The sequence below is a fragment of the Mytilus trossulus genome, unplaced genomic scaffold (genome assembly GCF_036588685.1).
Source record: "Mytilus trossulus isolate FHL-02 unplaced genomic scaffold, PNRI_Mtr1.1.1.hap1 h1tg000128l__unscaffolded, whole genome shotgun sequence".
NCBI lineage: Eukaryota > Metazoa > Mollusca > Bivalvia > Mytilida > Mytilidae > Mytilus > Mytilus trossulus.
Window position 1 is genome coordinate 195,648 of NW_026963301.1, and position 144,179 is coordinate 339,826.

General features: G+C 31.9%; 9 protein-coding genes across 9 annotated transcripts; 4 read left to right on the forward strand and 5 right to left on the reverse strand.

The window, feature by feature from the left end:
* The first annotated feature begins 5,466 nt into the window (after nt 1-5,466).
* Nucleotides 5,467-8,214, forward strand: LOC134700270 (lysosomal proton-coupled steroid conjugate and bile acid symporter SLC46A3-like). Its single transcript, XM_063561628.1, has 3 exons — nt 5,467-6,574; nt 7,329-7,412; nt 8,054-8,214. Exons 1-3 carry the CDS (start codon nt 5,467-5,469, stop codon nt 8,212-8,214), a joined length of 1,353 nt encoding a protein of 450 aa, XP_063417698.1.
* Nucleotides 8,215-14,760: 6,546 nt separating this feature from the next.
* On the forward strand, nt 14,761-19,236 carry LOC134700271 (lysosomal proton-coupled steroid conjugate and bile acid symporter SLC46A3-like). The gene is made up of 5 exons (XM_063561629.1): nt 14,761-14,879; nt 15,457-16,581; nt 17,603-17,734; nt 18,260-18,416; nt 19,119-19,236. The coding sequence occupies exons 2-5, from the start codon at nt 15,474-15,476 to the stop codon at nt 19,207-19,209; spliced, it is 1,488 nt and encodes a 495-aa protein (XP_063417699.1). The 5' UTR covers nt 14,761-14,879; nt 15,457-15,473; the 3' UTR covers nt 19,210-19,236.
* Nucleotides 19,237-21,432: 2,196 nt separating this feature from the next.
* On the forward strand, nt 21,433-25,339 carry LOC134700204 (lipopolysaccharide-induced tumor necrosis factor-alpha factor homolog). The gene is made up of 3 exons (XM_063561563.1): nt 21,433-21,494; nt 24,434-24,605; nt 25,125-25,339. The coding sequence occupies exons 1-3, from the start codon at nt 21,449-21,451 to the stop codon at nt 25,231-25,233; spliced, it is 327 nt and encodes a 108-aa protein (XP_063417633.1). The 5' UTR covers nt 21,433-21,448; the 3' UTR covers nt 25,234-25,339.
* A 730-nt stretch (nt 25,340-26,069) lies between these two features.
* On the reverse strand, nt 26,070-35,068 carry LOC134700272 (uncharacterized). Its single transcript, XM_063561630.1, has 10 exons — nt 34,973-35,068; nt 34,515-34,720; nt 33,705-33,860; nt 32,909-33,022; nt 31,048-31,115; nt 29,474-29,590; nt 28,295-28,384; nt 27,537-27,638; nt 27,045-27,155; nt 26,070-26,157 (listed from the first exon to the last, which is right to left on the reverse strand). Exons 2-10 carry the CDS (start codon nt 34,710-34,712, stop codon nt 26,070-26,072), a joined length of 1,044 nt encoding a protein of 347 aa, XP_063417700.1. The 5' UTR covers nt 34,713-34,720; nt 34,973-35,068.
* Nucleotides 35,069-38,068: 3,000 nt separating this feature from the next.
* LOC134700252 (flotillin-2-like) lies at nt 38,069-73,235 on the forward strand. Its single transcript, XM_063561610.1, has 9 exons — nt 38,069-38,181; nt 40,050-40,131; nt 42,067-42,281; nt 42,777-43,009; nt 44,016-44,135; nt 58,116-58,330; nt 65,299-65,482; nt 65,820-65,963; nt 71,317-73,235. The coding sequence occupies exons 1-9, from the start codon at nt 38,133-38,135 to the stop codon at nt 71,347-71,349; spliced, it is 1,275 nt and encodes a 424-aa protein (XP_063417680.1). The 5' UTR covers nt 38,069-38,132; the 3' UTR covers nt 71,350-73,235.
* A 76-nt stretch (nt 73,236-73,311) lies between these two features.
* Nucleotides 73,312-80,389, reverse strand: LOC134700253 (uncharacterized). Its single transcript, XM_063561611.1, has 8 exons — nt 79,905-80,389; nt 78,957-79,097; nt 78,721-78,821; nt 78,096-78,200; nt 77,195-77,390; nt 76,763-76,852; nt 75,187-75,282; nt 73,312-74,636 (listed from the first exon to the last, which is right to left on the reverse strand). Exons 1-8 carry the CDS (start codon nt 80,070-80,072, stop codon nt 74,367-74,369), a joined length of 1,167 nt encoding a protein of 388 aa, XP_063417681.1. The 5' UTR covers nt 80,073-80,389; the 3' UTR covers nt 73,312-74,366.
* A 23,415-nt stretch (nt 80,390-103,804) lies between these two features.
* On the reverse strand, nt 103,805-109,474 carry LOC134700237 (uncharacterized). Its single transcript, XM_063561596.1, has 7 exons — nt 109,383-109,474; nt 109,005-109,108; nt 107,539-107,733; nt 106,153-106,351; nt 105,678-105,767; nt 104,509-104,604; nt 103,805-104,075 (listed from the first exon to the last, which is right to left on the reverse strand). The coding sequence occupies exons 1-7, from the start codon at nt 109,404-109,406 to the stop codon at nt 103,806-103,808; spliced, it is 978 nt and encodes a 325-aa protein (XP_063417666.1). The 5' UTR covers nt 109,407-109,474; the 3' UTR covers nt 103,805.
* A 4,343-nt stretch (nt 109,475-113,817) lies between these two features.
* Nucleotides 113,818-124,904, reverse strand: LOC134700201 (uncharacterized). The gene is made up of 11 exons (XM_063561561.1): nt 124,747-124,904; nt 123,813-124,000; nt 122,549-122,683; nt 120,018-120,067; nt 119,253-119,357; nt 118,675-118,779; nt 116,746-116,850; nt 116,150-116,351; nt 115,524-115,613; nt 114,858-114,962; nt 113,818-114,267 (listed from the first exon to the last, which is right to left on the reverse strand). The coding sequence occupies exons 1-11, from the start codon at nt 124,766-124,768 to the stop codon at nt 113,992-113,994; spliced, it is 1,383 nt and encodes a 460-aa protein (XP_063417631.1). The 5' UTR covers nt 124,769-124,904; the 3' UTR covers nt 113,818-113,991.
* Nucleotides 124,905-131,173: 6,269 nt separating this feature from the next.
* LOC134700225 (uncharacterized) lies at nt 131,174-136,203 on the reverse strand. Its single transcript, XM_063561584.1, has 3 exons — nt 135,920-136,203; nt 133,271-133,411; nt 131,174-131,862 (listed from the first exon to the last, which is right to left on the reverse strand). Exons 1-3 carry the CDS (start codon nt 136,167-136,169, stop codon nt 131,507-131,509), a joined length of 747 nt encoding a protein of 248 aa, XP_063417654.1. The 5' UTR covers nt 136,170-136,203; the 3' UTR covers nt 131,174-131,506.
* Between the last annotated feature and the right edge of the window lie 7,976 nt (nt 136,204-144,179).

The following is a 144,179-nucleotide window of genomic DNA, read 5'->3' on the forward strand; positions in this document are numbered from 1 at the left end:
CACGCCCAGGTGTTCTAGTAGATTTTATTGGCATGACTTTGTTTACGTTGTTTTCGTGCTATAATTGCAGTAGCAGCGCGGTACGATCGTGTTGCAACTTGGTAACTCTTAGTATGGTCGTAGTAAGAACGTGATGAGTGTAACGGGATCATGATAATCGCGGAAAAAGCGTGATTAGAACGTGGTATAATCGTTGCGTTGTAGAAACGTTATAAGAAGAAGTATCATCAGGAAATTAACATGTTCATGCCGCTCATAACGCGACCTCGCTAAGATCTGATTTAAATTAAAAACGCGGTGAGCATGGTCAGATCGTGGTCTGGTGTGACTGGGGCTTAAGGGGAAGTTTCGGCCTATCATGTAAACAAATACTTATACTGGCTGGAAAATTGGTGCCAATTTAAGTTCATCAATAACAAAAAAATAGTGTACCAGAACCTACATGTATTAAGTAAACTTCTGTTTTTAGTCGATATATACAATGAGTAGATGTTGCTGTTAGTACTTCTGAAGAAAAGATAATGATGGAAAATTAAAACCATCATCAGATTACTTATGTTCAAATCTTGTTAATCTATAAATCTATAAAGATTAAACAGATAAAGGAAAGAACATAACTTTAAGGGAATTGCAGGATCCACACACAGTCACATTGTCATTTTAGAGAAGAGGAAACATCGGGTTTATAGATCAGAAAAACCTTATATTTCAAACATTTTTTTGTCGGTTGTAGCGCAATGTTTATTTTTTTCGAGTGCTAGAAGGACTTGTACTCTGTTGTCAACAAATTTACTAAATACATACAAAACAGTATACGCATACTTATCCTGCTTCTATAAGAAGCAAACGGATACATTTGAAGCATTGTTTATGTTGCAGTTTACTTTATGATCCTAGTTAAAATGCTGTTGATTTTGATAAAAGATACGCCTGACGGTAAAATAGACATACATGTTTTCATGTGTGAGTTATTAATTTTCTGCTTAAACATTTGTTTGTACTGTACATTGTAGGAAAATAAAAAATGTATTTGTTCTCGCTTAGAAAAAGGAGAAAGCTAGGCGAACATTGCTTTTCTTTCGCATTTGACATGATTGAAAGCTAATAAATAAAAAAATAAATGTTGCATATTCCGACAATGAACGAATTTTGTATTTATAATTTTTCAATGACGACTGTGAGGGAGGTTGTAACATTGGTGTGAACGACAATATATACCAATTATCCAAATATTCAATACCATAAATACGCTCCAAATTGTTAAAAAATCATTTTACATGAAATTTAGTATTTTGCGACACATAAATTATACATGTATAGCAATTATTACTTGGTTGAACTTGTTTATTTAGAAACAATTACTTAAGCCTACCGGAAAATTATAAAGTCTTTCACATATACTATGTTATACATTAGCATACTAGCTTTTGCCAAACTTTTTTAACCTTGATGTTTTAACCCCTCGCATCTTACCCTTTGGACCATCGCACTTTAGCGTAATACACCAAAGTACTTTAGCGAACAAAAAACAATCGCACTTTAGCGTGAGACACCATCGTACTTTAGCTTAGACCATCGCACTTTAGCGTGACCATCGCACTTTAGAGTACCATCGCACTTTAGAGTCCTACATATATATTGTCTAATTTATATTATAACAACGATAAGATGAACGATTCGTGATGGTGACAATAAAGGGCGGACCAAAGACTTGGCTCAAAGTTTTGCGTTTGGAGCACACCACTGTTGATGCAGTCCATATGTCATCATAGACACGCGTACCATATCAGTTGAAATATGCAAACGCCATACTTTAGAACAGCTGGTGTGTTACTACTGTGGAAGGAGAAGTTGACTTTGGGTAATTTGAGATCATTACATGTGATATAAATATGACAATATTTAAATTGATGCAGCTATGACAATATGAATAAAACATGCCAGATATAAAGAAGTTCACTTTGATATATGAGATTCGGTTACTCACCGAAACATACGTTTTTGGGTGGCAGGGTAAAGAAACAGCCAACAACTCGCTTCTTTAAGTATAATTGTGACTATATATATATTATTTTCACTAACATTGTAAAATTACCCTACGTCATTTTAAACTCACTATATAAGTATGAGTCTAGAACATGGTAGGACTAAAGAGTTATATAAATATGTATAGGAATATTACCAATTTATACATATTTGACCAATGTGCACACTCATGTTATATTTGTTCCGTGTAATATAATTTACACCAACGTTTAAAAAATACTCTTCTCTAATTCTTCGTCAATTTATCCCTTTCTGCACCCATTGTTAAAAAAAAAATAATCAACGTGTGGCTCGTTTGATCTCAGTACTTCATTGGTTAAAATCCGATTATGACGTCGAATTTTCTTGCTTTCCTTTAAATTTCCTATTGTGACGGCATGACAAACGGCGACCATGCCTGATGACGTCACATAGAAAGAAAACATCTTTTTAAAGATCATACCAAAAGAAGAATAAGTTTGCCTGCATACTGTAAGAAAATCATTAGAGAAACAGATTTAACCACAAAAACTCGTGTAATACGATATTTATCCATTCTCGACAGTTCAATTTTAAATATTTAAAACGCTCGGGCAAGCCTCGCGTTTTCAATTTGAAAATTTTACTGTCTCAAGTAGATCAATATCGTATTACACTCGATGCAGTGGTAGAATCTATATTTATCACACGTGTCAAAATATAAATTTTTAGAATATTTATTTATTTTAGAAAGACGACTCCATTACCGGTGTGCTTTAATCCTGTTAATTGTTCTGAAAAAAATCATATTTAGTAAATGATCATGTACTATGTATGTTATAATGATAAACTGTACGTGATATCACAATTTATATTTACTCCACTATCAATTAGGCCATGTATACATCACAAATTTATCGTAAATACACATTTATATGTAGATACAATATCTTTGTGGACATAAGTGAAAACTTCTTATTTAAAAAACGGAATCCTTTACGTAAAAACGTAAGGGTTTCATTTATTTTTTTTATGGCATATGCAAGAAAGGTAAAATCAGTTACCAAGTAGTATAAACAAATAAGGAGATGTAGTCTGATATTGTCAATGAGACAATTATTAAATCGAAATGCATATTTATCATAGGCGGAACCAGGGGGCCCTTAGGGGCCCGCCCTCCCCCCCCCCACTTTTAGTGGGAAAAATTTGGTTGATTATATATGGAATCACTGAAGCATGACTGGAACGGGCCCCCTTTTAGGCCAGTCAGAGGGCCCCCCGTAGGAAAAGTTCTGGATCTGCCACTGTTTATAATGTATCATCTGCAAGTCATTGAGAAGCAAGCTAATGATTTCATAAAGGCTTCATAATCATGATAATTTGACAATCAGCTGATATTTATTTATATAAGTTTTATTTCAGTACATATAAACGATTAGAGAATGTGATGGTTTTATATCAAACTTATCAGTGCAAGTTATACTATGACGTCGGCGGTAAGTACGAATCAAAGTTATCAAGCCTTGACCTGCGTATTTCACGTAAAAAAAAACACGAGATGTGGTATAATTGGTGGTGAGATACCAATCCAAATGAGATCAAATGACGTAGTTAATTGTGATTTGAATTGTTGTGAAAACTGACATTTGTAATACCGAAATACGGAAGATCGAAGACAACTCTATATTGCAATGTATAAATGAATTGTGCCTTCCAAGATATACTCGTTCTTCTTAATTTTTTCAAATATTCAATCCAATTTAAATCGAAAATGTCAAGAGATTAAATATTAAATGTATTTTAACGTAGATAATGCATTTATTAGAATTGAACAGATCGGCACAGATTTACAGATTTAAAAAATTCAAATATATACTAATTTAAACAGACTTCTTGTTGGCAAATCAAAATATTCTCATTTGATACGTCATTAACACACAAATATACAAAGGTTTAACATATGCTAATTTGAGTCATATTTTGACTGTTGGGTTTTGTTTTTTTTTTTACTTTCGGACTTTTTCCATCAGAGCGTCACTGGTGAGTCTTGTGTGGACGAAACGCGTGTCTAGCGTATTAAATTTTAAACCTGGCACCTTTTGTTAGCTATAATTCGTGTGTTTTATATATTCACCATTTATTTTTATTGTAGTCCTATCATGTAACGCTGTCATTTTAATGTTATACTCAATATTGCCATAAAAGCGTGAGGTTTGGCATGCCACAAAACCAGGTTCAATCCACTTTTTTTTTAAATGTCCTATACCAAGTCAGGAAAATGACCAGTGTTATATACTATAGTTTGTTTATGTGTGTATTACATTTTAATGTTGTGTTTCTGTTGTGTCGTAGTTCTCCCCTTATATTTGATGGGTTTCCCTCAATTTTAGTTTGTAACCCGAATTTGTTTTTATTTTGATTTATTGATTTCGAACAACAATATACTACTATTGCCTTTGTTTATACTAAATTTTCAAAGATACCAGACATACTTATACAAAATGTCATTCATGTTTTTGTTTGTTTCTGTACCATCAATCATTACAGAATCCAACAGGGTCACTAGTTAGACAGGAAAGGTTTCTCTTGTCAGAGCACCTGATATCATTCAAAATGTTGCACATCTTTAGTTTTTGATATGTATGTGAATTTTTGTTTCTCTGTCCACATCTGCTCGTATATACATGGTTTTATCGGTCTTTCGTCGACTGATAGCTATGTGTTTGTCACATTATTACTGTTTCTATTTTCATGCATTGGAACGCAGGAATTTGTTGGAACACCCTTAACAATAAAATAACAAAAATACCGAACTAAGTGGAAAATTCAAAACGGAAAGTCTGTAATCAAATGGAAAAATCAAAAGCTCAAAAACATCAAACAACTGTCATATTCCTGACTTGGTACAGGCATTTTCTTACGTAGAAAATGCTGAGATAAATCTGGTCTTATAGCTAGCTAAACCTCTCACTTGTATGACAGAGTAATTGAATTATTAAATATACACTGTAAGCAGACTGTTCTCGTACGTCTACACTTTGACCCAATGGAGATACTAAATCTTATCAAAAGATAATAATAAAAACTAAAACTATCAATTAATTATGTAATATAATTTCATGTACCCACAATGATAATTTTGGTTTAACACAATTTGTTTACTTGATATTATTGGTACATAAATATTAAAAATTCTTTGTCGGTAAGTTTTGCTGCTTTGCAATGACAATATATATTTTATTCAAACATTTATATATGTTATATAAACGACATTTTCCATACAAGGAAACTTGACATTTGATTCAAACTAAGGATTAATTAAATTAAACAAGACTCAAACAAACATGCGGTCTTTTTTTTTTAAATCATATTGTTTAAATTAGTATATTTTGCCATTTGCTTATGAAACAAATTGATATACAATTTGTTTTTATTACTTTTCTAGTAGAAGATAACTGAAAGATGACCGAACAAGTGAAAAAGGGCAAACCTGCAGCACAAATCGAGGAATCAGTGCAACGTTTAACGTATCGCCATTTTCTCATGCCATTGATAATCATATTGATGATTTATGGGAATGTCGTGCTGGGTACTGCTGAGACGCAGTATGGATATTATGCTGTTCAACGACAAAAAAATATCACCAGTGTTGTTTCGGCATCCCGCCAATCATTATGTGAAGCCAATACTTCATCTATCCGTTTCAAACAGCAACAAGAAGTACAATCAGAAACTGCAAACTGGAGTGCATACTGTCATTTGGCACAAAGTATTCCAGTGCTTTTAATGTCTTTATTGGTTGGATCATGGAGTGACAAAATTGGACGCAGAACAGCGTTACTTGTTCCTACGATTGGTCTAATATTTAAAGCTGGTTTCTTTGCATTAGCAATAAAACTAGAGTGGAATATTTACACACTTATCATTGCTTATTTTGTAGACGGATTAAGTGGTATGTGGATAAGTTTATTAGCAGCTTCTTATTCTTTTGCTGCAGATTTAACTAAATATGGGAAAAGTAGACTATTTGGAATCGTCCTTATTGAAATAATACTCGGCATTGGTGTAACCATAGGCGCTTTGAGCTCGGGTTACGTGATTAAGTATTTGGGATTTTTATATGGATCGGTATTAGTTGTTGGTGTGGCCTGCCTACTTGTTCTTCTTATCATATTTCTCCCAGAAAGCGTACAGACTACGGAAAAATTAACAAGTATTTCCCAGCTGGAATATTTGAAAAATGCAATATCAATTTATACTGAAAAGGATCCGTTGAGATACAAATATATTATATTGGCAGTTGTTTTTGCCCTTAATGTATTGCCAAGTATTGGAAGAGTTAACGTTCAATCTTTATATGTAATGAACTCTCCGTTTTGTTGGAATGCTGTATTTATTGGACTGTTTGGGGCTTTAAGAAGTTTTGCTCAGACGATTGTTGGCGTAGGTCTTTCCCGTCTTCTGTATAAATGGATGTCGAAGAGAGCTATGATTATTCTTGGATCCATATCTGCAATTCTTTATTACTTGATAACAGCAGTTGCTATCAATGACGTTATGCTATTCATCAGTAAGTATAAAGCAATTTTCAGTTTCTATAAAATTTGAACTTTGAAACTGTAAAGAGAGAAAAAAAATATGTGTCATAAGTTTTAAAGCAAAAATGTAAACATCTATTTCAAAGATTTTGGAAGGAAAACTTTTGCACACTTGATGAGTATTAAAGGCGAAGGTATACGAAAGTAGAAATGATGAACGGTAGATGGTAGGCTCATAAGTTAAACTAAAAAGTAATACACTATGACACCATGTATTCAATACATTTCCTAGAAACGAATTTATTCTAAAAACCGTTGCTTATTAAGCATGTCTAGTAATCAAGGAATGAAACTGAACATACTAAATCTATTAACGGCAGTAAAAAGCACAAGGCAATTTATCTCAGCCATAAATTATAATGATTTATATCTAACGAACAGGAAGGATTCATTTGTGTATGATATAAAAAGAAAAGAAGATGTGATATGATTGCCAATGAGACAACTTTTCATATGAGACCAAAATGACACACAAATTAACAAATAAACGTCAACGTACGGCCTTCAGCAATGAACAAAAGTCATACCGCATAGTCAGCCATAAAAGGTCCCGAATTGACAATGTAAATCGTTGAAACGAGAAAACTAACGGCCCTATTTATGCATTATGATGTTCTTTTATGCTTGTTCATACGTAAATTAAAACAAATCCTAGCTAAGAATAGTTACACGTACTCATGTTAAGTAATGTAATTACGTTACATGTGCAGAGTTATTTATTTTCAGGTCCGGTAGTTGGCCTTTTTGGCACTTATCCAATTACAATAATACGGGCAATGATGTCCCAGCTAACCCCAAAAGATAAACAAGGTACACAAATGTTATACATATAGATATAGATATGAACCGGTATAATTATAGGAAACCACCTAAATATCAAAACTTCGAATATATCCACTTTCTAAATTGTCTTCATATAGTCAATTCTACTGATTGATTAATGTTTATTAAAACGAACCTTACTTTAATGTTGTTATTTTAAAGCAACTGGTCTCGTTCGATTTTTTGATTTTTCGAGCTTAAGCAATAAAAAATAATAGATTAACATGTATGAGTATGAGTTAATATTAACACAAATTTTATTTAATACCGTATAGCGGGGTGTACATTTTCGCTTATTTTTGCGGATAGCAAAATTCGACAAAATAAATTCCGCCAATTCAAAAGTGCACATGCAAAGATATAGATAAAAACATTTCATTCGCCAAAATAATAACCGCAAAAATATTTCGTATACCTTATTCATTGAAAGTCGCGAAATTTTACACCCGCAAAAATACGGTAGTACAGTGTTCTCATGGAATAAAAATAATACACAAAAAGAAAAGAACATTAGAAAATTGAGTATCGAAGTTTCTTTGGTTTTGAATAATGTTATGGTTACAGTTTGTTATTCAAGCGTCGCTAAACAATAATGCAAAGTGTTTATACAGTTATAACATATACTACAGGTGCAATGTTTGGAAGTCTGGGTGCAATTGATGCGGTGTGTTCTTTGATTGGATCTGTGGCCTCAAACGTACTGTATGGTGCAACGGTTTCAATAAATGCTTGGCTTATATGGGCTGTTTTTGGCGGCTTCCATGTTGCTGGCTTAGTATTATTTGGGTAATTTATCGTTACAGAATGCAAAATACTTATATATTTCGATGAAAGTTGTTAAATTAGTAATAAAATTGAGAATCGAAATGGGAAATGAATCAAAGAGACAACAACCCGACCATAGAAAAAACAACAGCAGAAGGTCACCAACAGGTCTTCAATGTAACGAAAAATTCCCGCACCCGGAGGTGTCCTCCAGCTGTCCTCTAAACAAATATATACTAGTTCAGTGATAATGAACGCCATACTAATTTCCAAATTGTACACAAGGAACTCAAATTAAAATAAGACAAGTAACATCTTTGGTGAACAATTGAAAACAACATTAGTATTACCTTTATAAAGTCGATATAAATGAACCGATGTTCAAATCTAAAATATCGGTTAAGAATTAAGAGAAAAATAAAGGTAATTAAAAAAAAACAGAGAACGGTATACAATCTGAATACAGCGGGACTGGTTGCGAAGACAGGATAAACGTATCTTGCTACTCATAGAACCAGTTTAATATACTCGTCAAACAACAACCCCTTTTAGACACGACTCAATGGTTCAATACTTACTAAAGGGAGTTGTTCAAGAAAAACGATGAAAAAGGAGACAAATTACAAGCTTTTTTCTGCAAAAGAACCTAACAATTGCCTAAATATGGAACCAACAAAAGGCAATCGTGACAAGTAGTATTGGTTTTTTAAAGTTTTGCAGTGTCAAAAAAATTCTAAAAACATAAACTCTGTGAATCAACTTGCAATGAGGACAAGGTGAAGTAGTTACTTATCTCAGTATTATAAATTTAAAGAAATCAAAATTACATATGAATATATGTAGCAAAGTCCACATACCTTGCCTGGACATACCATTAAAACATTGCAATAGGGCTTATCAATCGTGTGGTGTATTAAATTAATAATGCATATTACAAAACAAAAAAATGTATAATCAAACGAAAGGTAAATGTATTGTTTACATTAACTTTGATGTGCAAATTATGTCTTACACTGACTTATAAATGTGAAAGATATAACAGTTTTAAAATTTACATTAAGCTGATAATGTGGTATGGGCTTTGCTCATTGTTGAAGACCGAACAGTGATCTATACGTGTTCATTTTTGTGTCATTTTGTTTCTGTCGGAGAGTTTTTATACATATTTATATATATCGTTAAATGGTTTTAAATTTCAGATTATTATTGTATAAAGAGGCAGTCGAAAAGAAAAAGATAGAAGACAATACTACTGAAGATGTTAAACTCGTTTATGTCGTGAAGCTATAATGTGATAAACACAAACTATCTTTAACAGTTCGGACGACAAATAACTCTGAAATATCTCATTCAGAACTCCAGTAGAAGACTGAATATCTAGTGTGTGTGCATAATATCTGTAAATAATCCATGATTTAAAATTTACCGCTATGACTTGTATAGTTTTAATTTTGAATAAACTTGTGATTATTTAATAAGTTTTGAAAAGCACGTGAATTCCGATTGTCCTTCCCCTCATCCGGTTCGGAGTAATGTCCATATTTTCGTCTCCTTTAGAATACGAGAAATACAGACAAAACAAAAATCCATAAAAAATCATCTGACCTGCAAGTATCTAAACGTTCATAACTGAAAATAAAATTGGTATAACAAGGTCACGTTTTTTTTATGATGGTTAAAAACGTCTTTACACAATATCCATCGGATGTCGGATGTGTACTGATTGATATTTTTGTCTTAGTTGCATGGTTGTTTTTATTAATTTTTAATAATTGTTATTGGCTTTGAACTAACTGTCAGCTACTACGTGTACTCTCGTATCTGTTCTAAGTGTCCTTGATGTTTTCTGTTTTTAGTTTGAAATTTTATGTAGTATCTCTTTGATGAGCAGAGCCTTTTTCAACTGATTTTTATAGTTTGTTCTTATGTTGTTCTGTTTCACCACTATCCTAGGTAAGGGGACTTACAAACGTTGTTAACCTCGTCACAAATGACAAAATCTTTATAAGCCATCCTGTGGTTTAGTGGTTGTTCTTGGTTCAGGTTTGTTGTAAAAATAAATCGTAAATTGTTTTGTTATAGATTAGGCCCTTATTTTTTGGTTTGATTGATTTGATTTTTTCTTATTATTCATGTCGGGGCTTTGATAGCCGTTTATGCGGTATTTTTGAAGGGTGTAATTTAACTACAGTTGCTTAAATCCAATTCATTTGAAATTTGGTAGAAAGCTCTCTCATTGGCAACCCATACCACATCTCCTTTTTTTTAATAAAAGACGATACAAATGTTGGTCATGATCAAAAGAAATAACGCAAAAGAAATTGACGAAGAACACTCATTACAATGTCTTACGTGTTTATGTCTATACATCTTTGAGTTTCAGATGTATGGGTCGGAGTGTTTCTAGTGAAGATAAATCCAGTAAGCGTTTCGAGCGTACGAACTAAATCAAGTGCATATATACATCACATACAGCTTAGATAAACTGTTTTTTTCTTTAAACATACAATTCTTCCAAACAAAATGAATTGACAATCTTTCATTTTGCAATTACGTTTTGGGCCCCTAAAAATTGAGATAAACAGCAGTTAACAAGAAAATGCAAAATTTGAGCATTATGGTAGTTTGAAGTGAGTACAATATATCTTTTGCAACAGTGCATCTCATCGGTAGAAATGCAGATGTTCTTTTGTGCATATAATAGGTAAATATTAATCTCTAATTATCTTTGTATAACACACAACCTGGAACATTTATATACGCACACGTGTAATTTGGCCGTGCATTATGCGGACAAAAAATTGTAAGGTAACTGTTTATAATTTCATCTATTTTTTTCTTTACCACTGGAAATTGTAGTTTCGCTTTATTATACATGTCAAATAAAAACAAGTCCTCTGAATTGCAAATAAAAGAGCAATATGCAATCACTTAAATTGATGAATCTTCCAGTCTATTTGAAATCTGTATTTATTGAGTTAAGCGCATTACATTTGTGCCATTTTTGTTTTCCAAAATTCCATATTTATGTTGCATTCTGTAAATATTGACAATGCAATTTCCCATAGGAACTCCTTATATGGCTAAAACTGTACAACTTTTACTATGAAGTTTTGAAAAAAATCTTATCCCAGAATTGAAAGTTCATATGCACCACAATTTTTTTCAAAGGTCAAAATATAGGGCTGTGCAGCAATTTTCAACTTTATATGTCCTGAACTTCTCGTTGTTTAAACTTTTGTTCTTCACTACCTCTACCTCGAATGAAAGATTACCACATATTTCAATATAAACAATATGTACACGTATATTTACTGGTAACATTCCCAAGTTATGTCTCTGTGAGATGGAACACAAAAAGCATAACTGGGAACCAGTATTTTAACAATATCTGCCAAAAAGAGGCGTGTTTTGAGAAAAAGCTGTATTTACAAAGTGCAACCTCTAACGGCGCCACAAGGTTATATATCATTTGCTGCAAAATCCAAATCTACATTTTTGCAAGTATAGCAGATGAGGTAAAATTTACCTTGTGTCCTTAATAAGAAATATTTTGTAAAATATTTCCCAATGAAAATTAAGTGAACATTACTTTCAAGTTTTGTTCCACAGCAGACTTATAATGTTGCTTTAGTTTATAAAGCTTCGAGCTTTTTTTCTTTATGTCGAGCCTGAGAATTTTGTTGCAAAAGTGAGACATAGCGATCTTACATTACATCTGCGGCGTCAAAAAATATTTACCCTGTGGTTAAAAGTTAAAAAGAAATTATTAAATTTCTTTAACTATCATGGATTTCTACTAAATTTGGACCGAAGCTTGTTTATGACCATAACATAGTATTCAGAATTATTATTATTTTTAAATCCTATTATCCGTATTTTACTTATTAATGGACTTAGCTTAACTTCAAGTTAACACAATATACAGTCTGCAGTTACAGTTTTCAAAACTTTTGGAATCGCATTATAGATCAGGCAATCTTTCGTTCTAATAATATGTCTTTTTTTTAATTGTAATAATGTAACATTGATTCGGTGACCAATTCGTGATGGTGACAATAAAATTTGTGAAATAGCGTATAGCAGACCTTGTGCACGTGTGGCATAGGTATTGCATAGGTATGGCAGTGTTTCAAGTGATGCAGCTATGTTAATATGAAAACAGGCCATATATAGCAGTTTAATTTGCTATATGATATTCAGTAACTCACTTGACATGGGCTATTAAGCGCAGGGTTTACACAACATCAAATAACTCGCTTCTTCAAAGTGTAATTATGACAATTTATCATTTTTTATTGACTTTGTAGACCATGTGTCATTTTATACTTACTATGGTTAGAATGAATCTAGAACTTAGACGGGTCAATGAATTATTTTACCTTGTATACTAACAAGATCCATTAGGTTCTTGATCCAGTGATACATGTGCCGACTTATATTAGCTTATTTTAGTTTGATTAACACCATCATTTATTAAGTGCCTCTTATTACACGTGTCAATATATATATATATATATATACGTATTGAGAATATTTATTCATAATTACATGTACTAACTCTACGGTACAATAACAATATATGCTTTATGAGCTATATGGGCTTTGCCCATAGTTGAAGGCCTTACGGTGACATATAGTTGTTAATTTCTGTGTTATTGTGGTATCTTTGGGAAAGTTGCCTCATTGGCAATCATACCACATCTTTTTTTTTTATATTTAAATGTACTGAAAATAGTTATATTAAGTGAAATTATAACGTATCATGTATATGTAATTGTGATAAATTGACCTTGATATCAGTATTTATATTTACTGTACTATCAATAAGGCTGTGTATACATAACAAAGTTATAGCAAATAAACATTTGAGTAAATGCAGTATCGTTTAGGTTATGAATAAAACAACATATTCTTCGAAAAAAAAAGAAACCTTTAGCATCATTATATAGAAAAAAAGCTGTAGTTTCAGTTATACATTTGTTCTGTCTAAGGCATATGCAAGAAAATTATAACTACCGATCACCGGGTAGAATATACAATTAAGAGATGTGGTATGATTGCTAAAGAGACAACTATCTACAAGAGATACATTTTCATAATATTTTATCATCTGCGAGTCCAAAAGACGCACGGCGAATGCAGTCATAAGGGCTTTATTGTGTTACGATCAGCTGATATTTTTCTGTATAAATTTTCTTTGTGTAAACAGTACATTTAAACGATTGGTGAATGTGATATTATTAGGTCAAACGTATCAGCGTAGGTTCATACTTTGCATTCAGCGGTATGTACAGATCAAAGAGGTACGAAAGATAATAGAGAGACAGTCAAACTCATAAATAGAAAATAAACTGACAACGCCATGGCTAAAAATGAATAAAAGTAATCCTGGGTCAAGGTGTAACGTTAAATAAATAAAATACAAATCATTTGACGTAGATGTTAGCAACTACATATGTACTACTTTAGTCGTGATTTTCTATTTTATGACAGCTTCATGACGATACGTTAGGGTAACCTATAGACAACAATTCAATGTTCTGCTAATACACATAGGAGAGACACGATATACATTTTTTATTCGAAAGTATACTTTACAGAAACATTGTTCTGAGTGATTGCAAAAGACGTGCGACAGATACAAGATATACAATATATCATAAAGAAGGTGTGTTAATAATATATTGTTTAAAATCAAATTCTATAAAACAAAAATAAGTTTTTAGTTAAAAAAAGTAAAAACACAAATATACCGAACTCAAAGCAAAATTGAAAACGGTAAGTGCTTATCAAATGGCAATTCAAAAGGTAAATATATATAGGAAGGTATGGTATGAGTGACAATGAGACAACTCTTCACCAAAGTCACAATTTATAAAAGTAAACCATTATAGATCAATGTACGGTCTTTAACACGGAGTCTTGGCTCACACCGAACAGCAAGTTATAAAGGGCTCTAAATAAACCCACACCAAACGAATGGAAAACAACTGTCATTTTCCATATATTCCCATACCTTCGACTATGACATATTTGGTGACTGATAATCCAAAAGAGCCCCAGTAATTGAATGGGAAAGGTTTCCCCTTTCAAAATATTTGATTTCCTCAGTGTTGCGCAATCTTTAGTTTTAAAATGTTTTTTGAGTTTGATGATCTGGTGTTTCTTGTACCGTCTTATTCTTTTCTCCTACACTTAGTGTTGTTGGTCCTTCGTCAACTAATAGCCATGTGGTGAGACTGGACCTCTGTGAGATGCCTGTATGTTGAACCAGCCTATGTGTTTGTCTCATTATTATTGTTTCAGCAGTCTCGTGTTACAGTCCCTTTCGATTTAATTTAAATGCTGAATATACACAGGTAGACAGACCGTCCTCGCATGTCAAATTTTTACCCCGTAGAGAATTTTATAATTCAACATTTTGACCCCGTAGAGATTCTCGTACGTCAACAGTTTGACTCCTTAGGTTTTTCGTACGTCAAAATGTGTACCCCGTATATACAGACACAGCCTACCGGTCTATATTTTGATCCCGAAGAGATACTAAAACTAAGTCACATCAACGGATAATAATCAACAATGAAATTATCATCTATTTAAATTAGTATTTTACATATATGATCACAATGATTACTGAAATGTCAAACAACATGAATATTGTTGGAATATAAGTTTTAGATTTTTCAGGTAGGTTTTTTTTTAATCTAAAATAATATATGTATTATATCAAAACGTTTATAGGGAGGACAATTATCTAAATCAATGAAAGCAAACAAAACTTCATACAAGGCATACGTAATGACCTATAATGTGAAGATTGTAATTATCAAATAAAATTTGTTGCATAAGTGCACTAGATGTTCTAATGCAAAACCACTAAATCGTTAGTTTCAAACTTAAAAAAAGAAGAAACAATGAAAAACGATATGCAGTCTTTTTTCAATCAACACTTTTGTGTAAATTATCTTCAGTTTATTTTCGATTTAGGAGTTTGACTATCCCTCTGGTCCCGTTCGTCCCTCTTTTTTTCTTTTTAGCATTTGTTTATAAAGAGTTTTACAGGATAAAATCCAGACCAACTTCAATTAACATGATTAAGTATAGTTATTAAATGTATAGATAAATATTCCTACAAGACTTCTTTTTTAATTTAAGAATTAAAACAAAATGTCTGACCAAATTGAAAATGGAATACTAAAAGCAGAAAATGAAAATTCAGTGCAACGTTTAACCTGTTGCCAATTTGTTTTTATTACTTTTCTAGTAGAAGATAACTGAAAGATGACCGAACAAGTGAAAAAGGGCAAACCTGCAGCGCAAATCGAGGAATCAGTGCAACGTTTAACATATCGCCATTTTCTCATGCCAATCATAATAATTTTGATGATTTATGGAAATGTTGTTCTGGGTACTGCTGAGACGCAGTATGGATATTATGCTGTTCAACGACAAAAAAATATCACCAGTGTTGTATCTGATTCCCGCCAATCATTATGTGAAGCGAATTCTTCATCTATCCGTTTCAAACAGCAACAAGAAATACAGTCAATAACTGCAAACTGGAATGCGTATTGCCATTTGGCACAAAGTATTCCAGTGCTTTTAATGTCTTTATTGGTTGGATCATGGGGGGACAAAATTGGACGCAGAGCAGCATTAATTGTTCCTACATTTGGTTTGTTTTTTAAGGCAGCTTTTTTCGCAATAGCAATAAAACTTGAGTGGAGTATTTACACATTTATTATTGCTTTTTTTGTTGATGGATTATGTGGCATGTGGATAACTTTAATAGCTGCTGCATATTCTTTTGCTGCAGATTTGACTAAATATGGAAAAAGTCGATTATTTGGAATTATCATGATTGAATTAACACTTGGAATGGGTGTAACCATAGGCGCTTTAAGCTCAGGCTATGTGATTAAGTATTTGGGATTTTTTTACGGATCTGTTTTAATTGTTGGTGTTACTTGCTTTATTGCTTTTCTTATAATATTCCTTCCAGAAAGTGTACAGACTACAGAAAAATTAACAAGTATTTCTCAGATAGAATATCTAAAAAAATCAATATCATTTTATACTAAGAAAGATCCTTTGAGATACAAATATATTATCCTGGCAGTTGTTTTTGCCCTTAATGTAACACCAGCTATTGGTAGAATTAACGTTCAATCGTTATACGTGTTAAACTCTCCATTTTGTTGGAATGCTGTGCTTATTGGACTGTTTGGAGCATTAAGAAGTTTTGTCCAGATGATAGTCGGTGTAGGGCTTTCTCGTCTTGTGTATAAATGTATGTCAAAGAGAGCTATGATTATTCTTGGATCCATATCTGCAATCGCTTATTACCTGGTGACAGCAGTTGCTGTCAACGATGTTATGATATTTATCGGTAAGTATAAAGAAATCTAAAGTTTTGATAATATTTAAAATTAAACAAAACACTATTTGTTTAATAGTTTTAAAAATATTTCAATGATTTATGCCAAGTAAATTTTTGCATTCCTGACGACTTGTACGGCATAGGCATCCTCAAATGAATAGGGTTCATTGTTTGAGGACAGATGTGAGTGGAACCGAAAAATATAAAACCATGACATCAAGTATTTTGTTAATCTCTCTTGTATTAAACTTACTCAAATCATCATGCGCAATGCATATCTTGGACATTAGTGTCATTTGCATCGCCTTATCTGTTTACAATAACCTACAAGTTTCGCCTTTCTTAAAAGCTGTGGACTGCTTCGCCCTTACCTATTTTAAGGTAGTATGGGTGTACATATGGTTGTTGATTTAGTATTAGAAATGAAGTATTTTAGTTATTGAAATACAATGGATTTACTTTAAGAGTTTGCGTTATAGGGTGCCTGTGTGAAGATGTGCCAAGATTGGCAGAAGATATAAAATAAAAAAAATGCATTTTTGTAAACATTATATATGAACATTGTGTAGCAAAACAAATTGTGTATATTGCAGATTGACAAAGCAAATAAGCACATATTAATACAAATGTAGTTGATATTTCAATATATTCAATCTCACTAACATTTTGATCGGAACAGAAATACAAATACATCATTTTCCGGTCTGTAATTCTTATCTTATTTAGGCCAATAGCTGCTGTTGTATTTTAGCCGCATCATAAAGCCACCAATCAGAATATATATGTGCTAACTAATAACTTCAAAATGGCGTGTATGACGACTGAAACTAATAGCTTCGTACCGTGATGCGAAGCAATAAATGGTGTGTTAGATTTTATAGTAAGATGTTGTTATTATTTGATCTGACAGTATATGAACTTTAACCGATAGTAAATTTCACAAGCAGGCCTCAAATGCAGTTGATCTCATACAATGAAATATCATGGAATGCAAGGATCGTTACACGCACATATATTAGGTATAATCTAGTAACTTACACGTTATCTTTACATATAAAGATTTATAATTTATTTTCAGCTCCAGCAGTTGGCTTATTTGGCTCATATCCGATTACTATAATACGGGCAATGATGTCCCAGTTCACCCCAAAAGATAAACAAGGTACATACATATAATAAAACTTGCTGCAATATATATGTATAACTTGCTATTACTATAAGATCCAACAAACATATGTCTTCTTTTAATTTACCATTACGTCATTGTAATAGTGCAGTGTTTTAGGTCTAATATTAAATCGGAATAATACACAAAACTGAATAAACTATAAACAAAAATAGGAAATTTATCATGAGTTATTTCGATTTTAACGAATATTGATCAATGTTATGTCAACAGTCGCTTTTATTTTAAATCGTTGCTGAAAAATTCTTAGGTAACATGCAATCATTAAACTTCAAGGGGGTATGGTTTGTTTCTAAATAAAAGTATTCTGATCTCCATTTGATGAAAGAAAATGCCCAAGCAGTTAATTCACAAAAAAAAATCTTAATCCTCATAATGACAGATATTGGAAAAAATAATTTGATTAATATAGCGTTTTAAAAATTAAATACGAAAAAAAAGTCTGACTCATTGTTGTTGATCCACTTGTGTTCATGCATATATATATAACCAATATTACAGGTGCAATGTTTGGAAGTTTAGCTGCTATTGATGCTGTATGTTCCTTGATTGGATCTGTAGCATCAAATGTACTTTATGGTGCAACAGTTTCAATATATTCAGGACTTATATGGCTTGTATTTGGTGGCTTCCATTTGGCTGGCTTATTATTATTTGGGTAATGTATCTTTCTATACAGTTTTATACTTAAATGTCTACCTTGATTAGGTCGACAGAAATTTACCGATATTCAAATCTATCTAATTGGGAAGGAAGTGAAAAATAATAGATTTTTTTTTAAATGATAGAATCGCATTTAATCCGAAAGCATTGAGACCGAGTGCGTCGTCCAATGCTATGCATCTCTGCAGTATATAATATTCCAACAATAAAAAATCAATTGCCTAAATAACGAAGCGCTAACATGGCACCTTTAAGTAGGGTAATTATAAAAATGTAGCGTCAAACAAATTCTTAAAAAACATAGACGCTTTAACTTAAGTTGAATGAAAAACAAACGTATTCTTATTATAAATTGAACTACATATAAATATGTGTAACAAAGTCCACATACCTTGCCTGGGTCTATCCTTAAAATTTTGAAATACAGCTATAAGTTATCTATCGTTTGCCTAAATTAGATTAATAATGCATATTTATACCAAAAAAAATACGAATATCATATCAAATGATTGGTAAATGTATAATCATTGTATTCTATTATGAGGTGGAAATTATGTCGCGCACTGACTAATACATATAAAGATATAACAGTTTTAAAATAAATATATTCAATTGACGTGTCTTTGTCTTTGTTGGAGAGTGTTCGAATGCCACATCTCCATTTTATAAATGTACTTTACATTGATTTTAATTTCAGATTGTTATTGTATAAAGAAGCAGCTGAAAAGAAAAACGTTGAAGACAATACAACGGAGGATGTTAAACTCGTATATGTCGTGAAGCTGTAATGCGGTTATATAATACTTTCTTAAACATTTCGGACGAAAAATGAATATATGAAAATAAAATATCCGGATTGTTTCATTCAGAACTCCAACAGAAGATAAACTTCGCAATAGCCACATTCTTGTACATTAATATATTTAAATAATCTATGATTTATAAGGACCCAATATATCTTGTGTTTGTCGAACTACCAGTTTTAATATATATATATGAATACATTTTTTACATAAATAAGGCCGTTAGTTTTCTTGTTTGAATTGTTTTACATTGTCTTATCGGGCCCTTTTATAGCTGACTATGCGGTATGGGATTTGCTCATTATTGAAGGCCGTACGGTGACCTATAGTTGTTAATGTCTGTGTCCTTTTGGTCTTTTGTGGATAGTTGTCTCATTAGCAATCATACCACATCTTCTTTTTTATATAACTCTGTGATCAGTGATCATTGTAATAGCATCTACAGTGCAAAACTCTTCAATTTTTGATTAAGTTGGGATTATTTAGGAAAAAAGCACGTGAATTCCAACTGTCCTTCCCCTTTTCAGTTTGGAGTAATGTCCATATTTTCGTCTCCTTTATAATACGGGAAACAGTAACGAACCTGTATTGGTCTAAGATAAAAACTAAGGATTTCAAACATCATCTCACTTCAATTTTCGCAATTGAAAATAAAATTTGCATCAGGTCACTTTCCTTTTGACTGTTAAAGACGTCTTTAAAAAATCAATCGGGTATTGATGATGTGTACTGATTGATACTTTTGTCTTAGTCATTAGTTGTTATTGGCTTTGAACAAGCTGTCAATACTGTGAGTATTATCATTTCTGTACTTTTTGTCTTTTTGTTGTAAGGGATGAGGAATGGATATATACCCTGCCTTGTCCTGTGTTTTGACTGATGTGTACATGTGTCGTAGTATCTGCTTGACGAGTTGATATGAAGAAGATGTGGTATGATTGTCAACGAAACAACTCTCAACAAGAGACTGATTTTTATGTTGTGCTGTTTCACCACTGTCCTACGTAAGAGAAAGGTTGGGCTCTCACAATGTGTTTACCACGCAACATTATTTACTATCCTTAACAAGCAGGAGTTAAGTTAAGTTGTTGTCGTTCGATCATGTCTGTCGTATTGTTGTTTTATTTTTTCGAAAATTAGGCCTTTATTTTTTTTTCAATTAAATTTTGTTTATGCCGGATCTTTTTATAGCCGACTCGACGGTATTGATGAAGGCTCCTTTAGCTATAATTGCATGAATCTCCTTCATTTGAACTTTGGTGGATATATTACTCATTGGCAACCATACTATATCCCCTTATTTCTATATAAGACTATAAAAATCTTTGTCATGATCGAAAGAAACTATGCAGTAGAAATTCACGACAAATATTAATTTCGAAGTCTTATATGTTTATGTCTTATACATCTTTTGATTTCAAATGCTTTGGTCTGAGTGTTCTTGGTGAAGGTTGAACCAGTGAAGAGTCCGAACGTACGAACTAAACAAAGTCTTGAACATATATGTATCACACAGAGACTTGTGTTCCCTTTTAGCATACCATTCTCTTAAAGAAAATTGAATTGACAATCTTTCATTTCCCAGTCACATTTTGTTTCCCTCTTCCGTCTAAAAAAATCAAAAATATAACGCAGATTTAAGCACTATCATAGTTTGAAGTGAATATATTTGACCTTTTGCAACAATGCACTATGTAGAAATGCAAATTTTCTGTATAAGTTGAAAACAGAAAAAAAGAGGTGACGAATCGAAAGAAGTCAACTTTTCTACAGTAAAGTGGTAACAAAAATGAGGTTTCTCTTTCAAAAAAAAAAACGACGGACGAACGCACCGATTTAAGGACGGACGAACGGACTTGACAGACATATATTCCCTATTATATTCTTTCAAATTCCTTTTTTAGGTCGGAATTAAAGCAAGATTTCTTTAAAATGCCGAAGGTGAAAAAATAAGATCTTACAGTTACACCATCACATTAATTAATCTCACTTATGCACTACTGTTTTTAAATCAACAGAATATATTAGCTTGAATAGATTATCTTTTCTTTTATATTTTAAAATGACACCGCGCATTTCTTATCGTATCTCAAGTTTGTTGATCTTTGTTTATTTTGTATTTCAAAATCGATCACCGTTATCTATTGACCTTTTTAAATTTAGATTTATATGCACGTTTTAGTAAAATTTTTGATTCAGGAAGTTTACTCGTTGGTCAATAATTATGGAAAAACAAGGAAATCTGCCTCCTCCGCCGCAGTATAGTCAAGGTAAGAACTAATATATATATATTTTTATTTTTTCAAAAGATTCACGACTCTGCGACACTCTTTGTCATTAATTAACAGGAAGTTTCTGCTAGACGTGATCAGTATTACACATGTAAATATGTGTTACAGTTAAAATAAAGCATCTGCTTGAGTAAATCGTCACTTATGAGTCTTATGTTGACGCGTCTATGGTACAAAATTATAAGATAGTTTTTAACTGACAGAAAGGTGACTCCTATATGTGTTGGTATAATTAGCTCAAGGAAAACAGTAAATACAATTTCTGGTTTGGAAAAATTACAAATTTATTTGACAGTTTTAGTTCAAATACTTTACATGTGTTTTCTTCAAACTGTTTTCATAACTGTCACTTTGACCGATTTTGAAATAGGAATGTTAAAGGTCTTATAAAATTATTTTAATCCAATCTGATGTGTAGATGCCTTCGCAACTCAGAAAACTCGCCATTGGTAGATGTGAAAGTTATTAATCAAATCTGTTAGTATATCAAAAAAGAAGTGACATGGTTGCCAATAATACAAGTTAACACCGCACATGAGACCACATGACACAGACATTAACAACTATAGGTCATCGTACGGTTTTCAACAATGATCAAAAACCATACTTTAAAAACTTGGTTATCTAAATTGCTGAAAACAATGAGGATAAAAACATCTGTTTTGCAGTTTACGGGTACAGTAGCTGCATGTGCATATAAAAACTTATTGAGTCGATATTTATTGATTAAACTTAGGTGATACTTAAATAAAGTTATGTGATTGACACCTTGTAATGGGTCCTTAACAACTCTTAACTGCAGCAAGATGGCAGATTATCAGCACAAGAGAAGCAGGGATGCCGCTGTAACAACTGCACGTATTGTTGGTCATCACCATTCCACTATTATAAGTCGTTTTGAGAATAAAAATCAGGCAATAAACGCTGTTAAAGACCTTCCGAGATAATGAAGATCCCCTATACCATTTGCTAGAGAAAATCAAGCATAATGAATGTTGGTCAGAAGAAAACCCATTGCATACAAGACAATCCTAAAAAGAGAGTGGTGGCTATACAGGAGCCTTTTTACACGAACTGTTCGAAATCAACTCATTGCTTCTGGTTATCGTGCGAAAAGACCATTTTGGAGACCTTTGCTAACGAACAGACATAGTTTTCCGTATCCAATGTAGTGCAGAGCTCGCCAAAGTTGGAAATTAGCATCGTGGAGGAAGATCAAATGTTCAAATGGAATTCGTTTCATCTTCCTTGGCCCGATCGTAACCCGGATTTGAACCATATCGAGCATATATGGGACACTATTGGGAAGAATGTGCGCAAAAGGGCATCCCAGTTCAAACACATCATGAAATATACAATGCCCATCATCAGAAATGGTTGCTTCTACCTTAGCAATAAATTAGTCGATTTATGGCAGGAATCAGAAGACGTTAAGATGCGGTTATCCGTTTGAATGGAGGCTGCGCACAAAGTTCTAATTTTTTGGCGTATAACGATTAACCATGATGTTCGACTACAGTGAAAGTTTAAAAAGGATTTTTTTTTGTACAAAAAACACTTCATTTTGTTATTAAAATTGTGGTTATATAAATCTTTTTTTTTTAAACATTTTTTGATCGTTTCAATGCAAATGTTATCATAAACTATGTTTCAATAATATTATACACATGTTTTATTATATTTCATCCAAAACAAGAGGCTGATTTTTCAAGTTTTAAAAAATCAAGGTGTTGCAATTCTTTTTTCCATGTGTATATATAGACATGAGTTCGTTCATGACAATTTAACATTTTCTTTTATCCACAACTTATGAGTTCACGAGTCATACATTGATTCGGGTAACCAAGATAAGAAAAGTGAAGACATACATTTGTATTTCCAGCGATTATAAGAAATGTCTTTTGTATAATGACTACCTGGTAAACACCAATAAGATAGTAACCTATGACAATCACACTATTTGTAAAAGTGATACATGTATATATTGTACGATATCATTTAAGATATGAAATTTGACAGTAAGTCATTGTTGTCTCGCGACGTATGCGATACATAGGATTAGTATAGAACTATTCGACAGCTGTGATGGAAATTATTTGTATTTCATAAATGTCTGTAATATTTTTTCTGTCTATTAAGAAATACCATCAAAAATGTGGCGCACACTGAATAACTAGCGAACAAACAGAAAAAAATATTAGTCATTCCTTAATGTTGAATTCAAAATTCCATTCCAACCTGGAGTAAATCATGAAAAAACGTTCATGACGTCACGGTCACATGATAAATTATTTCTATGAGCTGATAGACAAAACACTGGCTGCCAATCAGAATACGCGTTTCATTTAAATTTAAATTATAAAGCTTTATATTTCGGAAGGTAGAAGAACTGGTATGAGTCATTTATTGTTTGTTTGTACCTTATGTTATCAAGTTTTCGTCTGTGACTTGTCCATTGTCCTTGACCTTATTATCATGGTTCAGTGACTTCTTGAACAAAAACCTTTTTTAAGTGAATTTCTCACTTCTATTGAGTAAAAAGAAGACAATTATTGGTGGATTCCTTGCTACGTTTACATTTGTACATGCCCGTCAGACATATTTCATCTGAACTACATGTATAAGCAATAGGTGAACTATACTTGGTTATTGAATGGTTTGTCTAGCAGTTCTCAACCGACCTTAAATTCCTTTTCATTGTTAATTGGTTAATGTTAATTTTTTGTTGTTCGTTCTTTTTTTCAAGTACTGTAAGTAATTATAGATCAACTATGTTAGGTACATGAATGCTTATGTGGTGTTTATTACTACCTTTACCTCAATTGGTTCTTTGTTTTGCAACATATCTCTCGCCTGGAGACATACAAGAATTGGTCCGATGTTTAAAATAAATTATTATGTATAATATCTTGCTGCAGGAGGACAACAATCGACAGTGGTCATCACATCGCCAGCAATGTTAGGACCACAGTTTCGGGAGGTACCAGTCCGAACACAATGTCCAGCCTGTCAAGCTGATATAATGACCTCTACACGATATGAAACTGGTACACTGACCTGGATTAGCATTGGCGTTTTATGTTTGTTTGGGTAAGAAAAAAACATCGATAACGAATGTTCCTTTTTTCTATTTGGGGTCATATAGGTTGATTTCGTCGATTACATATTAACATTATGGACATTGTCTTACAACAACTATATAACAATAAAAAACGAGTTTCAAAGGATAACTAAATCCTGCTCCCCTACTGGTACCCATTATTTTGATCATGACAAGTTAAAATTCGTGTTTTGTATGTACATGAGATCTTCTTGAAAACCGAAAAAAATACTTTGAAAATATAACGCTCAGATGTCATTGCAAGAAAATGTTTCGACTGGAATAATTAGAAATTCACCAAGTATTTTGCATAACCAATTCTATTTTTATACTAATCACAATACCAACAAATTTCTAGATATTGGTCCAAATGATGAAAAGAAAATTTATTAGTTTTTTGCTCATTGTTGCTATTCCTCTGATGGGTATGAGATGCGCAACAATGACTTAGATGTATGTGAAATCTAAACCATAAAATATGATTTTAATTAATATAAACTATTTTTCAGATGTTGGTTTGGGTGTTGTCTCATTCCCCTCTGTGTTGACCCCTGTAAAGATGTTGTGCACTCCTGTCCAAACTGTAAGCAGATGGTTGGAAAGTACAACAGGATGTAACGATCGTTGTTCAATGTCACGTGACATTCTACGTTAGAAAATTAGTTGTTTTCTTTTTTTATTATTCTTTTTAAAGAATCATTGCTACATGATATATAAATTTTAATTGATCTGTGATACGAACATTTAAAACTATTTGTGTTCTCTTCTTACTGTTTTACTTTATGTTGACATCCGTTGTTACATATTTGTATATAAAAGGTAATACTATTGCAAAAACGTGTTTATTCTATGCCATTGTATCCTTACAATCATGCACACACTGCTGTTAAATGTCTTGTACGTATCAAAATCAGAAAATACATTATGTAAAACACTCTACTTTTTTTATATATAATGTTTCTTTGTGATTCAGTTTACAATTCATCATTCATACAACTTCTAGGTTCATAAGCTCGCACTAGTTCCTTTTGTTATAACTGTAACTAAAAAGTAAAAAGTCGAGTAAGCTAATATGCATTTTCAAAAACACAAAAGTTAAAGTTTATTAAAAACATGAAACGAGGTAAAAATACAATAAGTAAAAAAAACGAACCCCTTAAGTCGAGTAAAACTACAACTCATATGTGTGCCCAAAATTCAACGCACGCGTTTACCTATTACAATTCACTGAAATATAGTTTTTTTTCTATTTTCAGCAATGCTTTACAGTTTCTTTTATTTTTTATAAGAAGTTTCCGAAACTAATGTTAAAGACATTTCGTGTTTAATTAAGATTTCTAAACTTTTTCATCGGAAGAGTATATTTTTATCGTACAATAGTATTGATCAATTACTGCACCTTAAGTATATTTAAATTAGTTATAAATAAACCTACGTGTACCTTTCATATTCGCCTAATAGTACCTTTTCCCATAACGAGGCTTAGATCTTTTCCCTGTATACCTATATTCTGGACTGGCATTTTGAGGTTCACTTTTGTACCTAACAAATGGTTAAATGTATTTGTCTGTTGAATCATTTACAGTGATAATCGGTTTTTTTTTTTTTGTTCGTATCTTTTAATTGCCTTGGAACAAGAGAATGAAGAGCACATAACATATACTACGTTATCACCCCACTTCCGGGTAAGTTTCTAAAAGAGTTCAACAGCAAAGAACGAAAATAAGTTTATTATCATGTTATGTATACTGTAACAAGTGCAGCACGATCCGCGTACCCTACCAGAGAACCTGATACATGTATCACATCTGATTTTTTGGTGGTCTTAGTTTTGATCAGTTTTTAGTTTTCAATGTTGCGTTTTGTAAACTGTTTTTCGTTTTCTATGTTGCGTTTTGTAAACTGTTTTTCGTTTTCTATGTTGCGTTTTGTAAACTGTTTTTCGTTTTCTATGTTCCGTTTTATAAACTGTTTTTTGTTTTCTATGTTGCGTTTTGTTATCTGTTTTTCGTTTTTGACATGATATTGTCAGTTCGTTTTCGACTAATGAGTTTAAATACCTATTTGGTATCGCACACCTCTCTTATACGAGTATAACATGGTATTGTTCATTATCAGGTTCATTTAAACTCAAAACAAGGAAGTATTTGAGAAAAAATATTAGTGAATGTGAGGTTTTTACAAAATCGAAACGTCGTCTTTTTTGTGTTGTTTTTTTATCAACTGAAATATATAACATATTCTTGTTTGTTTAAATTAATATGTCGGTGCCTTAATTTAGAAGATACACATGTCATTTGGTGATAACTTTTTTTTAATATCGATTAATTATATTAGATATTTTTTGATAGTGTAGCTTTTTTACTTCTTTTCTTATCGCATTCTCAACAATATCTTAATTAATACTATTTTTCAAAAATATATTTTACCAGTTTAATTTATCAGACATTTCTTGAACTTGCAATCGTGCATTATTCCTCTCTGCTCTGTATCTGGCTGCATCACTCTCTATTTGGCCCAGATACTGACTTCCGCTTCCTCTAAAGTGATACCAAATGGTGAGTTATAATTTATTAAGAAAATATAAATAAAATAGATCAATAGATTTGTTTCTAAATGTCTTCAGACTTTATAGTGGTCCAATTGTGTTTTAATGAAAACAAACAAGCAAATCAGTAGTTTAAAATCAAACAATAATCGTTATTATTTATATATATTGTATAATTATTATATTTCAAATGAAAGGAGAACAATTCAAATGTATGTGACAATTTTCACATGGTCACAATGACATGAACAGATCATGCATTTAGTTTATGAAAACTTGCGATAAATTAAAACTGTTATTTCTTTAACCTAACGTACAATGGTTTTAGTATGTGTCCATCAAGACAATTAGTCTTCTTTTATAAGCAGCTTACTTGTTCATTGCGTGGCATATGTTTTCATACACGCCTTGTAGATGTTCATATTGTTTCCGTAGCTGATCATATTCTCCATTTTTGTTGTTAGGTCTGGTACTTCTACATGATTGAAAACGAAAATATGGAAAATTATAAGACAAACAAAAAAAATGCACTAGTTGTCGTGCTTAGCATTCCCAACTAGTAATTTTAAAAGACAGTAAATACCCCTTTGGTATCTCAAGACTCAATTTTAAAATATTAGGAAAAACAGGAAGTATGTATACATGTATGAAATAACCAATAATCGTTGCGAACATCCTTCAGCTCATCATTGTTTAACTGCTGAATTTAAATTTAAACTGCTCAGAAGTTCTAAAGAAAAGTGTAACGAAATACTATATTAAAAATTCAAATTATTATACCAATCTGAATCAAGAATTTATTGTCTGACTGAACATAAAAATATTGTCCAATGAATCGCGCTTTCGTGAGGTTGACCAATTATTCTGAATAATACTGCAGAAATGTGCATATTTTACATACTTCTCTAATAGACAAAATTAAGTGCTCTCGCGTTACAGCTCATCACTCTCAAGTCGTGACCATCACATATGATCTTCGTCATCTGTTTTATTAGTATAATTTTACCTCGAGCTCTGTAGAGCAACACATAACACTGCTATAACTCTAAGAAACATCTAACAATGCTGTGAAGGTTTTTTTTGTTGAAAAATTGTACGTTAAACTATCAATAACTATATGATATAACTTACTGTTGTCCACTTCTTTCATTGTCCTTACAATACTTGAACCAGTAATCTCTGTTATCTTTATACCACTGAACTTCTTTTTCTAACCTCCCTCTAAAAAGAGACAATATACTTATGGTAATTAAACAACTTGTCCTTTTAGAAGTCATGCATGTCTCTCGATTTCAATAGAACTCGTATTGTATTTTCTACATTATTATTTTTAGGTCTATCCGCTCATATTCAAAAATCGAATGCTTCTTTTTTATCTTCATTAAGGTGTAAAGGCGTTGACAGAAGTACATTTTGTATGAAGCGCGGAAGCTCTTCATTCTAAAAATGTGCACACGGTCAACGCTTTTACAACCCTATGAAGTTACATAAAGAAGCATTCAATACTTTTAATTACATTGTTTAGCAATGATCATGAAAACACAAATGTTATTATTTGTTTTACTTAATTCACCTGTGCACTTTGTTGTGGGACCACGTGTTTTAATGCTTGAACAGTTTTATTGAGTAATGCAATAATTGCTTAAGGAATAACACGTGCTGTGCAGTTAGCCAATCAGAATGAAGTATTATAATAATACATACATCTAATGTTATTATTTTGTATAATATAAGTGGCTAACTCAGCAAGGTTTATAACATGTATGGACATTAAATGCTTCGTGATAATCTTCTAAATAATAGCGTTTATTGCGAATCTTATATTAACAAATATGGTGCACTGTGCAGCCTTCGTTAATGAGAAAATTACATACTATATGAAAAGATTTACAAGATTAAACACAATGTAAAACTCTTCAATAAAAAAACCGGCCAGATTTATGAAAAAAATTTAAAATCTTTTTTTATCAAAAATATTTAGAATACCACATGTAAAATAAGGGAATATTGGAAATGGCTCGACATTAAGCCTCCTTGAAATAGGCCATATATATACAAATGTACACAACTCATGAAGAATTGTTCTGTAACGTACATAAAACGTTGAACTCAATAAACAAAGAATGAGAATTAACGTTCCCATTTAGACCGGAAATGGCTGCGATTTTTTACATCTCGCACAGACAAATGAACTCTTCATTTTGGTAAAAACAAATGTGTTTACCAGTTGGTGGAAGACCAAGGTGATCATATTTCTAAACCCCAATCGTGATTAGGATAAGAAATTAAAGAGCGACTGACTTTACTTACACATCTTCAGAAAGATGATTATTTTCTTTTTCCAATTCCAATATCTGTTCTTCTAAATCTTTTATAACTTTTTTTGTATTTTTATCAATAACTGGCGAGCCTTTCTTTTTTCCCTTACTGAAATGAATATAATTAAACAGTTACATTTTACTGCATTAGACACGCAATTTAAAAATTACCAGAAAGTCTTTTCGATGGAGCAAAAAGCAAATATACAAAGCCTATGGCACACATCGAAGAGCTCATACTTACCATACTTACATACATACTATCAAAAGTGTAAATGAACAAAATACTAATGTGATGATATTGCTTGGCGTTATTAGCTGTATTGTGGTAAAATCTATGATGCATAGAAGCGGGATCATTTCACGAAAAGTGTTGAATGCAAATAAAATCTAATATATTTATATTTTAAATATGCATAGGTTTAAAAAGAAAGAAAAAATTTAAAAAAAAATGGATTTTATATTTAATAGTTTGATTAAATCATACTGAAAATGTAATGCTACATACTTTTTTCTATCATTTCGTATCAACATTTTGGTAAAGCTTTAGATTAATATCTTTCGAAATTATTAGAGCAAAATGGATATAACAGTACTAAAACATTAAGTTAATAATATATATTTGCCATTTACGTTTTTCAACTAAGAATCATGATTTCACAGTTCTGAACTATATTCTCAACCCTGCTTTTAGATTCATGTATGAACCTTTTCATGACAGTAGTCATGTAGGGATATGAAATAAAACAAATTATTGTTGGACTACTTACATTATTGAAATTGGAAAATTGTTTTTTTTGATAAACCGATTTTTTTTTGCATCAGCAATCTGTCGTGTTTTAAAAACATCAGCAAACGTACTTCCTTTTTAAAACAACCACTTTCATACAAATATTTCAGTAAGCAGAAACCACTTTTAATGTATGTCTGTGTTATGTGTTTTCTTTTGTGTTCTTATCTGCATTCAAATTCATTTAGTGTTCTTTCTTTCGATTGCTGTTGATGCGGGTATGGCTTTCCTTGTTCATTTGATCCATTTTCATAATCGTCACGTTAATTAAATAAATCAATGCAGTATTTTTTTCTTGGTTCCGTATGTATATACAATGTATGTTTTTCCGTATGCAAGATAAAAGAGGGACGAAAGATACCAAAGAGACAGTCAAACTCATAAATCTAAAACAGACTGACAATGCCATGGCTAAAAATGTAAAAGACAAAAAATCAATCAAAAGTACACATGACACAACATAGAAAACTGAAGAATAAACAACACGAACACCACCTAAAATCTAGGGGTGATCTCATGTGCTCCGGAAGGTTAAGCCGATCCTGCTCCACATGTGTCACCCGTCGTGTTGTTTATGTGATAGCAAATCCGGTAAATAGTATAATTCCGTAGGTCACATTCATGAAAGGGAAGGGGATTGTAGTTACGACGTTAACGTATACTTATTTGTTTGTGAAATTACTTTTAAACTTTAAATCTTTAATCCACTGTTGTGTACTTACCTATAGCTAGTCGTTCTATATACTTAAATCTTTAATCCACTTTGGTGTACTTACCTATAGCTATTCTTTCTATATACTTCATCTTCTTCATCAAAAGTTAACTGTTTTATACACTGATCTTCCTGTAAAAAAATATGTTTAACCTGCAATTATTGGTTCCAAGCTCAATATGTTCGTGTATATAATCTTTTTAATGTTCAAAATTTGCCTTGAGAAACTCTGTTTTCTATGCATTACTTAGCGGTTTAACATCACTAGGTCACAATCGAATTGCTGATTGTTTTATTTACGCCAAATTTCAATGCTGCTTTGATCGCAAAGTAAAGCACGTAAAAAAATCCATATAAAGCCATACAGATTTACAGTCTGATAGCATGCAATTTTGTCTCTTTGGCAATTATACCAGAACTCTTAATATATTAATAGTTTTATACAAAGGAGATCATAGATTAGAAATGCAAACATTCTGAATAAAGATATTTCATTCTAAGATATTGCAATGCTTAAAAAAAAAATTAACCATGCATGCTGAAATTGAAATTCAAAACACCGTTTTATACTTATTTGCTAACCCAGTAGAAAGGACATTAATTATACTTTAATGTAAAATTAGTTTTATTACAGTTATTGTTAGACTTACGCATAATGCATTTGTCATTAGAGATGGCGCGATATAGTCGTATGTTATCTGAGCCGGCGTAAAGTAAATACCAATCAATAATCATGGAATATGGTGCAATCTGCATTGTTCCACTGTCCCAGGTTAGGGGGTTTGGGACCCCGATAAGATGTTTAAACCCGTCACATTCTGTATGTATGTGCCTGTCTCAAGTCAGGATGTTGTACTTCTTTGGTTGTCGTTTGTTTAAGTGTTACATATTTATTTTTCGTTTATTTTTTGTACACGAATAAGGCCGTGTTTTCTCGTTTGAATTGTTTCACGTTGTCTTTTCGGTGCCTTTATATAACTGACTATGCAGAATGGCCTAGGCTTTGCTCATTATTGAAGGTCGTACGGCGAACTATAGTTGTTTATTTCTGTGTCATTTTGGTCTCTTGTGGAGAGTTGTCTCATTCGTGATTGACAATCATACCACATCTTCAATTTTTATGTTGTAGTAATAATGATAATAAAGATACTTTATCCAGAAGCAATACAACTTATAGAATATACATTTCTACGTTAAGGTATATGTGATAGATTATTCCAATATCAAACATGGTCGTATTGTACATTGATTATAATATATCTGAAAAGTTATATACATATTTGGAGTAAAACTTGTGTATGACCATCATTCTTTCCCTGTGCGCCACTAGAATCATATTCAAAACAGTGTGGTCCTGGCAATTGATTGACGACCTAAATTATCCCATTGACTGGGACATATAAGGTGAACGTTTGTCGGTAACGACCATTGCTCACTTCTTACATATTATGGAATTTAAACTGTGGGGTCATCAAAGGTTCTTAACGCCTCTAATTATAAAACAATTCGAAAAAAAATTCAGGAATAACCTTTATGTTTTGATTATATTATTTATATAAATCAACACATTGTATTATTCCGGACTTGTTTTTCGAATTGCTTTATTTAGGTATTGAGAACCTTTGGTGACCCCACAGATTCAGTGTCTTTAACAAGTACATAGTGAGCAGTGGTTGTTACCGACAAACGTTCACCTAATCTGTCCCAGTCAATGGGATAATTTAGGTCGTCAATCAATGGCCAGGACCACACTGTTTTGAATATGATTCTATTACTTAAATTTAAAAAAGTGCAAACATGCCGTTCTCTTCAGTGATAGTGATATGGCAAAAAATTTATTGATAGTGTGGAAGCGCAGAAAATGTTTTAAATTGTCCAACACCATAGTGAAAGTATCCCTTGTGCTCAACCATTTAGATTCTCACAAGTGATGATGATTCCGATTGTGTCCATGTTGCATTTAAACACTTCGGAACTGATTTGCGTATCGGACTTCTACCTCTAGGCTTTGCTTTTTGAGGAATAGGTTTTCGTCTTTCCTGCAAAGTGATATAATGTTTCGTATTGTGTTTCATGTTATGAACATGGCTGACTTTTAAGACATCTAAATGGAAGAAAGATTGTGGTTCAGGAATGACATTCTTGTTATATGAATGTCTTATTTCAGCTCTAGTAGACTACTTCTATCTTTGAAAATTCATTCATCACATTGTCATAATCAAACTCAAGAAGCTGTGGCAGTATGAAATGTATTCAAGATTGTTTTTTTCTCTGATTGTTGCTCTGATTTAAAATAAATATATGAGAAACCGATGCTTCCTACTTATACTCTTTTGATAGTTTTATTAGTGTAAAAGGAAAATACAATTTATAAATAAGACGCGTTCTAAGCACTTTTAAGTTATAAACTACCAGGAACGTTGAAAACTTAATAAAGTGAAGTACTTTAATACATAAAGAGATTTATATAAAATGATACCAAAATAGATCTAAAAAGAATGGAAATGTAAATTGGTTTTTTTTATAAAAAGATTTAATAAGTTATTTAGTAAAAGGTACAAATTCAGCTAGACTAAGTTCTCGCCTGAGCTTTTACTATTTCATAGCACATAAAACAAATCGAAAGTTCTCTGTGGTCCAAATGTGAAATTTTAGTTCCAGAAAATAGAATTTGACAAAATCTATTGGTTAAAAACAAAATGTTTACATGTTTGTGCTTACTTGTGACACAGATCTTGCCCTGACTCTGGATGGCGATTTGGCCGGTGACCTAGAAACTCTCCCTGAAGTTAATTGACCACTACTGGCGAATCTGCTGATCGGTCGAGGTATATCTATATCTTTCAGAAGCTCCACAATTTCGCTTGTTGATAGTTCCTAAATCATATATCAAATAATAGTTTGTCATTCAGTGTGGTAGAAACTATATTGTTAATGGTTGTCCGTTTTCGAAAAGTTTGAAAAGTAGATGTTACATGTATCCCTAAAGTTTAAATACTAGGTTTTATACGATAAATAGTTACTAGGTTTTATACGATAAATAGTTACTAGGTTTTATACGATAAATAGTTACTAGGTTTTATACGATAAATAGTTACTAGGTTTTATACGATAAATAGGTACTAGGTTTTATACGATAAATTGTTTCTAGGTTTTATACGATAAATAGTTACTAGGTTTTATACCAAAATGTTTACTAATAATGTGGATCAGTTTCTAGGTGAATAACTTTTGAGGTACATGATTCCTCTTATTGAACTACATTTAAAAGGTTGTGTGCTAAGTTGTTTTTTTTATGAAGATATATTTGTTGTCCCTTAATTACTGTAGTCTATCGCTAGGGTATCTGCTTGAAGGTAAAAAAAAAAAAAAGAAAAAAAAAATAATCAACTCCACTTGGTGTGTATTTCGAATTCTCCTTTATTTATTTTTTTATTTTTCTTCTAATTATAAAAGTTTTCATATCTTTAATATTGTATGATCTAATTGAACCTTTTTTTTATATTTAAACAGAATTATAGAAAAACTTACCGAGAATTTACACAACTTATGGATCATTTCGAAGCATTTTGAATTCATCTTGTCTTCTGGTCTTTCATCCTTGACCAGTGCATTCCTCTTTGGTGCATCTAGATCTTGCATCAAAGACTCGACGTCTGAATGCCAAGCCCACAGGTCTTTGCGTAACCGACTTAATTTAGGAAAGCATTTCTTTCGTTGCATAGACATGGTGTGACCTTTTAAAAATGAAAGACATCAACAATTTTAATATATATAACTTGTGTATTTCATTTTATTCATATAAATGAAATTTAAAGAGTTGTATATATTTATTTCTAAATTTTTCGCCACATATTTCAAATCTAAAGGAAAACGAGGTATTGATATTAAAGATTCATACTTTTACCTTCAGAAGAATGCCGAATAGTTACTGTATTTTGATATTCAGCTTTAAATACTTTTCTTAAAACTTGAATAAAAAAGCTTACCTTTTACTAATCCGTATCTATCTTTTATTCTTTCTTCCTATCTAAGGTTATCTGTTCATCTCGTTTGTTTTTGTGTAGAGTTGTGTATTGTCTTTTATTGACATATTTGTTTACCCTTTTTAAAAAACATGAAATTCAAAACGATACACAGTTCGAGGTTCTTTAGTTTCAAAATTCTTTTCAATCAATTCATTACACAAATTCAAGCATAAATTGGTATATTGTCTTTTAATATGAGACACCATTAAGTTGTTCACAAATTAAATACATGTCGGTCTTAAAATATAAATCAACGTCTAATTCGTAAATTAATTGTAGATTGCTTTTTTTCTGGCCGTCTTTCCGTCCATTCTCCCCTCTGTCCGTCCGTCCTTCTGTCCGTCCGTCCGTCCGTCCGTCCGTCTGTTCGTCCGTTCGTCTGTCCGTTATCAACATGTCGGACAATAAATGGGGTTTTTGTTGTTTATTCTTTAGTTTTCTATGTTGTGTCATGTTTACTATTATTTGTTTGTTTGTCCTTTTCATGTTTTAGCCATGGCGTTGTCAGTTTACTTTCGATTTTTGAGTTTGACTGTCCCTCTGGTATCTTTCGTCCCTCTTTTATAAACGCTTGAAACAATTCGCATAAAACTTTGGTGACATATTTATGAATATTCTTTTTTACATGATTTTATATTTTAAGTTTCCGGGTGTTTTTTTTTATTAAAAAGGTTTTTTTTTAGTTTTCGGGCAATAACTCAAAAACACATTCAACAATTTGCAAGAACTTTTAGTGAACTATTTATATCTGTTGGCATGAGATCCCTTTCGATTTTATGAATTAAAGAATGTACATTTCCGAGTTATGTGGTTTTATTCACTAAAAACGGTGGCATTTCCAGTTTTAGCACAATAATTTAAAAATGCTTTCAGCAGTTTTCATGAAACTTTTTTTTGAATTGTTTATAACTATTTAAGCTCCCTTTTTATTTTTTATTTTTTTTAGATCTTACGTTGCGGAGTTATGTGATATATCCCAGTTTTCGGACAAATCTTAACCTTTTGGCTACTTCAGCCCGGTCAGTTATCATGAAACTGTTGCGACTCGTTTATATCTTTTGAGATGACCTTCCTTTAGTTGTTCATGAAGTTCTGATATGACATTGAACTTTTATTCTTTGAAAAAGCGACGGGCGTATCATTCGCTCATGGCTCAGCTGTTTTTATTTTGCATTCTTCTTTTTACTTTGAATTACTTTTTGTAAATGCGTATGACCCAAAAAAAAGTAGAACGCTTTGGTACTCATTCCATTTTTTTAAATCCTTCAACATATTATATATCAACCTGTGAATGTGCGGGTAATGTGTCTGTTTCTGTTGGTATTAAGCTTTTATAACTCGGGATGCTGACGAGATTGACTGTTAGTATATGTGAAGCACTTGTAATTTTTGAAGGATGTTAGTTGTCTTTTGGTTTTTTATTTTGTCTCTGTGTTGCAAACAAAACTGAAACATAAGAACAAAGCTGACTATGCGGTATGGGCTTTGCTCATTGTTGAAGGCCGTACGGTGTTCTATATTTGTCAGTAATTTCTGTGTCATACTACTTTTTTTCTGTTGAACTAATAGAAGAAAAGAGGTAATGTCGAAATAACAAAAATAACTTAATTACAAAAATCGCTCAAATTTAACGAAAGAATTGTTTAAGTACAGAATATTTGAAAATTATAATAAAAAATTGAGATAACCGATGAGTTAAAAAAGATATTTCAATTTGTATGCCAAAAATAGCATTTTTTGCATCAAAGGGAGATAGTTTTGAGCTTTTTAAATAATATCTACATTTTAAAAGTCAACTTGAGCCGACACGAATTGCTTATGTTGAATGAGTTTTGTTCCATATGATAAAGTAACAACTTCTTAAGGTAATAAATAAAATTTGTAGTGAACTTTAATGAATGTTTATTTTTTTCTGAAATTTTTATATCCTCGAACATCCTTAAGCAACTAATGTTATTACCAACTAATACACCAGATCCCGCAATTAACATATTGAGAGCGGGAATAACCTCTAAGATATAAGATATACAAAGAAGGATCTGAATATTGTTGTTCATTGCGTGCAATTGTAAAGAAGAAACTTTAGAACATTTGTTTATACAACGTGAAGCTTGGAATTACCTGCCAGATCAAACTCTACCGAATTAAACAATTAAGAACATTATAAGCACAAGCGAAGATGTGCATGAACACAGGAGACCTTACTATGCTTGCCTGTGAAATGACATTCCAAAAACATTACAAAAATACAAAATATATACAGAGTCTCATCCGACCTGGTGTCACAAATACATTTTCAATCAAAAAGGCTAGTACGTGTGCCTCATACACAATGCAGGCCCGTAGCCAGAAATTTTCAAGGGGGCGGTTATTTGGACTCATAAAATCGACTTTAACAGTCACAATTCGAACAGAACGTTGACTTTAACAGTGCTTATTTGTTTTCAAGGGAGGGGGGGTCCGAACCCCCTGGCTACGAGGGTATGAGGCACACTAGCCTTCTTGATAAAAAATGTATTTGTGACATCAGGTCGGATGTGACTTTGTACTATATTTTGTATTTTTGTAATGATCTTGGAATATATTAACTGGAGATGAAAGACGGACAAGCAAACAAATAGGATGCCCGAGAGTAGACATAAGGATGGGAGCGAGTAGCAATGAATAAGTTGATAAATAATTAAAAATGGAGGTAATACAATAATTCTTTTATTAAATCTTATAGTTTCAGTTAATAAATATTTTGCGAAATAAAACTATTAATAGTTTTGTGGGAATATTGTGTTTAATCACTGTAAGTTTTCTACATTTTATATCAGCTGAACAAAATAATCTATCATGAAAACTGTCCGAAGTTAAAAAATCATAAAAATCCTCTAAACTTCCCATGTAAAATCATTTAAATGTCATAAAAGCTTTAAAGTTTAATGTATTAAAATGGAACTGTTCGACATACGAAAGTATGGTTACCCTATAATGGGTGTAAAGATTCAGAGAAAAAGAAGAAGGTTCAATGAAATCTTCCATTAACATTGGTTTCCTTCCCCCTCACTTTTATTCCCCTGTGATATCCATTGCGAAAGCCCAACATTTGTTTACGAAAGCTCACACAAAACTAAAAATGGGCAACATACAAACTGTTGGTCCTAATGAGGCAACGGTTATATCTGGTATGTGATTTATTGTTGTTTCTTTGCATTCATTACACCAAGGGTTTGTATAGATTGCACTACAACATCAAAATGAAAAAATGTTTCATTGTTTGGCAGGTCGCGTTACGTAATAGCAACAAAATCTTATTTCGACCATCTATGATTCTATCGACTTTTTACGTTTTAAAATGTGACACTTAATCCTTTGATTACTGAATCAATTTTAGTGTGGGCTACTCTTTCACTAAACAACACCCATTCGATCTTTTGCATTCTTTGTTTTTAAGTAAACAATTGTGAGGTACCGAATGGGGTGTGGCATCTACACAAAATGTACATGTAAAACTAATATATTAAGATTGGTGTAGTAGTCCAGTTGGCATTCAGTTAATCTTTATTGAAATTTTAAGATTTCAATCCTGTTTCTGGTTTGTTAACGAAAGCTAAGTGGGTCTCATTGGGGTCTAAGCGTGACGCCGGATTGCTGATTTTTTGTAAGCATGATGCGTGAGCGTCAAATTATTGTGTCCTGAAAATGGGAAATGAGGTCTAGCGGGACCCGCGAAATGACAAAAATATGAGAATTGCTTATGTACATAGTGTAAGTGGTATCCAGGATCTGAAACCGTTACCCCCGATGAGACCCCCTAAATAAGTAGTTTTTGTAGGTTTTTTATCAACTTATTTTCAGTAGAAGTAAGAAAAGAGAAAGTTTATTTATGCTATTTGTATCTTGTGCTACAATGTATGTGCTAATCTGATGAGTTGAGCCATTTTCAACTGATCTTTAAAGTTCGTTATTACATTGTTATGGCATTTTTAACCCTGCCAATATTCTATGTGTGATCAGGGTTCCCCTGGGGGCTGGGTCAATTATTTTTTTCTCCACCTCTTTCGCCAAAACATTATATTTTTCGCCACTTTATTATTTTTTTTCGTCAAGTAACAAAGATATATTTTTCGTTTAAAATTTACTTTTTTTCTACAGGGTTGAAAAGTGGTAAATAAATTCTGTATGTGACATTAAGCAGAAGCCATTTAACCATAACTGTATTCATAGTTTTATTTCTAAATAATTTTTCTGAAATAGTTTTTATTAAGTGAGGAGGGAAGGCCTCATGATTTCACGTGCAAAAGTCATTTATATATATAAAATACTCAAGAAGAGTCCAACTCTGTTCTGAAAGAAGATATCATTTTGTCAAATAATTCAATCAACACCTTTATTAATTAGTCCTTTGTTGTCGATAGCTATAAAATGCAATCAGCTGATTATTGATTCTCTGTCCAAATCGAAATAAGGTCAAGGTTCATTCGGAGTATTGTCTGATTGGATAAAGTCAGAGAAACTTGAAAAAATATAAATAAACAAGATAGAGGAAAATAAATCGTTATAATATATATCTTTCTTTCGCCAAATGCTTTCACAAATAACGAATTTTTATCGCCACAATTATTATTTTTTCACAAATTGTGAAAATGGCAACCACCAGCAGAAACCCTGTGTGTGATACAGTAATATGAGGCAGGCATTACCTTTGAAAGCTAGGGGAAGAAGTCCGTATGAATTATTTCTTTTATTAACTTCAAAATCTGTAAAAAAAGAAACAGAAATACCTTTAATAAGTCCTTAGCGCTTCCCATTTTAGTTCTGTTTTAAGGGATTTTACTTGTGCGCTTGTGCACGTGACATTATTTAAGTTATGATGACATGATCATGATCAATGTAAACAAAGAAAAGGAATCATCAGTTAACGTTTATTCATATCAAAGACGAAGAATTATTAAAAATGAAATTGATATTGTGTTCCAGGAGTTCCTATATCATGTATATTTTACTAGACTACTCACAGGCCCATGACAGCAAGACCACTTTCTACTTACAGGTGGATGTTGTGGGGCCGATGAAAGAAAACTTATTGTTGGAGGATGGGGTTGGGCTTGGTGTCTTGTGACAGATGTCCAGAGGTAAGCTTCATGTAATAAAAAGATTTAAGGGGGTAGGCCTTATTTCAGAGAGATAACTCTTTAAATCAGTAATGCATTTGTAAAAGTAAAGTTAAATCAATGTACTTTAAACATTTACCTTAAACATATTGGAAATAATGTACAATGTACATCAGAAGCTTAGAGTTAAATTATTTCCCTTAACCTTAACCTTAGTCTACTTACTTAAGGCATACTAGTAAGAAAAATATATTAGAACAAACTAACAAAATGCAACTCGATTGATTCAAATTCTTGATTAAGACAGGTAAATTCTATAGCAGAGGCAGATTAAGGGGGGGATTTGTTTGCTTATATAGGGAATCACTGAAGCCTGACTGTAGCCTGCCCCCTCTTAGGTCAGTCAGTAGGCCCCCACTTATGAAAATTTCTGGATCCGCCACTGTATAGCTATTTGTTTTATGACATGTTTGTGATGGCTGGTAAATAACAGGTTTGTTTTTTTAATCAGGATGTAAGTGTGTTGGACATGTTTTACTAGAGATTCAAATTAGAGATAAAAACAAAACAAATCTAAATGACCCAAGCAGATTGAATAAATTGTGAGAATTACTCATACATTAAATAAAAAGGATTAAGACACTTGTGATAAATTCATAATAATTTGATGAAAGGCAGACGATCTGTATCTGTAATTATATTTATAACTTCTATAACAGTGGTGCTGCAACTATTGCAGACAAAGCACGGCTGGAAGATCATTTTATTCAAACTTTGGGACGATGGTCCTCAGATTGTTATACCAAATATATTCATACTTAGACACGCTCAAATTTAAATGACCTCTACTTTGAACAATTAAAATTTGTACTGACATCAAGGAGTGGATTGATTTTTTTTATTCTTCTCATTACTTCAACTTGGGGCTACAGCTGCAAGCATCTATATATGGCTATTTTGATGCAAATTTTTTAGTCAATATATGAAAAATGATCTCAATTCCAAGTTTCAAGATTTAGATAGAGTTATCTCCCTTTACAAATGGAGATAGAACATTATACATTTATTGGTTTTTAATTTAGTTGTATAAGCCCCCAGTTGCCATATTGTAAATAAATGCATACATGTATGCTTTTATATTCTTGAATAAATAATAGTTTAGTACTTAGTCTTTGTATATATTGGTATTATCTTCCATCACACTTACAGCATGTACAGTTTATTACAAACTACAAACATGTGTCCTTTAGAAATTGAGGTTTGGGTTTATGCATATGAGACAGCAACTCAAGGCAAGAATTATTATTTCTGTGTAAAAGAGTGGTATAGGTAAACGAAAGAGAAATTAATTTGGTATTAGATATAACCAGCACTTTAAAATAAATCAAGAACAAGTGAAGTCATAAAATTAAAATTATATTTATTATAATTGGAGTTTGTCATCTCACTCTATTGGGTAGTTAATTATCTTTGCACACTGTCTTTGACATCACAGTGCACATTCCATTCTAATCTGTATTGCTACGTCATTACTTCACATGATGTTGATGTATGATATGTGTATGCAAGTACATGTAATACATGAACTTCTATTGTATAAAAACAAAAAATGAAATTGGAAAAAAAAACAATAAGTGAATATAAATTAAAGTTACACTTGTCATTGCTTGTACTGTTCAAAGTATCTAGTTTACACAAATCTAATACCATATTCCCTGCATTCTTTATTAATGATGACAAACTTTACTTCTGATGAGTTGAATGATAAAGTCTGGTCCCTTTGACTTCAACGTAACAAGGTTTGACATGTTTTGTGGTATATTTTTCATAGTACAAGAAAAATGAATACAGTCATTACTTCCTTATGTAAAAACATTTATCTACCCTAGATAGTTTCAGTAGCAATTAAATACCACACATTATTTTATATCTTATGAATTATTTTTTTTCAAACAGCATATCACTAGAGGTTATGACCTTGAACCCAGTTTGTGACAGTGTAGAAACATCTGAAGGTGTACCTGTGGCTGTAACCGGTGTAGCTCAGGTCAAGGTCATGAGAGATGTAGCTTTCTTAGAGAAGGCATGTGAACAGTTTCTGGGTAAATCTGTGAAGGAAGTAGAAGGAGTTATTTTACAGACTTTAGAAGGTCATCTCAGAGCTATTCTTGGTAAGAATTGATTTATAGGCACATTTTCAAGTTAAGGTTTATCGATATAAGAAGATGTGGTATGATTGCCAATGAGACAACTCTCCACAAGATACCAAAATGATACAGAAATTAACAACTATATGTCACTACTATATGGCCTCCAACAATGAGCAAAGCCCATACCGCATAGTCAGCTATAAAAGCCATGAAATAACAATGTAAAAAATTAAAATGAGAAACAAATGGCCTAATTTATAAACAAAAAGTGAACGAAAAACAAATATGTAACACATCATGTTTTCTACCTTTCTCAATAAGTATGACTATTGAATCTATAGCTACTTTTTCAATCTATACTGTAAATAGTCTAAACAAATGCATCTGAACAACTTATATGGATGTAGATTATGCATATTACCATGCTATCTTTGAAAACTTCATACTTACAGGTACACAAAAACAAATAATAGAAGGTAGGACGAGAGTAAAATGACAAAATATGATTATTTACAGGTACCCTTAGTGTAGAGGCAATCTATCAAGACAGGGACCAGTTTGCTCAACTTGTAAGAGAAGTTGCTTCCCCTGATGTGTGTAAGATGGGTATTGAAATAATGAGTTTCACAATCAAAGATGTTTATGACAACGTTGAATACTTGGACTCATTAGGACGAGCACAGACGGCTAATGTAAAGAGAGATGCTGATGTGGGTGTGGCTGAGGCCAATAGAGATGCTGGAATCAGGGTTAGTCTTTATAATATTACATGTACTGTCAATTCACTGTTTCAGAATCTGATGCATCCTGGGTAATATTTTCAAAAGTGCACACCAAAACGTCCTGATTGGTTAAAAATGTCATAAACAATGGAAATTTAACCAATGATGTGATGTTATTTTTATTTTGGGGTACGAACAATGAAATTACCCATGATTCTTTAGATTCTGAAACGGCCAATTTATTAATTTTTGTGGATACAAATTTTCGTGGATTTTGTGGAGACAGGGGAGCTGCAAAATTAAAAAATACAACCAATCGCAAATTTTCTATATGCTTTGTATGCAGAGATTGGCAAAACCATAATATCAAATATCCAAGAAAATGCAATTTTTTCGTCAATCCAGAAAAATTGGTAACCACGAAAATAAAGGTGGATTATATAAAATGTTTTGAACAAACAAATCCCTTCTAAATAATTATGAATTGATCATAGTATTGCTGAAATAGTTCAGGAAAAGTCATCATGGTAATGGTATAATTGAGATTTTTGAACAAATCCTGTTGAATAGGACCTTATACAATCATGACAATTATTCTTAGGCAACCTGGATCTTGTAAACATTTTGAAAAATAAAAGTATCTTATTCCTGCTCATTTCAAAGGGAAAGTAAACCAGTGCAATGAAATCAAAGACATTGAATGTTGTGATACTTTTAAAGTGGTACCATACACATTGACTAAAATTAATTTAGCTCTTTAATTTTTACCAGACTCTGACAAAATATTGACCCTTTCTCAAGAGTATAAAAACTTTACAAAACGCACTTTATTGGAAAAATTTTATGAGGAAAATGCAGTTTGACAAACACTAGTTTTCATCATTGAGAAGCTTAATATTTCCTCAACAATAGAACATGATCCAAATTAAACGTTCAGCTGGTATTGACATGAGTTATCTCCCTGTAGTGTTATGTACCACCTTAAACCTCTCTATTTAGCTAGTATTGTAATCATTACATTTTCATTTTGCAGGAAGCAGAATGTGACAAGACAAAAATGGACACCAAATTTTCAGCTGATGCTAAGATTGCTGATGCATCACGTAATTACAAGATGCAGAAAGCTGATTTTGATCAAGAAGTCAATGCAAGAGTAAGTCTGTCAGAATAAATATAATAGGTTTTTGGAAAGATTAGAACTTGTTCTAAATCCTTACTATGGCACTGGCCTCCCTAACAACATGACAGGTTAGCTTCTGTTACTAAATGTATTCACACTGAAATATAGTTCCTTATACTTCTCATGTATGTGCACATAAACACATATGAACTGAAAAAATTGGTATATGAATTTGGTATCAGGACAACTCGCCTTGTTTACATGTTCGCCCTTGGTCTGCTGGTTCTGAGTTCTTTCGCCCGTTAAGGACGTTCACCCTGTGTTCATTCTTTTTACTTATATCAAGTTTTATAATAAGTCCTTGCATTTATTAAAAAATATTAATATTAAGGGTATCGTTAAAAATCTCTAAAACACAATTAAGTGAAAATCATCTGTTCCTTATTTTGTTCCCAAGTTTAGACAATCATGTTCATCCAATCAATTTATGTGTTTCTCATGATCAATTAATAAGCCAATCAGAAACGTTGTCTCTGAAGATTATTCTAACATGCTAGATTTTGAACTTGTGTTGTTTATCTAGTTGTAAAATGGGAATTTTCATCTGCAAACGTTCTTACAAAGAATTTTTGTATTCAATTTATTAAATCATCAAAGGACAATGTACTATTCTTTTTTCACAAAGACCTACAAACAGGTTTGGACCACAAAAATAGAAACTCACCAAAAAAAAACGAATCCAGAGTGTTTAAAAAACTGCATTTTGAAGTCTGGCATTAATTGTCAAATTGATTGTATGAGAAAAATGAATATTAAACTGTATGAAACATATATTTATAGAACAAATAGGTATAATAACTATATTACTAGACATGTATTTGAGATTTAAGTCAATATTAAGGGGGCTCGCAGGTTTAAATTTTCGCGCCCGTTGAGTTGATTGGTGCGCATCCATTACGGTAATCGGTTCGAACGTCGCAAAATATTTACTTTCTTCTTGATAATAAACAATTATAAAACACTAGCTATTTCTGTTCTAGGTTACTGTTTTTTCGATTCATAATTCACAGAAATTAAATTGAAGACGGTATTTGAAACTTCAAAGTCGACTCTTTTACGGTTTGTTGACATCGAGATACGCCATTTTGGAATCTCGGAAGAAACTTGCTTTCAATATTTCGACAAGTAACCAGCTTTTATATCTATACTAGAATGACTATCAATGTTTGTGATAATTTGTATTCATTTCGGTATATTTTTAAGCTGTATTACTAATTTTCAACACGTAGATCCACCCAAAAGAAAGAGATAAAGTGGTGAGTATGTAAAAGGTATGTTCAGAATTAGTCAATGAAATTTTGTAAATCCTTGAATGATGATTCTTTGTTATAAAATCACGACAATCGTAAAATATAGTATCGTCTGCTAAACAATGCCTAAAAGAAACAAACAAGGGAAATTTTCAAAAAAGAAGAATTTCGAGAAAGACAAAAGGATCAGTGGGCTAGTGTTTCATAGAAGTGGATTGCTATCAGTATCAGACCACCACAATATTTCACCACTTGATTCAGATTCTCAAAACATATTAGAACCTGACCACTACAATAGCCCTTCATTTGACCCGGTCCATAATCAAAACTCAGAGTTAGAACCTGACCACTCATATGCCAAACCGAAAACAATTGAAACATCTGAATTATGTATAAATGATGCTTTTGAGGTTGAACCTAATTTAGAAGATCATATTCATGAAGTAGTAATTGATGATGATAATGATATAAATGTTGACTTTGACTTCTTACCGCTACCCTCTGATTTACTACCACTAAACCACTGTCGATATGTGGTTGAACTAGACTATATTGTTCAGCAGTTGAAACAATGTTCAAAATGTGAAGAGCCCTTACACTTACAAAATTCATTGGGAGTTAAACCTTATGGTGTTGCTGGTATTTTGTATGTACAATGTTCAGAATGTGGAGATGTTGCTAAAATTAGATTAGGGAAAACGCATTATGCAAATAAGAATAAAAGAGGAGTTGGTAGATTTGATGTAAATACAAAATTAGCTGCAGGTAAACCAATGTTCTTTCAATTATGATAAGATATAGCTTGGTCATTGCATACATGAAGAATGTATTATGTATAAAAAAAAAGTTGTGGTATGTTTGCTAATAAGACCATTTTACCAAAGACTCCAAATACATACAATTTAACAGCTGAATGTCACCACCCAACCTTTAACAATGAGCAAAACCCATACCACATACATGTATAGTATAGTCAGCTATAAATGCCCAAATGATAATTGTAAAACAATTCAAACAAAAAAACTTACAATTTTATGAAATGTTTAATCTTAGCAATAAATGAAAAATAAATATGTTACACAGCATTAAATCAAATTGAAGCACTGAATTACAGACACCTTACTTGGCACAAGAGCATACAGAATATGGAGGGGTTAATTTTTTTGCTGGTGCCCTTCTTAGGACAGTGTTGTACATACATGTATTCAGCACAATTTATGAACAAAATAGAATAAGCTGACAGTTGAAAAGTGCTTATTTTTATATCTCATCAGATCAATAAAAAGCAGAAAACATGTTACAAACACCCAAACTTGGTGAGGCAGATTATTTATACATTTATAAATATATGTTTGTAATAAACTATGAAAAGTCCAGAAAATACTTAATTCCAAGACTGGCTTAGCCATATTATAATTATTAGTGGCCACAGGTTGATACATTACATGAAACTTAATGTTATTTTAAGACATCTTAGGGACCGTTCAATATTTATCAGATGGATGGGCCTTTGCATTCTTAATATTGATTCATTCAAAAAGTGATTGCCCATCCTTTTAAATTCTGAAAAAAAGTCCTTGCCCATCTCAAAAAATCTGTAAAAAAAGTCCTTGCCCATCTAAAGCTTAAAACAATCAAAAAATATTAAATTTCTTTTTCTATTTGTAAGTTTGCAAATTTATGTCTTGAAATCAAAAAATAGACTTTGGTGTAAATACAAAATTTAAAATGTGCTTGTTAATTCCATTTATATATAATAAATATTCATGTGTGTATCAGAACCATACATTTTATTGTTTTTTTAAAAAACCAGTATGAGTATACATGTATATATTTGATTTTATATTTGCAACCTCAGATACAATATTGATTTTAAAAAATAAAGGAAATAATCTAAACTAAGAGACAATAACTCTTGGACTAGTAAAACTATTATCATATGCTGAATTACTAATTATTGTCTTAATAACACTGCATGTTAAATATAGATCAAATACCATTGTCATTATGTCCCTTTATGTAATCTACTTTTCAAAAAAGAAATTATGGTCTTTTTAATTAATTTAGGCCGACATGTTTTTGACTTTGATGCACCCTTTTTCACCAATTAATTAATTCCGTAAATTTGATTGTATTAATGTTAAACACCAAACAACCTGGCATTCTGTAAGATTATTATATAAATGAGATAGCTGTAGAGTTATATGAAGATCTAAATTGATTTAAAAAAGTTATAAATAAGTTTAAAGATGACTATCCAATGATTTAGCCTAAACTGAAAATTTAAGCTTTTTTTAATCTTTTTATTAAATCCATAAGAATGACACCAATTCACCAAACTACCAAACAACCTGGTATTCTGTAAGATCAATATATAATGAAATAGCTATGGAGTTTTATGGAAATCCATGTTAATTTGAAACAGATATAAACAAATTAAAGATGACTATCTGGATATAGCCTAAACTGAAATTTTTAGCTTTTTTAACCTTTCTTTTAAATCCATAGAATGACAGCATTACACCAAACTACCAAACAACCTGATATTCTGTAAGATCAATATATAAATGAAACAATTGTAGAGTTTAATGGAAATGACACTTGATTTGGAAAAGTTATGAAAAAAATTAAAGATGACTATCTGGATATAGCCAAAACTGTAAAATTTGCTTTTTTTTTAACCTATTTATTCAATCCATAGAATGACAGCAATTCACCAAACTACCAAAACAACCTGGTATTCTGTAAGATCAATATATAAATGAAATAATTATAGAGTTTTATGAAAATCCATGCTGATTTGAAAAAGTTATAAAAAAATTAAAAGATGACTATCTGGATTTAGCCAAAACAGTAAAATTTGCTTTTTTTTAACCTATTTATTCAATCCATAGAATGACAGCAATTCACTTAACTACCAAACAACCTGGTATTCTGTAAGATCAATATATAAATGAAATTATTGTAGAGATTCATGAAAATTCATGTTGATTTGAAAAAGTTATAAAAAAATTAAAAGATGACTATCTGGATTTAGCCCAAACTGAAAATTATTGTTGAGACCATGTCCCTTATGTTTTTTGTGCCTTTAAAAGAAATTTCCTACACACCAATAAAATTGAGAGCATTTTTTCCAATAAAATAAGTTCTAGCCCATCCACTATATATATTAAAAAAAGTTCTTGCCCCGCCCCATTTTGCACCGGCCCATCCATCTGATAAATATTGAACGATCCCTTATCTGAAGTTCTGACAATTTAAATTTAAAGAGCATATTTGTTTTTTGTTTAATTTCAATATGCTACATGATGCATTAAAGATTAAAGTAAAATATCAACTGTAAAATTGAGGAAATTTAATTTAATAACCAAAATAGTATTCATATACAAGAATTATTAAAAAAAAAATTGTGTTCACAGTACATGTATTGCACATTAAATGAATAGGGTAGGGCAAATGATGAGGTAGTGCACTTGATAATGTCCTTTGTTTTTAATGCCAGCCAACAAGAAACTGAATAAGAGTTCACTTTTTGATAATGGTAATGTCATATTAGCACACCAGAACTAAAATCAGCTGCATGTAGTGTGATAATTTGAAAAATACAATTTCATCCTGGTCAGACATAATAATTCCCTATTTTGCATTGTCACAAAATTAATTTTGCTTACTTTTCAATTTCCTACATGTACATAAACATATGGTCTAAATATGGTATAATTTAAGCTATATGTACTCTTACAATTTTGCTGGTGTTTTAAATTGCTTGTTATTTTATATTTTTGTATGTTTTTTTTTATATTAACAGGTATGATTCATGCAGGTATTGGTGAAACACAGCTGAACAATTTACTTGCTGCCATGAATGTGCATTATCCTCACCACAAGTCCCTAAAATCAAGAGAAAATGAGGTTGGGGATATAATGGAGTATCAGGCAAATGCTTCAGAAAGGAAGTTTTTACTCGATGAAGCTTTCCAGTCCATGACCATTGATGCAGGTTTGAATGAAAATTTAATACAATAATTTTGTAAAAATAATAGTCCAGATCCTGTCATTTGCATATACATGTTCATTGTAGATACAATGTCTTACAACTTTTACCAATGTCATTTTATATATTGACATGTATATGTTAATGCCTACAATACATGTATGTGTTAAACTGCCAAGCTGTTCTCCTGTTTCCTAGCAAGTATAAATAAATAATATATTTTCCATCTATGTACATATATTGTGTAAATCCTGAAAAAACTCAAAAACTACATTTAAAAAAAATTGACATACATTTAGTTGAAATGTGGACCATGAAGAAGACCCTAAAACGAACTGGTTAGGCAAAAATATACTTTTATACCTGTAATTTTTACATTAGTTTGCTAATTGCAGGATAAAAAACAATTATATTTATATATTTTATAGATAATCAGTTAGGAACTTTTCTTTTATTGTATATAAACTTTTTTGGCTCAGTATATATGAAATGACTGAATAAATAGCTAACGATAAGATTAAGGTGCCACAATCACTTTAATACCTTAATTTTGTGGTTAAGTTTTGTGTTTAGGTTTATTTCTATGAAAAAATTTCATATTAAATCAGTGATAATTATTAGCTTAAGTCCTGATGTATAAATTAAAGGACAAATTGGCTCTACAGCACTTGAGCCAATTTGGTATATTTTTAATGCTTATAAAGTTTTACCTTTTGGTTTATGTCTTTAGGACTGGATATCTGATTTTAAATACATGACTTCCAGGTACTGCACTACAAATCTAATATTTTTTTACAGAGGGTAATGAACAAGCAGGTATTAATGCATCCACAGACACATGTTGGCAAAAAAAAGGTTCCGGAAGGGCTTATAATAGTTTGTCAGGTAAATATAAAATCATATTGGACTTATAATAGGACCCAAAAAATGTGCAGGTAATATAATTAAAGAAATGGTACAAATAAACAAATATTGAAATAGAAAGAAAAAAATCATGCTCCATATACATTCGTATATAGTTAAAAAATGCCCATCTTAGAACAGATTTGAAAAGTATGGACACCAAATTCAGACAAAAACTGTGCTCAAGGAGGCTCGCGGGTATAAGATATTCAGAAAAAAATTAAACATTTAATTTTCTTAACAAATTTTATAAATTACCTTAAGTAGTTGTTACTTTATCATATGGCACAAAAATCATTCCAAAAAATTAATTTGTGTTGGCCCCAGCTGACTTTTTAAATGAAGATATCATTGAAAAAGCTCGAAATTATCTCCCTTTGGTGCAAAAATGCAATTTTTTGGCATGAAAATTGAAATATCTTTTTTTTTACTCATCGGTGACCTATATTTTTTATTGTTGTTTTCAAATAAGCTATATACATAAACTAAATAATTGTAAAATTTAAGCAATTTCTGTAATTAGGTTCTTTTTTTTATTTCGATATTACATCTTTTTCTCCTATTAGTTCAACAGAAAAAAGGACATTTACAAAATGTATGTTTCTTTCGAAGGCAGATTGTGAGCGTAAATGATCGGTGACCCCTCTTTTTTATTTCATTTTTTTATTAGTTATAAGATAAAGTTCATTTATAGAAAAAATTAGCAAAATCTTATATTAAATAAAAAAAATGATTTAGACCTGCGAGCCCCCATAATCCTGATAATTCTTCAGGCAAATATTTGTGAATCCTGAGAGGGGGATTTATAGGTTTTTTTCAGGGCCCCCCCCCCCCCTTTTCTTTGAAAAATTTGTTTGATTATAATGGGAATCACTTAGTGTTCGGACATTAACTTAAGTATCAAGCTGTGCCCTGCATATATAGCTGGTAATTATTATTTGTTATTCAATCTCAATTTGCTGAAAAACATAGGATCCCTGCAAGCATGTGTAGCATGCATAAACAGATTATGACATGAGTTTCGGAAACATGAATTATCTAATTTTAAACCAAGAGAAAAAATTGAATTGACTTAACCAAGTCAAGTATTTATAGATATGCAAACCATATAAAAAAAATTTAACAATTATTTTAAATGAGTAGTATAGCAACATGATAACTCCATATTAAATTTTTTTATCACTTGCATTAGCATACATGTATGTATTTCACTTTTCAGGTGTGGCTTCACTGATAGGGGAAAAAACAGGGAAAATTGTGCATCACACCCTCAGAATTGCTGGTTGCCGTATATGTCGGAATGCACAAAAGAAGGGAGGACCACCGTTACCCCACAACTGTAAGAAAAACTGGTCAGGGACAGCAAAAGGCATGGAACCAGACATGGTAGTTCAGTTAGTGAAAGATGTACATGAACAAGATATCAATATAAATGAACTGGCAGGTGATGACGATTCAGTTGGGTTTGACCGGGTAAAAAAACTACTACCAAATTCGAAAATGGTAAAAACAAGCGACAGAAATCATATCATCATAAATGTCACCAAAAAGCTTTACGCTCTTAAACCAAAGCAAAAAGAGTTGACACCAATGGTTATCAATTCAATTACCAAGAACTATTCATACATGTTGGCACAAAATCAAGGTTCTCCAGAAAAAATAGAAAAAGGAGTAAGAGGGATGATTGATCATATGTATGGGAAACACAAAAACTGTGATATAAAATGGTGTGGTTTTTTAAAAGACAGAGCGTCATACAGGCACACAAATTTACCTTTCGGAAAGGACTTGAAATCTGAAAGTCTCAGAGCTGATCTGGAGAAATTGTTTCTGGGAAAAATAGAGAGCCAATCAAAAAAACTATCAAAACTTGCCAGTTCCCAAGCAAATGAGAGCTTTAACCATACGGTCTCGACCAAGGCAGCAAAGAATAAACATTATTCGGGCTCCTCCAGTTTAAATTATCGTGTCAGTGCCGCAGTTTTACAAAAGAATGAGGGATATGGTTATGTGTCAAAGGTAATATTAATTATTTGCTAATTACACTTTTATGTTTTTTTCCATAATAAAGTTATTTTGATGTATATTGATGAAAAAAATTATTCTGTTCGATCAAATGACAAAAAATATTCTGTATCAAAATTTCCACCGATAGTTTTTAATTTTGAAAAAAATATTATTTGCATCATAGACTCAATGCAATAACTTAGTGCGAAAATATTTTGTTTTACTCCCACAACAGTTATACCCCCTCCCCCAACTGAAATTCAATAATGGCTCCCTAATGTTTAAAAACAAGTTAAGGGAGATCTGTTATCTCACTGTACAACCAGTATATTTCAAAGGTGAAATGTTATTTTAAGAAATAAAATTAAAAATTGAAATGGGGTATGTGTTAACAAACCTAACTAAATATAACATGTGCCTTGATCAATGCTTTTACATCAAACTTAAAATTTTAAACAAAAAGAAACAGTCAATTCTTAAATAACTTTTAGGACGATACTCATATCTTATTTATACATTTTGTTTTTTATTTATATTTTAAGGTGAGTGAAGCAGCTGGATTGTCACCAGGGAATGAGACTATCAAGAGGGCTATACGATTGAATGGAAAGAGGGATAAAAAATCTGAAAGAGCCAAAACAAAGCAACACAAAAAAAGAAGAATCAATCTGAAAAAAGAAAGATCAGTGAAAAGTACCGGAGTTGAAATGAGAGAAGGAAGAACTTATGAAAGTGAAATAGGTAAATCGTATTGCATTTTCTTTAATCAGAACTTCTATCCTGTCCTTTTTTTAAATTTTATCCAAGCCCTCATAAAAATGGCGTAACGTATTAATATTGCTCTTCTGACACAGTTTCAATTTAAGATATTCATCTTTTGCTCAATTTGCCCAAAGGGCCAAGTGAGCTTTTCTCATCACTTTGCATTTAGCTTCCTTCATCTGTCTTGATTGTTGTCCATCATCTGTTAACTTTTACAAAAATCTTCTCCTCTGCAACTACTGGGTCAAATTCAACCAAACTTGGACGTAATCATTATTGGGGTATCTAGTTAAAAAAATGTGTTTAATGACCCGGCCAGCTTACCAAGTTGGTTGCCATGGCTTAAACTAGAAATATGGATAAAATGTAGATTTTGCTTGCAAATGTAGATTTTTGCTTGCAAATGTATATATCTCAATAACCAAAGCATGACATTGGGAAAAAATTATCCATTAGGTAAAGATCTTCAAATACAATACAGTTGTCTAATAAGGGGAGAGCCTGTTCATTTGTCTGTTAAATTGATGCAAAGTTATGCACTCAAACATATGTACAAAAACATTTTATACCATACATGTATGTAACAATTAAAATCTGCAATTTTGTCTTCACAAAACTTATTGTGTTATAGGAATGGACAATGAGCAGTTAGATGAAGAAATCCCTGCTCCAATGAATGCATCTTTATGTATACCGATAGATATTTCTACAGCTCCACTGGTAGTCTTTGATTTAGAAACTACAAGCCTATGTAAGTCCTTTTAAAAATATAAAACAAGTTTAACATTTAAAATTAAAAAAAAAAATAATTCAGTGGTCAAAGTAAAGTATTTGTTTTTTGGTCTTTTTATCTAATACTATATAGGTCAACTATATTTGGTGTATGGAAATATTTTATGATCTGTATGTCAATCACGCAGGTTTTATTTTATGTGACCTCATTTTCACGGTTCATTGCACAGTGTTTGTGCTTTGGTCTATTTTTCTTAAACTATAAGTAATATGTCAACTATATTGGTTGTATGGAACTTGTTAGCTGTACATGTCTGCCTGGCATGGGTAATCTAACCTTAACCTCATTTTTATGGTTTATTGGTCTTTGTTTAGTTATCTTGGTTAATGTTAAGTTTATGTGACAGTTGTAATTAAGCTTTATACTTAGAACTATCAACATAATATCAATGATTAGTAAAGAAGACGAGACATTTCAGGGTGTGCACACTTGTCAATTCATTTTGGTGATAAGGTTAATACGTCAATTGCTAAAACTATAAAATTAGCAGGTGACATATTTTGTATAAATTGAGAAATATTTAAATATTTTTTCTTCCAGATAGAACATCAGATGTTATACAGATTGCTGCAACTTCAAGCAATAATGAATTTAGCAGTTACGTCTTTCCAAACCAACCAATCTCAATACAGGCCTCCGAAATAACAAAAATTACCGTTTCTGCTAATCAGATGTTTTATGATTTACAACCTGTTTCGTACAAGTTACCACATGAAGCTCTCACTGATTTTATAACATTTCTATCCAAATATCCTTCAAAGCCAATTCTAGTAGGACACAACATCAAACGATTCGACTGCCATGTTTTGTATTATTCTTTAAAGGCAAATCAGATGTGGAATGAGTTTTCATCTCATGTATGTGGGTTTGTAGACACTCTGGAGCTATTTAAGAAGATAATGCCAGGATTACCATCATATTCTCAAACTTCATTGGTGTCACATATTCTGGGTGAAAACTATTGTGCACACAATGCAGTTGATGACACTAGAGCATTGTTTAAATTATTAACCTCAAAAGCCTTAAACAATCTGGATGCATTTGTATTTCCTGTAAGTCATCCTTATGACTGTATAGTCCAGCAAGACAATTTGAAGTCTTACAATGAAGCCATTGCTTGTAAAGCAATATCACGAGCCACTGCTTTGAAGGCATCAAAATCCAACTTAAAGCTTTCTCATCTGAAACTGTCTATTGAGAGAATGGGTCTAGAAGGATTAAAAGCTTTATTGTCTGAAAAAACTGACAGAGGAAATGTTCGAGTCACAAATTGTATGAAGGTCATTTGCAAAATATTTGACTTCCTAACACCTGAAAGCTAGTTGATTATTCTTTGTAATTATATTGACTTATATATTACATGTATATCTTTTCAGCTAACCTTTTTGGCAATTTTCATCACCAATCATGACTTGTCTGTAAATAGTTTTTGTATAATCTCCTGCTTTATACACAGAATTTTAGAACTTTCCAGATGAATTTATTTCTATCAATAAATGACTTTTTTAAGTGTTGACCGATATTAGTTGCAATTGTTAAAGAAAGATAGCCATCCTGTCTGAATGTAAATGGTTCATTGATTAATCTTAATGAAAATCTTCCTCTCAAGACATTCTGTAGGGATTGAAACAATACATATTACATTTGTTTATTTTCCCATCAAGGTATTGAACAAGTGGTGTTATTTTATTGACAATTAAAAGAAAGAGCCACCAATATCACTAGTTTACATTAAAAACAATGTCAATTTAAATTTTGATCTATATTGTAAAATCTAGTTCTAATGACCATGATCTTGCTTTGTTTATTAAACTGTTTGGTGTTATGGTTTCTAGTCCAGTTAGTATAATAGTCCAAATGTCTTATTATATGAATCAGAAGTGTCATTCAATAAATCAAACCATACTTTTAAACAATGTCATTAGTTAATTGGTTTTGGATTAAATGTTACATTATATATGGATCTGTAAATGTATGGGACCATAAGTATGTCCACAAATAAATGGTTATAATTATAAATGACACCTATACTGCAAGTTGTTTATTTGTATTTTATGTAGAAACTAAGATTAAAATGCATTATGCCCTATCACAAATGTGGATAGGATATGATATACATGTATAAAGATTCAACCTGGACCATTGATACTTATAACATGTATAATCACCAGAGGCCTGATTCATGTACAGAACAATACATGAAAATAAAGATACATGTCATTGTATATACAGCAACATACCACAAACACTGAACTAAATGTCTCCTGACTTGGGACAGACACAAACAACATCTTAATCTAAACCATATGCATTAACTCTTTAATAAAAAAAAAAGTGTAACATGCAAGTCAAGAAGTTTTCAAGGAGACGTAATGCATTATGCACCTATTTTATTTTTTCATTGAACTATAATGAGGTTAGCATTATTAGAGTTATCTCATGTCAAACTTGGAGGAAGATCAGTGACCCCCAATTTGTTTTGCCTTTTCTATACTTCAATACCAACTCTCTTAGAATGGAAAGTATAATACAAATCTGTAATTTAGATTTAACTAAGCGAATGATCTCATTAAAGTTTTAACAAAACTTTCAAAAATAACATAGATTTAGCACTTCTATGTACCTTATAGCCTTAACCTTTGACCTTACGAATTTAACAAATGACCTAAAACTCTATGTTGGCCTGCATATCAATCATGTGTACTGCAAACAATAAACATATTTTATTTCTATACAGGTAAAGCCAAAAAAATGAATGAAAAATGTTTTTTTCTTCAAAAATTACCATTTTTGGTTGCCATGGTTTCACACTTTTGGTGATCTATCTCTCTTAAAAGATCAGTGACCCCCAATTTTTTTTTGCCTTTTCTATACTTCAATACCAACTCTCTTAGAATGGAAAGTATAATACAAATCTGTAATTTAGATTTAACTAAGCGAATGATCTTATTAAAGTTTTATCAAAACTTTAAAAAATAGCATAAATTTAGCACTTCTATGTACATTTTTTGTACCTTATAGTCTTCACCTTTGACCTTAAGAATTTATCAAATGACCTTAAACTAGATGATAGGCTGCATATCAATCATGTGTACTTTAAACCATAAACAGATTTTATTTCTATACAGGGAAAACCAAAAAAACGGAAGAAAAGTTGATTTTTTTTCAAAAATTACCATTTTTGGTTGCCATGGTTTCACACTATTGGTGATCTATCTCTCTTAAAAGGTCGGTGACCCCCAATTTTATTTTGCTTTTTTTGTACTTCAATACCAACTCTCTTAGAATGGAAAGTAGTAATACAAATCTGTAATTTAGATTTAACTTAGCGAATGAGCTTATTAAAGTTTTATCAAAACTTTCAAAAATAGCATAAATTTAGCATTTTTATGTACCTTATAGCCTTCACCTTTGACCTTAAGAATTTATCAAATGACCTTAAACTAGATGTTAGCCTGCATATCAATTATGTGTACTGTAAACCATAAACAGATCTTATTTCTATGCAGGTAAAGCCAAAAAAAACGGAAGAAAGTTGATTTTTTTTCAAAAATTACCATTTTTGGTTGCCATGGTTTCACACTTTTGGTGATCTATCTCTCTTAAAAGGTCGGTGACCCCCAATTTTTTTTGGCTTTTTTTGTACTTTAATATCAACTCTCTTAGAATGGAAAGTATTATACAAATCTGTAATTTAGTTCTCTCCATACTTAAAGATTAAGGTAAAGGAGGTGCAAAATCCCCTATTAGTCTTTGTAAAAATTGATCGATTTATGAGGGAAAACCCTATTTTTTTAGCAGTCGGTAACTCGCTTAGATGGTCGGTGACCCCCTATTTTTTTTGCATTTTTTTCATCCATATGTTAAGAGGTTTCAATCAACAAATTATAAGGAAAAACTGTAATTTAAATTTTATACCCTCGAGCCTCCTTAAGGAAAAGTTAAAAAAAAACCTATTGGTTTGAACATATTTATTATAGTGGATTGGGAAACAAGTTATTGCAATATATAATATTAATAATGTGGATGCAAGGGCTGCCTGGTAGTGGAATTAGCCTTCTCTTTCTCGAAAACTACTAGAGTGTCTTGTTTGGGCAAGCGATATGACTCTCTCTTAACATGGGTCAGCCATTTATTAGCCCCTTTTCGACCTACCATCAATGTTTCTCAACACAGTACTTGCAAATGGTGTGAAGGGAGAGTTAAAGACATAAGAATTAATCAATGGTTTAAATTATTAACAGAAAGCTGAAGCCGAATTAGCCTATGAACTGCAAGCAGCCAAAGAAAAACAGAAGATCAGAGCTGAAGAAATAGAAATTGAAGTAGTAGAGAGAAGGAAATTAATTGATGTTGAAGAGAAAGAAATTTTGAGAAGGGAGAAGGAACTGATAGCTACTGTTAAACGACCTGCTGAGGCACATGCTTATAAGATGCAGTTAATAGCTGAGGGAACAAGGTAAAATAAAGTGTAATGGAACAAGGTAAAATAATGTGTAATGGAACAAGGTAAAATAAAGTGTAATGGAACAAGGTAAAATAATGTGTAATGGAACAAGGTAAAATAAAGTGTAATGGAACAAGGTAAAATAATGTGAAATGGAACAAGTTAAAATAATGTGTAATGGAACAAGGTAAAATAATGTGTAATGGAACAAGGTAAAATAATGTGTAATGGAACAAGGTAAAAAAAAGTGTAATGGAACAAGGTAAAATAAAGTGTAATGGAACAAGGTAAAATAATGTGTAATGGAATGAGGTAAAATAATGTGTAATGGAACAAGGTAAAATAATGTGTATTGGAACAAGTTAAAATAATGTATAATGGAACAAGGTAAAATAATGTGTAATGGAATGAGGTAAAATAATGTGTAATGGAATGAGGTAAAATAATGTGTAATGGAACAAGGTAAAATAAAGTGTAATGGAAAAAGGTAAAATAATGTGTAATGGAACAAGGTAAAATAAAGTGAAATGGAATGAGGTAAAATAATGTGTAATGGAACAAGGTAAAATAAAGTGTAATGGAATAAGGTAAAATAATGTGTAATGGAATGAGGTAAAATAATGTGTAATGGAACAAGGTAAAATAATGTGTAATGGAACAAGGTAAAATAATGTGTAATGGAAAGAGGTTAAATAAAGTGTAATGGAACAAGGTAAAATAAAGTGAAATGGAACAAGGTAAAATAAAGTGTAATGGAACTAGGTAAAATAAAGTGTAATGGAACAAGGTAAAATAAAGTGTAATGGAACTAGGTAAAATAAAGTGTAATGGAACAAGCTAAAATAAAGTGTAATGGAACAAGGTAAAATAAAGTGTAATGGAACATGTGTAATGGAACAAGGTAAAATAATGTGTAATGGAACAAGGTAAAATAATGTGTAATGGAACAAGGTAAAATAAAGTGTAATGGAACAAGGTAAAATAAAGTGAAATGGAACAAGGTAAAATAATGTGTAATGGAACAAGGTAAAATAAAGTGTAATGGAACAAGGTAAAAAAATGTGAAATGGGACAAGGTAAAATAAAGTGTAATGGAACAAGGTAAAATAAAGTGTAAGGGAACAAGGTAAAATAATGTTAAATGGAACAAGTTAAATTAATGTGTAATGGAACAAGGTAAAATAATGTGTAATGGAACAAGGTAAAATAAAGTGTAATGGAACAAGGTAAAATAAAGTGTAATGGAACAAACAAGGTAAAATAAAGTGTAATGGAACAAGGTAAAATAAAGTGTAAGGGAACAAGGTAAAATAATGTGAAATGGAACAAGGTAAAATAATGTGTAATGGAACAAGGTAAAATAATGTGTAATGGAACAAGGTAAAATAAAGTGTAATGGAACAAGGTAAAATAATGTGTAATGGAACAAGGTAAAATAAAGTGTAATGGAACAAGGTAAAATAATGTGTAATGGAACAAGGTAAAATAAAGTGTAATGGAACAAGGTAAAATAATGTGTAATGGAACAAGGTAAAATAAAGTGTAATGGAACAAGGTAAAATAAAGTGTAATGGAACAAGGAAAAATAAAGTGTAATGGAACAAGGTAAAATAAAGTGTAATAGAACAAGGTAAAATAAAGTGTAATGTAACAAGGTAAAATAAAGTGTAATGGAACAAGGTAAAATAATGTGTAATGGAACAAGGTAAAATAAAGTAATGGAACAAGGTAAAATAAAGTGTAATGGAACAAGGTAAAATAAAGTGTAATAGAACAAGGTAAAATAAAGTGTAATGGAAAGAGGTAAAATAATGTGTAATGGAACAAGGTAAAATAAAGTGTAATGGAACAAGGTAAAATAATGTGTAATGGAACAAGGTAAAATAAAGTGTAATGGAACAAGGTAAAATAAAGTGTGATAGAACAAGTTGAAATAATGTGTAATGGAACAAGGTAAAATAATGTGTAATGGAACAAGGTAAAATGAGGCTTAAGGGTAACAAGCTAAAATAAGGCTTTCAAATTGAAAGCAGGAAAAATTCATATGATTTTTGGAGAAACAAAATATACTGGCAAAATGTCCGTGTTTATGCTAAGATTTTAGGACAATCAGGCTCAGTTTAAAGATGGAGGGGATGTGAGCAAGATTCTCTGTCTAAAATTGACAATTTCATTACTCTTCTAAATAAAATAAGTTTTATTTTTGAATAAATGATTTTTTTCATATTTGGGGGTTGTAAAAAAGTTTATTCCAGTAGGTAAAAATGATGTTTGTTGGCATTGAAAAGTATTTATAATTAATTTCTTCAGAAAATAAGATTTCATATGGCAGGCCAGTTATACAGAGATCTGCAGTGCAACATATTCAAGTTAAAGATGTTAAACATTGTTTGAATTAACATCTGCCCTTGCTTCTTATAAAAGATTTTTGTTGATTAGTAAAAAAAAATTGTCATAAGTAAAAACAATATAAATATCATGCTTTTGAATAAAATTGGATTATTTTGTTGAACCACATAATTTTATGTCTTTATTCTATAAACAAATGTCTAAAATTTAATATCTATCATGTATGATTTAATATGGCAGTCATACATTTGTCATATTTATTTTCTTCTGTACTATTTTAAATAGTGAATAAGACTTTTGTAATGCTGTGGGGAAAAATAAACAGATATACAAACAACAGTACACAAACTACAACATAAAAAAAAGAGTGATGTACTAGAACTGCAAGAAAAACCAGGTGTGATCTCAGGTGTTGTTTATCCTGCTCCACATGTTGCACCTGTTATGTTGCTCATGCAAGTGTAAAACTGGTGATAACTCTAATCATGTAGATGACATTTTTAGGAAAGAAGGATGTGATTGTGGTTAAGACAATTAAAATACCTTATAGTGGGTTACTTTTACTGGTGTAGAATTTTGTGATTTTCATTGAATAAGGTAAACAAAATATTTTTGCAGATTCCAAACTTTTATCAATACCTTGTATGCAGTCTTTTGTATTGGATGAATTTCATTTAGAGATTTTATTTTATCCAGGAAAATAAGCAAAAATTTACAACCCAAGAAAAAACCCACTTTACAGTATATAGCTTATAATCTACATCTGTTAAACAGATATTCCATGATAGTCAGACAACTTGTAACCATTTTTAACCAGATTTTTGTGACAAAAATGTCGATTATTGATTTGGGGATGCTCGGCGGGCAGCCGGGTGGCTGGGCGGTTAGGCGTGGGGCAATCAAAAGTTGTCCATGCATTAACTCATGAACCGTTCAACCAAAGCTTTTAAAATTTTAATATGTTGTTACTGACAACTAAATGAAGGTCAAGTTCAATAATGGCGATTTTGACTTTTACCGTTCAGGAGTTATGGTTCTTGAAAGATTGAAAAATGGCGTTTCCAGTCGTGTCCATGCATTTTCTCATGAACCATTCAACCAAAGCTTTGTAAATTCTAATACGTTGTTATTGATGACAAAATAGAGGTCAAGTTCAATAATGATGATTTTGACTTTTACCGTTCAGTAGTTATGGTTCTTGAAAGATCGTAAAATGGCGTTTCCAGTTGTGTCCGTCCATTTACCCATGAAATGTTCTTCCAAAGCTTCCCAAATTTTAATATGTTGTTACTGATGACTAAATGGAGGTCAAGTTCAATAATGATGATTTTGACTTTTACCGTTCAGGAGTTATGGTTCTTGAAAGATTGAAAAAGGGTGTTTCCAGTCGTGTCTGTGCATTTTCTCATGAACCATTCAACCTAAGCTTTTCAAATTTTAATATGTTGTTACTGATGACAAAATAGAGGTCAAGTCCAATAATGACGATTTTGACTTTTACCGTTCAGGAGTTATGGTTCTTGAAAGATCGTAAAATGGTGTTTCCATTCACGTTGTTGCATTAACTCACGAACCATTCAATCTAAGCTTTTCAAATTTTAATATGTTGATACTGATGACAAAATAGAAGTCAAAGGAGTAGGGGCTTTAATGGCCTAAAATGGCCCCAGATTTACAAGATAATAAACATTCTAACAGAGCAGATTTTTCTCCATAAATTATTAGAATATGAGTAAATGATTTAAAAAAAATGTTTTTATTTAACTAAAAAAGGTTCAATGACGTCACAATGGTAGGTGCAAATGACGTCATTATTGGGAAAATAAGCAAAAATACCGAAAATTTGATGTTTTTTCTTAATTTTGACCACCGCACCATGCTTGCACCAATTAGAAATTTTAACATTTTGACAAGTTTATACATATCAAACTTTGGATACAAAATCTTTTTGGTGCAAGGTTGGTGCGATAGTTTATTTTATATTTTTCATAGCAAAGCGGAGTAATAAAAAGCTGAAATTTGCCGTCCAAATTGGACCTTTTCATCTGACAAAGTTTAGTTTATACATTCTTATGCCTATAGAAACTTATTTTTGTTTGTTTATGAATGTAAAGTGTATTCCTAATTATATTTCCGTAAGTTTATCTAGTTAAATTTCTTTAAAAAATCCGACAGCAATGAACTTCATGTGTAAGGCAGTCAATAACAACTTTGAGGACATTTTACTTAATTATGAAATTTAGATAGACCTTCAATATAACAAAATCTACATTTCTGACGTTTTTGCTAATTATAAATTCAAAATTTGTTGTTTGAATGGGGCAATCTTCTCTCTATGGTATTAGGGTCAGATCCATGATTTATGTAACGAAAAAGGGGGGGGGGGGGGGTATTTTACTTAAATTTCCATAATTGGGAAGAAACACGAGATTTATTTCGAAAATGAAACTACCTATATTCCACTTGGATGTGTCTATGTGGGTAATGTGCATAGAGAACAAGTTTTATAAAATTTGATGGTAAAAAACGGAAACGGCATAAGGTAGACTATCCATATATCCGTATAAACATGTATATATAATTATATAAGTACGCCTGATCCTGTGACAACTCTACAACAGATTTATCCATTGTATAACCAGCAGTGATGGTGATACATGGCTGTGTAAATTACGTATATACAACTCGTCTAAACATCAACCTAACAATGTAAGATCTGTAAATTTGCAAATGTATATATATATATATGGACAATTGACCTTTCCATGCATAGAAACAAGAGCATGAAGTCTGTAAGCATACTACATGTCTGTTACCTTTTTAAAGGTTATGTTTTGAATAGTTTTATAATCATGCGTAAAAATGAAGTGTAAATCTTAAAATGAACCCGGCTTTGTTGTTAAGCCCTATTTGTGGGCATTATGTTTTCTGGTCTATGCGTCTGTTCGTCCGTGTGTATGTCAGTCTGTTCGTCCGATTGTCCATGTGTCTCGCTTCAGGTTTAAGTGTTTGGTCAAGGTAGTTGAATCTGACATCAGACTTTTTTTTTAAGTAAATTTTACTGTGTTTATTGTGTGTTTAATTTTTTTCTACTTCGTCTAGAGGTAAAGGGAGAGGGGGTTTGAGATCGCAAAAATAACATGTTTAAATCTGCTGATTTTTTGGGCCTGTCCTAACCTAGGATTTCCTGGCCATTGTAAGTCTTGCGATTTGGGCATCTATGTACTAAAGAAACATTCTTGTTTTCAATAATTTTGACGAATATATAATGAATGTTGTCATGATGATCAAAGACCAAGTCATACCACACTAAGATTAGTGAAGGTGAAAAGTAAACTAGTCACATTGACAAAAACTACAATAAAACAAATAATATATACTTAGTATATATATAATGAATATAGAAAAAATCTAAGAATTCAGATTTATTTGATATAGTAGCATATTCCAGTTTTGTAATTCTATAGAATGATACGGTTATAAGTCTGGACGACTGAAATAGATAATAAAAATAAGATGAATTTCGAAAAGTCAACCCTAACGATCCTTTACAAATGTACATAAGTCTAGAGGGGGAGGGGGTGTACTTCAATACTTAATTGATAGGGGATGCAGCTGTTTTGTCACCTTATCGGTACCCAGTTTTACATTTTAAAAATATATACCTTTTCATAAATTGCGTAGGAAAAAAAGTTATATCATATATATCTGATAGTTTTCTTAACTTTTCACTTATTCAAGCTTAAAAAGGTGTAAATAGAAATGCCCCCTACAACCCCAATCACTTCAGGAAACATAACTACTGTTATGGAAATACACTGACTTTTGAAAACAGCCTTTAATGCATTTGTCTGTATCTATTTATTTAAGATAATCAATATTAAGATTTCTTAGCGCTAAATGTGTCTTGTCCTTATATTATTCTTCTTGTCGCTGATAAGTGAGACCCAACCCAGCATCTGATGCACAATCTGTATATATCAGCAATACCCGGTGTTTTGTTTTGTTTGTTGGTGTTTCAATATAGCTTTCCCCCTTAATATTTACCTTGGACTTCGTTTCTTTTTACAATTTACATCTTAAATTGTCTTTCTGTTTTAATATATTCAAAATTAAATCTTGTAAATAGAAAATCGCGGTTGCCATGGGCACAGATATGTTGCTAGGGAGAAACAACAGTGAATTTGGCAAAAAAGTGCAATTAATTATGTAATATTTAAATAGTGTACAAGTGGAAAGTTCACTACATGCTAAACATGTTCAATTTCAAATATAGATATATTAAAGCTGTATAATAATCAAATTTGATGAGTTTAACTCCGCCATTTTAGTGGTTGCTAGGCAACAGAATAAACGAGCTAGACCGAAAATTCGATTATTTTCAGAAGGTCTATGGTATAGACTTACAACATGACCAATTAAATGAAATTTGGGGGTGGGGCCAAAAATGGCCCTTATAGCCCCTAGTCCTTTGATCTTGACGATTTTCACTTTCACCAATCATCAGTAATGGTTCTTGTGATATTGCCAGGACACAAATAAATGTTAATAAATCCGGTTAATGCTGTCGTTGTGACAGCCTCTTGTATAATAAATTGAATACATACTACACAGTCTTGTGTTATACATAGGACACAGACAGTTGAGGAAGCCAGAGCTGACGCTGAGAAGATTCGATTGATAGGTGCAGCAGAAGCTGAAGCTATTGAAGCTGTAGGAAAGGCTGAAGCAGAAAAAATGAGATTGAAAGCTTCAGCTTACAAACAGTATGGAGAGGCAGCCATGTTGTCTTTGGTCTTGGAAACACTTCCAAAGGTAAGACAAGGGTGTAAGTGTGCGAACAGAAATAAAAAAAAAGACTGTTTTGATTATTATTTGGTCAAAAATTGTACATTAAAAAATATGTATTCATGTTATTAAAAATAAAAGTAGTAAAAAAAAAAAAAAAAAAGATGAAAATTTGTTTTTCATGATCAGACAAATATAAAGAATTTTTTATTCTTTGAGGTTTTAAAAAAGCAATAACATTTTCAAATTAGATTTAGCAGACAGGATTTGTTGATGAATTGAGTGTGTCTATAATGAAAACATATATGATTCTTTAGAATTCTAAACAATATAATATTTTTTTTCTTTGAAAAATTATTTTTAGATTGCTGCAGAAGTATCAGCTCCATTGTCTAAGACAGATGAGATTGTTTTAGTTGGAGATGATAGAACCACAAGTGAAGTCAGCAAATTGGTTAGTCAGCTCCCACCAGCAGTTCAAGCTCTTACTGGTGTTGATCTCTCTAAGGTGAGTTTTTTAAGTCAGCCGATTGGTTAGTCAGCTTCCACCGGCAGTTCAAGCTCTAACTGGTGTAGATCTCTCTAAGGTGAGTTTTCTAAGTCAGCAAATTTGTTAGTCATCTCCCACTGGCAGTTCAAGCTCTAACTGGTGTAGATCTCTCTAAGGTGAGTTTTTTAAGTCAGCCGATTGGTTAGTCAGCTCCCACCGGCAGTTCAAGCTCTAACTGGTGTAGATCTCTCTAAGGTGAGTTTTCTAAGTCAGCAAATTTGTTAGTCATCTCCCACTGGCAGTTCAAGCTCTAACTGGTGTAGATCTCTGTAAGGTGAGTTTTTTAAGTCAGCCGATTGGTTAGTCAGCCCCAACCGGCAGTTCAAGCTCTAACTGGTGTAGATCTCTCTAAGGTGAGTTTTTTAAGTCAGCCGATTGGTTAGTCAGCTTCCACCGGCAGTTCAAGCTCTTACTGGTGTTGATCTTTCTAAGGTTAGTTTTCTTACTTAGCCGATTGGTTAGTCAGCTCCCACCTGCAGTTCAAGCTCTTACTGGTGTTGATCTCTCTAAGGTTAGTTTTTTAAGTCAGCCGATTGGTTAGTCAGCTCCCACCAGCAGTTCAAGCTCTTACTGGTGTTGATCTCTTTAAGGTTAGTTTTTTAAGTCAGCCGATTGGTTAGTCAGCTCCCACCTGCAGTTCAAGCTCTTACTGGTGTAGATCTCTCTAAGGTTAGTTTTTAGCTCATCTGGCCCGAAGGGCCAAGTGAGCTTTTCTCATCACTTGGCGTCCGTCGTCCGTCGTCGTCGTCCGTCGTCCGTCGTCGTCCGTCGTCGTTAACTTTTACAAAAATCTTCTCCTCTGAAACTACTGGGCGAAATCAAACCACACTTGGCCACAATCATCATTAGGGTATCTAGTTTAAAAAATGTGTGGCGTGACCCGGTCAACCAACCAAGATGGCCGCCACGGCTAAAAATAGAACATAGGGGTAAAATGCAGTTTTTGGCTTATAACTCAAAAACTAAAGCATTTAGAGCAAATCTGACGTGGGGAAAAAATGTTTATCAGGTCAAGATCTATCTGCCCTGAAATTTTCAGATGAATCGGTCAATCGGTTGTTGGGTTGCTGCCCCTGAATTGGTAAATTTGAAGAAATTTTGCTGTTTTTGGTTATTATCTTGAATATTATTATAGTTAGAGATAAACTGTAAACAGCAATAATGTTCAGCAAAGTAAGATCTACAAATAAGTCAACATGACCAAAATGGTCAGTTGACCCGTTTAGGAGTTATTGCCCTTTATAGTCAATTTTTAACCATTTTTCGTTAATTAAAGTAATCTTTTACAAAAATCTTCTCCTCTGAAACTACTGGGCCAAATTAATCCAAACTTGGCCACAATCATCTTTGGGGTATCTAGTTTAAAAAATGTGTGGCGTGACCTGGTCAACCAACCAAGATGGCCGCCACGGCTAAAAATAGAACAAAGGGGTAAAATGCAGTTTTTGGCTTATAACTCAAAAACCAAAGCATTTTGAGGAATCTGGCATGGGATAAAAATGTTTATCAGGTCAAGATCTATCTGCCCTGAAATTTTCAGATGAATCGGTCAATCGGTTGTTGGGTTGCTGCCCCTGAATTGGTAATTTTGAGGAAATTTTGCTGTTTTTGGTTATTATCTTGAATATTATTATAGATAGAGATAAACTGTAAACAGCAATAATGTTCAGCAAAGTAAGATCTACAAATAAGTCAACATGACCAAAATGTTCAGTTGACCCGTTTAGGAGTTATTGCCCTTTATAGTCAATTTTTAACCATTTTTCGTAAATTAAAGTAATCTTTTACAAAAATCTTCTCTGAAACTACTGGGCCAAATTAATCCAAACTTGGCCACAATCATCTTTGGGGTATCTAGTTTAAAAAATGTGTGGCGTGACCTGGTCAACCAACCAAGATGGCCGCCACTGCTAAAAATAGAACATAGGGGTAAATTGCAGTTTTTGACTTATAACTCAAAAACCAAAGCATTTTGAGGAAATCTGACATGGGATAAAAATGTTTATCAGGTCAAGATCTATCTGCCCTGAAATTTTCAGCTGAATCGGTCAATCGGTTGTTGGGTTGCTGCCCCTGAATTGGTAATTTTGAGGAAATTTTGCTGTTTTTGGTTATTATCTTGAATATTATTATAGATAGAGATAAATTGTAAACAGCAATAATGTTCAGCAAAGTAAGATCTACAAATAAGTCAACATGACCAAAATGGTCAGTTGACCCCTTTAGGAGTTATTGCCCTTTATAGTCAATCTTTAACCATTTTTCATAAATCTAAGTAATCTTTTACAAAATCTCCACTGAAACTACTAGGCCACAATCATCTTTGGGGTATCTAGTTTGAAAAATGTGTCCGATGACCTGGCCATTCAACCAAGATGGCCGCCACGGCTAAAAATAGAACATAGGTGTAAAATGCAGTTTTTTGCTTATAACTATGAAACCAAAGCATCTAGAGCAAATCTGACAAGAAGTTAAATTGTTAATCAAGTCAATATCTATCTGCCCTGAATTTTTCAGATGAATTTGACAACTGGTTGTTGGGTTGCTGCCCTCCAATTGGTAATTTTTAAAGAAATTTTGTCGTTTTTGGTTATCTTGAATACTATTATAGATAGCGATAAACTGTAAACAGCAATAATGTTCAGCAAAGTAAAATCTACAAATAAGTCAACATGACCTAAATGGTCAATTGACCCCTTAAGGAGTTATTGCCCTTTATAGTCAATTTTTAACAATTTTCATTAATTTGGTAAATTTATGTAAATTTTTACCAAATATAGTTCTCTGTTACTAATGGGCAAAGTTCATGATAGATATAATTGTAAGAAGCAAAATCGTTCAGTAAAGTAAGAACTTCAAACACATCACCATCACCAAAATACAATTTTGTCATGAATCCATTTGTGTCCTTTGTTTAATATGCACATAGACCAAGGTGAGCGACACAGGCTCTTTAGAGCCTCTAGTTTAAGTCAGCCAAATGGTTAGTCAGCTCCCACTGGCAGTTCAGGCTCTTACTGGTGTTGATCTTTCTAAGGTTAGTTTTCTTACTTAGCCGATTGGTTAGTCAGCTCCCACCTGCAGTTCAAGCTCTTACTGGTGTTGATCTTTCTAAGGTTAGTTTTCTTACTTAGCAGATTGGTTAGTCAGATCCCACCTGCAGTTCAAGCTCTTACTGGTGTTGATCTTTCTAAGGTTAGTTTTCTTACTTAGCCGATTGGTTAGTCAGCTCCCACCTGCAGTTCAAGCTCTTACTGGTGTTGATCTTTCTAAGGTTAGTTTTCTTACTTAGCAGATTGGTTAGTCAGCTCCCACCTGCAGTTCAAGCTCTTACTGGTGTTGATCTTTCTAAGGTTAGTTTTCTTACTTAGCCGATTGGTTAGTCAGCTCCCACCTGCAGTTCAAGCTCTAACTGGTGTTGATCTTTCTAAGGTGAGTTTTCTTACTTAGTCTTTTGGTTAGTCAGCTCCCACCAGCAGTTCAAGCTCTAACTGGTGTTGATCTTTCTAAGGTGAGTTTTCTTACTTAGCCTATTGGTTAGTCAGCTCCCACCTGCAGTTCAAGCTCTTACTGGTGTTGATCTTTCTAAGGTTAGATCTTACTTAGCCTTTTGGTTAGTCAGCTCCCACCTGCAGTTCAAGCTCTTACTGGGGTAGATCTATCTAAGGTTAGTTTTATTACTTAGTCGATTGGTTAGTCAGCTCCCACCAGCAGTTCAAGCTCTTACTGGTGTTGATCTCTCTAAGGTTAGTTTAATTACTTAGTCGATTGGTTAGTCAGCTCCCACCAACAGTTCAAGCTCTTACTGGTGTAGATCTCTCTAAGGTTAGTTTTATTACTTAGTCGATTGGTTAGTCAGCTCCCACCGACAGTTCAAGCTCTTACTGGTGTTGATCTTTCTAAGGTGAGTTTTCTTACTTAGCCTATTGGTTAGTCATCTTCCACCTAAGGTTAGATTTCAATGAAACTTTAAAAAAAAAGACGTATATTATAGATTATTGCTATTTTACGAAATTTTCCTTTGATCTTCATGACTAATAATTTCTTTTCTCAACAGAGTCTTGTAATATGAAAATTTGAAAATAATAACTAGAAACTAAGGGGGAATGTGTCGTTGCTAATGCAATTGACAAGTCGTCATAGGTAAAAGAGTGAAAAACAGATTATCATCGGTCATCTCACCTCGATTGCTTTTCTCACTTTTGCCATACCAGCTCATGCAAGAAAACCAATATCGTTGAAATGATCAACGATAATCTTAAATTATTGTAGGTTTTCTCAACAAGATGACTTATCTTGCTTGAGCTGCTAATGGAAAGTGAGAAAAGCAATCAAGTTGAGATAACCAATGATAATATGTGGATGGCTATTTTACCTGTAACAACATTGTTATTTTATTAACAACGCCATGTGCACCCTTTATTTCTAGAAATAATTTTCCAAATCACTCTAGTACTGTGCTGAAAAAGGAAATTATCAGTCAGTAAGATCAAAGGAAAATTTTATAAAATAGCGATTAAAATCTGTATCAACACTTGACAATCTTAAATAGAAAGTTTGAGAATAAAAATTTAAAAGTTGTATAAAAATCAGAAGATATGGTATATGTTGCCAACAAGACAAGTCTCCACCTGAGACCAAATGTAGAAGTCAATAACTAAAGGTCACCATACAGCCTTTAACAATAAGAAAAAACCCATTGTACAAGACTTAGATACATAAAAACATTTTACCACGTAACTCAGGTTAACTTACAAATAAATGATAACTATAGCTTGAGCAATATAAAGCACTTCAGTCATATTGTGTTTGAAATAGACCCATATTAAAACAGATAAGAGAAATCAATCTTTACATTTCTTTGGAACTATTATTATGAATATGGTTGGAGTTTTTTTTTATTGAGAGTGTTTTCCTTGCAAAAATGCATACAATTGCCACTTAGCCATGGCGTTGTCAGTTTATTTTTGATTTATGAGTTTGACTGTCCCTCTGGTATCTTGTCCCTCTTTTATTCCAATCTTCAATACACATTGCATTACATTTGTACATGAATGGCACATGTAAGCTTAAGTGATTAGTATCTTGTTGTTTTGTACCTCAAAAAATACAGCCTTTCATAATGTCTTATTAAGAAGAATCACAAAATTCTACATTTTAAGGATTAAACACATAAGTAACAAATTGTTGAAAAATAAATAATAATGAAAAATAAGTAATAGCGATATTTGCATATACACTGAACCAACTTATGCACATTCTGAATATCTGAAAATTAAAACTGAACCAAAGCATTATTTTTCAATTGCAGATGTTATCAAAGATACCAGGAGCAACTGCTTAGACTGGTTTCCAGTCCTGTTATTAACCTCTTTATAGTGACTTCAATAAAGGAACCAGAAGACATAATACTTTTACATGTAACTTATTTCACTTTTATCAAGAAATGACACTCTTAAATGTTTTGACTATGATCAATTTTAATGGTAACGAATAGCTTGATCTTAAATTATATGCAACCTGTGTTTTTGCATATGTATGGAGTATGTTAATTATAGTTTTACTGTATTGAAATACTTTGACCAGCTGTAAATCATGTCTGTGTGTGACTAACTTTTAGAAATTTGAAAATTTAATTGACTTTATATAAACATACTTAGATATAGGAAGATATGTTGTCTTTATGTATATTATCAAATATGAACAGTTTCTGATTACTGGATCAGAAGTTTTTCTGAAGCAAATATTAACAGATCTTAAGCCTGAGTATGGAATAATGAAAAAGGAATGAAGTCTTCTCCATAGGTTCCTTTTTTTAGTTTTTTACTTATGAAAAATAAATCACTTCATGGATAGGGGAATAATTGAACAAAATCTAAAGAATATCATATTTTACTCTTAATCTACCTCTAGCAAAATACATAATAATAATTTTTAAATAATATAACTAAGCATATACTGGTCTATATGCCTGATTTTAAACTATTGTTGTGCATGCAATTTATATGTATATATCTATTTATAACTTTTTGTGTAAACATACCTGTTTTACTTGTATATAACCTGTTCACAATGTACATGTACATGAACTATGTTGTTAAATTTAGATGATAGTCAACACTTATTTACTGCGACTATTGATATATAAAGCAATGAGTGGTCAAAATTAGTCTTCTTTATTTAGATTTCAATGGTAGATTAATGCAGGTAGATCCAGACCAAAATATTCAGTAAGCATGAACCTGGAGCGGATCCAGCTATTTTTAAAAGGGAGGGTTACCAACCCAGGATATAGCAGGGGGGATGTTTCCAACCATATGTCCTCATTCAAATTCATTGACCCTTCAAAAAAGGGGGTGTTCCAACCACCAGAGCCCATCCCCTGGATCCATCACTGATGACCATTCATCTCACTTTAATATTTTTTTACGCATATTTTAATTTTTTTTACTATGTTTTAATTTATCTAGCATTATTTTTATTTATTGTCGATCATTTTATTCGTAGCACATGTCAGTAGATACTAAGTAGTCATCACATTTTGTGTTTCTTCTCGGTCAAAATACATACAAATGTATTGTTTCTTTTTGTAGTGTTCTTCATTGTCTTATTAGATTGCCTTCTAGTCATAATTTCTTTTTGTCCATGGACAGAAATAATTGTTAAAGAATAAAAAAGTAATGATTAAATAATTGCAATCTTGAGAATAAAAATATTTCCAGAAATGCCTTAAATGCTTTCTAGTTTTAGATTATTAATGTCATAGATGACATTAAGCACTTTTTTGTACATCAGAGCACAAACTATATATAGTGTCATCTTAACTGTTTTAATTCTTAAATATGTTACTACTCACTGCCACTCAAATATTTTTCTTCATAAGATATAAAGAAAACAACATGTTTAAGAATTGTGAAAAACCGTGATGATAAACATTGTTGTTTTTTAAGGTGGTACCTAAACACTGCAGTAAGATAACTTTGTAAAGTCAGCGAAACGTTTTAATTATGTTGTGTTTTTAAAAAAGGAATATTAAGCACCTCAATGATAAAAATTGGTGTTTGTCAAATTGCTATATAACCAGTGTAATTTTTCTGACAAAACAATTTGTTCAAAATTTTGGAAATTTTTATATTTTTGTTAAAGGGTCAAAGTAAAATACATTGTCAAAATTTATGAAAATTAAACGAGCCAAATAAATTATAGTGAAAGTGTTGGGTACGACCTTAATATGCAAAAAAAAAAAAGAAGCTTATAACTTCCTTAGGAGTTTTAAAGAAACTGTTAAAATATGTAATGGTTCATGTACACATAACTTTCATGAGTATGTAATTGTGAACTGACTTTGTGTTAGTATGTTGTTGTTTGCTTTTTGTTCTTATTATTATTATTTTCTACTTGTGTTGTATATAAGGTCCTCAGGGAAGATTACTTATCGTAACTTACTGTTTATACCCTCTTTAAATAAAGAATTTGTAATCATTATTATAAATAACCATTACTATCTGACACTTTGAATTGTTTTAGGAGTAGGTACTTTATTCCATCACATTTCTTAGCAATTGATATATAGAAGTAAACATTGTTTAAAAGCTATATTTGATCCATTTTGAAGTATTTACTGCTGAACTGTATTCATGCATTATAGTATGCCTGAATATAAATTTCCTAGTAGACAATATTATTTGGGGGCCTGCTGTAAAGCACCTCTGGGTGTGGGAATTTCCATCTGTGTTGAAGACCCATTGGTGGCCTTAGGCTGTTGTCTGCTCTTTGTTAGGGTTGTTGGCTCTTTGACATATTCCCCATAGCTATTCTCAATTTTATTCAATATATAAAACAATAAGTACTGTAATCTGACCCATAAATGCCAACTTATCACTACAAAACTATAACTTTTTTAAAATCTATGTACAATCTTTCATTCTATGAGTTTGTGGCAGCTCAGTCAAACTTGTATACTTGATAAATAAAAAAATATATTGTAATGTCAATGTAGCTGTAGCCCTGAAACTGTTTGTCAGAAAAATAGGACTGAAAGTTAAAATAATGTAAAGATAATGAGTGTATTTTATTATATCACAGTAAATTTAATAAAATTATGATAATAATGAAATTGATTTTATTGTTGATATTGCACGGTTTAATGGATTTGCATATGTTATTTTTACTGTTTTTCATGATTATTTCATCAGCACAGGTTTCTCCACATTGGTTTTAACTTGAGCCAGTTCTCTGTAAAATTTTAACAAAAAAAAAAAATGTCATGAATATCTCCCCTTGTCAGTTGCACACACACACACACAAACACACATGCACTCTTCCATACTTGTATACACTTAAATGATAACGATTGCATATTTATTGACTTTCAACAATTCCTTTGCACAAGATTGGCCCATTTCTGTTCAAATAAACAGCAGGCCATACAACATAGTTGACGTAGTCACCATGTTTTCTGAACGTTGAAAAAGAATGTTGATCAATAACATATCCATATCTGAGGTCAAAGTCCAAGAAAATAGAAGGATTCTGCACGTTCATAATCCAACAAACCTCAGCACACTTCTTTATATACTCTGTCGCAGCAGTGCCAAAGTTTTGACCTCTGGTGATTCGTTTAGTACACAGCTAAAATAGAAATAATATATTTTCTGATTGAATTCATTTTTATTGGAATATCATAAATAATAGTACACACGGTCTTTTCAGCTTGTCCTACAAATGTTAAATATTCAAATTTTCATATTTCATTTTGGTCAAAAATCTTCAAGTCTACTACTTCAAAATACTTTATTTGATCAAACAAAGTAACAATACATAATTTGATGCCACTTATTTTGTATATCTTGAAGGAATGGAATATTTATCTGTGTGCAAATGTTGTCTTTATTGCCACACCCCTCCCGCCTCCCCACAAAAAAAAACAACGTGTAAGTTAAATGTCCTTTTATTACCAGTGTGCAGCTAATAAACATCACAGATAGTTACAATTGATTTGGTTGTCTCTAACGAAGTTTTGAGTCTTCTATAGTATTTCGTGTGTAGCTACATAGAAATTATATACAACGAACGTAGATGCATTTAACATTAGTTAAAGTTAAACGTGCATTTTCTAGAGGAAACTCACTTGTTCATTTTAAAGGTAACGTGAACCATTCCCTCTCTTGAGTCAACTCACCTGTTCAATTAAAGGTAACGCCTCCTTGGCTGTTTTCTTCTGATATGTCCTTATGTACTTTTTACATTTATCTGATAATGACACAACAGCTTGTGACTGTAATGAAGACATGACAAATGATGTATTCAATGATGAATAACCTTTGTTTTGCATTCTAATTGTTTTACAGGTTGGCTGATAAGTTTTGATTTTTGAACTTTCTGTTTCGACGAGAGAAATTTATGTATTACTAAAAAATTATTTCACCAGGGTTTTCGATATCACAAACTAGTCAAAACATTTACTAAATTTTATCATCGGTATAAGGACATCATTCGTAAATATAGCTCAACATGCAGACTTCTTATACGTACAGGTATTTCACATCCAATTTTTTTTATGGAAATATTGTTTATAAAGCACAAAGGTGTCAGTATTCACCTCAGAAACTAACAAAACCTTTGAATAGACTTATTAAGAAGGGATATAATTACGATACTGCTGTCAAGTCATTAAAGATTGCATATTTTGGCGTTAATATTGAGTCACTGATAAGGTCTTTGCATCGGAACTAAACACATTTATTCTAAAAAACAGTTGTTGGCATGACACAGGTTATGTTCTTCTCATATATGTTATGATGGTATAATACTAAACCCCTAACGGGAAGGATTGTGCCTGATGTTTATATGATGAAATCATAATCTTTAAGTCAGTTTAATTGAAGTCTGGAGCTGGCATGTCAGTTAACTGCTAGTAGTCTGTTGTTATATGTGTATAATTGTCATTTTGTTTATTTTCTTTGGTTACATCTTCTGACATCAGACTCGGACTTCTCTTGAACTGAATTTTAATGTGCGTATTGTTATGCGTTTACTTTTATACATTGGTTAGATGTATAGGGGGAGGGTTGAGGTCTCACAAACATGTTTAACCCCGCCGCATTTTTGCGCCTGTCCCAAGTCAGGAGCCTCTGGCCTTTGTTAGTCTTGTATTATTTTAATTTTAATTTCTTGTGTACAATTTGGAAATTAGTATGGCGTTCATTATCACTGAAGTAGTATATACTTGTTTAGGGGCCAGCTGAAGGACGCCTACGGGTGCGGAAATTTCTCGCTACATTGAGACATGTAGGTGACCTTCTGCTGTTGTTTTTTTTATTTGGTCGGGTTGTTGTCTCTTTGACACATTCCCCATTTCCATTCTCAATTTTATTTAATTTTATATTAATCGTAGTAGCTTATGACTCTATGAATACTGAGAACTTACTTTGACACAGTTTGTAAAGACATAGCGTAGATCGCACCTATTTATGATTTATGATTGATTTATGAGTTTGAATGTCCCTTTGGTATCTTTCGTCCCTCTTTTTTTAAGGATACATCAACTTCAGTTTATTCAAGTAGTAAAATAGCCAGTTAGACAGCTCTCAACCACAAACAACATATATAACAGCTACTGGTCATTACACAATGGCCATTGGGTTCTTTTGATAAGGAAGCTGAGTTATTGAAATAATATTGTATTGGTAATGGGATAGACATGATAGATATGCAAATGTTCTTTAAAATATTTTTTTTCGATTTTGACTACTTACTTGCATAAATTTAAAGAAACATTTAAGTGTATCATCTTTTACGTTTTTCCTTTGCTCCTTTGTTAATGCCACGCATGTAAAATAACATTCCTGTAAAATTAAAATAGCTTTTTAGAATACGAATTAAACATAATTTTAATGGTACTTGCATATGAAATAAGAACACAAAAACAAACAAACAAACAAAACACATTGACTATCTAAAACTGTCTGCAGTATTTTCTATTCTAAAAATTATTGATCAAAGATGAATGCTAAAACAATCTAATCAGATGTGATTTCATACCATGTGACATATACACTGTTTTTTTTCTTCATAAGGCTAATTTGTGGTATGAAGTTATCAAAGGGACAGAAGTAATATAATACATGTATAAGTATTTCAAAACTAGCTTTAAGTAATGTATCAAATCTTTTTTATAATGCTAATACCTTGAGCCATCGCCGTAATAATTCAATAGCATGGTCATCTGTATATCGTTTGGTCATTTCAGTAAAACAATCATTCCATTCGTTATTGAACACAGATTTAAACACTTCAGTTATAACAGCTGGTGCGTTTGTTTGTTCTGAAACAGCTCTGTCTGTGGATAGGCCACCGCTTCTGTCCGTCACTAGTCCTTCTGCGCTGTATAAATAAAATACTAGTAATATACTTTAGAAAAAGCAACAATATGGAAATGTCACTTAATGATAACTGACAAAAAATATAGGAATTCGATCTAGCCTCATCAAACCTATCGAGTGATTATTTGATGTGTTTAATAGATATAGGAAGATGTGGTGTGAGTGCCAATGAGACAACTCTCCATCCAAATAACAATTTAAAAAGTAAACCATTATAGGTTAAAGTACGGCCTTCAACACGGAGCCTTGTCAAGTCTACATTCAAAAACGCTTGGCGATATTGTAGGGGTAATTCAATAGACGAGGTCACAGTAGTACCTGACGAGATGCATCGACGTCTTGCAGGAAACTTGACAACTCTTGTCAATATAAGCTTTAAGGTTGGAGTCGAACGGACATGCCAAGTGCGGGACTAATTTACAGTTTCGGACCTCTCTTGTCGACGAGGCCATCAAATCCTTTAAAGTGTTGGAAGTAAATGATCTAAATCAAATGAACTAAAATGTAGGACATGTCAAGTACACTATGTGGCCAATTTAATAGTTTATTCATTAAGTTTTTATGATATGTACATATTACCTAAAAATAAAGATACAATAAACATTTAATTCAGCTAAAAGTTGAGTTATCTGTCCAATTTGGACTCGTTAACATGATGGCCTTAAAGAAATACGATCTGAGTTATCATAAAACATATATGTATTACCTGCTTCCAGGAATGTCCATTTCGTCCATATGTTCAGCTATCTGTTTGTCAAGCTCCAGAAGCTGATCAACATCTTTATCCATACTACTGTCTCGTTCATTTACTCTGTTAAATGTTTTTTGTATAAGTAGCGTATATATACGTAGTCAAAAGTATTGTTTAGAAAATATACAACACCATACTTAAAGGAAATGGAACAATTCAGTAGCAAAATAAAACATACATCTTAATAACATTTTAATCAACTTTTCAAAATCAACTGTCTTAGTTTAAACATATTTTATTTGTAAAAGAAGCAAAAAGGATTGGACACAAGTTATAACAACATTAAGTAGACAAATATTTATTAATGGCTTTTTGTTATGCAGATATTGAGGAAAGGTAGACGGAATTGAGGTATTAGGTCAAAATCTTCATTGTAGGCAGAACTATTTGTCCATGAAATCATAATAGGAAAAGCAATCCCTGTAATGATTTTGTCTTCATTAAGCAAACCAAAGCCATGTCGGAAAATAGATCGATCTTTCACGATAAAGTTCGATATTCCAATCTTTTGTTTGTATTTCATGAAAGTAAATAAGAAGTGAATACCAAAACGCAGTGACGTAATAAAACCAATACGTACATATATTTTGGAGGAACATTTGACTTTTCAAACTTCCTTTTCGTTTCTCTCATTTCGTCCTCTACCAGCTTCCGTTTTATTTTCTCCTTTTCTAGAGCTTCCTACAATGTACATGTTTCTATAAAGTTGTCACTATTGACAGTTTCAAAATAAGGTAACATAATATTTAAGTAAAATTATATAAGTATTTTTCATTACATTTACATAACAAATCTAAAGTTGTAAATTTCTCTTACCAGAAGGTTGATAGATTTTAACATTTCCATCTCCAATGTTTTCCTCAACTCGAATTCAACAGCCCTCGTCTCGGGGGAAGTACTCCTTTTGATAATCGTCGTCGTCTGCCTTTCCTTCAGTTTCTTATACCCAGCACTTTCCTGAAAGCAAACATTTTATTATAAATTATTTCATTATAATTATTTGGTACTAATAATAAGTTACTGTAGTTATTTTTTAAGAGAATCTTGTTTGTTTTGTGTTTCCATGTGTTCCATATAAATAGTTTCATCACTCAAGTAACGAATGTACACTGTTTATATATATATATAACTTCAATATTTAAAACTTTTTTTGTAAAGAGGAAACATCATAAATGTATCACCCTCTTATGCTACGAATAAGCAAGGACGCATGAGTCGTGTGTGGACTACCGAAGCCTTCTTAGTTTTATTTGTGAGTTAAACATGTAAACGAAAATAACTTGTATCAATTCGAAAGTCGCAGAAACGCTACCGTTTCGATATTTTGCACTCCAATTTAGCATCAGTTTATACTGGGTAGATATTTCTACTGGTGGACTATAAGTCACGGAGGGTATCATCAGCTCAATAGTCAGTACTTCGGTATTGACCTGCTTAATAATAATAATGTCTAAAATTGTCTGTTTATAGATATCAGTAAAATTATAGAAACTAAGCTTTCAAATCCCTTGTTAACCTTAGATTGATTTGGTTATATTTTAGGAATTTTTGTCATATAGATTTTCAACTGTTTGTATTTATAAATCTTTGGCTTTCAACTATTTTGCTCCTGATAAAGGAAAATCCAGAAAAACGATTCGAGCGCATGAAATTATAAATTGTTTTGCTTTCAATGCATTAACATGATAATTAGGAACAATTGGTATATATACATCATCGTACGTACAACTAAAATGTCAATGTCAAAAATGTATCATTACTTACAAGTTTTCGGTACATCAGTGTCAGTACCTGCTCGTAAGACCCATAGAGAGTAGAGTCTGGGAGTCTGGACCACAAACGGATAGCATAGTCTACTTGTTTTATCCATGATTTCATTTCTTCGTTGAGTCTATCCAGTTTACACTTGACTTCATATTTAAATCTACTCATATTTATCCAATTATTCAAAATCCCAAATATAAAAATCTTAAATGATTATATTTTTATTTGTCAACAATGAAAGTAAAAACTGTGTTCAAGTACGAATCACTGTTGCGTGAGACAATCTGAAGGTAAACGTCAAAAACATTATAAGCTTCAAAACAACTTAAGCATGCACACTGTCTTTTAACATTAATAGAAATATGTGTAAAATAACAAAACATAACGGTAAAATCAATATGATATCTTCCCCTAAAGTATTGTTAAATATACAATGATGACCTTTATCGATCATTGATGCAGGGTGACTCTTTGATGATAACATGTAAAGATCAAGTGATCAGGTATCAAATAAGAAAATATTTAAATCCCGTCAATATAGATCTATAACAATTGATCATTTGATCCGTTAAACCGTTGAGATAGGTAACAATACATTGGTTTCACTTTTGTAAACATATGATTTATTCATATATGAGTACTAAGTAATTGATTTTATGCATATTTGTCAGTCATTATTTTTATTGGAGGATTATACATTGTTTTTAGAATCGGCCATTTCTTACTATCGCTCATTACAGTAGTGAACATTAAAAGTGGAACCATTTAACTTAAAAGGCGGATGGGCGGGGGTTTATGTTTTTTTGTTTTAAGCAGAAATAATTTCGCGCAAAGTGCTATCAATTTTATTTAATTTTAAAAAAAAATCGCTCAGCAAATTATTTTTTCAATATTTCGCAGTATAAGGTATTTAGAAATCTGTATTCCAATTTTTTTTTGGTCATCTGCTTGACCAAAATATTTGTTTTCATTAAATTGTGGGATCAAAATATTGTTTCAGAAAAAGCCATGACCTCTCCCCATGAAATTAAATGGTCGTTCCCTTAATATATTAAATATAAGAATTACTATTATCGAATAAAGATGTGATTTCTTACAATCGACAATAAAAATAAGCAGAACAGTCCTACATTTATATTCTAGATGCAAATATTACACATATACATTTTGATATACAACCTATATCCAAAAATGTATCTTAAATAATAGAAATATCTGCAGTACCACGGCTGATTAAATATATCGTATTAAATTTACCAAACATAGTTTGTATTATATAGTTACATTATATTTCCAATTATATGCAATTACTTGTTGTAGCAAGGAATACCTGGCAAATAAAACTGTTCTATCAACGTAACTAGACTTTTTTCTGGAGTTATGCATGTGATTTGTGATGGTCCAATTTTTAAGCTGTATTCGTAAATCATCAAATCATGAAAAATTATTAAAAAAAATCAGTTCGAGGGTCACTACTTTCACGTACAATTGAACTATTAATCCAAGGTTCCAAATTGCCTAAAATAAGATTCATGACCTATCTGAAGCAGCCCGTGAATGCCTCATTTCCATAAAATTTTCAGCAAATGAATACAATCACAAGATTTCATTTATTTGTGCATCCGTAACGATTTTTTGAAATCACCTCTTCGGGAATGCTCAATCTCAAACAGGCAGGCTATGGGGGACTCGGTGGTCGAGCGGTCTAAGTAGTCGAACTAACGTGTCACTAGCCAGTTAACACTCAGGCTTTGATTGCTAACCTCAGGAATACTATTCCAGAAGAACAAATCTTCGTTTCCATAATGGTCCAGTTCCTGTTGACAACCAGGAAAATATCTTACACCCTGTCAATACAGATGATATAGTCCTGATTATCACCAGGAACAAGCTGGATATAAATATCGTCCCGAATGACATTGGAAGGATACATGTTATAGGAAAAACAGTTAGATTAATATCATATACAATGAAGCAATCGGTCTACCAAAATAAAAAGGTGACAAAATGGTATTTTCATAACTGAAAACCTGCCACCATATAGAACTAAACAATTAAAAACCCTTGCTGATGTGCAATCCAAAAGTCAAATCAGTGATTACTGAAAACTGCCGAAGTTCGAGTATTCGTAAAACAATTGGAAAACAATAGAATGCTGATCATCAAGAACTGGCAAGACGTCGGTATTCCTAGATCTCTACATTAAATGTCTGCTGCTACTTGGGTCTTAACTTGCACTACATATTGAATATTAGTATATTTTCTATATTTTCAGATATTAAATGTGCAATTTAGTTGTAATATGCTTAAATTGTTAAAGAAAACTTTGATTTGGAAGAGAATGGGGTTTTACCTGATAACACAAAGATTCTTAGCGTTGTCATGGAACTGTTTTACACGCTTTCTTTACGTTCGTTGGTATCTTTCGTTAAAATGTAAGAACGCTCTAAAAAGCATGTTTATGTTAAAAAGTTTAAGTAATATATATCTCATGTATCATTAATTAGTGAAAAATATTTTCTTATGCTGGCTGTTATTGTTTCAATAAATTTTCCATGGATTGTGATTCTATGATTAAAGTTGAAACCCAATTGGTACAGTGAAACGTGTTAGATAAGTTAGAAATATTTTATTGTTTTAATACAAGGAACGAGGAGAATAACTCCTAACAGGAAGCTTTACTAAAATACGTGTAGCCTAAGGAGATAGACATAAGTCTTGAAATTTGTCTTCCCATCAGTCACGAGCTAGCTTATTATGTTGTGTTTTGTATACTGTCGTTGTCTTTTGGTCGTTTTTGGGCATAAAAACAATTCCGTATTTTGCGAAACCTTTTCAACTTTTGATCTTCAGTGCTGTACAACTTTGTACTTTTTTCACTTTCGATCTTTTATATCTGGGCGTCACTGGTGAGTCTTGTGTGGACAAGGCGCGTTTTTGGCGTATTGAATTTTAAACCTGATGCTTTTTGTTATCTATTAATCATGTTTTTCTGTGTCTAATATGTTCTCCTATTTATTTGTATTGTAGTCCTGTAATATTATGTTGTCATTTCAATGTTATATTTAACTTTGCCATTAAAGTGCGAGGTTTGGCATGCCTTAAAACCAGGTTCAACCCACCACTTTTATTCCCCTTTAAAAGTGTCCTGTACCAAGTCAGGAAGATGGTCATTGTTATAATATTGTTCGTTTCTCTTTGTGTTGCATTTTAACGTTGAGTCGTTTGTGTTTTCTCTTATTTTTGATAAAAGAACGGCACGGTACTTGTCTATCCCAAATTCATGTATTTGGTTTTCATGTTACATTTGTTATTCTCGTGGTGTTTTGTCTGATGATTGGTCTGTTTCTGTGTGTGTTGTGTTTCGGTGTTGCGTCGTTGTTCTCCTCTTATCTTTAATGCGTTTCGCTCGGTTTTGGTTTGTTACCCCGATTTATTTTTTTGTCCATGGATTTATGAGTTTTGAACAGCGGTATAATACTGTTGCCTTTATTTGGCAAAGTTGTTGTTAGTTTATCATTGACTTATGCGTTTCAATGTGCCTTTGGTATCTTTGGCCCCTCTCATTTACATTAACGTTTCGGTAGTCAAGTGAAAACTATCTTCTATTCTTTTTTGTTGAGATATATTTTAAACAAAAAAGGGTGGATCTGCTAAAATTGATCACATGTTCACCTCAAACCAAAAGTTTAAGGAGCATAACTGTGAATTTGATGGGAAAACTAACAATGGAAGCGCTGTTCATTGTTTTTGTGTTTATGTAGATTTCGTATGTGCATGTATTGGTTTTGGATGAATCACCCAATGGGATATACTTTGTTTTCTACAATTTTCACTTTGTTTATGCTTTAGTTATGTATTTCGCTCAAGGTCATATACAGTCAACAGTTGATGATTTATAGTAATTACTCAATAGAAATACGATATTTTCAAAAGTTAAGTGAAGAATACTGAATTTGTTAACATTTATATCTGAAAATTATACTAAGATCAAATCAGGAAAAGGTATCAAATCTGTGCAGGTTGAAGATGAAAGTAACAAAACCACAATGTTTCCATTAACCTGTTAATTGATAGATAAGTTAACGTTGATAGGCACTTTAACATCCTTATCATAGAAGAAAAAATCTTATTTAAACACTCTGTTTTTCAAATACTAAAATACAAGTAAGCGTAATATGCAACAGCTATCTATTGACCATACTATATCATCAAGCAATAGACAAAATATTAATGTGAATTTTCATTTTAACTTAGTACATGTAGTAATGCATTATCACTGATTAGATGTGGGAATTTTTAAAAGAAAGGTATATTAAAAATTAATGAACAAATGGGCTTTATATTAGACTACTTCTAATATTTGTAATATCACAGTTCTGAATGCTGACTAGTTCGAAATGTCTGAAGAATCATGTTTTACGATGCAGTATATGGTTCCAGACGTTTGGAATGTTTACTTCCAAATTACATTTGCTGGACTTTTAGTGATATTAAACACCTTTCTATTAATAGTGTTTTTGATGCATCGCTCTCCAGTTACAATTTTACTTTCTGTTTTAGCAGTTACAGATACGTTAACTGCATTGTTTTTGACAATACCAAACGTAACTGGATATTACTTCTTCTATAATGACCTTGAAGGGAGTGAAGGTTATCATTTTAATGGATGGTATTGGGAAAGGAAGTATCCACTATGTGCTGTACTGTTTGCAATAGAAGGTTTGATATACCCCAGCCACATGATATCTGTAGTGGTTACTACTTTGTTGTCCATACAAAAGGCATTGGTAATCAGATTTCCACGTTGGGGGAAAAGACATCTAAATAAAGCAATGTCTTTTAGATCAGTAGTTGTGACCGTAGTATGTTTATGTTTTCTCTATATACCAAGTATGATTCATGGAATGATAAACTTGTCACGTGGAGATAATAATACATGTTGCTTTTCACAAGATCATTCAGTTATTCGTCGGATTTACAAGCCTATTGACTCAACTGAAGGTGACACTACAACTACCTTCGACTTATTTCGACGAGATTTATTACGACCAAGTATTCGTCAATTTATTCAACGACCGGATTCCTAGCGAGGAATCTGGTGGAGCATTTAACTCGCCGTTCTGGTCTGGTAGTGGAACGGGTGAGTCTGATTATTGGTTATTTGATGAAGAGATTTCAAATCAGTCACACTTTTAGGTCACTATCAAGAAACAAAGAGATGGAGTAAGATAGTACATAGATTTTAGATTCATGTACTTAAATATGGTAACTGGGGCATTTATAATTCGGTAAAAGGGGTGCTAAAAAACTAAAGGAGTAGGTTCAGAAAGAGCCCTTTTTGGCCCCAAAATATAGCAGTTTTACAAAATTGTGAAAATGTTATCTTTAAGCTATTCATTTGAAAGTATAATGCTTATGCTATATAAATATGGGCTATTTTTGACAATACAATGCACATATATCGAGTACTTACATCATTTAGTAATGCTAAATTACTGACATCTTCACAATTTTCGCATTTTAGTTAAATTTTACGCATTCGTGTTCATTCATAATATTGGAATGTAAGTTGTATTTGATGATAATACATACCATATATAAAGGTAGAGGATGAACACGGAAGTGGCCACTTTCATTTTTGACAACAATTAATCTGAAAAGAGATGATGTTTTGCATATTTGATAGTTTTTCATATTTAAGCTTGAATCGGAGCGTTTTTAATGACTTAAGGAAGCTCGCGGGTATAAAATTTACAAAAATAAAGTAAACTTTTATTTTTTAATAACAAATTTGATTTATTACCTTTAGTAATTGTTACTTTATCATATGGTACAAAAATCAGGTGACTCATTAAAAAGCTCCAAATTATCTCTCTTTGGTGCAAAACTGCAATTTTTTGGTATTAAAATTGAAATACCTTTTTTCAACTCATCGGTGACCTATATTTTTTATTGTTGTTTTCGTATAAGTTGTACATAAACTAAATAATTGTAAAATTTAAGTGATTTTTGTTATTTAGTTCTTTTTAAGCAGTTAAGCTGCTTTATGCGAGCACCCTAGATTTATGTTTTACCCAATAAATACTGAAATATGTGCCACTTTTATTATCTGGCTGGCTATCATGTTATTTTTAACTAATTGGACACTTTTTTCATACTTTTTATTCTGGAATATAAAAAATATTACCATAAAAACGTTAAATGGTCGTCGATTTTCCCAAAAGTTTTGAAGTTGCACATAGGAAGTAGTGCTGGATAGAAATCCTCCTACAGTTTATTATCACATGTGCTGTTGGCTAAGATGTCAAAGATCAATTGTATGAAATATTTGATCGCCGAAAATCTATAAAGATGAGTCGTTTACATTTCATATATGGCAAAAGTCGTAGGAATATTGTTGGTCATCGATTCGTATTACATACGTCAGTAGTCTTTTAATCAGCTGATATAAGTTGGCGGCAATTTCAAATTACATAGAAGACGAAATTTACGTACCTTTTAAATTGGGAGAATTCTGATGATACATACATACATGTGAACATCTCGACGGGAGTACAAAATTCCCGTTTTCAGGGGTCGCCTCCCGTACTCCCGTCGAAGAGGAAAAAAATTTTCATGAAAATTTTCAGTCGCCATTTTTGCCAATATGTTTACAAATTTTTTAATTGAAATTGTAAAAACCCGAGGTTTATCGAACGTTTCCGGTGTAACCTGAATCCTTGCTAAATAAAATTGAGAAGGAAATGGTGAATATGTCAAAGCGACAACCACCCGACCATAGAGCAGACAACAGCCGAAGGTAACCAATGGGTCTTCAATGTAGCGAGAATTCCCGCACTCGTAGGTGCCCTTCAGCTGGCCCCTAAAATATGCATAATAGTACAGTGATAATGGACGTCATACTTAACCCCGAATTATACACAAGAAACTAACATTTTAAATATACAAGACCAACAAAGGCCAGAGGCTCCTGACTTGGGACAGGCGCAAAATTGCGGCGGGGTTAAACATGTTTATGAGATCTCAACCCTCCCCCTATACCTCTAGCCAATGTAGAAAAGTAAAAGAATAACAATACGCACATTAAAATTCAGTTCAAGAGAAGACCGAGTCCGATGTCAAAATATGTAACAAAAGAAAATAAATAAAATGACAATAATACATAAATAACAAAAGACTACTAGCAGTTAACTGACATGCCAGCTCCAGACCTCAATTAAACTGATTGAAAAATTAAGTCTTCATCATATGAATATCAGGCACAACCCCTCCCGTTAGGGGTTTAGTATCATACTATCATAAAATATATGAGAAGAACATAACGGCTAATTTACAAGTGATAATAGTTTGATTGAACAATCAAAAGGTGTTGGATTATCAATTACTCTATGTGGCTTCTGTTTATGGCACAAGCCAAGGATGAGTAAAGGTAAATACCGATAAATACCGACACAGATAGAAAATGGAATGTTGTTGTCTAAACATTTATCGGAAGTGTTTTGATGCCGAGAAAAAAAACATTTATTGTAAACGAAAATACTGGAAAAAGCAATGGTTTCAGCTCATTGTGAGCTGTTTGCTACACAAGCTGACTGAAAAATTATATAAACAATATGATTATTTTGTACACCAGTATGTGTTCAAAATGCCAAAACGACAGTTATCTCCGTCTTCAAAGATACCAGGTTCAAAACATCAGAAATATTTGACAAAGTTCAACAATGCCTGGAAAGCTGACTTCAAATGGTGCCAACCCAGTTCCAAAGGCCAGGACCAGGCATACTGCACCACTTGCAAAGTAGACTGCATACCCATTGTTATTGTTTGTTAATTTATTGTTTATCTATTATGTAATAAATGTATAGCATACATTCATCTCTCTTATATCTCAAGCCGATGCCAATGAAAAACAATCAACAATGTAAAACAAAAGAAAAAAAGATTCTTATCTGCAATCAACAATGTGAAACAAAAGAAAAAAAAAGATTCTCATCAGGAACACTGTGGAGATTATGAAATTAGTTTAGTGTTAAAGGAAAATATTCACTGAATAGATTAATATAAGGTAGATATTTTTCGCATTAAGTTGAAGGGTAGAAAAAACGTCCAAAGCGGAGATTGTCGTGACCTAAAAAAACATCCTTAGCCATTTCTTCTATTTATATGGATAGTCGACCTTCCTATGGATAAAACAAGTGGCTGTGGTGATCATGGTGAAAATGGGAAATGTGTCATAGAGACAACCAGATCTTAAAGCGAAACAGTCGAAGGTTACCAATGTATCTTTAATGCAGGGAGAAAATTTTACATCCAAAGGATTGCTTTTGCTGGCCCCTTAACATAATAACAAAAATGTAAACTATTTCAACTAGTCACTTGTTCCAGTGGAACATTTAAACCAGAGGAAGAACAAAGTAACTACAATGTAGTTAATAAGTTCCGGAGTTCTTTCCGCCTGGAACTTTCCAACGTCGCACCAAAACAGCATTTACAATAACTTGGACATCATATTAAAATCAGAAGTATACACAAGAAATTAATCAAATTTTAAAAAATGTAAAAAACAATTATGAAAAATTAATATGATATACAGCCACATTAGTGGGTCCTCACTATGGACAGGTACATACAGAATGTGGCGGCTTAAACATCTTAACTGGAACAAAACTCTCCCCTAACATAGGACAGTGTATGTGTATAATTTCAGACATTGAATCGTTATAAATATAAATTGGAAATAACTTTTGAAAGTGGAAGGATTGCATAACATAAACATAACTGTACAAGCATTATTTGGTATTTTAGAAATAGCTGTGAACAATGCCTGAGATAAATATTTTGACTAAGTATTTACACTATTCATCTGCACGTGCAATGTTTGCCTTTGGGTTTTTGATTAACCCTTTGGTGCTTTGATTTTAATTCGATATTACCGCTTTTTTTTCCTAGACAACAGAAAAAAGGACATTAACAAAAATGTATGCCTCTTTCGATGGCAGATTGTGAGCGTAAATGAACGGCGACCGCATTTTTTAATTTCATTTTTCTATTAAATATAAGATAAAGTTCATTTATAGAAAAATAAAGCGAAATCCTATATTAAATATAAAAAAAATGATTGAGACCCGCGAGCCCCCTTAATCAGTTTAAATCTTTCAAATAAACTAATTGAATCAATTGAAATAGACATTTCAGTGTTTAAAAAGTGTTCAAATCTTTCATGAAATGAACCTGAAATTTGAGGCCAAAATATCCTCCTACCGTACCTACTCCTTTTACTGAGACACATGCATAAATGATTCGTAAATGAAAAAAAGATAAGATATATCATTCATGTGATTTATGTGCTTCTTATCAAGTTTGAATGTTTAATTAAAAGAAAAGGCGTTAAAACATAGAGCAGAATATTGTCAAACAGTACGATTGATATTCATATTATTTTTAAATTTCGAGTATATACTTGCTTCCTGTTTTGTAGAACGTTTTGCATGGGTTATTGACATAGGGAAAGGGTGATTGCAGACTCGCCCGCGCTCCGATGTCGTCAATACTATTTTTGAGAAGACCTCTTAGCGAATGTGTCAATGAATAGAACTGTGAAAACACCCTTAACATTTTTATTGATATTTGCTCACTGTTTCCATTTTTTTTCAAGGATTATAATAAACCGATCGTAACTAAATAAATTCAAATAAAAGTACAAATTTAAATTTGGCTTGAAACTTTTTTTTCTATATATGTTTACATTTGACATTGGCACCTTAGTTTGTTAAAAAAAATAACAAGGGTTTTATAAGACTTTCAAACAAAAGCTTTTAAGAGTACTATATATGCAATAATATTACGAAAATAAAAGTAGAAAGTGGCGAGTATTATAAGCACTACATGGATAGCGCCAAGGGATTCCGTATATCTGACAAAACGTCAAAAGCAGGGAATTCAAAATAGGCCAGAAAATATCAATAGGAAAATAAGTTGGAGAAAAACTGACAAAATAAAGTAAAGAGAATCAACCGTACACAGGTGACTATGCGGAAAATTCAAAACGGAACAACATGGTCATCAATGAGACAGAATAAATGATCTGTCAATCTGGTTGTATTTTTGCAAGGCAGTAGACGCTCAACTTTATAATCTGAAGTTATTTAGAGACATAAACATGCCGAGGTCAAACACTAAACATATATATACAAAGCATGTTCATTTACAAATACAGAAATATCTTGTGATTTCAAATTTAAAAACACTACCTAAACCGTGGTTCGGCGACAAATTCTTTTGTTTCCTGGTACTAACAGATAAGTCTTATGTTTGTGGACAATACACATATACAGTTTTATTTTTTTAACTCAACCTGACAAGTATTCGCCGTTGATGGATGTTGTAGTATGATCTAGTATACTTATTAACTGGTCGTTAGTAGAATAGAGTGTTAATTGTCCCCCCGAGGTGCAACTATTGTCCCGAGACGTAGCCGGGGCAATAGTTGTATCCAAGGGGACAATGAACTAACTTTTCTACAAATATCCAGTCAGTAAGTGTTACATAATATCGAAAAGACAACAGACAATATATGGCGGTGAAAAATTAACTATCGCAAAAACAAACCATAACGTTTACTTCATAAATATTTTGAAATGCTAAGACTATGGATTGTACTGACGTCAACCCTTGCTATCATTCAATATGTGAAAAGCGACGTTTCTACTCCAACGGTATTTTCAAAATCCTCCAACCCGGTAGCTGCATTGGAAATTTAATGAAATATAATGACGCTTGCAGACATATAGGTTCATCTAGGTCCAATAGTTAGAAACTATTGACCAGTCTAATAGTTCAACGCTTGCAATTTGAAAAAAATAGTCAAAATAGTATGCACTTATTTTATATAGAGAATGATTACTGAGGTATAATGATTAAATGTATTCGTTATATTTGGAGTTACCCTTATCTATTTCGATCTTTAGTAACTGTGGAAATAATTTGTAGAACTAGTTTATAGAACTGGTTGATTACTGTCTAAATATGAGTCTTTAGTTAGAACTGCACGGGTATTTTTTTAGGCGGTACATCGGGTAGGGTTCTATAGTCATATATAAATTCGATACTTGTATAGTATTTATCGTGGTGCTCACAGTAATTTATAAGCCGTCATAAACATTGTTCGAAAAACGTAATACACACCATAAGAATATTAATTCCAAATTCATGTGATTAACTATAAAAAAAGTATATTCAAACATCTTTCTACAGGTTAAAATATATGATGTTCAAGGACACAGTCAGTTTATCTGGATCGTGACTATTCTTACGTTCTTACATTTGTAATCAAAAACACAACTGTAAACATTAACATGTGATATGGGGTATACTGTATGGTTGTGAAACACTTGACATAAAGTCATATGATACTTTTAATACAAAAAAGTAATGTGTTGTTATACAAGATTCGTTCTATTACAAAACAAGTGCCGATAAAATTTCTTCAATCTAAGGGTTGATTTCTTTCTAACAAAAAATTTGTAAACGTAGAGTGGCGTTTGTTATCGTTTGTTAAACGCTAAAAAAAATGTAATAACAAATACATCGTTAAATCAGTATGTTTTGAACCTGTTTTAAACTTTCATATATGCATACACATGGTGTTGATAAATAGACTTATTATGCGGAAAAATGGCTACTACAGAAGATGTTTTAGACACAGAAACCTTTTATCTCTTCTATGCGTAGACAACTTCGATTCATTGACAGTTCATCATTTTCATCTGATGAAACATCTGGATGATGAGGCTCTTTTATATATAAAAAAAAAGCTACTGCAATGAAAGAGAGGAGGGCAATACCTAAAATTGAATCCTTTGTTGGCATTGTTTTAAGTTATGCCAATAAGAAATTTCTTAGAAATTCCAGGCTATCAGGGGTTTTCAACATATTAGAAAGAATAACTAATTTCATAACATTTGATATTTCGCAAATTTTTGTCCAAAATATTCAGTTCTTTACGTGATATATGTAGCAGTGGGTACATTTTTTTGCATCTCAGACTTGTAAAATTGAGAATGGAATGTCCAAGCAACAACAACCTGACCATAGAACATACAGAACAGCAGCAGGTCACCAATATTTCTTCGATGTAGGGAGAATTTTTCACAAAATTGTAGACCATCTTGCTGGAAAGGTCGAACGACGAGAATATAAAGGTGGTAGACCGCACCTTACATTAGAGAAACAAACATTAATTGCATTGTGGTATTTTGCAAATACAGAGTGCTATAGGTCAGTTGCAAGTCGTTTTGATGTGAGTGATTCGACAGAGATTAAATCGTTAGACGGCATTGTGACAGCGCTGGCGAAGGATAAAACAAAACTCATACGTTGGCCAAAAGGAGAGCAGTTACGCAGAAATGAAAATAGCTTTAGAGAATTTCAAAGAATATTTGTCCCAAATAACAAAAGAATATAATAATAGGTAAATGAAACAAGAATTATTTATACACAAAAATGCAATGGTTCTGTACAAACAAATCCTTTTATTCTAAGTTTTCTATGTACTTGGACGTTGGTGATTTATGTAGCCCATCAATTTTCAAAACTTTAGAATGGACCACATATTCACACAACTGGGTACTTGTTTCAATCCATACATGTCCGATAAATAAGAAAGGTAAGATTTCCTTAGTAACCAGTCTCTTTGATCTCAAATTGGAAAATATATCTAAAAGCAAGACTGCTTATTATGAATAATGATTCATTTTTTTTTTGTTCTCGGGTAGCACGGTGTTGTTGGTGCAATATACGGAACCCATATTGCAATACCGGGTCCAAATCAACATCATGAAAATTACATTAACAGAAAAGGATTCCATAGTATTGTTGTCCAAGTAGTATGCGACTATGAGATGAAGTTCATGTCTGTTAATACTGGGTGGCCGGGATCGGTTCATGATGCCCGTGTTTTCCAAAATTCTAAAATAAGGAAGCGGATTATAAATAAAACAATCTTTCCTGATGAGTTTCATTTGGTTGGGGATGCAGCATACCCTCTTTCTCAAAATCTAATGACATCATTTAAAGACTTTTGTACCTTTACCAGGGAACAGCAGCGATACAACTTGGTTCGGAGTTCTACCCGAATTGTTGTAGAAAGATCCATATGTCAGTTAAAGGGAAGATAAGTAAATTAAAAATGTTGGATTGTACACTACCAGAATCAACAGATTCTGTTACTTAAACTTTCTGTTGCATTTTACATTACATTTGTATCACAGAGGGAGACATATTAAATGATGGTGAAATAATAATGGAAGAGCATGTGAACAGCGGACTTGGACTACAAGGAATTGTAGAAAGTGGAAATCAGAAAAGAAATAATCTTGTTCAAAATTTATAAATACAATGACAAAATATTGATATTTTTAATTAAATGTTTGTTGATTATTAGTATCATATTAAAATATGGATATCTTAGTACCTCAAAGTAACTATGTAGAAGATCAAACTCTGAATGAGGTGCAATGTTTACCATATGAACGTGAATGCAACAAATGCTCTGCATTTTTATTAGACTGATTCAATATTACATATTTGTATCGACATATGTATCCGTTCGGAATGCATTCAACGGGAACGTCATGCCAGTGGCTCAAACTTGTCAAATCAAGCCGAAAAGATGGTTGCCCGAAGTAATCAAATTTTGAGACTTGTACAAGTTGGTGATAACGTTACTGTTCCCATTTCTAGTGTCGATAGGGGCGTAGAGATCCGAGAAATCTTTTGTGCATAGTTTTGGAACATGATCAGACAAATGACCAATTCAAACTCGGCCCAAAGGATGGAATTTTAAATGGATCGTACTCGAGGAATCAATTTACTTTTCACCAATTCATTCGTTAGCTTTGCAAGATGCACATACCCTTGTAGAGTTAAGTGTAAGGGAAGCAGCGCGTCAACAGTCAATCGGGGATTGGCAAGGATTCCTAAAGTGTGCCTGTAAAACAGGTTGTGTAAGAAAGACCTGCAAATGTGTCAAATCTAACGTTTCATGCAACTCTAGATGACATAACAGTTTGTCATGCCATAACAAGAAACTTGCATTCATTATGTAAATAGGTATTTGTTCTACATGTTCTATGTTAAATGATGAAATGTGTATTTTTGGTTCATATAATTTGTGTATAAAACATTGTCATGTCATGGGTTTACATCATTAATTTGCATGTTTCAAAATAAATTAAATATTATAATCAGCTAGTTTTTAAAATTATAAAACAGCCAGTCTCTTGTTACAATTCACAATAGTTATCAAAAGTACCAGGATTATAATTTCATACGCCAGACGCGCGTTTCGTCTACATAAGACTCATCAGTGACGCTCAGATCAAAATAGTGAAAAAGCCAAAACATATACAAAGTTGAAGAGTATTGAGGACCAAAAATTCCAAAAAGTTGTGCCAAATACGGCTAAGGTAATCTACTCCTGGGGTAAGAAAATCCTTAGTTTTTCGAAAAGTTCAAAGTTTTGTATACAGAAAATTTATAAAAATGACCATATAATTGACAAACTATAAATAAACACATGCAATATTAAATGACATTTGATTCATTAACCCTTAAGTTAGCCATAACCTTGCCCATCTTTTTTACTTTCGTATTTGATTTCTCGATTTATGTCTTAAATTTGACAGTCAGTAAATAGCTGTAAAAATGACCAAACAAAATCAGTGATTACATGTTATACCTGAAACAATCAGTAAATACATGTAATTACTAAATTGGTTAGGAATTACAGGTATTTACTGAACTGTTCAGTGATTACTTGTAATTCCTAATTTCAACTATTTACTGTAACATATACACGATGAGAAAGGGTCCAAAACAGAGAAAATTAACAATAAAAAACTAAAAAATCGTCTTGTTTTTGTGAAGAAGGAATAAGGACAATCTAGAAAAAGGACCATTAACCATACCAGATTTATCTAAAACAAAAAATCTTTGATAAATTTTATCAGTGTGATAAAAAGAAATCTTTAATATTTATAAAAAAAGAAAGGTAAGGTTGGGTGCATACAATTTTTTCAAATAATATTACTTTAGACGTATATTTACAAAGTTTGACTATGAATCGATCAATTTTGGATTTTTCTATTAGTATAGTACAGTATTCACCTCCTTCAACCTTAAACTCATTTAAACTTATTGTACAATATCTACCATCTGCTAGTATTTCCTTTTCAAATTGCTGTGCTTTTGTGGTATTTTAATGTCACTGCAATCAGTATTTGTCATCATAATTTAATTGTATCAGGTTCTGCTGTACATAGCTACTGACATAAACAAAGGATTAGTACATGAATTTCTTAAGAAAACACAATATTTAAAAAAACAATACAATCTTATGGTTAACAATAAAACATCAAAAGAATTCACATATGACAACAGTAGTATACAAAACAAAAACGGATGTACAAATACTGTTGTTACAGATTTTGAAAATACAATAATAAATCCCTGCAACAAATTTAATACAGTTATTTTCAAACATTGTAATGTATTATATTCTGTTCTGAAAACTGAAATATATATATAAAGAAAAGTTGTAGTAACAAAGGAAACATAGCGCTATTTGATTTAAAAGTATATCATCTCAATAATATACATATCATTTAATAAGTTATTTACATGAGAAAATCATAGCACTGCAATCTATACGACCATAAACGTTTGTTATTATTTACAATTGAACATATTTGAGGACTTAATGTATGGTTCATGTTCATGTTAAGACGATAACTTAATTTGCAAAATCACATGTATCATTAAATTATAAAGGTTTCGTGTATCATTAAAATATAAAAGTTTCGTGTATCATTAATATATAAAATCTCGTGTACAATGTATCATTAGAATATATAAATTCGCATGTATCATTACTATATAAAATACCATGTTTCATTTAAATTCTAAATCTGGTTTATCACTTTAAGTTTCCTTTACTGCTTGTTATTAATCTAACATTTCACTGGGTGGTCATTATAACTTTATTATATTGAAATCGCAAAACAGAGAAACCCAAATGGAAAATTGAAACGTTTGATTAAAGAAAGAACTCTTTACTTCTACTTCTACATCTACTCCTCTCAGTAAGTGACCATCGTCATTTAGTTGACTATCCTGTCACTGTTTGTTGTTCGCTTAAAAACTTAACAAGTCTAAAACAATTTTTTTAATAAAAAGGAAATAATTTGTTCTGTACATAACATATATAAATGGTGCAAATAAAATCATGGGACTTAAAATTTAATGTGCATGCAGTAGTCTCTTGATTGATTCATTACTTTCTGCAGCGGTCACCAAGGTAGGAAATGTGTTCCAAGATCTGTTAGTGCGTGGATATAATTACTTTTGATGCTGATCTTGGAAGATGGTATTTGGAAACAGTGTACGTTAGTGTGTCTTGATAATCTATCTGGTGGTATCAGTTTGTTGCCAGCACTAATCTGTACTTCCTCAATTGAAATCTAATATAAGAGGTTTAGTCTAGCATTTTTCCTTCTCTCCTCTAGTGTTGGCCATTCCGGTTTTTGAAGCATGGATTCAACTGATGGCGTGTTATGGTACCTTGCTGATCTTCGTTATACCATTTCAAGTTTGTGCTTGTCTTTTTGTACATGAGGATCCCAAACGGAACTTGCATATTCAACTGTCGGTATAACTAGAGCTGTATAAGCCGTTTCCTTGATTACACTGTTCCCTGTCTTTAAAGGCCGAACTTTAACCTATAATGGTTTACTTTTTAAATTGTTATTGGATGGATAGTTGTCTCATCGGCAATCATATTGTCCTATTTGCTTTCTGATAGATGTTCTTTATAAGAGCACCCCAATTTAAATGTAATGGTAACGCCTAAATTTTTGCCTGACAAAACATGTTCTAGCTTGTGGCCATGGATGATGTACATATTGGGTATTGGTTCCTTTTTGGTGATTGGAAGAACTACACATTTGTCCGGATGGAACTGCATCATCCATATTCTTCCAATGTGACTAGCTTGTTTAAGTCATGTTGCTTTCTGAGGAAACAATGAGGTAGGCAATGGTGTCATCTGCAAATAGCCTCACTGTTGACGAAATGTCTTCCGGCATGTTATTGGTGAAAAAAAGGAAGAGGTTAGGTCCCAGTACTGATCCTTGCGGAACTCCCGACTCTACATTTCGGATGTCAGACTTCTCCTCTGCTATAACTACACATTATCCAAGCATTTGTTTCCCCCTTTGACTCTCTTCTACACGAAAATCAGTCTATAGATCACTTAATTTCATCTTTATTTTATGTTTTATTGAAATAATCTGATAAGAATCTGCTCCCATTGAACAGAGAAAGTGCTTCATATCTTCTATTTCTGTTTTTTTGCTTTATTGATATTTTTCAGTTGAAGACAGGGTTTGTATTATAGGTTGCACTTTGTTAATACAGCTGTTTCACAAACCACGCCTCTTTTTGGGAGATATGTCATATTCATATACAATTTTGTGTACAATCTGGTGCACTAAGATTACTTAAAATAAAAGTTGAAAATACGCCGAACAACCCTTTATTTTGACCATTGATAAAAATAGTTATACACATGAGCTGACCATTCTAGTATATAAAATTTAATAAAACTTTACGAAAAAAGTGGTGTTTTTTTCGGTCGTTCATGGAATGCACATGGGAAATAGCATGTCTATATTTATTTATTTAGGGTTCGTGTTGTTTATTCTTTATTTTTCTATGTTGTGTCATGTGTACTATTGTTTTTCTGTTTGTCTTTTTCATTTTTAGCCATGGCGTTGTCAGTTTGTTTGAGATTTATGAGTTTGACTGTCCCTTTGGTATCTTTCGTCCCTCTTTTATAGAAATGCAACCTAAATAGTTATGTTTTTCGGTTAAGATTATAATTACTCACAAAACTTTCATAACAGGAACTTCTAAGAATGAAAAATAAGAAAATAGCAATATCTTTTAACTGTACTTTCCGCTATATAGATAATGTTCTCTCATTAAATAATTTAAAATTGGTTACTATGTTGAACGCATCTATCCCATCGAACTAGAGATAATGATACAACATATATAGTAAAGTTTGACTCATATCTTGACTAACATCTAGAAATTGACATTGATGGTCGATTGAAAACAAACTTAACGACAAACAAGATAATTGCAACTTCCCAATTGTGAACTATCTATTTCTATGTAGCAACATTCTAGCAGCGCCTGCATATCTCCCAATTGATACGATATACCTTATCTTGTATTTCCTATCATGATTTCCTTGATAGAGGGTTGCTGCTCACAAGGATATTCAAAATTGTGAAGTTAAAATCATTCCTTCGTAACTTTAACGGACGATATGACGAGTTTGTGGACCTTTACGGAATAACAGTTTCACAGATGATATCGGATATGTTTCTTACGTCGTAACTACAATCCCCTTCATTTTTTTTATGAATGTGAACTACCGAATTAGACTATTTTTATTGAATAATTGATTCAGGATTTAAAACAATACACCAGCGATTTTTAGGGCAAAATAATATATAGGAGATATTCAAAAACCCTGTTTTTCAAATACAATACAGACAATTCAACGTATGCCACAACCATCTATTGAATCTGATATATCCTCATATATTGCCAAAAGACAAACAATTGATAAAATTTCATTTCAACCTGCTTTAGTTCTTAATGCATTATTCATTACTGGTTAGATATGGGAATTTATAAAAGAAGGGTACATTTAAAATCAATAAAGGCTGTATCGTATATAAGAATGACTGATATATCCATCATCACAGTAATACATACTGACTTGCTTGTTATGTCTGAATAATCATGTTATACGGTGCAATATATAGTTCCAGATGTTTGGAATATTTACTTCCAAATTACATTTGCTGGACTTTTAGTGATATTCAATACCTTTATAGTTAAATTGTTTTCAATGCACTGCTCTCCAGTCACAATTTTGCTTTCCGTTTTAGCAGTTACAGATACGCTAACTGCATTGTTTTTGGCAATTCCAAAATTAACTGGATATTACTTCTTCTATAATGACCTTGAAAGGAGTAACGGTTATTACTTTAACGGTTGGTATTGAGAAAGAAAATATCCATTATGTGCTGTACTGTTTGTGATAGAAAGTTTAATATATACAAGTCACATGATATCTGTAGTGATTACTACTTTGTTGTCCATACAAAAGGCATTGGTAATCAGATTTCCTCGTTGAAGGAAAAGACATCTAAATAAAGCAATGTCTTTTCGATTAGTATGTGTGACCATAGTATGCATATGTTTTCTCTTTATACCAAGTATGATTCATGGAAAGTGATGAACATGTCACGTGGAGAAAACAATACATGCTGCTTTTCACAAGATCATTTGAGTATTCGTCGGATTAACGAGCCTACTGAAGGTGACCATGCAACTAGTACTTCCATTTACCACGACGACAAAATATACTTCAATACATCTAACGACTGGCAGTCTAGTAACAGTATGAAAGAGTTTAATTACTGGATATCAGATGCAAATGATACTCTTGCCATATTTTAACCAATCGAACTGGCAGTCTGAGTCTGGTTGTAGAACCGAAGAGATTGATTTTACTTGAAAGCAGATGAAAAGATTTCGAATGACACACTTTTGCATGTAACGACCAAGAAACAAGTATATGCTGGAGGTGGATTATTAAGATGTAGAAATAGAATAATTATGTATGACGCATTTTATATGAAACCTCGGTGGTGCTAACTAATACATTCTAGTGTGGCCTGTGCATCGTTGATTCGTAATTGAGAACTTATTACAACTAATTGTATTATCATAGTGGCTTTATGTGTTAGATTTTAGGTAGTCTTGTAAACAAGTGTAATTTTACATTTTTTTAAAAAGTATAGAGAATGAGAATTTACATTAAAGACAAAAATGGATATGGTATGATTATCAACGAGTCAACTACATGTCAACCCAAGTTCAAAATAAACAGATGTTATAAGCAACCGTACAACAATGAGCAAAACCACAGCTATATAAGGACCCACCATGACAAATAGGAAATAATTCAATTTTAAAAGTAACGATCTTATTAAAAAGAACAATAATTTATACAGAAGATGTTGTAAAGTTGCCAATAACACAGACATTTTACATTTGTCACAACATTATAGTCTTGAAACAGATATAAAAAGAATAAGAAGGATTAAAGATGTTTAGGTGTGGTCAACCCTCCATTAACCTGAGATAGTGGTGTTACATAACAACATACAAACAAACTATAACATTAAGTGGAAAATGGTTCAACTCGTCTGATCTGTACAAAGCAACAAAAATATATTTATAGGTTTTATAAAAATGTGTCATTGACATTGTTGGAGATAAGATACAGTTTTGGAATCTGAGCCTTAAAAACCTAATAACCACTTTTAACTGTATCTAGAACTATAAAGATAACTGCTGTTCCACACTGGTTTTATACAGTTTATACATTTTTCCGAGCGTTTTGTTTTGTTTACATGTTCCAAATATTATTCCACATCCGCGGCTGACAAGGAATGCTTGGCCTAAAAGATATTTTGCTATCATTGTCCTTTATTCTTTACCCATATTTTGACTATTTTATTTACTGTGTCTTTATTTAACGCATCAATGTAAATATAACGGAATTTGATGAGACTGCCATTAAAGTGAGACGGTTAGTGCTATAGAACCAGGTTTAATCCACCATTTTCTACATTTGAAAATGCCTGTTCCAAGTCAGGAATATGACAGTTCTCGTCCATTCGTTTTTGATGCGTTTTGTTATTTGATTATGCCATGTGATTATGGACTTTCCGAATTGATTTTCCTCTAAGTTCAGTTTGTTTGTGATTTTACTTTTTATCTATCTGTTTTTCTGAAGTTTGGACCATTGTTTTCTTTTTTTTTATGCATCATGTTCTCTGTTATGCTGTATTCTGTCTTCTTAAACTTTGAAATCCATCTAACATTTTTTACTTGAGTGTAACTGACATATGTGACTTTGAGATGAAGAATAGAAAAAAAAGTGCTGTTCCTTTACTTTTTGTATGTTTTGTGTGTGTACTGATTTTGTGAATATCCTCTATCCTTTGTTGTTCTATAAATATTGTCATGCGGGGTCCATCATACATTTAACTTTCTGCGTGCAGGTACTTTCGAAAAGTAAGCTGACTCGACTTTACCTTTGTTGAACTGGTATATAATGTTCTAACATTGGACAACTTCCTTTGATGACATTCTCGAGCACTTGACTGGCACGACAACATAGTATGTTCCATAATTTGAAATATCTTGTATACCTTCTTTGGCTAAACCGTAATAAGTGGACGGAAAATTATTTGGGAAATTATTTCTACCCGTTCCTAGCATTAAATGTATTTAAACATATCTTACGTCTATCAAACTTTATCAATTTTTCATTGGGAGTTTAACCTTGAGCGATTTCAATATCATAAATAACCCTCCAGGGAAAATTCAATGGAATAATAACAACCAGTAAATGAAAATTAAATTGTTAAAAATCGATGATACAGGATATTTCACATTTATACAGTTTCTGTATATTTTGAGTAACTGCGTTATGAATGAATTGTTGACAAGGGCAATGGTTGTGAAATTCTATCATAATTCTCTCCTATTATTTGGATTTTTTTTAGAAATTCAAATGTGACGTCACTTTGTGCGTTTATCGCTTTGGCTAACTCGGCTGTGAATTTTTGTGGGTTGGTTTTGGTTGTTTTATGTATCCGTTTTATTTTTGTAGTTAATCACCACTTCGGTTTAATCATGCATATCTATTATATTGTCATGTTATGAAAATTTACTGTTTCAATAGTATGAATTATTCTAAAAACAAAGGATGTTCTTATCCTAGGCAGAAAACCCTAGCCGTATTAGGAACAACTTTTTGGAATTTCTGCTCCTCAATGCTCTTCAACTTTTTACTTGTTTTGGCTTTCGAACTTTTTTCATCTGGTTAGTCTTGTGTGGACGAAACACGCGTCCGGCGTATATCCTGGTACCTTAAGTTACCTATTATTCGTGTATGTTTCCCTGTTCTATATGTTCTCCCATTTATTTGTATTGTAGTCCTGTCGTGTAATGTTGTCATTTTAATTTTATATGTAACATTTTCATAAAAGTGGGAGGTTTGGCATGCCACAAAACCAGGTTTAATCCACAATTTTTTTCTTAACATGTCCTGTAATAAGTCAAAAAAAGGCCATTGTGAAATTTTAGTTCGTTCCTGTGTGTGTTACATTCTAATGTTGTGTCTCTGTTGTGTCGTAGTTCTAATCTTACATGTAATGTGTTTCCCTCAGGTTTATTTAGTTTGTAACCCGGAGCTGGTTTTTTTCTCAATCGATTTATGAATTTCAAACAGCGGTATACTACTGTTGTCTTTATTATTCCTCTACATTACATTACTCTTATTCACGCAATATCTACTGCAAACTGTTCTCAAATCTTTCAAAGAATACCAAAAAATACATTACGCATTTACGTACTTCTATATAATTTTACAATAAGACGAAAGACTGAATAAAGGAACCGTAGATTAACCAGATATAGCTATACCAGTCAATGCAGAGTTCTTATAAATGAAACAGTTTCGGATCGCGAGTGGCAGATATTTTTTCATATGAATAAAGATGTTGTCGCCCATGAAAAAAAAAGTTTCAATGTTTAGAAAGATCAATAGATAAGGTCAGGAACTACTTCATGCGACGAAATAGTTATTGTATAACTATAAACCAATAGAGTATGAAATCAATCATTACCTACATTTCTAGCTTGTTTTATGAGAAAAGAAATACTTGCATCTGTAAAACGAGATATGGACCTAGAAATCTGTATGGATGTATTATATATAAAATTAGTATGGCGTTCATTATCACTGAACTAGTATATATTTGTTTAGGGGCCAGCTGAAGGACGCCTCCGGGTGCGGGAATTTCTCGCTACATTGAAGACCTGTTGGTGACCTTCTGCTGTTGTGTGTTTTTTTATTTTGGTCGGGTTGTTGTCTCTTTGACACATTCCCCATTTCCATTCTCAATTTTATAACATCCTCAAATATGTTAGCAAAACAGTTATTGCCGTGGAACATTGAAGTGTTATATTCTTTTGAGTAAATCAGTGATTAAATGATAATTATATTATTGTAGATGATATACTTTTAAATGAAATAGCGGTATGTTAACTTAATAACCATGATAACCAGGACGTTTATTTTTATAGAAATTTAATTTTCAGCATACTAAAAGTAATCTTTCAAACATCATTTCAAATTCTTTATTATTTTTCAAACACAGTTTTATAAGGTACACGTCATATGTACGTTGTTGGTGAATAACTGTTATAAGTGTGTTGCGGGGATGTAGAATAGTAACATCCAATTTTGGAACCACAGTCACTGTAAATTCGTTTTTGTTTTGAATAAAACTGATGCCATATATGAACTAAATTTCAGGTTTATTGTAATCCGTAACATAATTTCCACTTAAAAATGTCTACAAGAAATGCATTTTGAAGTAAATGTTATAATTTTAAATTTATTGATTATATGTCATTTGATAATTTCAAGTTATATAAATCCAACCTACATATTCAGCTTTAGAATGCTCTTATATGTCTTGTCTTGTAAAAGGCCGAAAAGTCATTAAGAAGATAGGTGAACGATACCACAACAAACTCATTGATCAAATATAAACTGACAATTCCATGACTAAAAAAGAACGGACAAGCAGACAGACAAACAAACACAAGTGCATAAAACACAGCATAGAAAACTAGACTAAGCAATACGAACATTGATATATATTTTATTATATTGATCTACACAGTTTTCACTACTCCACGTTGGAGCATATTTCCTCTTGCATACCGCATAACAGCTGGCCATGCAAGATAATCAACCATCTCACCCCTGGGCACTAAAGATGTGAACAATTTCCTGTTTATAATCTCGCCGTTAGATACGTCCATATTCAGAACCATTGGCGGACTTTGTGTACACATTAACCAACAGAGTTCAGCGCATTTCTTAATATAAACTAATGGGTACTCAGCATTTTTTTCACCACTCAACAATCTTCTGACACAAACCTACAAACAATAAAGATATGCTGTCTTCTAAGAGTATAAGTCGAAGAGCGGAGAATTTTTCATGTTTAATAACATAAATGATACGACTGGCAACCAACAGAAAGTTAGACAAAACTTTTACGACTGATGCAAGAATGAAATTTTAGCTATAAACTATGGCCTGTCTTGCAGTATGGGTTCTTTTAGTCGCTGAAGGCTTCACGGTGATATAGATTTGCTAAACTATACTGTAACGTCATTTGGTCTTTGGTGGCTATTGTCTCATTTGCAATAAAACCACATCTATTAATTTAATAAACATATTATTATTTCTTGATATAGGGTCAATAGACATGAAATTATAAAAAAAAATAAAAAAAAAATATTGAAACTCAAAGAACTGAATGGACTGACGAAGTTTAACATGTGGATCAATATTAAATTAAGGCATTACCTTCATGATGAACGGTATTGCCTCTGATGCTATTCTACCTTGGAATTCCTTGATGTTATTGGTACAAGAATTCGGTAACGATAACGAAAGAGATGCCTAGAAATATATATACCACCATTTCAAATATATATACACGTGTACCATCATTTGAAATATTGTGTGCGTATGATGATCAAGTTACACTCAATGATAAGAGCTAAAACTGATATATTAATTCCGGTAATTATAGTCACCACCAGGTGGGGCTTGCGTAAAGTGAAGTTCTTTTGTTAAAATTCACTTTCTCAAACTATTTTAGGTTTTATAAGGTAGCAATACTATAATGTTACTATATGTACATGTAAGTATAAAATATCTTATCAGGAAAGCGCTTTACGATACCATATAGGCTTTAAAATTGAACTTATATTGATTTAGAAGTTCATTATTCGTCTTTTAGTGGCGATGTCAAACTACACGTAAAGAAGCTCGTTATATTTACGTCAGACACGTGTTTCGTCTACAAAAGACTCATCAAATCCGACTGAATGGGTTTAATTTTTGCATTGTTTACGATCAATTAATTAGAGTACTGCACTTGTCAATTTTGGTACATCCCACATTGTTTCGTTTGTGTCAGTTTTCAAGCATAATATTACATCTTTTAAATGCAATTGGATTTTGAGATTAGTGATAGATGAAAAATAGAAGTGTGCATCCTGCACAGTAAAGTTGGTACCGTTAATGTCATAACTACCACTGAATCGAAATTTCTGCTTTGAAACGGTTACTAAAAGAGGGTATCACCAGTCTAGAAGCCATGGCAGTACGTCAATACTGGTGAGATAAGTCTAGCACGATATTGTTTTATGAGAATTGGTGTTCAAACGTTTGGTTTCATCAAAATCCATAAGTCCGATTACTCATTCATGTTTTTGGTTAGAATTATGGCCTTTTTTGGTTTTATCAGCCTTGGAATTGTGTTTTATGTTTCGGTTTTTTTTTAAATATTTTATAGATGTTAATCCATCACTGAAGACGCATTAATTGTCGAAATGTGCATTGAGCGCAATACATTTGGTATCGGTTATGTTATAATGTTATTAGTGTTCAATGTCATTTATGCGTTTCCTTATCGTTTTATTTTAAAAGTTTTTAAAACATATGTAAATATATAAACAAAAACATACATTGGTGTATCTTCCAAAACACTTCATGGCATCTTCTCGTATGCTCTCTCTTTGTTCTTCTGATATTGCAATACATGTTAAATAACAATCCTATTCATAGATAAAAAAAAAACATTGTACGATCAATATAAGAAAGAAATGATTTGTGTATTTTGACCAATATGATCATAGAAAATGCTTGTACCAATTCATGAATATGACAGCTGTTATCCCATCGTTTGATGTGTTTGAGCTTTTGATTTTGTTATTCGATTTGGGACCTTCTGTTTTAAATTTTCCTCAGAGTTCAGTATTTTGTGATTTTACTTTTCAATACTTTATGATTTGATAAAATTGTTTTCCCCCACAAAATAATGCAGTCATTTTGTATTTTGAATATGTGTAATAAGGAATTGAGTCTTTTAGAGACAGCATTCAATTTAAATTGCGTTCAATGTACCAAAAACTATATCAATAAAAATCACAGGTGATATACCTTCAGCCATGATAATAGCAAATCAACAACATATTGTTCAGAGTAGAATCTTCTCATGTCCGCGTATAGCTTTGTCCATTCATTATCAAACAGTGCTTTAAAATCCTTTGCTATTGTAGTCGGCTTAGGATCAAACATGGTGTCCTTCACTTCCGGTGACAAAGCGATATGAAGTTGCTTTCTAACTTCTTCTTTTCTTCTTAATGTATAAACGAAAAAAAAAATAAAAAAAATAATATATAAATAAAACTATTAACAATGCAAGTTAATAGACAGAATAGTTTCTATGGTTTTGAACCCCCAAGGGTGACTCGGGTGTAGAAATATGGTCTCTTGGTCTTCTCCCGACCGGCAGTAAAACGCTTGCCGAAGTGGGGCGTCCGTTTGGCTGTGCGGTATGTATCAAGTTCGCAGTCACGTCCGGTCAGAAGGGGGACATAAATCCGATGCCTCGTGTAAAGAGAGAGCCACGCTCTTTGCACGTTAAGAACCCTTGCAATAACTCTTTAGGGGGTCCGTAGGTGGCCTGTTGCAAGGCAAAATTTCTGTCTCTATCCAATATACCCTCATTTTCTAGTGGCAGTCCAAATTTCCCCGACCACCATCCTCTATTATAACAACCTACCTAATGTATTTATTGTTAACTTGTTCTCGTCCTGAATATGCATGAAATATTTGCCACTGGATGTTAAGCAACCAACAATCAATCAATCACTTCTATGGGTTTGAATATTATGAAATATTCGAAGTTATACAGCACATACTATTCCAATAATGTTTTTTTTTGCGCAAAACACAGAAAAATATCAACATTTTGTCAACATACGACGATAAACATGAAGATACAATTTGTCAAATTCATACTTATTATGAAAAAAAATCATTTTAAAAGTGGCATACATATCATTCTGTGATAAATATTCGATAGAAATAGAAAAAGAGAAAAAATAGTATATTTAATTTACGCAAATTGTAAAACAAATTTGAATCATCAAAATTGAGATGCAACAGTATCCATCGAAGTAACTTTTAGTTTTCAAAAGACATACCTAGATTGACATAAAAGTGGATTTTGAAATACTTTAATCTGATTTTTGCTTACAGACGTAATCAAATAGAAATATTATGATCCCAATTCAGATTTGAGTGATAGCTAAATCAACCAATCATTTGGCATGTTCTAAACTACCCCGAGTGCATACAATTTGTGTGACTGAAAACCGTGACAACTTTCCATATTTTAGTTCTCTTTTGTACTTAAACTTTACTATGTTGCAAATTAATTTTGGTTGCTACTAAATATTTAATAAAACGAGTATATAGGATGATACATATTCTGTAGACAATAGAAATAGCAAAAGACCTGTAAGACTATAAAAATATTACCCTCTTGGAGAAATTTGAATCAGTTGACTGTCACTGAATGGGGACATCATTGAACGGAAGACTCGACAGTCTTGTCTATTGGACAGATTATTTAAATTTGTAAAGCAACTGTTGCGGGTTTGTCTTGGTGTTTCATTTTCTGTACTTCTTGGGGAAAGTTGTAATTGTATGGATCGGAAACTACGAGGTGAACTTCTGCAATAAAGAAATGAAATAATCATACCAACTGGAGTAACACATACTTGCATCAGACTTGTATATACATCTCTTAAATTGAATTTTAAATGTGCGTATTGTTATGCGTTTACTTTTCTACATTGGCTAGAGGTATAGGGGGAGGGTTGAGATCTCATAAACATGTTTAACCCCGCCGCATTTTTGCGCCTGTCCCAAGTCAGGAGCCTCTGGCCTTTGTTGGTCTTGAATTATTTTAATTTTAGTTTCTTGTGTACAATTTGGAAATAAGTATGGCTTTTATTATCACTGAACTAGTATATATGGTTTAGTGACCCGCTAAAGGACACCTCCGGGTGCGGGAATTTCTCTTTACATTGAAGACCTGTTGTTGACCTTCTGCTGTTGTTTTTTTCTATGGTCGGGTTGATGTCTCTTTGATACATTCCCCGTTTCCATTCTCAATTTTATTAAAGAGTTTACAAATAAACATTGCATTGTATCATGGTTCTTGTCCTGAATGCAGAAGGAATATTTCCCAATACTAAGTATGCCGCTTTTATAAATTGGTGATTTTATATTTGTTAAAGTCAAATGATAAGATCACAAGTCGGGTATAAAGGTGGCAGTAGCATATGTAATATTATGTATAATAAGGTCAAGTCTATTTTATTAAATTAAAAGTTTGATTATTGAACTTTTAGGTCAGAGAAAAATGTGACATAATAAAAGGTAACAAATGGCCTTCTGTTCATATATTATATTTTGTACCAGAACATTCGATTCAAAATGTGACCTATAGACCTAGCCTTTTCAACGGGTCTGTACTCTTTGTTTAAGCAGGATCTGGCTGCCTACCCTTCCGAACACATATAAGATCACCCTCAGTTTGGCGGGATACGAGTTTCTCAGTCTTTGGTTTACTATGTTGTGTTCGTGTTCTGTTGTTTTGATTGTTTGTCTTTTTTTTGCCATGGCGTTGTCAGTTTAAGCTACGAGTGTGAATGTACCTATGTATCCTTTACCTCTCTTTTGTTTTCTTTAAAAAGAAATATCTGGATTGAAATGTGTTGTTGGCAAACTTTGAATTTTACTGATGTATTTCCCGTATGTATGATAGGTCTCATGCCTTATTCTTGTTTTGCATTACACATTTTGAATAGTTGAACGAACGCACACGTAGATTGGTTTGAACTCCGTGAGGTCGTTAGGATAATGTATCGTATGTTCACTACACGAACCTTGGTGTTACCTTGTAATGGAACTTTCATATGAATATGTAATGAACTTACTGTACTGAATCTACTGGGGATTTCAATTCTCTCACTTCGTGCTTAAGCTGATAGATTTCATCTTCCATCAGACGTCGCTTGGTGATTTCATTTTCTAGATTTTCCTTAATGATGGAAATAAATAAGTAGATAAGAATAATAAGTATGGACATTTGATAGTGTTATAGTAATTCACATTGATTACATACTTGTACACTTATAGTTCTAAAAAAAAAAAATTTAATCAATTCCAAATAGGCATAGATCCAAAAATATTTCTTTTTAAATATAGTTCACATTATTTTAATGAAATTCCTTTGAACTTGACTTTTTTTTTTAATTAAAATTGGCAGACGATATTTTTGTCTAATAGTGACCTGTAAAACATCATGTACTTACCAGAAGTTTGACAGAATGTGCCATTTCTACCTCCAAATTTCTCCTCAGCTTTTTCTCTGACACTTTACATCTAGCGTGTGGGGGTTCTATAATCGGTCTTTCTATTATAACTTTAGCTTTGCTTTTCTATATCCGGCAGCCTCCTTCATTAAGATTAAAAATATATATTGCTTACATATGCAATACAATACAGTTAGAAAGAATTCCCTTTATGTTTGTAATCATTTTCAAAATGGAACTTATATCCAGTTTCTGGGTGAATAATGAAATTATTTGAAATGAAAACAACTTGTCTCTTAGATGACTGTTCCGACAAACCATTCGATTTTTTTACTATCCCAAAAGATTCATTTTCATTTTTTGCTATCGTGAACAGAAGATTTGGATCAGTGTTACTAACTGCAACTACCACATTCATTTCCGCCCGCGCGCCCACTCGCAATCCACTCCCAATTAATGCCGACTTGACTAAGAAGTTACTAAAACCGTGGTAATAAGGTGTGTTAGTATGTGCTTTTAAACTATTCATTTATATCAGATATTGTACAGTGAAATTATCGCATTGTGCCAACTTGGTCACATGTCCATTTACATATATATATATAGCTGTATGATTTAAAACATCAGAAACGTGTATCGCCACACAGTCCAACCTACAGCGTACTGATTATTACAGGATGTACAAATGCAGTATCTGCATAATAGGGCTCTAGAGTTAATACAAATATATAATAGAATATTAACCAATATTTGAGAACTTTTAGTTTAACTAATATTGACCCATTATCCCTTTACACAACCGTTTTGCTACATTTGTACATGTAGAATTTGCCAATGAATTATAGTCATTTAATATAAACAATGCCTGTTCTTGAGAGTGAAGTAGTGTTCTTCTGCTTGTTGATAAATTTAACATTATCTTCTCATGCGAACATTTTATTAGACTCGTAATTTACTGTGAGACGGCAGAATTTATTTTGCAGAAAATCTTAAAATTTAACAAGCAGAAAATTGGTAAATGTGAAATAATACTATATAATAGACAACAAACATATCCATTTTCATTCAAGACAAAAGTGCAATACAGCTCTTAAATGTCCTCAGGCCTCAAAGGTCTTTTTCGGTAAGTGCCTCTACTTACTAAAATTGAAAAAGGAAATTAGGATTTTTTCAAAGCGACAACAACCCGACCATAGAGCAGACAACAGCCGAAGGCCACAAATGAGTCTTCAATATAGCGAGGAACTCCCGCACCCGGAGGCCCCTTAACACATGTAATAGGAATTTAATTTCACTACACGTATAAAAACTAGCCTGATATCGAGCTTTGAAGACCGTTTTCTCGCCCATGCACTTTCCTCTATGTTTTAAAAAATATATATTCTTACAATATCGGTATCAACTACATTTGTGTACACCTGTATCATTATTGTGAATAACTTACAACTTCCTTGATCATATTATAGATAATTTTATGGTAGACTTGCTGTATTCCAACTTCTGTCAAATGTGACCATTCTCGAACAGCAGTGTCTGATTGTTTATACCAAGATTGCAAACAATCGCTCATTTTCTGCAGTCTTAAACGCCATTCTACTTTCACGTAACTGTTCATTATTATGATGAATGCTTATTAAAAATCACAAAAAACTATGTATACCGTGAAGCAAAATATCTTTCCAAACAATTGAATACACTACTTGATTATATATTTTTGTTTATTACAAATTTATTGTTTGATTTTGAACAATTTAATTAGTAGTGAATAAAAGAATAAAAACTTTCAAATTGTTTTTGTTGAGTGAACCGATGTAGAAATTTTGGCGAATTGACAACTATTATAATAACTTGGTTGTTTTTTTAATTTGTACAGACAATGTAAAAATTCAGTGCTTTTAATATTCTGTGTTTCATGCATTTGCCAGCTCATCTATGAACAGTCATATAATTGTTTACAAATGGAAACAGTTCCTAGGTAGAAAAAATGTTATCCCTGCCTATACAAACTCTAGAAAGGGTGGTATAACGACTATGCTTATAGTGTTCGTATTAAATTGTTTCGAATAGCTATGAATTTCCATTGTTTAATCATCTCTTTTTCAGTCCCAGTTTTATTTATGTGTTAAAATAGCCTTGCGGAGTCAAAATTATCATTAGATCCCGAACAATATACAATTATGTAGGCAGGGATACAGTTATCCGTTCCATGGTATTTAAGCGCTTCTGTTAACAACAAAAACACTTAACCCCGCCACATTATTAATGCATATGCCTACATTTTTGAAACTTTTGAAAATTTGAAACAAAGCAACCATCAACAACCACTGAAATAGAAATTCCGATTATAAAGAACGTAGCGGGGACAAACATGCCAAGATGAAAAATCAAAAACCTGGGCAATTGTTGAAAGAAACCCTTAGACTGTTAAAACCGTTTTTGAAATCGAAGCAAGTGCCTATATATACCTATCTATGGTAAAAACAATTATAAAATTCGTTATAGTTTATAATAAGTTCAAGAGTTTTAATAAACCCGGTTACATTAGTATCTGGAAATGTTTTGATGTGCTGCGCGTATACAGACATGTTTATGTTTCTTTAGATAAAGTTTTATATATATAAAGATAATGAAAAACTCAAATGTAACATATTTTTCGGTTTATAAAGAATAATAAGAAAAAATAATGTGTGTGTTTTTAGCTGTACATGTACTTATTGTGTGTCATGGACGGTTATCCTATATACATTTGTACTTTGTTTTTCTATTACTATAAAGATTCTTAGTATAAGTATCTTGTTCTAATGTCCATTGTTCATTTTTATCTGTTTTTCTTGGGTTCGTGTAAGATCTAGAGTTCAATATATTGGCTGCAGTTTGTCTTTTTCTTTCTTTGTCTTATATCTGTTAAACTTTTCATTGCTTAAGTCTCAACTTGTGCAAGAAATATTTGTCATTTTAAAACTATAACAAATATACATATCTATATACAAGGAAACGTTAAATAGGAAAACTTACCAGAACAATTATAAATATTGTAAAAATTAAAAAGAAGATGTGGTATGATTGCCAATGAGACACTCTCTCACGAGAAACCAAATGACACAGAAAATAACAACTTTAGGTCACCGTACGGCCTATAACAATGAGCAAAGCCCGTACCGCATAGTCAGCATTAAAAGAGTCCGAAATGACAATGTAAATCAATTCAAACGAGAAAACTAACGGCCTAATTTATGTACAAACAAGAATGTGTCCATAGTATACGGATGCCCCACTAGCATTATCATGTTCTATGTTCAGTAGACCGTGAAATTGGGGTCAAAACTATAATTTGGCATTAACATTAGAAAGATCATATCATGGGGATTGTGTACTAAGTTTCAAGTTGATTGGACTTCAACTTCTTTAAAAACTACCTTGACCAAAAACTTTAACCTAAAGCGAACGGACGCACGGACGCACAGACGGACGAACGGAGGCACAGACCAGAAAACATAATGCCCCTCTACAATCGTAGGTGGGGCATGAAAATGAACGAAACAATTATGTAACTTATAAACAAACGACAAACCCTGTATAACATGCTCCCGACTTTGGACAGACACGTACATACAGAATGTGGCGGGGTTAAATGTTTTAGCAGGATCCCAACCCTTCCCTTACATTGAACAGTCACTGTGGTTTGACAGTACAATGTAAGAACGAACTATTAAAATCAGTTAAAAAGACTTAACTCATTTGATGGATAATTTTAAAGTATAAATACTAAAAAGACAAGTAGACGTGGCCTCGTATTTGTACATCCTAACAACAAAAAACACCAAGTACAGATCTGACAGTACTCGGAGTTACTGACAGCTAGTTCTAATCCACTAACAACTGATAAAACAAATCATGTATCTTAGACTTAATTATCAATCCGTATACATCCAACATCCAATGGATTTAGTGTAAAGACGGCATAAACAGTCAGAGAAAAACGGCTTTGTGAAATGCAGATTGTAGATTCATGAATGTGTATGTGTATGTTTATATAACAAGATAATAATATTTAGTTTGCTTTTAAAGTCAAAATTGCGCATTCGTATTTGTTGGGTTATTCGACGGTTTATGTATGAGTATGGGCGAATTTTCAAAGGCGTGTTTAAAGCACCAACATCGGGGAAAAGAACGCTAAAATTTGCACTAAAATACCTTCCATCTATTATAGTAAGTTATGTACAAAATCTACTGTATTCTTGACAGAGAAAAAAGCAATATTTTGTTATACCGTAGATATTGATTTCCCTCTTTAATGAATGTGTTTATTTCAAAGCTAGCTAAACATTCTGAATAATTTAAATAATAAAATTTAAATAAAGCATTCAAAAAGTTTCCATGTGTCATCTTTTTAAATTGTATTTTGTAAATTCAAAACTTTTAACGCTTTGCCAGGTAAAACGAATTTACATTAATGACAGGCCTCTTTTATTTCTTACACATTATGTAAATCTTAACAGACATGAGGAAAAATTAAAATATAATTCATTAACTTTACACATGTTGTCACTATCTTGTGAAAAGAAGTATGTTTACAAGTATATTCCGAACTCTTACACACTGGCGTTGTCTATTTACTTTGAACGATGCCTTTTGTTAAAAGTGTATTGTCAGACAAAGACATGAGCACAGGCCACACCAAATAGTCAATCAATTTTCCTTTCTTAAAATAAGTGGTAAATCGGTTTGGGTTAATTTTCCCGCCTTCTTTGAATTCAAAATCCATGCCAACTGGAGGGTCTTCAAAGTTCATCATCCAACACAGTTCAGCACACTTGTTGATGTAATCCAGGGCAGCGTTTCTACCTTTGAATCTTATACTTTTAATAGTGTTCAGTCTACAGACCTAAATTGAAATGATAAATTAAATGCTTTTTTTTTCAGATATCATATAAACAATAAAATAATGGTAAATCAGCGCGTACTATTACTTGGAAGTCGTATCAAGGAACAGCTACAATCCTATATTATAAGATATATATTTACATTTTTTTTTCACGGTTGCCGGAATCAAACCGATTGTGTATCTTATAATATATTTTGCAAATGTTGTACAATACGAAAAAGTACATTTTATGATATTCAAAGGCCAATTCACAATATTTAATATTAACAACTTAGTGTCTATTGAAAGGAAGGGAAGGGTCAAATAGTTCCTGACTTTTGAGAGTGTCTGGCCTGTTTCACCGTAAACTAACATTTTGGGATATAACAGAAGACTGTTATTTTTTTTATTCACCAAAAAAGACTCAAATTGTAAGTTTTTATTGATCGTATCATTTAACAACGCGCTCATTTGCGATACAGAGTTTCATCACCATACCAAAACAAAGACGACGACAATTTCTTTTACAAGTAAGTGTAAAGTGCGATTGCTAAAATAGACAAAATGTTTGACGTATTTCTATATATAAAAAAAACATATCTCAATAATACCTCTTTAAAAGCAGGAATAGTATCAGCTGCCATCTTTCTTTGAAAATCTTTAATGTGGACAACACCGTTTTTAGATACAGGTAATGCAAGATCTTTTCTCTCATTCTAAATACAATAAAAAGAAACAATCAATCCATAAACAGCATGTGAAGGATATTTCAAACACTGAATCGTAGAATGTCACGCTAAAGTATTGTCTTATAGGTTATATTAATTACTAGTTATACATTTTTGTTGAAGACACTATACATTGTATCGTACACATCTGATTTTAATCATTAGTATAGATACTGTGAAATATGTAAGAAAAATATGGACAGACTAACAGACGCAGCAGGGTATTGCGGGGTGCATAATACTATATTCAGTGAGTTTTGGAAGACTTCAAAATTACTGTATAAAAAAATACTTCATGATACTCCTCATACTAACACAAATTTTGTGGAAATTGGTGTAAATGAATGGAGATGGTGTATATACATTAATGATTTAGTGATGTATGTTTAACGTCCAGTGGCAATTATTTCTACTCGTCAGAATAACAAAAGAAAAACGTCAAGTGGCCAGCATACTGTTTTCCTTGAAAGAAAGACAACTGCTTTACAATGTTTAACACACCTTCGTACATAATCTATTGTTATTAATACAATATAATATAATACATACTTTTTGGTATTTTCTCAGGAAACCTACAGTTTCACATTTAAGCATTTCTTTCTGTTCATCAAAGAGATCACGGCCCATTTTCTGGCAAGTCTACAAATACATTTTCAATGATGATTAGATTTGAAAATTAATTGAAATTTACATTTATTATCAATATTGACATTAAAATTGTAATTTGTACAAATTTTACGAATTGGTAGCTGTACATGTAGTTTTAAAGAGCAGGGCTCAGCAGCTTTCAACATTCGAAAATATGTCATGTATATGAAAAACAACACATTTTTGTTCCAATATGAAATGTAAAATCGATTCAAAATGTTGTCGATGTTGGGTATAATATCTACGGTTTATAATACCAAGCAAACCGACTGTACCAGAATCCATCTGAAAAAGAGTAATCCAACAAAGGCAACCCACAGCAAACAACACGTATACATGCACCTTTCTGAAAGCCTGAAACCTAATGTTTTAGTAAAACCTGGTTAACGTTTGAGTGCACCTTCTTCTAAATATCATGTGTCGAAAAAATGAAATGCAATTTTTGTGCGGATTTAATAAAAGCAATCTCATTCATTAAACCTAAAACTTCTTTACAAAAATTGTCTTTCAATCTGTGTTCGTATTACCTCTAACCATTCCAACAAGACAACAATACTTTTTCTTTCACCATAAACATTTTTCACAACTTCATATGCGTTAGTCCAATCATCAACATATAAGGAGTTCAATCGTTGAGGGAACAATGGACCCTGCTCTTCCTTCATGTCGACATAGGGTTCAAGTTCTGGGAAACCATGTCTAATATTCTTCGTCTCCGCCTCGGTTAATCTAGTTAAATGTATCAAATGAAATAAATGTATTGTAAATGCATGTTTACAAATATCAATAGTATGTACATGATGTATATGAAGTTGATCCAGTCATCTGTGTATTACAATACAATTTTAATTATGTTTCTTCTTTTTTAGTAGAAATTTGTACGATGCTTTGTGAAAATTGTTGATATAATATAAAAGCACATTACTAAAAGCTTATTTGATGCACCAAATCAAATGTAGGTCAAAGTACGGACTTCAACACGGAGCCTTGGCTCACATCAAACAGCAAGCAACAAAGTGCCCCAAAATAACTAGTGTTAATAAATAAATAAACTCATCATAGATACCAGGATTGATTTTTTTTTGTTAAACCGTCCAAACAAAAACAAAGCTCTTTGACATACCTGTTAAGCAAGGTATCATTTTCTTTCTGAAGCCTTGCTATACGAGTTTCCAACAACATTTCTCTGGTAACAGCTTCTCGACTTCTACTTGATACTGGCGGATATCTGTTTAAAGTAATGATTTAATATTTTATTCGGCAATACGATATTCTGATTTAGACAAAATAATAGTAATATTCATAAGGATTTAATGAGACTCATGGAATACATCGTCATTTTAATAAGAAATATGCAGATGCTATCGGTTTAGAAGTCTTCTTCATCTTTAGGTTTCTAGCGATCCTTCAATTATTGAAGATTATTCGCCGGGCGTCGACTATAAAATTTATAATTTACACTAATTTAGCAACAAAAAATCAAAAATAACAAAAGAAAAAAAAATCAACATAAAGTATGTACATTTGAAAAAATAAATTGTGATAAAACTATATACATTTGATAACAGAATAGTTAGAGATAGAGAATGGGGATGAGAGCAGATTCTGAGATCATACTCTAGATCTTGAATCCCTCTACTGTACTGCATGATACTATTTGATGTGGCAGATGATTCCAATTTATAACAGTTCGTGGATAAAATGAATATTTATAACTGTCTTTAGATGTTTGTATTTGCCTAAATGAGTGTGGATTGTTATGTCTGGTTCTATTGTCAAGTGGGATCAAAAGATTAAGTGTTTATGAACAGTCGAAAACTAGATATTTCGGGTAGGATATACCTACCTTATACATTGTTTTAGTTGGACTCCATGTTAGTCAAACTTGCGTTCAGTATGGTTTGTGTTAGAAGAATGTTTTCTACTTTTCTTAAAGGCCAACATGTAAAACATTAATGAGCAGCTTCCGAGTGGCCACAAAAGCATTAAATATCTAATAAATACAGACCTTGTAAAATATATTTTCTAAATAAGTGACTTGTTCTATTCAGGTCGTCTAAACATACCTTTCTCCTGTGCTAGTCGTTTCTGAGTCATTCACTTCACTTATAAATGCAGATTTTATAGAGCGTGTGCCTCGACCAGATTTAAGTGTGCCTGTTCTATGTTTTACACTTAGAAGTTCGCTGTCTCTGCTTAACGACTTCCGACTTACTGGCCTTCGACTGATATCTTGACCTTTGATCCAAGTATGATTCATTGATCTACTGGTTTCAATCATTGCTTTTGGTCTTATATTTGTTTTTCTGAAAAGCATTGCACGTAGTACACACCTCCACCAATTTCCAGTCCCAACTTTGTTAAGTATATTTTTGATTTTCAAACCAAATGTCCAAAAGTGTAAGTCGCTTATTGCATAAATCTGAAATACCTTTATTCTAAAGCTAATGCTCTACAGTTTCAATAAAACTAGGTTAGTATTCCTTCTATTATAATTGCTTTACCACTTACCTGGTATCCTTAACCACGTCCATCACTATTAATTGTGTTGCTTTATTTATTTGAGTCTGCGTACGGAATGACTTCCATTTAAACTCCTCCTACTTCTGTTGCCGGTATATTAAGTATACATGACAGTACGAAGGTAAAGTTCAAATGGAAATCTTGTTCTGCTTTTAACTTACTTTACGTTTTAAAACTTGAGTTTAATTTGGTTTGATTTACTTTCAAAATTTGATTAAGAGATGCGAAGTACTGATAAAAGACATATCCAGACATACACGGGGTCTTGTTATGGTTCGTAGAATAGAAACAATGGACGAAAGGTGCAGAATCAAGAGAAAATAAATAAACAATAGAGATGAAGGGGCAACCACAATTAACGAATAGAGAACAAGTACGGGGTGGTCAAGTAAGAACAATGGAGAATATTGGTAAAATAAGAGATCAAGAATAGAAATGAATGACCGTAAATAGACCCTCATACTCTGACGGGAGTTTTTGTCAACATTCATCATCAAACCTATATTCATAATTGAAAACACCATATTACCTATTCATTACTACTTCTAAATTAGAACCCAATTCCTCGACTTCATTTTCAAGCTTTTCTACTTTGTTACTGTATCTTTGAGTTGTGTTAGTTTCAATTATATATCTACAAAAACCAAATAATGCCATTATTTATGACTTTTACAAAGTTTAACTAAATAAAATTGAATTCATTTTTAAACTATCTTAAGATCATCTGTAACCATTTTTTTTTATCTGTCTGATAGAAATTATATTTGATAAATACAGATACAAGATGTAAATATAAGTTGATAAATAAATTTTATAGATCACTATTAATTCATTAATTAGTTATCAAAGGTACCAGAATTATAATTTAGTACGCCAGACGCGCGTTTCGTCTAAAGAAGACTCATCAGTGACGCTCAAATCAAAATATTTATAAAGCCAAAAAAGTAAAAAAAAAAAAAATTATGACGAAGATGTGTTATGTATATATGCAGTTATCACTTACGTAATATGTAATTAATTAATCAATCTTTTAACAATTCATCGACGTTATTTGCAGAATTACATTTATATTGATTGCGCATTTTTCTTTCCTAAGGAAAGTTTTACCTATTGAGGAGACCATCTTTTTCCTTTTTCAAACGAGCAACATCATCCTTTAGAGCCTCTACCTGTGATTCGAGTTCACCCTTTGTTTGTGATACTTCCCTAACTCTGCAAAAAACAATATTTCATTTTTAAGTAAACGTTTTATACAGAACTTATCTTAAGGACAAAATCCGTCTTCCTAAATATCTGTATTTTGTAGTTCTGCAATTATTGCTGTTTATTATCATAGAAAAACTAAGAATATTGGTATTTTTTCCCTCAAAATCAAAATGAGGTCTTTAACACCGATCAAAATAAAACAACAGCAATAAACTCTCACCTGACTGAGTTTAAGACGGCATAAGCACCAATGGTTACCCCGTTCAAAAATATATAGTATACAGTACATATGCGTTAAACTTTATCTTTTTATATTTAATTGTTTAAATAATAACACTGGTAGCGGGTGAGAAGATGAAAGTTTTAACGACAGCTGACAATTCATGTCAGTTGCACTCACACCACATCTTCCTATATCTATTTACTGCAGGGTTTGTTACTCGTGCTGTGTGGATGCAGTAGAATGTGTCCCCGTGCTTGTAGTGTATGCCCTTATATATTTCAGTTATTGGTTGTTTGCCTGTGAGAGAGCTTTCACATGTTTATAAGTTGTCTCATTGGCACTCACACCACATCTTCCTATATCCAGTTAATCATTTGTAACTTCACTTTGCTATGAATTTAATTTACATTTTACAATATCGTATTGATCTCCGTAAGTTTTACCTTTGTCTTTGTTCCTCTTTCAGCTGAGTAAGTAGGTTGTTAATCTGTGTCTGTAAAAATACAAGCATTATGTTTAGGTAGTACGAAATTAAAAAGATAAAATATGTGGCCCAGACTGTGCTTTCATTTACGGAATATGTTAATTTAATATGGATTTAAATTTATCCCCATGGATGATACAAAAGTCTGACAGGTGTATATGTTCCGGACCATATGAGTATTTGTACCATACGCGTATGGTCATGACCATATGCGTATACTCATATAGTCCGATCATACGCGTATGGTCGAACCATATGAGTATTAATTTATACTCGTTTGGTTATTAACGGGCCGGACCATATGAGTATTTGGACCATATAGGTATATATATTTTTTTCAAATTACATTATAAACGTTTCAATAATACAAACACTTTATCTAAAAATACATTGATGGTTTAAAACATGACATTTTTTTAATTTCATAATAAACTACGTAAAATTTAATATTGATGCCATAGTTAGTTTTTATCCGCGCCAGTTACATTCGTGCATGTAGGCTTGGATGACATTCACTTCCACACGGTATCATAGCTTTTTTGCATTTGAAAGAAATGTGTGCACGATCTTTTTCATTTACACATTTTGTTTGCGAGTGAAAAACAAGCCTTTTTTGCAGCTGTGTACAGTGATACCTCGGCAATTCTGATGTCTACGGTGTTTTTAAGAAGCTCTAGATCTCAAATATCGTCAAATGACTGCAATACACCATCTTCACAACACAACTTTAATAAACTTATAGTATGCTACTTTCCAGTGACTTCTTACGTAACAGTTCATTAAGATTTTTTTGGAATTTAATTTTTGAGTCGACATATTGCCATTTACTCGTAATAACAAATCGGTAATGACCATCGGTAATGACCATCGTTATAAAATGTCTTTACTTTAAATTTGACAATTAAGTAAAATTAACTATGTGAAACTTCTTATTTTTATTTAGCTTGTCTTTTTATAATAATACAATGATAAAATTACCTATATGATAGCGTCTTTTGAATGAACGGTCGTACCATATGAAGAGTTTAGAAGTATTAAAAGTAAACTGTAACAGAGTGTTAATTACCCCGACCATACGCGTATGGTCCGACCATACGCGTATGGTCGGACCATATGAGTATATACCCATATGGTCATAACCATACGCGTATGGTCCAAATACTCATATGGTCCGGAACATATACAAAGTCATTACACCAAAAATCAACACAAAAGATAAGTAAAGCAATATCAACGATGAATTACAATCAAACATGGAACAATGTCTATGAAAATTCTTACAACTCATTGAACAATGTGCATCATTCCGGTCTTTCCTTAAGATTCATTATACCGAGATTACATATAATCTTCATCTGCCTTAACCAACGTTGATGATTTTGAGGATTAAATGGAAATGAATTATTTGCAAAATATCAAGCATGACAAACTATTATAAACCAAAAACGTTGAAGGTACAAATGTAAACTTTTCCTTTTAAATTTAGATATTTTATGATAATCTAATTGAGATTATCTACCAAAGCTAATCTAGTCTCTTTTTCGTTGGAATGATACTTATACACCCTAACGGGAACGATTGTGCCTGATATTCTAATGATGAAATCATAATCTTTCAATCAGTTTATTTGAAGTCTGGCGCCTGCATGTCAGTTAACTGCTAGTAGTATGTTGTTATTTATTTATTATCGTCATTTTGTTTATTTTCTTTGGTTTCACATTCTGACATCAGACTCGGACTTCTCTTGAACTGAATTATAAATGTGCGTATTGTTATGCGTTTACTTTACTACATTGGCTAGAGGTATAGTGAGAGGGTTGAGATCATACACATGTTTAAACCCGCCGCTGTTTTGCGACTGTCCCAAGTAAGGAAGGAGCCTCTGGCCTTTGTTATTCTTGTATTATTTTAATTTTAGTTTCTTGTGTACAATTTGGAAATTAAAATGGCGTTCATTATCACTGAACTAGTCAATTTTTGTTTAGAGGCCAGCTGAAGGACGCCTCCGGTTGCGGGAATTTCGTAAAGACCTGTTGGTGACCTTCTACTGTTGTTTTTTCTATGCTCGGATTGCTGTCTCTTTGACACATTCCCCATTTCCAATCTAAATTTTATCTTTTTCGTTTTCGTTTGTTTATTTGTTATTAGAAAACATAAGTGCATTCAATTGTGATAAGTAATTTTGAGTTAGATAACATATTTTAACATGGATGTATACCAGCATGGAACATTAAATTTTGCTGCAACCAGGATTAAACCAAAATGAAATAATATTTCGAAGCAAATCATCAATTTTAATGTGTATCTGTTTAAATGTAAAATAACGATAGAAATCTAGAACTTTTTTGTACCTGTTAAGGTTTAATGGAATGATAGAACGCTAGAACTTTACATGTACCTCTTTAGATAAATGAAAAAATAGAACCCTAGAAATTTAAAGATACATGTTTGTATTTAATGTTATGATAGAACAGTTGAATACTTAATTACCTGTTTAGCATCACTATCTTGCTCTCTGAACGCTATGTCTTCTTTCATTTTTCTGTTGTTAAAGGCTAAATCATCTACAAACTGTTGGTGATGGCGATATGTTATTGCATTCCAAACAGAATAACCCTCGGCTTCCTTCAATTAAAAGATGCAAACATTTGAGAATGATGTCTGAATCAATGACTGATTATCCCTTCCTTGGTGTGTATTCGTGTCCACCGGTATCTCATGTATCTGATAGGCTCTACTGATCTATATCTTAATATATACTAAATATTCTTCTCTAATATAAATGTATTTCACTAATTTCGTTTCATTTTTAATAATTTTGTCAATAGAAAAACCTTATTGACTCATTGGTACGCTTCAGCTGTTGACTAATCTTGGTCGGGTTGTTGTCTCTTTGACACATTCCCCATTTCCATTCTCAATTTTATTCTTGCTTAACTCATTGTGACGACAAAACAGTATACGGGGATTTGTTTACTTTTATCATCAAATAATATGAGCTGGAAGCTTATTTTTTTCTAATAGACATTTGATGTAAGATAACTGTATTGTGCAACAAACATTTATTAACGCGTGAACAATTTTTAAAACTTTTAAGCTGTGTAAACTCTTATAATGAAAAAAAATAATATTTCTGGGGTTGTGATAAAATGGAAAACGAAACCACATGCTTGCAAAGACCGGAAAGAAGTAAACAGAACGAACAATAAGACCTAAGAATAGGTTAAAAAAGGTGACACTGGAAGCCTCAGTGATTCTGCATTTTCACTATGACAGATCAGTTGAAAAAAACTGTAAAAATTTTGAATTTGAACACTTTTGGGAGTGAATAAACTTGCAAATCACATATGGTGCCGTTGATTATTATTTTTTTTTTTTTTAGAGAAAAACGGATTTTTAGGGGTATTCTATGGTATAGAAATGTTTTAATACCCTTGCTTAATTTGCACAGAAAAGTTTGTTCATCACAGAGTCTCCTCCGAATTTCTCGCTATATCTACACCAAAACCCAGCACCAATATTTCACGCTATTTCTATGGGTTTTTTTCCAATTAAAGGACAGCAGAAAAAAATGGGCTGCTATCATTTATCTTGGATGTAAAAACTAGGTGGCGCCAGTAATCTTTAATGCTATACTGGAATACATCAAGAATTATTTTTATGATAGTCGTAATAACGCCACATTAGACTTTTGGTTTCGAGCATACACATATTTAGAGCGGACGTGAATCATATGAGCTTTTTAAAAGCATACCAACTTCTTCCTCAAATGACCAATCATATCAGCATTTAATTGAATAAAGATCTGTTCTAGGTATTCAGGTTTGTGAGCCTGTCCTTTACTGTACATGGAGTATACACGACTTGCCCAATCTAATAGTTCATTCGTCAAAACATGCAATTTAAACATCCATTTATTCCGCTTCTTAAGTTGCTGATTATCTGTAAATCATAAAGGTTATAGATTACTCGTAAACTCATTGTTTTTATTTTAACGTGCAAAGTTTTAGTCATCTGTTACCATTTTAGTATTTTTTGTCTCGTAAATTACACTAATAACTCCATTTTACCATTGACCCGATTTTCTGTTTTAAGAATCTTCAATAAATGATATAAGCTTTTGAAATAAATTTTCACACATAATTGCAAATTATGTTGGAACTGCTCGCTTGGAATATTGGTTCAATTTTTCTGTTCACTCTTTTCTATGATCTGTATAGATACTAATAGATATTTTTATTTTTAAGTACAACTTGTTACATACATGAAATACAATTTATTAAAATTTCAAACATATGCAGTCAATAAACATGTATATTTATACCAACTAGGGTTTAGAGGAGTTATGATGTACTGCCATGCATGTACGAAAAAGTATGTACATGTTTTAAGATATTCCTCTATGCCCCTAAAATGTTACATCTAACTGCTATACACAACGTGTTTTGACGTACAGTTTTCAATTTATCCGATTAATGTTTTTGCTGAATATATTGTGTAGGAGAAAGAACATTAAAATGAAATTTTACTATACGCATGCATTTGTCCCTATATCATGTATATAGCTAGAATTAATAAGAAATATTATTGATATTCATTCGATTTTTATCTCGACCTTTTTTTCAATTCTTTAGATTAAAATATAGGTAAATGCCAGATATAAAATATACATTAATAAAGTAACTTACTTAAATGTGCTGTAGATGTCATTTTTGAAAAATATCAAAATATCCGTGCAAACAAAACAAATATACTCTTAAAATATTACATATTTTCTGTATACAAAACGTGTCTACGCACAAATAACCATAAACAACGCTATCGCATTCCTAATAGAAACATAGCTATTTAAACTTTTGATCAATTGACTTTCACTACTTTAAATTAAAACTTTTAAATATTTGTAAAGTATCACTAGAAAGAATATATATTTGTTTATCTACATGTTGAAGTCAGGGTTTATTAGTGGAGATTATATCCAATTTTGAAAATAAACAGGAGCTAAATATTGGTTTTAAAGGGAAGAACTATTGAGATTTTAACTTTTACGATATATGCGTTTTTAGTTTGTCAATAAGGTCGTTTGATCTGTATACTAACACACTTATCGTGTATTGAAAAGCTTGAAGTTTAAATCAATAGCCATAATTTGCCATACCGGTACACATGCTTGCATCCATTCAGGTAACTTCGATTGTTGTACAGAAAGTTATATTTACAAAAGTTTTATATTGCAAGTATGGAATGTAATCTATATTAATATATCTTGTTTACTCGATGCCATAATTTTAATGATGGATTTTGAAAAAAGCTGGTTACTATGGTATTTTGTTAGTAATGCATGTTCAAGTCATACGTAATTATTTTAAAGTCTGTCGTGAATAGAATTCTGAATGGAAAAAAAGATTTTTTTTCTCGTAATTACTCAATTATCTTCAATTAATATGTTTCTTTTTTTTTTATTATTATTATTGTATACAGTCTAGTAGTTAATACACTCTTGCAAATTTATGTTGGTCAAAATCAATGACATCTGTATGACTAAATGAAATTGGGTGTCGCGTTTTCTTCTCTCGCATAAAATCTATTGAATATTGTTTTATTCCAAAAGGGAGTAAAGACCAGCGCAGTTAGTTATGTGTTCATTTCAAGATTTTTTGGGGTGAAATGGGGAGGGGGTGGGGGTTACAATCGAAATAAAACCAGTTCGGATCGACCGTCCTGCACGACGTTCGGCTCTGAAATTTACTTGCCGTCATCATTTCTGTCATTGTATGTCTGCCCGTCATATAATTAAATTTTATTTTGTGGCAGATAATGTAAATATTGACCTTAAACTGAAACACCTTGTGGTAAATATTCCCTTGAAGCTCTCGGCAATTTAACAACAGATTTTTACACTTCAACTGCTGTTACTTCCGGGAAACTACATCAATGCAACATAAAAAAGATGGAGGGATTACTTCAGTTTTCGGTTAAAAATCGGACCTCAAGTGACCCACCTCCATTCATTATATATTAATGCATAATATTTTCAGCCCACTGATATATGGTGGTGGTTCTGAGCATGGAAACACTAGAAATCAGGTGCGGATCCAAGATTCAGTTTTAAGGGGGGTCCCACGGGATGCAAAAATTTTGTTTTCCGGAGTGAAGCATGATGTTGCCAACTATTTTGTGGTAAATTATCAAAATATTACGTGCCTTCTTCATTTACGTTTTTTCTACAAGTATTATGGTCTGGTTAGCAAAACGTATAGCCTTAAGGTTAGGGGAGGGGGATTACTCCGGTTTGGTACAGAAGTGCGACTGGAATGTGACTTGTCCGCATTCATATATTAATGCATAAAATTTTCAGTTCATTAATATAAAAGGTTGGTTCTGAGCACGAAAATCAGGTGCGGATCCAGGATTTAATGCAGAGGGTATCAGAGCCGAGCAAAGTATATTTTGCGGGTATTTTTTAGTGTATCTCAATTATCAAGACGTAATCAAGTGAACTACATAACTATTTAGAAAATTTTAAATACATCAAATCAATATTTCAACAATCTCAAACATATCATTTGTCAACTGAAACTAGCCCTTTACTAAAGTTTAAACCATCAAAAGTAACTAGATATGTTACAATGTAGCTCTTTGTTCCACCAAAAAAAGACTGTTTTTAACAGTAGCAAATATTCAAATATACGACACTTTTCCCTAACTTAGATCGAGTTATTGCCTGTTTGAATTAACAATTTTAATTTAATTAATACTTTTTGGCAACAGGACCAACCATAAATTACCTGATTTAAGGATGTCTGCTGGTCATGTTTTTGAATTCTTGTCATATTTTCGATTTTCTCAGGTTTTATCCATCCAAATGTATTAAATTTTTTTTTACACGACACCCCACTTTTGTCTTCATAAATCTGTTCAATAGATCATTTAAGATTTAGTGATCCGGCGGCATGAAATCCTTGTTATTTTTTCTTGGTTTAAAGGGTAATAAACAATTCCAATGTTAACAAATAGTAAAGTCTGAAGAACACCCTTTTCCCGCCATTTTCTAAATGTCTCGTATTTTGAAAACTACACACGATCGAGACTAATGATTTTATTACTTTATTTTGTTTAAATATCAAAGTTGTTTTCATTTTAAGCAACCACATGAAATCCTTGTTATTTTAAATTAGAGCAGCAGACATCCTTAAGTGTGTGTTTGTTTTTCTTGACACATGTTAAAACGCTCATTCTAAATTGATTTTATTTTAATATATGGTTGTGTACATCCGAGTTGTGTGCACTAGTCTCCAACTTAACTTATCGAAATACCTTTACATATATCGTTTCACTCAATAAATTGAAGAACCATGAATTTATAACTCCATGTGTACTTCATTCTATCTTTTTTCTCAAGGTCACATGTTTGTCTTTCTGTCTCTATATATATATATACTCGACAAGCTTGCAAAGTTTCATAACAATAGGATATATATTATAGACAATATATTAAATTCAATACTCATCTTTGCGTGTTAAATTTTGACGTTAAAATTGAATAATTTCAACTATCAACATTATGGGCTTTGAAAATTAAAATATTGCAAAAAAATACATTTTAAATGCCCTAATATATCATTTATTATGTACTTAAAGCAATAGAGTACTCATTTGATTTATCAGACTTAGCATAATTATTCAAAAGTCAAATTTATATCAGCCTGGGCCTAAAAATTGAGGTTTTTCAATGAAAGGGGCCTTACATGAAGATGTAATATTTTCCAGCAATTTTAAATTTGTGAAGCTTTTTGGTTATAAATAATCCTTACATATGTATTGAATGTACTTTAAATGGAAAGAAAAGTCACAAATAACATATCATATTAGTTTAAAAGGGTCTTAAGCCAAGTAAGACTGGAAAAAATAAGGGTCAATTTAGGCCGTGCCACATATTTACATTTAAAAATGCATATTGAGGCTATAAGAAAAATAAAATTGTGTCTTTTTTATCATTTCTATACTCATGTGACATGATACAACAAATCTGAGCACAAAAAGGCTCTTGCAATTAACTTTTCTTACAGAGAGTATGGTCTGATACAAAGATTTTTGCCTTTTTAATGAAATACTTGAATGCAATTTTAGTCTCAACAGGCTTATATTTAAACCACTTGCTATCCTACAGAAGAAAAAAAAGATATTATGTGAGATGGAACAGGTACAATAGACATTATAAAGTGCTTTGGATACAAATTTAGTGAGGTCTTAATTGTGGACTTCAAATTTTATGTACCAAGAACCCCACTTTTGACTTCATCCAAACAGGGCGTTAGACAAGGGTCATTTATACAACACATTTTGTACATATTGTCTGAGATAATCTTCTTTTCTGTAGATTCTGAGTTCATAAACAAGTAAAAGAACTAGATAAAGGCATAGAAACACAAGTATTGACACATGAAAACCTGTCAGATAGAAAGTCAGGATGCCATGAATGCATCAATATTGAAAAAGCCTTAAAATGCCTATTTGACCATAAAATGCCAAAATTGGTCATTTTTGCAGATATTCTATAAAATAAAAGTTTAAATCCTTTAGATTCATGCTATTTGACAAATTGACACCACCAAATCATTTAGGGAAGTTGCCAAATTACAGATTCTATTTTTACAGACTTCACCTCTTAGGTCCGAGAACACAATTAATTCGTAGTGCATTTCTTTTAGAACATAAATGAAAATTAAAAAAATCCCACCTGCGCTTTTTCAATGAAATTTTTACAGTGTGTTGTACTACTTTTGGGACAAATTATATCAAAATTATAGAAAACTTCATCGCCTCAAACTCAAAATATGGACAATTTTGTGTTTAGGGTATCTTGAAATCTTTTGACAGCTTCCGAAGTGCTAATTTTTAACCTTTTTCAGCTGGACCGAATCACTACTTTCCTGTAAAATTCTGGACCCAAATTTTTTTACAGTGTAATTTCACCCCCCTACTTACAATTTGAGGCATTAAACATGGAGAAATAAATTTGGAAGGGGTATAAAAATTATTGGCAAGTAACCCACTGTTAACACTAGGGACTATATTCGTGAACAACGAAAATCAAGGGACGACAATTGTGGTCTCGGACCTATTGTCTACATTGTTCGAGAGTGTCCTTTCATGAATATGCATACATTTATATACCAATAAGAGCGACATATGTTCTTTTGAGGTATTTACTAATCGTCATAGTGTGGAACACAATATACTTATATAAATAAAATGTTTGATTGCCAGTGACTATATGTACGCAAATGAAAAGTGAAATGGTGGATATCAAACATTCAGTTATGATCTTTTATATGTAATCCTGGTTGGATATTTTTATATGTCTTATTGTTTGTAGTTTTAATTCTATGTAAAAGTGAAGATACTCAATCACCTAGTTTATTTAAATGATTTTAGATTAAAGCAACTATATGCACATGATTTATTTGTTTTACACAGTTTGATTGAAAAGAAAAACTGACATAGCTAGATAATACAATTAATTATACATTTACTAACACATGTCTATATTTGTATTTTTGTAATTGTAATAAAATACATCAAATAACACCTCTACAAACTCATCTTAATTTATTTTCAATTTGTAGGAAACATAAATGTGACGTCACTTTTTGTGGTGTTGATACATTCTTGTGACTCATAATTATATTATGCTATTTTTGTGTACTGTCGAAAATTAAAATTTGGTGTTCGTTATATTTTGTGGTTAACATGTCGAAATGTACTATTATATTATTTATTTAAGTATTTCTCTGTCCTGAGTGTTTTTTATTTGTAATGTTTTCTTGTCATGTAATGTAATTTTAGCAGTATTTTCAACCTTTCCTTTAAGTGCGAGGTGTAGTTAGCCATAAAAACACCATTGTTTCTTAGAATTTCCAGTTACAAGTCAGGAATATGGCAGTTGTTATTAAATAGCTCGTTACTAATATGTTGCACTTCAGTGTTTCTGTTGTTCCGAATTTTACTCTAATAATTGATGTGTTTCCCCCGGTTTGAGTTGTCACCCTGACTTGATTTTTGCAATCGACAGTTTACTTTTGAACAGTGTTATACTACTGTTACATTTATGTAATACACTTCATGATACGAAAATATTGACTGTTGCTAACACCGTAAAACTATTAAAAAAACATGGTAGAAAAGAAAAACAACTGACTCCTGATTTATAATAAGCACACCCAATATATATTTTCTATTTATATCAATTTTATTTTACATTTACTTATTTTTACAAGGAAAAGATGTAAATATAAGGATGCACACAAACGATGAATGATACAATAGCTCTTAGTACATACATCAATAACCACTAGTTTATATAATAATACTTGTTTGTTAAATGACAAGTCAATGACAACAATAATACCTTTGTATCATAAGGTCTTTCGACTTTTCCGTGGAAAGACCTTTTGCTTTGGTTCTAATGTTTTGTTCTTCTTTTCTTCCGCCTAATTTTTTTCTTTCAAAAAATATTTCGCCCAGATTATTTTTTTATATGAAATCAATCAGATTACCATAGCTTTATGAATATTTTGATATGATCGTCACTGATGAGTCTTTATGTAGACGAAACGCGCGTCTGGCGTACTAAATTATAATCCATGTACCTTTGATAACTATTTCAACGCTTTTGAAACTGACACTACCTAACCAAATATTTTATTTTGTAAGAGTTATGTCCTCGAACACTATTTTTGCTTGTGTGCACTACTAATTTGCAACGGTAAAAGATTTTGACTAATTTATTTTACCAAATTGCTTGTTAAATCCTAACAATGTTTTGTTCATGTTGACTGAAGCGGTATAGATATTTCATATGACAATAAATTTCCTCTTATACATTTGATATCAGTGATATGAATTTGTTATTGGTAAACCATTAGTGATTGAGACCTACGGTCTTTTGATTTGAGGTCCTATGTAAAACAACAACAAACAAATAGGTCAAGGTTAAAGGTCAAGGTCAAATTTCTTTTTTTATTTAGGCTTATTTTTAATTACTTTTCAAAAACCATATATAAGATTAAAATATTTTGTTTTAGTGAATACTTATTTTTATTCATTCGTAACTCATCAATTTTAATTGGAAGCGTGCGTAGACATAAAATACGGGTTTTGGCCCTTCTTAATGTACATGTATAGCTATAGGTAAAGCGATATAATCATACACCATATATAACAAAGACCTAGAGTCTTTCGATTTGATGTTCTTTGTTTGTAACATTGAAATTAAGGACAAAAATGAAATACAGTAGAATAAATGTTAGTAAGCAATCTACTGTATCAATGTAATTGGTAAAATGCATCATTTTGATTATTATATTGTGGAAATACATTACTTATCAATAAGTATAATTACTAATTTGCTATACGTTATATAGTATACGTTGTGATGCATACAAATTAGTTGGCGTACGCGTACATCTCATCTCTATTTTTAAGATTTGTTAGGTATGCCAAAACAGTGGTCAAATCAATATCCTGTGTTTGCCCCATTGAAGCTGTGACTTTCGGTTTCGGCTGTACTTGTTGGTAACTTTCCTCTGAAATTTCTGATGACTCCTGGTCATCTTGAGGTTGGCCCACTGCGTTGTATTTGCATAGCATGCGGCTAATAATAATCATGGTGACCACACAGAAAACAGCACCAAGACCACTAAAAATTATAGAGTATGGTACGGTTAATGTTACGTCGTATTCTCTCGCTTCCAACAGCACTTTGGTAAGCCAACGCCCAACTGCCATTAAAGTTATCATTCCTACATTTTGTAAAAAAAAAAGTATATTTAAAACAATTCCAAGTATTATTTTTTTAAGTTAAAAATAAAATCACAAAAATACTGAATTCCGAGGGAAATTCCAAACGGAAAGTGCCTACTCAAACGGCAAAATCAAATGATAAAACACATCAAACGAATGGCCAACAACTGTCATATAAGGTAAAACTTGTCTGAAAGAGTTAAATTCGCGCCGGTCGGCTGAATGAATACTAAAATAGTAAAATGTTTAATCCAAATCTGGCAGAAATACGTTTTTACAACAGTGGGGAAGATGCCTATTTTTAAATTACTAGTATCTTAATAGACTACTAACTTTTTCTATGTTGTGATGCTATGCTATTGTTTCAGAAAAAGGGAGAAGGTTTGGATCCATAAAACGTTTAATCCCGCTGCAAATGTTTGCACCTGTCCTAAGTCAGGAATCTGATGTACAGTAGTTGTCGTTTGTTTATGTAATATATACGTGTTTCTCGTTTCTCGTTTTGTTTATATAGGTTAGACCGTTGGTTTTCCCGTTTAAATGGGTTTACACTAGTAATTTCGGGGCCCTTTATAGCTTGTTGTTTGGTGTGAGCCAAGGCTCCGCGTTGAAGGCCTGACTTTAACCTATAATGGTTTACTTTTTAAATTGTTATTTTGATGGAGAGTTGTCTCATTGGCACTCACACCACATCTTCCTATATCTATACAATAGAATTGTAAAGACTGTGACCTATGACAAATTTGAAATCTAGTACTTCTCATGAATTGCAAGTTAAACAAATCATAGGCATATACCAAAGAGCACATTATCAAACGTGACGAGTCGTTGATGTTGATTTTATGTATTTGTATATTTCATTGTTTTTTTTCTGTCATTTCGAATCGATCTTGCGGTCGCTCTCACAGCATCTTGTTTAGTTTTATAACTATTTTGATCTGAGCTTCACTGATGAGACGTATAAAGACGAAACGCGCGTCTGACGTATTAGATTACAATGCTGGCACCTTAAATAATTATTTACTTACAAACCATATATGTTTTAATCAGTTTGAAGTAATCTATCATAAAATCCGGTAGTTATATTACGTAGACCGGATGAAGCAAATCATTGTCTATACATGCTATATTTCATGCAATAGTTTTGATATATTTTGCACCGTGTATGAATTCCTTAAGCAAAATGTCCAGTTAAGGAAGATTCCTACCATTTATCAGTGTAAAATGAGGTTAAAACCCTTGCAGTTTTATTGGGGGATATAGGATACTTTTTTATGTTTTGTAGCATTGTACAATAACAAGACAACTGATTGCTTAATTCTGTATATTTTGGATTGAAAAATCCAATAACACGAATTGGCTCATACATTTTAGTAACAGAGATTGATATAACAATTTGATACTGACCTGCTAACATGTACAATATGATAGGAGCAATCAAAACACCAATTGATCCTGTTTTGCTGTAAGCAAAAGTTATTATAATTGATATAAAACATAGGACAAACCCAATGATAGTTTCTATCTGGTATTCAAGAAGGTGAGTTGCTGAAAAAGAAAAAAAAATGTTAGTATTAAATTCAATTCTTTATTACTTTGAACAATACATGAAGTCAGTAGAAGTAAAGACAAAAAAGTGGGATTTTCATCAAGAAAAAGAACAAAGTATTACTACGAATGGGCTGTATTTTGTAGTATTTGATTAAAGTGGTGCACAAGGAGATCCACTGTCACATTAGCAGATATTATAACCTCTGAGAATACAACACATAGTTACCTTATAATACGGTTAAATAATGATTGGTGAAGTACTTTTATGAACGGTTTGGAATTCAGCCTATCGAAACGAACTGAAGGATATTAAAAATAGAAACACAAATTAGCATGGTTAGGGCTTTAAAATGTTTGTTTATGAGCATAAAAACAATCTGGTTTCTGTTTGCTTTAAACTCATCTTCAGTTTTTCAGAATGTTAATAAATGGTGCACGTTACGTTTCAAAAGAAAACAAAAATATTTAGTATGGGGAAAAACTGATTACGGTGGCATCATTTATTTTCGTTGGTACCAATTTTCGTGGATTGAGGAAAAATTGCACATTCAGTTATATTTAAATTTGTGGTTTTGGAAAAGTTTGCATATATTCCATTAGAAAATGTGAAGTTCGTGGAATATTTATATTCGTGGTTCCCATGTAACCACGATAATTAGTATTTAACAAATATTAATGAATCCAAGTTCAATGTAAATCAACCAAAAACTAACGGTATATTAGACATGTTAGAATACAATCATATTCTGGACTCGTACATGTTTATCCGAACAAAATGGTGTAGTATGACAGATGTTTAAAACTGGTATTCATTTCACAACTAGCAAATGACACAACATTATTTTGTAAAGATAAAAACGATGCAATGAAATTAATGGTACCAATTTTCTTGCACCAGATGCGCATTTCGACAAAACATGTCTCTTCAGTGATGCTCGTGGCCAAAATATTTGAAATCCAAAGCTTATATAAAAGATGAAGAGCTATAATCTAAAAGGTCCAAAAAGTATAGCCAAATCCGTGAAGGAATCAGAGCTTTGCATGAGGGAGATACTTTCCTTAATTTATAATATTTTTTATCATTTTGTAACAGAAAATTATAATAACACAAAAAATCCGTATTTTCATGCCTGCAATGAATATAATTAAAAAGATCGTGTTTTTGAGACTACATTTTTTCAAATAAAATAATCTAGTGATTAGTAAAAAAGAAACGTCAGCAGGGATAACCAGGTCGCTCAAAATTTTACCATTGCAAGAAGCTTCAAATATGAATTCATTATATAACTTTAAAAATACTTAACTGAAAATAAATTAAAAATATACAGATGGAAACTACAACAGTTTATTGTACCAACCAAAAAAACATGTATTACGATGGAAAATAACTAATAACAGTTTATGTAATTTTTGTAACATATATATAAGAAGACTATGCTCATTATTTTTTCAATTGCTCTTATTTAACAAGATTTTGGCAACAAATAAACGATCTCTCAAAAAAGAGTAATTAACATTTTTCAATAAAATTAAAACACATGATATTTGGTTACAAAGTTACAGACAGTAAGTATTACCCAATTATTTTTTTTATTACAATTATTAGTTTTTCAATATAGAAGTCTTACTCTGAACAGAAAACAAAAAACATAGACGTATTCAGAATTTTTATTGATGAATACACCAAGAGCATGTAGAGAGTAGATACAAATATTAATGGACATAAGACAAATAAGTCCAATGTTACTTTCAATTAAAAGAAACATAATCAATAATTTTTAAAATTGTTAATATAGAGTTTTGTAAACAAAATGTATGTCAATTAATTTAATCAGCTGATTATTCCCTGGGTATCAATATATCTTTACGTGCAATACATTACATATCTGAACATTTTTATTGTGAAAAGGTTTGATATTATTGTCAAAAACAAAGCTTCAAATCTTAAGGTACGGCTTATACACATGCGACTTGTTAGATCCTATACACTGATTGGAGTTCAAGATGAATTATTGTATGTTTATAGATGAAGAATACGAATTGTGCAAAAGTCAAAATCAATAAGCAAATGGGACTTCACTACAACCTTACTCCTGAAGTAAATGCAGCACTCAAAATGGTGTATGTCTATGGTGACCTCGTTTGCCGAATGGTCCGAGAAGTTCAACTACTTGTATCATTAACCTGTCAAATCTATAGTTGTTTGATTGAGCCTGCACGTGGCAGGTGCTTTCGACCCTTAATTGACAAGAATTGCCAGTTTTTTTTCACCGAAGGTTGGTGGTTCTCTTCTCATTCCTTCCCCAATCAAAACTAGACGCAACGAAATGGCCATCAATACTGAAAGTGGCAAAAATATATCAAACAATCAGCAATTTATAGTTATTATTTCTCATTGTTTGAGGCATTTATACCTCGAGTTTTTGCTGTATGTCTAATCTATATCTATTTAACATCTTCTTAAATTGAAATAGCTATAGTTATACTTTAAATATATGAGCATACTTATATATTTTTCCAATTCTGGGGCTTCACCATATGTTATTGTAACTCTGATGCCATTCCCTGTAAGAACAGCATAATACAATCCCAGATGTACTGTTAGTGAACTTCCTCCACTATATCCCTGAAGTTCAGCCAAATCCATTACTAACCACCCAGGAGAGAATGCTCCTGTACACAATAAAACTAATGCAACTATTCCAAAAATTGCCGGACACAATTTTTCCATTTTGTTTGCTGTGGACTTCGGCATGTTCGGGTCAACGACTAGAGTGTTGTTTTTTTCCAACTTTTCAAGATAGTTTGATTAGTAAAAAATAGGTTAGACCGCGACAATGTAATTGTATTCTCTTCGGATGAAGTAATTTCAATGGATAAATGATACTTTTAAAATATTTTTGTGTAAATTGATAGTTGTAAGTTACATTAAATTTAAATGTTTTAAGTTATCAGTATAGTCGTTTGACCTGTATTTTTACCAATTGTGTTTTATTCCCGATTCTGACATTTTTAAATGAGGGGCGAAAAAGGGATATCTGCACGGTCGAACGCGAAAAAAAATGCCATTTCACGAAAAACAAGCAATTAAAGATTACCAGCACGTTGATCTTTTTCATGATTTTTCAAAACACGGAGATTAACAAACCTTTTTCACGGCTGCACGTGAAATAAAAATGGCAAATCACGTTGCACGAAAATAACCCTTTACCACCCTCTTAAAGCACGTGATGCGTACATTGTAGTAGATGCTATCATGTCGACAGACCAGGGATTGGTAAAAAAAAATACATACTGTATATATAATGTGAACATGAAATACATCTTCTATAAAAGTTTGTTTTTACATCTTTTTGTGATAATATGTACATAAAATTTAAAATGGAAATGAGGATTGAGTAAAAGGGGCAACAACCCGACCAAAGGAAAACCAAAGGCCACCAATTCAACACAGCGAGAAAATCCCTTAGCCGGAGTCGGGCTTCGGCTCAAAATATCACGTAGTTTAGTGAAAATGGACGTCACACTAAACTCCAAAATAGATATTATGAATCAAAATTAGAATAACATTCAAGACATATAGGACAGAGCCTCCTAAATTGGGCCAGGCATAAAAATGCGACAGGGATAAACATAAATTGTGAGATGTGACCCCTTCCGTTATACATCCAGCTAATACACAATTAATAAACACAAAACAACTAGCACACTAAAACTCAGTTTAAAACGAGCTAAAACGAAGTCCGAGTCCGATTACAGAATATGTAACAATAAACTAAGCAAACTTTTTTTCAATATCTATGAAAAAGAAATGTAAGAACACGGAATTTCTCTCCGAAGAAAGACCCTTGGTAGGATTTACTCTGTGGTTTTTCTTTAGTTCGTGTTTCTCAGCATTGAAAAGCGTTTCTTCTTCTGATTTCTTCTTCTTTTTGGATAGTGCCATCCGTATATTCCGCGTCTTTATTGTTGATGAGGGATAAGAGTTTTGGTATAAGAGATTTATATTATTTACTTTTTTGGTAAAATACTAAACGTTTATATCAAACAACTTGCCTGTTTAGTTTCCGGCAATTTTTAGAAAGGGGATATCATCGAGATGCATATGACAAAAAGTGGACAATAACACAACATCGTGCAACTGAAATAAACTATAGTTCGGTATAAATAATTTATTCTTTAGAACCCACTTGGAAAAAAGTGAAATCACAAAATTACTGAACTTCGAGGAAAATTGTCATATTCCTGACTTGGTTAAGGCATTTTCTTATGTAGAAAATCGTGGATTAAACATGGTTTTATATCTAGCTAAACCACTCACTTGTTTCGACAACGATGTGAAATGTGTATGTGTCATATGATATGTTCTCCGTCAAGTGTGTACTCGCAGTGTATTTCAGGTAGTTAATTCATGATTCTTTTGTCAATATGATCGGACAAATTGATCTTTCAATAGAACTTACAAACGACTGTATACATTTTGTAGGTAGTGAAGATTCAAAACAGTTAAGTAACACAAATGAAGCAGAAAATTAAAGAAGGCTGATTTTAATTGACTGATTGCTGTATGTTTGCTTTCGTTTCAAATAGTTTGAGTATTTTAAAGACGAGAACAATTCGATTATTATTAATATCGGTTATTTCGGCAGTGGATTGCACTGGATAAAGAATATGAATTTCGACTGCCACTTGAAATGAAGGTATTTTTTATAGGAAGGTACAGAGAGTGATATTGATGCTTAACCGGAAATGGACGGATCTCCTTCAGTCCACTTAACATCTATTGGTGAATTTAGATGTATACAAATTACCCTGTTTTATCTTTAAACTTTGTTTATTTCAGGTCGCAAGGTCATATGCTGTATTTTGATCCATAGGTCAACTTGAAAGTACACAGCCTTATTAGTGATTAATTTTCGGGTCAAAACGTTGAAAATATTATTATTTATTTTTTTTGAATGAAATTTGTTTTTGTGTGAAATTTATATGCAGAAATTTGGCTATGATATACAATGGGTTAACTGTTCATCTAGATTACAAGATGTTGTTGTTACGATCCTTGTACGAGTTTAACAAATAACATGAAGATTTTCTACCGCTAAATATGTCATATTTAGTCTTGAACTTTAATATATAATATATTGCTTCGTATATCTGTTTTATACACAAAAGTCCTTATCTTTGTATTTCATATTGTGAAAACTGTAGCTGGCACTCAATAATACTACATCCCCTAATTTTGAATATTATACTGGAATTAAAATATTATCTAGCAACTTCTTTGAATGTTTAAGGTTCATCAAAAGGAATTTAAAAATACGGCCGTGTCTACCCCTCAAAATTTACTATGAGTACAGAGAAACTGGTACATTTAGGAAAGTTTTAAGGCATGGCAGGAACTAGATATATAAAAGTTGTATGAAGTATACGTTTCAGAAAATTAAAAAATTACCTTGATTTTGATGTCCAGTTTTTTCCAGTCTGCAGAAAATAGCAAAATAAACAAACACCCGAGTTTCGTTTGATACGGTCCACTCATTTACACATTTTATATCACCTGTTGTCTGCAGATGTCAATTGTCCATCTATTGTCCATTTAAACCAATACTACTCACAACATGTATTATATAGGGGGAGATTCTCAAACCTCTTTCCCGACTTAGTTTATTTTGGCACCTTCTGCAGGAACGAAAAAAAATAAAAAGCAAAATCTAGTAGAGTTTATAACTTTCTAAAACAAATTTATATATCTAGTTCCTGCCAGCCCTTAAAACTTTTGCAGGTGAATAGGTTTGTCTGTACTCAGAGTAAAATTTGAGGTGTACATACGGCCATATTAGCCAAAAGGTTATGATGAACCTTAATGGCTTGTAGTGTTATAAAACTAAGCAGTAAATGTTCATACTTAGTAATGAAAATCTATAAAAGGAATCATGAATACAACAATGAAATGAGATAATTTAATTTATAACATAAAAAAGATGAAATTACAAGATTTAAATGTATAATGGCTTATATTGTTGTAAACAAAACTAAAAAGAAAATGTTCATACTAAGTAATGAGATCTGAAAAAGAAAGCATAACTATAAGAATGAAATGAGGATAAATAAATTTTAAACACAAAAAGATGCAATTTAATATCAGTACAAAAATACTTTTATTCAAATGCAATTGTATACAAAAGTATATGATACAATAGTAAATGATATATCTTTTATCTGATGTGACCGGAAAAGCTATAAGCATCTGACGAGGCAAGTTAGACGAGCTTGACATAATACACATTTTTGGAATCCAAGTAGAATCTGAAATAATCATTTAGGATTTTAATAAAATTAGAATTGAATATAAACTTATTCACATTTTATCATGCCGGGGTCTTTTTGACTTACGATATAAATTTCACTCATTTGAATAACTTGCTGTATCCATACGCTATGAATAGTACTTTAGTCACAAATAGCTACTGATAGTTAGATATAGCCAATCATAAATTAGAGTAACACTTAATTAATTTATGCCTCCGAAGTGTTTTTTTTTTTAATTTATATTCACCAGTAACGCTTAAACTAAGCTACTTTGAAAAAGGAGATATATGAGGCGTTAACACGCGTAGAGCTTTATGACCTAACGAACCGTTCAATATTTATCAGAAGGATGGGCTAGTGTAAAATTGGGCGATGCAAATTTTTTTTATTTGTGCAAATTTTTGGATGAGCGAAATCTTTTTTTAATATGTTTAGTGGATGGGCCAGAACTTCTCAAATGGGAAAAAATGCCATAACTTTTGTAGGTTTGTATGATATTTCTTTTACATGCACATAAAACAAGACCTAAACAAAAGTTACGATTTTAACGTATCAAATCATGTAAAATAAAAACACAACATTTTAGAAATAATTTTAAAAATCATAAAACATAAAAACACAACATTTTAGAAATAATTTCATTCAACTATTTTAATCATTTAACATGGATAAACTCATCATAGATACCAGGACTAAATTGTGTATATACGCCAGACGCGCGTATAGTCTACAAAGGACTCATCAGTGACGCTCGAATAAAAAAAGTTAAATAGGCCAAATAAAGAACGAAGTTGAAGAGCATTGAGAACCGAAATTCCTAAAAGTTTGCCAAATACAGCTAAGAAAATCTATGCCTGAGTTAGAACCACAACATTTTAGAAATACTTAAATAACAATGAGGTGGAGGTGGGATTTTTAGCAGGATAAGTCCGTTTTATCATGCACAAGAATAGTGTCAAGAAACACAAACATTCATGGATGTGAATAATAAAACGGTTCATTATAATGAACATGAAATAATTCCGGACTGATGACAGTGATGCCTAAAGACTTCGGGAAAATATGGACTCTATAATTGTGTCTTGGCGCCACGTAAAATCCAACTTATTTTTTTACTTTTTAAATTCTATACTATACAAATCCTTGGTAACATTTATAACGGGATTTATCATGACTTTATATTCTGATATAGGATTCAATATGGAAAATGTTTAACTTGATTTAACGAATATTTTCAAAATTTGTAATTCATAGTCATATTTACTATGTAAATTAATAAATTATTGACATATTAATATTTTTATACAATTATTTTGGGCGACCTACATTTGCGCGGATTTAAAATTGACACGCATTACATTAGCGCGAATTTACCTGTAGTTTAACTGAGTCTTTTTTACCTGTAATTTGTTTTTCGATTAAATTGGTTATTATGTCAAATCTAATTGACAAGTATATTTATATAGATTCAGATTCAATATTTTTTTTAAGTCTTACCCCTACAATTACATATTATTTTTACACAATTAAATATTCATACAGGTTCATAAAACATACATGTATAACAACAAACTTTAAATTCACATTGTATGTGCCAATCTTAAAAGATTTATGAGAGACTGTATAATATAGGATTAAACACATTTTTTCTAGATGTTATTGATGTGTAAACCGGGGCGAATAACTCACAAACTGAATAAAAGTCCGAATTATGTCAAGTTTGTGAGTTAGAGACCCGGTTTACACATCAATAACCTCCAGAAAAAATGTGTTTAATCCTTATAATTCTTCAGCCAAACATACGCGACTATTAATTTACATTATTACTTTGATGGCTACTATATGTACCATAAGAAACACAATGGCATGTCGTAACTAAGGAGTACACTGCCATCTTAACTTTCTGAAACACTTAAATGTCCGATAAATGCAACATAATCTAAAATGAAATAGCACCTACCTCAAAAACTTCATTTTAATTAGATACTTTTCGAATTTGAAGCGTACAAGTAACGAAATAATCTTCCGTCTATAAGTTTTCAATCGTATGACGTCGTGATTTGCCTTGACGTAAATTCGCCAAATCATACGTGAAATTTCCCGGAATTTTATTTGAATTTTATTTTTATACATTTTCGAAGCTTTATTGCATTTCTTTTATTTCTTTTTTTTTATTATATATTTATAAGAATAGAAACAACTGTTATGCAATTGTTTTATAATCTAAACTTGCTGAAAATCCCAATATCCCTGCAAGAATGTGTATCGCGCATGAATAGATTACAAAAGTAGATTCGGAAATATGGTTTATCGAAGTGTAAACCAAGAGAAAAAATCTAATTGACCAATCCAATTCATGTATTTCTAGATATACAAATGATATAAGAATTATTCATTATTATTTAAAAAAAACAATAAAATATTGTACATACTGTATATAATATATATTTGCTTATGAATATCATTAAAATACAGCATAATCAATTATATAAAAAAAACATTTCCTTCTGATTAAAATGCTATAGAAGGTTCTGGCGACACTTTCAAAAACTTTATCATTATTGAATAAAAAAACAAAACTTTTCATTATCTGATAAAATGTTAAAATCCACATTAAAATTTGAAATATTTCTTTTCTTTCATATCTACCCGTTTCTATACTAAGGGGAGCAACTTCACATCTAAACTTAGCAAACGAATTTCTAAATTTAAGTGGCATTTTATATTTTAAGTAAGGTTCAGTACAATAATCATGTTTAAATAACTTATAAGTTCTTAATTTATTACCTTGAGTATACGCAGATACTCTATTACTCCATTCTAATTTATATGTATCAAACATTATTGTTTCTAATTGTACAATAATACTCTTATTTAATACATTAGTTTCATAATTATCAAAATTCTGATTTTTAAACATTTCTATGACTTTATGGCTCCAATTCTTTAAAATTCTTCCTCTAGCTCTTTTAATTGACCATTTTAAAACCTTAAAATATCTATCATGAGTCATATTTGAACATCATTTCCAGTGTCTAAATACACTTGTCCATTGTTTTACAGATGGCGGTTTCCAACCCATATCTACATGTATGGCATCATTTGGGGTATATTTACCGACACCCATAAAAAATCTTATGGCTCTATTTTGGACAGCATTGATACACCAGTCATAGCGTGTACCCCAAATACACCACCTGTAATCAATAACTGACCAGACCATAGTGTTGTATAATTTAGAAAAAATATCGTGTTGGAAACCACCATTTGTTTTACATTTTATAATTAATAAACCCAAAGCTCTACTTGCTGGTTTGGCTACAGCTTGAGCCATTAATTGATAATCTAAATATTCTGTTAATAACAATCCCAGATATTGATAGTTAAGGAATGTATCTCCCTAATGCAAAGCTCTGATTCCTTTCACTGATTTGGCTATACTTTTTGGACCTTTTGGATTATAGCTCTTCATCTTTTATATAAGCTTTGGATTTCAAATATTTTGGCCACGAGCATCACTGAAGAGACATGTATTGTCGATATGCGCATCTGGTGCAAGAAAATTGGTACCGTTAATGTTATTACTAACACATTCCATTGTCTAGGTACCAATTGTAAAATTACATTCAGTTCTAGGTACAGATGGACTTCTACAATGCATAATTTTGGACTTATTAATATTGACATTAAGTCAATTAGTAATACACTAATTGTTACGAATATCTAACATTTTCTGTAAATCTTTTTCATTTTCCGCCATTAATACCATATCATCAGCATACAATTCAAGTGCTATTTTTTCATCATCAATATTTATACCAATATCTAGAGCATTTATATCATCAATAAGAGTGTTTATATAAATATTAAACATAACAGACGATAATATACAACCTTGCTTTAAACCAGTATCTACAGTAAACCATTCAGTCATATTACCATTAAGGCGTACACTGCATGTTACATTTGAATTAAGGGCGTACATAGATTTTAAACTAATTCCTAAATTTTCTAATTGGTTAAACAAATACTCTATCTATTGAGTCATATGCTTTTTTTAAATATATAAAGGTCACATAGGTAGATAATTTACATTTTGTTCTTATAAATATAATACAAGTATTAATTTATATGAACATTAAAAAGCACTACATTTATATAAAATAAACATTTTGAATAAAATACAGTGACTATCATGGAAAAGAACATTCAAAGTATATACTCATAAATAAAACGCAATAAACATGCAGATGATATCTATACAGGTCCTTGCGATTTGAGAAATCATTGACGGTAAATTTCACCATTTTTGAAATTTAATATATTCCATATAATTTTGTATAAATGTGCGCAAATTTAGTAACTTTTCAACAGGTAAAATTTGCGCAAACGTAATATGTTTTTTCGCGCAAACGTGGATATCTTCCGCGCAAACTTAACTGAATACTTCTCTTTG

Excerpts from the sequence above, each read along its gene's own strand:
- LOC134700272 (XM_063561630.1), bottom strand. The coding sequence starts at position 34,712 with ATGTCTATGCAACGAAAGAAATGCTTTCCTAAATTAAGTCGGTTACGC. Across the intron at positions 29,591-31,047 it reads TATAGAAAGAATAGCTATAG|TAAGGGAAAAAAGAAAGGCT; the intron begins GTAAGTACACCA and ends TATTCATTTCAG. Across the intron at positions 27,156-27,536 it reads ATATGCCACGCAATGAACAA|AGGAAGCGGAAGTCAGTATC; the intron begins GTAAGCTGCTTA and ends GTATCACTTTAG.
- LOC134700204 (XM_063561563.1), top strand. The coding sequence starts at position 21,449 with ATGGAAAAACAAGGAAATCTGCCTCCTCCGCCGCAGTATAGTCAAG. Across the intron at positions 21,495-24,433 it reads TCCGCCGCAGTATAGTCAAG|GAGGACAACAATCGACAGTG; the intron begins GTAAGAACTAAT and ends ATCTTGCTGCAG. Across the intron at positions 24,606-25,124 it reads GGCGTTTTATGTTTGTTTGG|ATGTTGGTTTGGGTGTTGTC; the intron begins GTAAGAAAAAAA and ends ACTATTTTTCAG.
- LOC134700201 (XM_063561561.1), bottom strand. The coding sequence starts at position 124,768 with ATGACATCTACAGCACATTTAA. Across the intron at positions 119,358-120,017 it reads AAAGAGGAACAAAGACAAAG|AGTTAGGGAAGTATCACAAA; the intron begins GTAAAACTTACG and ends TGTTTTTTGCAG. Across the intron at positions 114,268-114,857 it reads CTATTCCTGCTTTTAAAGAG|GTCTGTAGACTGAACACTAT; the intron begins GTATTATTGAGA and ends ATTTCAATTTAG.
- LOC134700253 (XM_063561611.1), bottom strand. The coding sequence starts at position 80,072 with ATGAGTAGATTTAAATATGAAGTCAAGTGTAAACTGGATAGACTCAAC. Across the intron at positions 77,391-78,095 it reads ATGGACATTCCTGGAAGCAG|CGCAGAAGGACTAGTGACGG; the intron begins GTAATACATATA and ends TTATTTATACAG. Across the intron at positions 76,853-77,194 it reads TATTACGGCGATGGCTCAAG|GAATGTTATTTTACATGCGT; the intron begins GTATTAGCATTA and ends TTAATTTTACAG.
- LOC134700252 (XM_063561610.1), top strand. The coding sequence starts at position 38,133 with ATGGGCAACATACAAACTGTTGGTCCTAATGAGGCAACGGTTATATCT. Across the intron at positions 38,182-40,049 it reads TGAGGCAACGGTTATATCTG|GTGGATGTTGTGGGGCCGAT; the intron begins GTATGTGATTTA and ends TTCTACTTACAG. Across the intron at positions 43,010-44,015 it reads ATAGAGATGCTGGAATCAGG|GAAGCAGAATGTGACAAGAC; the intron begins GTTAGTCTTTAT and ends TTCATTTTGCAG.
- LOC134700237 (XM_063561596.1), bottom strand. The coding sequence starts at position 109,406 with ATGGCACATTCTGTCAAACTTCTG. Across the intron at positions 107,734-109,004 it reads TCCCCAGTAGATTCAGTACA|AAGTTCACCTCGTAGTTTCC; the intron begins GTAAGTTCATTA and ends TCTTTATTGCAG. Across the intron at positions 104,605-105,677 it reads GTTTTGGAAGATACACCAAT|GCATCTCTTTCGTTATCGTT; the intron begins GTATGTTTTTGT and ends ATATATTTCTAG.
- LOC134700271 (XM_063561629.1), top strand. The coding sequence starts at position 15,474 with ATGACCGAACAAGTGAAAAAGGGCAAACCTGCAGCGCAAATCGAGGAA. Across the intron at positions 16,582-17,602 it reads CGATGTTATGATATTTATCG|TAACTTACACGTTATCTTTA; the intron begins GTAAGTATAAAG and ends GGTATAATCTAG. Across the intron at positions 18,417-19,118 it reads GCTGGCTTATTATTATTTGG|ATTGTTATTGTATAAAGAAG; the intron begins GTAATGTATCTT and ends TTTTAATTTCAG.
- LOC134700225 (XM_063561584.1), bottom strand. The coding sequence starts at position 136,169 with ATGCCGAAGTCCACAGCAAACAAAATGGAAAAATTGTGTCCGGCAATT. Across the intron at positions 133,412-135,919 it reads AGAATTGGAAAAATATATAA|CAACTCACCTTCTTGAATAC; the intron begins GTATGCTCATAT and ends TTTCTTTTTCAG. Across the intron at positions 131,863-133,270 it reads CATATTGTACATGTTAGCAG|GAATGATAACTTTAATGGCA; the intron begins GTCAGTATCAAA and ends TACAAAATGTAG.
- LOC134700270 (XM_063561628.1), top strand. The coding sequence starts at position 5,467 with ATGACCGAACAAGTGAAAAAGGGCAAACCTGCAGCACAAATCGAGGAA. Across the intron at positions 6,575-7,328 it reads TGACGTTATGCTATTCATCA|GTCCGGTAGTTGGCCTTTTT; the intron begins GTAAGTATAAAG and ends ATTTATTTTCAG. Across the intron at positions 7,413-8,053 it reads AACCCCAAAAGATAAACAAG|GTGCAATGTTTGGAAGTCTG; the intron begins GTACACAAATGT and ends CATATACTACAG.